The 144,179-nt window shown below is 37.8% G+C and overlaps 1 protein-coding gene across 1 annotated transcript; it reads left to right on the top strand.

The window, feature by feature from the left end:
* Positions 1-3,399: 3,399 nt before the first annotated feature.
* On the top strand, positions 3,400-109,013 carry CYYR1 (cysteine and tyrosine rich 1). Its single transcript, XM_060098787.1, is given in 6 exon segments — positions 3,400-3,621; positions 3,623-3,651; positions 3,708-3,799; positions 8,799-8,901; positions 95,569-95,726; positions 108,889-109,013. Coding segments are annotated over 6 exon segments (729 nt in total).
* Positions 109,014-144,179: the final 35,166 nt, after the last annotated feature.

Genomic DNA, 144,179 nt, shown 5'->3' on the forward strand with positions numbered 1-144,179 from the left:
TTTTAATTATGAGATACTCATCAGAAATCCTTGTGAGACATAAAATTAGGACAGTTAAAAGGTGATTTGCAGGGCTGTTAATAGTTAAACCATGGTGAAAATGTGAAGATGAGAAATAGCAGTATACTAAAATGGGTATAAGAGCTAGAAAGAGAAACCTGGATTTAAAACCTGCTTCTTTCTCTTAGAAGTCACGTGAGGCAAGGGGCAAGATTCTCTAAGTCAGAATTTTCTAAACCAGTGGTTTGGTTCTAGTTGTGGTACCCAGCCAGCAGCATCCGTATCAACCAGGAACTTTTTAGAAATGCAAATTCTCGGGTATTACTGTAAACCTACCAAATCGAGTTAGGTCCAGTGACCTGTGTATTAACAGGCCCTGCCGGTGCTTCTGATACACACTAAACTTTCAGAACCCTACTTCTAAGCTACAACAAAAATAACAGTAATAAAAAAAATAATAGTAATACAATCCATTTTAGGATTATGATGATTAAATGAGATATTACACATGCAGAAATGATTTCTAAACTGTAGCAAAAACACTCATCATTAATGGTAGATTATTATTGTGTGACAGAATTGTGAGAGGAAAATCTTAAAACCAATAGTACTTTGTGCTTTTATCAAACTGCCCTTCTACAAAGCTTCAAAGAAGGTTAATTCCTTAAAACTTCCCACACTTGGTACTAGGTCTTGCACATAGGATTGCTCATTAAACTTTATTGATGCTAACTGAAATAAGTTCAGTTGACCAACGTCATTGGCAAGTATTTTATCTCTTGTTTTTGATATGGTCAAACTGCGAATTTTAAACCTCACTGAAACCAACCAAGCTATTAATTTTGAAAGACAATTTAGCTTCTGTGTTTAGGGGCAGATGCTCTGCTTTGGAGTTACACTATCGGGCACCACTCATTGCTGTGTGACTTTGGCAAAGTCATTTACCCACGCTGGGCCGCCTGACTTTGTTCATAGAACAAGGGTGATAATAATAACAGTATCCACCTCAATGGGATGTTGAGAGTATTCATTGAAATTTTAAAGAACTTAAAAATGGCCCTGGTACACGGCATTCAGTATTCTTTCTATGTCCTGAATGCCATACGTAGTTCATCTCCCTTTTACTTCTTCATTTTTTCCCTCCTTGCTTTCTTTTGGTTTTATGCCCATGTTTGCATGAACACTTTCTTTTCTTGGCATCTGCACATCTTTTAATGAAGATGAAGACCAGGCACACATAGAAACCTTAAATGTACATAAAATGATATATATACTCTTATCTCCTATTATGAATTAGCACAGCTTTTGAAATATCAACTTCTTTGAGGTAAAATTTACATACACTAAACATACACATGTTAAGTGTACAATTCCATGACTTCAGCGCATGTATACACCTGTAGAATAGCCACCATTATCAAGATATAGAACATCTCCATCACCCCAAAAATGTTCCCTCATGACCTTCTGCCATCAATCTCCTCTTCCTACACACTCCCTCAGGCAACCATTCATCTGCTTTCTGTCACTATAGATTAATTGTGCCTTTCTAGAATTTCATATAAACAAAATAACACAGTTATTTGTTTGTGTCTGGCTTCTTTGCTCAGCATATCGTTAGCAGAGTTATCTGTGTTGTTGCATGTACTTCAAACTTTCTTTTATTGCCGAGGAGTGTTTCATTGTATTGATATAGCACAATCTGTTTATCCATGGGTTACTTCCAGTTTTCCTTTCCCATTTTTCCTTTTAACTATATATCTTATGGATTTTCCCCATCATTTTATAGTTTGTATATAACATGCACATATCCTAATTTACTTAATTGTTTTACCTCTGTTGGACATGTAAGTTCTTTACCGTGTTTTAAAATGATAATAAACACTGTTATAAATATCTTCATGAACTCAAATATTAATGGAATCCAATTTGGAAGTAAGATTCTTGGACTATAGTCTTTATCTTTCAATGGTTTAGAAATATTTTCACTCTCTTTTCAATTCCAAGTTTGCAAATGAGAAGTTTAATGTCTGTCTGATTCTTTTTCTAAGAGACTTTTTAAAAATTATATATGATTTTAATTTATACAAGTTCAAGTAGGTCTCTGGGATATGTATATATGCATGCCTCTTTTTAAAAAAGATTTTTGGAACTCACCATTTTGCATCAGAAAATTCAAATATTATTATAGCTCAGAATTTTTAAAAAATCTCTTTGCTGTTTGCTTCATCATTTTTGTTTCTTCTAAAACTGCTTTGAGCCTGCATATTATTCTCATTTTGGGCCTCCTCTATGTGCCTTGGAGGTTTTTTTTTTAAATATTTTTATCCATGATTTCCTCATCTTTGTATTTCTTCTCTATGTTACAAATATGCTCTTTATTTGATTGAACAGTCTAAGTTGTTTTTGAACGTGACCATTTTATAATTTTTCTGTAATTTTTAAAAAATCTCAAGTCAAGCTTTATTTTACTTTCCAGAAACTGTGAGGCTGTAGGACCAAGGGATGAAGTTTCTCAGAAGCCAAGGATTAAATGTTTGGATTCTAACTTAAGGGCAACAGGAGGCCACTGAGTTTTAAACAGGTGAATGAATGTGATTAAATATATAGTTTAAGTAGAAATAATCTAGCTTCAGTCTGGCTGATCTCCCTTGAGGCAGGAGAATGGTTATCGTGGAGACTACAAGAGCCTACATTAGGGCAGAAATGGAGGCCAAAATGCAAATTCATTTGAGTGGGTATTAGGTGTACAATCAGTACCACTGATTGGGATTTATCCGTGTTGTTGCATGTACTTCAAACTTTCTTCGAAGTGATAGACTGGTTATTGCGGCTGAGGGAGGAGAAATTGACCAGGCTTCTTGTTGGACCTGGTGGATGGTTAGCTCTGCAATGATGCATAAAACACAATAGGAAGCTCAAGTGATGTTTATTTTGGAGGCGATGTATCCTTGCATCCTCTAATACCCATGTAGCAGTATATTTATAAACTCCTATGGGGGACTGACTAAAGTGTTTGTGTATTGGAATTTTGATACATTTTGCCACAGTGCTCTCCTTAAACCATACACTGTTTCTGTACTTTGCAATTCTCCTAGGTTTTCCTCACTGGCTTTCTTTGTCTAACATCTTAAACCCTGAAAATTCCCTGCGTTTGTGTAAAGATAAAATATAAAGCTTTTCTTTACCCATTACTTCCAAAGGAAAAATTGGATTGGAGAGCAGGGCGGTAAAGGAGCTTATTAAACTCCGTGTCGACAGCCAAAGCAAAGCGTTAGAAAAAGTTCCTTCAGGAGAGGACCAAGCTCCTCGAGTCACTCTATAGAAGGAAGAACTGGAGCGTGGGGAGGAGTCGGGGACACCCCCGCCCCCAGCCTCGCGTAGGTGCCACCCGCGGAGATGAAATGTGAGCCCGGGTGGCCGAGGACGCTGGATCGGCCGCTTAGCCCGCCGCCCGAGCGCCGCGGGGACAGACAAAGAGACCTCCGCCCCAGAGCAGCCCCGCGCGGCAGCCCGGGCTCCCCTCGAAAGCTCCCAGGGCGATGGCCAGGTCTCCGCGCCACCCGGCTCTCCAGAGCACTGCCCTCTGCATCTGACCGCCCTCCAGCTCCCCCATCCCCTCCCGGTGCCGGGCTCTCCCTTGGCTCCCAGCCCTCTCTACAGACCGATCTGTCTGTCTCTCTGTCCATCTCTGTCCTGGCGCGCAACCTCCGGCCACCGGCTTGGATGGACGCGCGGAGGGTCCCCGGGTGTCCAGGGGTCTTGCTTCCGAAGTTGGTCCTGCTCTTTGTCTACGCAGGTCAGTGACCTAGGGCGGCGGGAGAGGGGAAGGGGGCTCGGGGCGGCGACGGGGTCACACTCCGGGCAAACACGGGTTGGCCGGGATGCACGGGACCATGGTGGGAGGTCAGAGACTGTGAGGTCCCCGCAGGCAGGAGCAGAAGCCCAAGCCCGCGCGCTGCAGCCCTGGGCTTGACCTCCACACGGTTGTGTTTTGTCCCTTTCCTTACACGTTTCCTTTTTTTTTTTTTTTTTTCTTTTCTTTTCCTTTCTCTCTCTCCGCGAAGCAGCTACCCCCAACCCCACATTTAGGGGTTATTGTTTTTATTTTCTGGATAGCGTACATTTTTTCCAGTCGTATCCAGGACTCGGGAATTTGGGGTGAGAGTGGAGACTGAGCTGTGCGAAGAAAGCATGTTTTTTGAAAAGCACCTGAAGCTAGGGAGGCATCGCTGAGGTTTCAAATAAACTAATCTGATGACTTTTCCATTTCAGTAAATGCTACACACTGGCCCCTTCGCCTCCACATTCCGAATATTCCGGATTTTCCCTTTCAGAAATAAAAAAGCCTTAGACCTCTGTTTTTCTTCTTTAGAAGATGACCCTCAAGTGTGGTGGACAGGGTTATTGGAAGCTTTGAGTTGAAATATAGGGTTTTGGAGAGGCATAAATTCACCCAGAATCTGATCTGTTTTCGCTGAATTTGTTAAGCGTTTGCTTATAGGTGAAGGGCTTCTCATTTCCCTCATCCTAATTATTCTTAGAGAGAATTGCTAATAATTGATGAAGCAAAGCAGTTTTCTTGTTTTGTGACTGATGAGGAGCCCAAAATGGCCTTTCATTGGTTATTCATGTATAAAGTTAATTACACATGCGGCTTAGCATCCGCTTCATATTTTAAAAAACAGGATAAAAGCAGAGCTCTTTGGAAATGTTTTCATGTCTCTAACTTCCTATAACAAACACCACAGGCTTACCTATGACCTTGCAGTAGTAAGTTTATGTATAGCACTATGACTTGCCTTTTGATACTTAACAAAGATATTGCAACCAAAATGAAGACGTTCTTCAACATTCTTACCTGAACTTCAGTAGAACTGAATTTCTCATTCAGTCTTGCCAGAAATGAATCACAATAACTTCTATAGAAGTTTCCAATCTGTTTATTAAAATGTAAATTAGTGGCTGTCTATAAGTTGTTTTAAAGATATTTTATTGTAGGGGAATAGCTGACCTTCAAATACAGAAATTTATAAAATAGGAAAAGTACTTTCTATTTAATGAGGAGAGTCCACATTATAATGTGTTTCCAGTGCTTATTTCTTTTACTTAAGTCATATAATGTTTTTAGAATTTGAGAGTCTAACTGAATCAATTGAATTAATATTTGTTTTATATTAAAATCTCTTTATGAGTTCATTTGAAACAATGATAATTCTTTCCACTTCCTCTGTTTACAGAAAGAAAACAAAAATAAGAAAATAGAACGCAGCAAATGAAACTTTAATTCCCTTGCTCATCTTCAGTCACACCACTGAACAACTTTTTCTTGTTCTTTTGTCCATTTTATTCTCTTTGGTGAGCTGAAAGCTTCTAAGTTGCACTTTTCCTTCCCTTCTTCCTGTTCCCCTAATGTTAAGTGCACAGCCCCCCCAGGATTCAGGAAACTCGCCCAGCTGGCCAGCAGCAAGCTTGATCAGTTTAAAAAGTTTTCATTCCATTCATTTCTTCTCTCCATCCACATCCTTCCCCAGTATGCTACAAAGTCATTGTCAGCCAATACTAGGTTGAGTTATCATCTTTGATAAGAAATTATTAGCTAATGTGCTTTTGATATTAATTCCTGAACTCTATTTCAGAGGCCTTTTTATGCTTGCCGTATTCACTCAACTAATATTTATGGAATGAGATGTGTTAAATGATACATAGGACAGAGGCCATGCTTTGAGTCTTGTCTGGGAGATCAGGTGTGCCCATTACTCTAAGGTATAAAAAGCTGTATTATAGGAGAGATACACCAAATGCTCTAGGTGTTTGAAGGAGGGGACCTTATTGCTGGCTTAGGAGGATATGCTCCATGAAGATGATGTCTATTTTGTTTAGCATAATATTCTCAGAGACTAGCAAAACACCTGGCCCATAAGAGGAACTCAGGAAATATTTGCTCAGAGAAATTAAATTGAGGAGGACTTTTTAGGACCTACAGCTTTGAATTAGAGGAAGCCTTGGACATAGGAGATGTAATAGGATAGAGTGTGAACAAAGGCAAAAATCATGAGATTTGTATATACAAAAACAGATAACACAGTTGGGTTGGAACTAAGAGACAAGGCTGGAAGTGAGGACTGGGGTGAGATGGGGTACACTGAAGAAATAGAATTAATCCAGATACCCTGTTAAATAAATTGCCAGCTTTAATGGGACAAAAACCTATGTAGATGCACTGTCCGTAACTTGAATTATTTTCTCCAAGGAAAATGCATTAAATACAGGTTCCATTCCTTAAGGATATAAGAGCAAGGTTTCTATACCTGAAGCATCGTGTCTGACTGTGGAGTCACTTTGGGGAAGGGATTCAACGAAGTGTTTATATTATTATCCAACTCCCACTGCAGGCTACAAAGACAGGATTTGGCCAAGGTTTTAACCTTCCCAACCCTAGCCAGTGATTTCTGTCTCCTCCCTTTCCTTCCTTTCTGATCCTTAGCTATAGATTACGAGAGGCAATTCTGAGCAAGTGCTTGGAGCCAGATGCTTTCCTGTACTACACATTTCTTAAGATGGGAGTGGGGAAGCTTCTTCCAGATACTGCCTTTAACTAAAGTCATTGAAGAAAATTGGAACTAGCTAATTTTCAAGGATGTTAACTTGAATATTAGTAATAATATTATTTATCTTCTGAGGGCCATTGGGAAGTTTCATTCTTTTACACGTGAGAAAATTCTTCTGTACTGTTGAAACTGTGATCTTTATAGGATTGTTCTCAAATAAACTGGAGAAAGCAACTAACATATCAAAATAAGTTTGAAGTGGTTGACTCCCCAGTTTGGAAATGTTGTGATTGTGAATGTATTTGCCATACTATTAAACCTTCCCTTTTTGGTTGTTTAATTCTGGGAAGTAGACAAGAGTGCTGGAAAATGCCATAAAACTAATGAACAATGTGTGACAGGATCTAGATGTTTGCTGCAGGTATAATCCAGCTTCTTGGCTACAAGATTTGGGGCTTGGTTTCCTGTAACATTGGCTCAAAATATTTTGATAACACCATGTCCTTACAATAACAGTAATTGAATCTTCGATAATCATGGAGAGCTTAATAAGATGTCACTGTCTTGGGCATTATTCAAAAGGCACCCCATGAAGCTATTTAAAAATCACTTGTCCTGTTCTGACAGAATAAGGCAGGGTGTCAGCTCTCCCACTATCTGAACGGTTTTTAAGAGCATAAAGCAAAACATCCCAGCTAAGCATTTGAGATAACTGACTAGTCTAAATATTTGACTTAATTAAACAGTACTAAAAATAAAAGCTATAGAAATTTCCTGGGAAAATGATAAAATAAACTGCAAAAAGCAGACACCGTCAATAAATCATTAGATCGTGTTTTCTGTCTTCAAAATTTTGGATTTAAGTAGAGTTACTGAATCTTACAAAGGTAGTTATTTTTCCCTTTCTTGTCTTCTTACCACATCCCGGAAGAAAACATTAAGGTTTGTTCATTTATGAAGTAGAATAAAATTGAGGAAAAGAAAACATGAACTTTTGACTTGTTCCACAGAGGCCATACATTACTGATAAAAGTCAAAGAAATTTGCTGGTTTTTGATCGCATCAATTTATAAAGAATCATCTTGTCAGGGAGGTGATTTAAAAGCAAAATCTGTATTTTCCTCTCTAAATAAATCAATTACATGGACATGTAGGCATATATATAACATTTACACTTTTATGTTATGACTTTGACAGAAAAGCAAAAGTCTTATATAATTTAGATAGTAGTTATTGCCTTCAGAGATTGAGTTGGAAATGACCTATTTTGTGATTCTTGAACATGTAACTTAAATTATCAGACTGTACTTAATGTTTTCCTACATGTACCTGAAACTCACATATCCATTGTAATTTATACCACTGATTATAACTAAATGATAAACTTAACTTGTTAAACATAAATCATTTAGGAAGAATAAAGAATTTTTCAAAGGTAGGGTAATTTTTATTTAACATTTTGGTATAATTTTCCTTGCCAATAACATGGAAAAAAGACAGTAATTTGGTTTTTCAGCTCTGGTATGTCCTTTTTAATCAGAAAATACATTTCCCTCTTCACATAGTGCTGTTTCATAGCTTACTGATTCTTAAATCTGGTATCAAATAAACTCTTAATTATTCACCAGTGAATTATCTATAGGTAATTTTCCCCACAGCTAACTAACTCATTATCTTCCAATCCAAATGGATTGACAGGGTATGAAGACTCATCTGTGGTACCTTATGTATAGAAACTGTAATTATGGAGGTAAAAAATGGTAGAGAAAGGAAAGCATATAATGCATTGTGGTGAAAAATATACATTACTTAAATATTATCTCCAGTTGATATTATTCATGTCAACAACACTTTCCACTAAATGTAGTTGAGAGTAGCACCCTAAAGTCAAAAAACTTTATCATTTAAAAATTATTGCAAGAACTCTGTTGACCAAGTTAATGTCTGAGTAGTTGGATCACTCATTCCTCCCTTCAGTGTCTCATTCAACAAACTCTGACTACCAATTATGGTGCTCGATGGACGAGGTTCAAAGACTGGTCTTTGCCTTTTCCAGATTTATGTCTAATAAGGAAGGAAGATTAGTTTAGTTACTTACAAACGTTTTGGAATTGTGAGCACGTAAAATGAAAGTTTAACTGTTCTAAAGAGTGGTCGTTGACCGATTGAGATGTGAAATAGAGTGATTTTTCGTGAAGCTGGGATTTTCAGAAACGTAACTTCACGTATATGGTTTTTATTTTGTAGAGGATTGCCTTGCTCAGTGTGGCAAAGACTGCAAATCTTACTGCTGTGATGGAACCACTCCCTACTGTTGCTCCTACTATGCCTATATTGGGAATATTCTCTCGTGAGTATTAATCGAATTTGACCATATTGATACTTTTTTCCTTGCCCAGTTATGTTTTCAAAAAGTACTAAGTTATAGTTATGAGTAGGAAATTCTAAGATTGGTTGTTGACATAAAATCTTTACTGGAGACACTCAACACTCATCACTATCTAGTGTATTGTATTATTTAACTAAATGTGTAAATTAATACACAAAATAAATTGCTTTTGTTAGAAGGGAGTTTAAAGAATATTTTTTTATTGTCTAATTTGTTTTATGATAATAATAATGTAATAGTAATAATAATGTTTTAACTAGACCATATTCATATATTGATCATTTTTTAACATTGTAAACTATATTTTTTTGTCTGCTTTATTGAAGGATTAATAAGTTAGAATTTTTCATTTAATGATAGCCAGTTTATTTTGCCACGCATATATTTGTCTGACTCAGCCAGTAGATATCAGGGAAAAGAGACATTATGAATAAAAACAGTTGAGATATGAAACGTCAGTTTTCTACATGATGCATCTAAAGCAACTTTGGAAACAAGGTTAGAGCCCAAGAAATCTAGCCTCAACAGGGTAAAGTGATAACCAACTACAAAAATTAATGAAACATACATGCAGAGAAGGTGTTAAGTATTTCTCTCTAACAAATTAAGGATTTATTTTAGAGATGCTTCTAGGTGAAGGGAAATGGACGAGCAGAAGTTGTCTTCAGGGTTGTATGTCTGAGGACTGTGCAACTCTCTGTTCCTCTACACACACCTTCAAGTTAAGAAGTAGAAGGTAGAGAATAGGAACATAAGAATTTCACCGATGGGTGACCATTACCCATGGCTTTCAGGAGTCTGCATTTTGTATTTTTCAAGTGACTGTCAGGATGATTTGAAGGCTGTTCCATTGTGACTTAACTTGTGTTTTATGAAGGCTTATGTGGAGCCAGGAAAGATTAGACAATAAGTGATGTGTGCCTGGCTATTTTAAGCATATATCCATTAAGATGGCTTATAAGTCATCCTCGGTTTCCTGAGAATAGAATACCTGGCATCGCATAGACTTTCTAGAATCAAAGTGGGGCTGATCTTAGAGATCATGTCTCCATGAATAAGGCCAGAAAGGATCATACTTCAGGATATTCTTGAAGACTCTCATGGAGATGGAAGAAATGTCAGGCTGTAATAAAGATTGATGAACAGAATTTAAGCATTCTTTGAAATGCAAAAAAACTCTAAAAGTTTTAATTTTTTCTCATAGAAGATTTGGTGGAAAAACATTAAGTCCCTTTACATTTAGAAAACAGTCAGAATCAGCTTAGAATATAAATACATAATGATGTTTCTCATTTGTATATCACTTCATACTTTTTAAGTAAATTAAAATACTTCATTACTAAATTCAAATTTGGATTGTCCAATGATCTCCACATGCCAGAGGCTGTTGTTCCAGGTAGATGTGTGAGATGGCCCCAAAGGTGGTATAGATTTGAGGAACCTGGGGTCAGAATGACTCTGATTCTTTGGTCCTGTGACTCCTGGCCCATTTCTCTGCCTACTAACTACATCACAATGTTGTATTGTGCCCTTTTTCTCACCTCATAGATACCTCCACCCTGATAAATATATATAGAAGACATAATTACTTACTAATCAAAATAGTTAATTTTTTTAACTTACAGTTGTGCTTTACATGTTTTATATTTGCAATCAGATCCATTTTTTATGGTACCTATTCTTAGAACTAATTTTATCACTTGATTAAAGTAAGGAATTCATTGAGTTTTATCTTTATCTAGGTTATTAGGGCCACGTACTTGCTATGTTTGAAAAAAAGAATTGTGTTTTTTGGAGGGCGGAAATAAACACAGATGGCATTATATTTCAGGCAGCTAAACTGAATTTTCTGTTCAAAATAGAAACCACTAAGTAAATCCCTTGCTAAACAATTCTTAGAGGAAAAAAAAAAAGGGCTTTAAAGTGTTTTCCCCACTGGATAAAGGAGAATACATTTTCAGGATTTCCAGTTATTGTTTAAGATTTGAAAAGAGTTAACTCCACCCAAAGTTTTTCTCTTTTTTGAGTTAGGGTGGGTGTGTGGGGTAGAGAAAGAGAAAATAATTCCAAGAATGCTTACAAAAGTTCTTTCATACACATGTTTTCAAATATTGCTATTTTGGAACTCATACACTATGCTTCTTCTCTTCCAAGTATCCAGGCACATTCTTAGTAAAGTCATTTTAATCATCTTAACAGAGAATTTAATCTTCGTGGTCATCAGTAAGGTAATAGGGAAGAAAGCAATAAACACAGTGGAATGTTTTGTATCCTAAATGAATAATTTTATAAATCTGGCTTCGAGTCTTGTTTATTTTCAAATAGAAAATGTCTTGGCTTAGCCTAAAATGAGCTAAAAGAGAGTACAAAACACGATTTGGGTCATTCTCGACTGTGTGTAAATTGGTAAGGTAAGGCACACTTGATCCTTCTTGCTGAGGCCTCTCTAAAATAATCAGAGTAGAGGTATTTAGCCCTTAATTCCGTTTACTTCAACTGCTCTTTCTAAACTTTTGCAAATTAACTGTTAAGATTTGTTTTCAAACATATCACAAGAACTATCTTTCAATTTACCTTTTATATAGTTGAAAAGTATTATTTTAATCAGGTCTCTCCCTTTTACCCCCTTTTTTATCAGTTAGGAATTTTAAAATTTATTTGTATCTTGTGAAAACAATTTAAAAATTAAACTTTAAAAATAACATATATACTTTTTAAATTGAGATGTAATTGACGTGTAACATTATATTGGTTTCAGATGTACAACATAATGATTTGATATTTGTATATTCTGCAAAATGAGCAATACAATAAGTCTATTTGACGTAAATCTATTTAAAATGGCATGCCTACTTTTGCTCATTATGGTCACAGATATTGACTTCCATATAGAAAAGTAAAGTATTATTTTCCAGAATTTAAGAATAATTTTTGCAAAAGTCAGCATATACTATGCAATCAGTTATTTACAAATTCATATTGAGTGCCTGTTACCATGGCAACATAGGATCCAAAGATGAATAAATGATGTTCCCTGACCTTTACAATCTCAGAATCTTATAAGAGAAGAAAATGTAGACAAATAATTCTTCATAGAATTAATCTATGAAGTGTTATTGAAGGGCTGAGAAGAGAGAAAGCAGCTAAATGTGTGTGTGTGTTTAGAAAGAGATGTTTAGAGCAAGTCTCATAAATATGAAATTTGAACATAGTTTTAAAGAAAGAGTAGATATTTACATAAGTGGACAGTGAAGAAAGGGAAGAGCATTCCGGACAGAGACAGTTTCCCCTACAAAGGCAAAGATTTAAGAAAGAAAATGGTCAGTTTGGGAAAACCCATGTTGTTCAGTGTTGCTAGAAAAGGAAGGTTAAACTTTGAATATAACATGCAAATAAATAGGTAAGGCAAAATATACATCCTTATTTTACAGACTTTTATTGGTAGACTACATTCTTTTATTGATCATGTCTAACAAAACTAAAATAAAATAGTTCAGTATTTTTCTGGAAATAAGAGCTCGTTTTATGTAAAATGGATGCACTCTTAGATACCACTAAGACAAGAGACAAAGGTGAGAAGGCACCAAATGAAGATTATATTTACTTATTCCATAGAGAAAATATTTAGAGTGAACACTTTGAGATGTTACACTATTTAATACCATTTATGACAGAATATGTGACTTTGGAATTTTTTCTCCATTTTTGATCAGGAGTGTAACTACCTGACAATTAGAAACCTCACTGTGTTTGAAAATGAGAATTGGGCCAATTTACAAAGTAAACAATTTTTCATCAAACTGATTCTCAAACATTTCATCCAGCCACTTTTCTCCATGGAAAATAAACATTCTGTGATGAATATGGAAATGGGTATTTCAGTTTTGCCGCTGATGAAATTTGACTGACATTTCCTAGAGACAGGATCCAACATAAAGATAAGGTTTATGGAGTATTCTTTAGAACTAGTAGAATTCAAGGGCTCAGAGGGTGCAATTCAGTGGCTAATTACTATTAGTAATGGGACAGACTAAAAGCAGGACTTTACTGAAAACGAAGAAAGACTGTTATGTGAATAGGAAAATAATTGTACGATATTGAACATGAACCATATAATGACTGGGTTGGACATGGTGAGCCAGATGATAAGATATAAAATTTAATCTCCTCATTCAGAAATAGATTTTTGCTTTTCCATGTTGCTTTCGTAGAATGCAGATATGTCTAGGGATCCTTCAGTGTGCCATCTGGCCAACACAAAATTCCCAAGGGGAAAAATCAAAAGAAAGAACTAATAATGGAGATGCTCGTGGGATTAAGTTTCTTTTCTTCTCAATGAAATGTAAAAGATGGATTTTCTGAAGTTTTGCCAAGACAGCTAATAAATATAACAACTGTGATGTTAGAACCATGTTATTCATGAAAGCAAAACTGAGTTAAAAGATAAAGGTTTCATATTTCCAAATGGCATTTGAGGTCCCATACTCACTAAGTAGCTGAGCAATCTGAATAAAATAAGTGAGGTTGTTCAAATAAGGACAGAAATGTAATACAGTTTGAAAGGCCTTTGGCATTGGTAAGAACATCATTTAAATTAAATGAATTAAAATGTTCTTAGGACTTAGATATGATAAAACACCTCTGAAAGGTACATTCTGAGCAAATCAAAGTTTGTGGGAATCTTGTTTTTGTTTTAATAATGACAGAATGATAAATAACTAATATAATGTTAAAATGATTATGTACTTGATTTTAATGTTAATGAGGTGACTTTTGGAAAGCACCTGGGGATGGGGGCTGGTTGCCAGGGAAACCAACCATGTGACTATGGGGTTGGAACTTTCAACCCCAACCCCTGGACCTCTAGGGATGGAAGAGGGGCTGGAGATTGATTTCAGTATCAATGGCCAATGATTTAATCAATCGTGCCTTTGTAATGAAACCTCCATGAAAATGCAAAAGGACAGTGTTTGGAAAGCTACTAGATTGGTGAATACATGGAGATTTATGGAGAATGGCTCACTCAGAGAAATTTTTTTTTAGTTTAAGTAATTGAATTAAAAAAAATTTAATGTAGTAACAGATAATGTTTGCTATAAGAAGAAAGTCATTGTTTCTCAAAAGACATGCATTTTATGTATTACATAAATACATTTTATGTATTATTAAGAGCAAATATAAATGTGAAGATATCTAAACTTTTTTGAATCAACTCTATTCAATTATAATTGCCTTTGTAAATTAAGCTTCATTGTTAAAAATATAATTTGTTTTTAGGAAGGGCTAGATAAGTTTCTAGAACATGTTCCCAGCAATTTATTTCTATAATATGTACAGAGATATTCTATGTTCTACAGCTGGTAATGGAGGACATAGCCATGAATCAAACACAGTTCCTGCTCTTGAATTGCTTATAAGCTACTGGGAAACATGAACTTAGGAAACAGACAGTTTAGTAGGCTGTGGAAAGGACTAAATGTAATGGAATCAGAGAGAAGGAGTTTTTAGTCCAACTTTAGGGTGCCAGGAAGACTTCTTGAAGGAGAGCAATTCTAAGAAGATCCTTGAAAGAAACGTCAATTGATGAAATCCATCACTCACTTGAGTTAAAAAAAAACACTTAGCAAACTATGAATAGAGAGGAAAATTTCTTAACTGAATAAAGATCTCAAAAGAAAAAACAAAACCTACCTCAAGAACCATACTCAATGCTACACTGTTATGATCATTCCCTTTTAAGGCAACTATAAGACAAGCTAGCATCTAGCACCATTCTATTCAGCATTTTACTGGCTTGGTCAGTGTAACCAACAAGAAAAATTAAAAAGAGATGATTCCAATTGGAAAGGAAAGAACTAAATTGTGATTATTTACCAATGATATGATTGCCTATACCCCTCAGACTATAAAAACAAATAAGAGAATTCTTCAACATTGCAGGATGTAAGATCAGTGTACAAAAATTAGTGCATCCCTATACATCAACAACACTCAGAAAACGTAATATATATGTGTGTACACAAATCTCACAACACCAGAAACTAAGTACCTAGTAAGAAATCCAATAATATGTGCATGGCACTTATGGAGTAATATAAATACATAAAAGTTTCAAGAGATTAAAGGAAGACTTAAAGAAATTAAGAGATATACCAAATTGTGGATGAGAATATTGTAAGGTTGTCAATATTGGGATATGTCAATTCTTCCTGAACTATATGTAAAATCAATACAATTCTAATAAAAACCCACAGGACCATTTTTTATTGAGTTTGACAGACTGAGCCTAAAATGTATATGAGCAAGAAAAGGGTATAGACAAAAGAAAACAGTTGTGAAAAACAACAAAGTGAAAAGACATGCCTAGGAGACATCAAGATTTATTATAAAGTTATAGAAAATAAATAGTGTGATACTGGTTCACAGATAAACTGATAGAATATAAAGCTTAGAAATTGACTCATATGATAATGGAGATGATTTCTGATTACAAACCAGTAGAGGTGGGTGGATTATTTAATAAATGGTGCCAAGACAGTTAACTATCCATACAGATAAATGTTAAAATAGATCACTCCATCACACCACACCCCAAAATCTATCCTAATGGACTAATTACATAAAGGCAAGAAGCAAATATTTACAACATTTTAAAAAAGAGTAGAATGGCATCATAGTATCAGAATAGGAAAGATTTCTAAAATAAAAGCTAGAAAGCACAAACTGTAAAATAAGAGGTATACTAAATCACTGAACTCTACACGTTAAAACAATGAATTTTATGGTATGTGAATTATATCTCAATCTTCAATTTTTTAAAAAAAATATATAAGGCAACAATTCCATAGGCGAAGTGTCAGGCAAATTCCCCACTTGGAGAAGATACTTGCAATTCATATGATTCACAAAAGATTAGTATCCATAATGCCTCAATAGGAAAATGGGCACTGTGTGTGCTCAAAAGAAGTAGTAGAGCAGAAAACCAGAAGGGCAATAAACACATGGAAGATGCTCCCCCTTGCTAGCTAAAGCAGGGAAATGCAGTTTAAAACAGTACAAGACTGTTCAGAGCTGTCAGGCTGGCAATACTCGGTAAGTCTGATAGCACCAAGCACTGTGGGCCAGCGTGAAAGGGAACTCACACTGCTGGTGGGAAAACACAAATCGTTATCAACACTTGGGGAGCAATCTGACCACATGCAGAAAAGATGAAGATGGGCATCCTTTAGGACTTGGCAATTTACCCCTTCTACATATATTCCCTGGAAAATCCTCAAATATGCACAAGGAGACATCGTAATGTTGGTTGATATTATTTAAAATAGCATAACATTGGAAGCAACCTAAATTTCTATCAGAGGAGAATGGATAAGTAAATTAGAGTATATCCATACAGTAGAACAGGATAAAGCAATTAAATCCACACATGTTAGTGTATCGTTAGAGTAAATCTCAAACCTATAATGCTGTGTGAAAAAGAGCTAACAGAAAAAGAATGTGTCAAACATGATACTATTTGCATAAAGCTAAACACATAAAATAATTCTGTATATTATAGAAACATGCACATGTGGTAAATGTGTGGTAACTTTGTGGGGGAGGGAAAGGTACAGATGAATTTCAGTATTTCCCAGAACTGAGGGGTTTCCTGGGGTGCAGGACTTTCAGTGCTACAATTTGGGACAGTCCTGGGACAAGTTTGTCACCTTAGGCAGAGGAGTAGGAAGGAGACCTTCAACTCTAATATTTTATTATTTAAAAAATACAAATCTGAAACATATAAATTATTAACATGCAATAAATATGGTTAGTGGGTATGTAGGTGTTTTATATTAGTATCTGTAATTTTTATATTTTGGAAAATCCTTATAATTAAAAGAAAGAAAGCAATGGAAATGTTTGATGAAGACAGTAAGAGATCACGTGGACACCTAAGATTTTAAGACCAATTTCATTGTGTGGGTTTTCCAACACCACAAGCAATTAACTCAGTTCTGACACTATGTACCTGGAGAGAACATCAGATCCACAGGTTATGGGTCCAGTCCTATAAAACTGTTCCCACCTCCCCCAACTTTAGCCACCAGTTGCAAGTCCATAGTGTCACCTGAGCTTCTGAACTATAAATTAGAGGTTTCAATGACCCTAGGATTCAATAAATTTGCTAGATCACTCACAGAACTCAAAGAAACATTTTACTTACTAGAATAAAACATTATAACTCAGAGACAGCCAGATGGAAGAGCTGCATAAGGCAAAGTATGGGGAAAGGTTTGAAGCTTCCATGCTCTCTCCAGTCATGTCCCTCTCCCTAATTCTCCACATGTTCACCAACCCAGGAAGCTCTCCAAACCCTGTCCTTTTGGGGTTTTATGAAGGTTTCATTACATAGACATGATTGATTAAATTACTGACTGTTAATGATTTAACTCAATCTCCAGCCCCTCACCCCTCCCTGGAGGTCTGGAGGTTGGAATGAAAGTTCCAACCCTCTAATCACAAGGTTGGTTTCCCTGGCAACCAGCCCGCATCCTCAGGTGCTTTCCAAAACTCACCTCATTAACATAAACTCAGATGTGGTTGAAAGGGGTTTGTTATGAACATCAAGACACCTTTATCACTCTTATCACTTAGGAAATTCCAGGGGTTTTAGGATCTCTGTGCCAGAAATGGGACAAGGATCAAATATTTATGTGTTAATATAAATATCACAGCACCTTGTTCACATGTGGATTCTGATTTGGTTAGATCTGGTGTGGAACCTGAAACCTGAAATTCTGCATTTTTTACAAACTCCCAGGGGGTTCTGATGCCGCCTATCCTTCAAGCACGCTTGTAGAGAGGGCTGGTGCTCTTTGACAATGTCCTGCACTGCAGGGCAAAGTGATCAAAGAGACTAAGAATTGGGGCTAAACAAGAGGAAAAAGTACAAATCAAGTCTGAAGTTCTGAATGATTGCGTAGATAGTGTGTTCTGGGAACTAATGAGGAATATTCAAGAAGGTTCAGAGAGGGGAATAAATTCCATTTTTAATATGTTGAGTGGTGGGGAGTAAGGGTTATAGGCTTTATAGCCTATAAGACATATTCAGTGAACCTTTAGTGGGTGGAATGCACCAACTGAACCTCATTGGAGAGCCTGGAGCATCACATCTAGATTTGGGAGTAAAAAGCCTAGAGGTGCTGCTTGAAAAAGGTGTGGGGGAAGTGAATGGGATGTTCCGAAGAGAAGCATAAGAAAGAGAACAGCAAGCCCACCATGGAGACTGTGAAAATTCGGGAATACACTGTATTTCTCCACTTTCTAGATCTGATCAGCCTCCTGAAAACTGTTCTACATCTATTTCAGCTTCCCTAAAAGTGTTCTCCAGCCCTTCAAAATTCCTTCACTGTTAAAATTGATCTTTCCTTCACTAATCATCCTGAATATACCTTCCATGGTGGCGGGAACAGTGAATACCTTAATTCTCTTCTACGTGCTTTTTGTATTTTAATTTATGTAAAAGATAGGATCTGTGGTATTTTGGTTCATTCTGAATTGAATATGTTGCTATAACAAAGCAGTTTATGTGAGGATCCATCTTTATTTATTCATTCATGAGATTGTGCCCAAAACAAATCAACTCACAGCTGGTCATATATTCCAGGTTTTAGGGGCTACCTTCATTTGATAGAAGTCAGAGTTGGATATTATAAGGGAAAGAGTGTTTAGCGGTGGCAGAAATTATTAGAGTGAAGGGAACTATCATTTATTAAATGCAATCTCTGTCCCAGATGCTTAAAATATATTAGTTTATTAATCTTCAGAATAACCCCCATTCCCTGGGTATTATTATTCTTCTCTGTACAGATGAGGAAGTTGAGACTCAGAGTTAAGTAATTTGTCTAATTTCACACAGCTACTGTGTAATAAGCTGGCATTTAAAACTATGTGTGCTTGACCTTTTTCTGCTACTCCCCATTGGCTCCTGAAGAACCGATGGTTTCAAGATGGGAAGAATGAAAACTATTTATTGCTATAAGAACTTATGAAGATCTAAACATCATATTTTGGGGGGAGCTTTTTCTTAACTTCAATCTGTATTAAATTCCCTCCTATATGTTGCCATATTAGTATCCTTTCTCTGCCCTGCTATTATTTATCACTTTATTCAAGTTCCTAAATGATCTGTCTGTCCTTACAAGAGGACAAGAAGCAGGTCTGCCAACTTACCATGGAAGGTACGGGGCCTGACCAACTGAATGATCCAGAGTGGATCATTTAAACACAAGTAATCCTCCATTTAAGCAAGAAAAAGCTGACATTTTGTGACTTCTAAATAAATATGTATCATCTGGGTAAATATTTGCTTAGAAATATCAACTCATAATTCAAATATGTTATTGATTTCAGAGAATTTATTTCATGGGGTAAAAATCAGGTATCATTACAAAATAAAAGGAGTGATTTCTAGGGAGTCAGCTATCACTTTTGAGTCACACTGTTTAAAATAAATTATAATCAGATGATAGGAATTAGAACTCAAAAGGCAATTTGATTATAATGATTTAACTTCTTGTCATATTTCATTGTAGAGCACATATTTGAATGTGCTCTATCAATGCTCAGTGCTTCAGTGGAAAAAGTTGAAAAATGGCTCCACTACAGAAGATCCAGAACCCAAAGGTAGAAGGTGTGCTGCACTGAAGTTTGCCTCAGGCATATACTAGGAGGCCTAGCTTTGGTCCTACCTACCTCCCATACAGGCTTTTGCACAATTCACATATTTGAATATATTCTATCAATAAGACAGTATGATCTGCCAGCCTGTGACTCATCAGGCAACAGTCTCCTGTACAGCTCTATTCAGTTGCATAATTTTTAGAGATAAAATATTTTATCTATAAAATTGAGGAGGCAAGAATTATGCACACACAGTGATTTTTATTCCATTATATTGGAAGAATTCTGATGGACAGCTGCTGGCCAGAGCACACTATCTTCCAGCTGTCTCCCAATTGCCAAATGTTAGGATGAACACCCCCATAACTAATGCAAATTTCAGAGGGAGATGTTAACCACATAAAGTATAATAAGATTCCATCAGAATGTTCCATGGGTGAAAGCCTTGGCTGTTTAACCCACAGTAGCTCAGAGATAAATAGAATTTGTAGTTTAGATATGCACTCTTAAGGAAAGAGAAAGAAGAAAGAAAATCTTACAGGTAACAAAAAGAATGTTTTTTATGCCTTTGGCCAAATCTGACAAAAATAAAGAAAAATATGACAAATTACTTCAAACACACACTGTATGAATTCACACTGTCAAAAAAGGTAAACAGAATGATATCTCTCCATGCTTTATTTTGCAAAAAATGAGTGCTAGCTGTGGTTGCAAATAACCAACTGTGGTTGCAATAACTTGAAGGGAGACCTTCAAGATGGCAGAGGAGTAAGATGTGGAGTTCACTTCCTCCCCATAAATACATCAGAAATACATCTACATGTGGAACAACTCCTACAGAACACCTACTGAACACTGGCAGAAGACCTCAGACTTCCCACAAGGCAAGAAAGTCCCCACGTACCTGGCCATGTGGCTGAAAGGATCTTGGTGCTCCGGCCGGGTGTTAGGCCTGTGCCTCTGAGGTGAGAGAGCAGAGTTCAGGACATTGGTCCACCAGAGACCTCCCAGCTACATATAATATCAAATGACGGAAGCTCTCCCAGATATCTCAATCTTAATGCTAAGACCCAGCTCCACTCAACAACCAGCAAGCTACAGTGCTGGACACCTTATGCCAAACAACTGGTAAGACAGGAACACAACCCCACCCATTAGCAGAGAGGCTGCCTAAAATCATAATAAGGTCACAGACACCACAAAACACACCACCAGACGTGGTCCAGCCCACCAGAAAAACAAGATCCAGGCTCATCCACCAGAAAACAGGCAACAGTCCCCTCCACGGGGAAGCCTACACAACCCACTGAACCAACCTTAGCCATTTGGGGCAGACACCAAAAACAAGGGGAAATATGAACCTGCAGCCTGTGAAAAGGAGACCCCAAACACAGTAAGTTAAGCAACATGAGAAGACAGAGAAACACAGAGTAGATGAAGGAGCAAGGTAAAAACCCACCAGACCAAACAAATGAAGAGGAAATACACAGTCTACCTGAAAAAGAGTTCAGAATAATGATAGTAAAGATGATCCAAAATCTTGGAAATAGAACAGAGAAAATACAAGAAACATTTAAAAAGGATCTAGAAGAACTAAACAGCAAACAAACAATGATGAACAACACAATAAATGAAATTAAAAATTCTCTAGAAGGAATCAATAGCAGAATAACTGAGGCAGAAGAATGGATAAGTGGCTTGGAAGATAAAATAGTGGAAATAACTACTGCAGAGCAGAATAAAGAAAAAAGAGTGAAAAGAATTGAGGACAGTCTCAGAGACCTCTGGGACAACATTATATGCACCTACATTCAAATTATAGGTGTCCCAGAAGGAGAAGAGAAAAAAAAAAAGGGACTGAGAAAATATTTGAAGAGATTATAGTTGAAAACTTCCCTAATATGGGACAGGAAATAGTCAATCAAGGCCAGGAAGCGCAGAGTCCCACACAGGATAAATCCAAGAGGAAACATGACAAGACACATATTAATCACACTATAAAAATTAAATATAAAGAAAAAATATTAAAAGCAGCAAGGGAAAAGCAATAATTAACATACAAGGGAATCTCCATAAGGTTAACAGCTGATCCTTCAGAAGAAACTGCAAACCAGAAAGGAGTGGCAAGACATATTTAAACTGATGAAAGGGAAAAACCTACAACCAAGATTACTCTACTGAACAAGGATCTCACTCAGATTCGACAGAGAAATTAAAACCTTTACAGACAAGCAAAAGTTAAGAGGATTCAGCACCACCAAACCAGCTTTACAACAAATGCTAAAGGAACTTCTCTAGGCAGGAAACACAAGAGTAGGAAAATATTTACAGTAACAAACCCCAAACAATTAAGAAAATGGTAATAGGAACATACATATCGATAATTACCTTAAATGTAAATGGATTAAATGCTCCAAACAAAAGACATCGACTAGCTGAATGAATACAAAAACAAGACCTGTATATATCCTGTCTACAAGAGACCCACTTTCAGACCCAGGGACACATACAGACTGAAAGTGAGGGGATAGAAGAAGGTACTCCATGCATATGGAAATCAAAAGAAAGCTGGAGCAGCAATTCTAATATCAGACAAAATAGATTTAAAATAAAGACCATTATCAGAGACAAAGAAGGACACAACATAATGAACAAGGGATCAATCCAAGAAGAAGATGTAACAATTGTAAATATTTATGTACCCAACAAAGGAGCACCACAATAAATAAGGGAAATGCTAACGGCCATAAAAGGGGAAATCAACAGTAACACAATCATAGTAGAGGTCTTTAACACCACACTTTCACCAATGAACAGATCAACCAAACTGAAAATCAAACAGGAAACACAAGCATTAAATGACACGTTAAACAAGATGGACTTAATTGATATTTATAGGACATTCCAGCCAAAAGAAACAGAATACACTTTCTTCTCAAGTGCTCATGGAACATTCTCCAGGATAGATCATATCTTTGATCACAAATCAAGCAAGCCTTGGTAAATTTAAGAAATTTGAAATTGTATCAAGTATCTTTTCCAACCACAATGCTATGAGACTAGATATCAATTAGAGGAAAAAATTCTGTAAAAAATACAAATACATGGAGGCTAAACAATACACTACTAAATAACCAAGAGATCCCTGAAGAAATCAAAGGGGAAATTTAAAAAAATACGTAGAAACAAATGAAAATGAAAACATGATGACCCAAAACCTATGGGATGCAGCAAAAGCAGTTCTAAGAGGGAAGTTTATAGCAATACAATCTTACCTCAGGAAACAAGAAACATCTCAAATAAACAACCTAACCTTACACCTAAAGCAATTAGAGAAAGAAGAAAAAAAAACCTAAATTTATCAGAAGAAAAGAAAACATAAAGATCAGATAAAAAATAAATAAAAAAGAAATGAAGGAAATGATAGCAAAGATCAATAAAACTAAAAGCTGGTTCTTTAAGAAGATAAACAAAATTGATAAACCATTAGCCAGACTAATCAAGAAAAAAAAGGGAGAAGACTCAAATCAATAGAATTAGAAATGAAAAAGGAGAAGTAACAACTGACACTGCAGAAATACAAAGGATCATGAGAGATTACAACAAGCAACTATATGCCATTAAAACGGACATCCTGGAAGAAATGGACAAATGCTTAGCAAAGCACAACCGTACAAGACTTAACCAGGAAGAAATAGCAAATATAAACAGACCAATCACAAGCACTGGAATTGAGACTGTGATTAAAAATCTTCCAAAAAACAAAAGCCAAGGACCAGATGCCTTCACAGGCAAATTCTATCAAACATTTAGAGAAGAGCTAACATTTAACCTTCTCAAATTCTTTCAAAATATAGCAGAGGGAGTAACACTCCCCAACTCATTCTACAAGGCCAGAATCACCCTGAAACCAAAACCAGACAAAGATATCACAAAGAAAGAAAATTACAGGCCAATATCACTGCTGAACATAGATGAAAATATCCTCAACAAAATACTAGCAAACAGTATCCAACAGCACATTAAAAAGATCATACACCATGATCAAGTGGGGTTTATCCCAGGAATGCAAGGATTCTTCAATATATGCAAATCAATCAATATGATAAACCATATTAACAAATTGTAGGAGAAAAACCATATGATCATCGCAATAGATGCAGAAAAAGCTTTCTACAAAATTCAACACCCATTTACCTATAAAAAGCCTCCAGAAAGTAGGCATAGAGGGCACTTTCCTCAACATAATAAAGGCCATATATGACAAACCCACAGCCAACATCATTCTCAACGGTGTAAAACTGAAACCATTTCCACTAAGATCAGGAACAAGACAAGGTTGCCCCCTCTCACGACTATTATTCAATGTAGTTTTGGAAGTTTTAGCCATAGCAATCAGAGAAGAAAAAGAAATAAAGGGAATCCAAATCAGAAAAGAAAAAGTAAAACTCACTGTTTGCAGATGACATGATACTATACATAGAGAATCCTAAAGACGTAACCAGAACACTAGGAGAGCTAATCAATGAATTTGCTAAAGTAGCAGGGAACATAATTAATGAACAGAGATCTCTTTCATTCCTATACACTAATGATGAAAAATCTGGAAGAGAAATTTCCAATTTCCATTTCCAATTGCAACAAAAAGAATAAAATACCTAGGAATAAACCTACCTAAGGAGACAAAAGACCTGTATGCCAAAAACTATAAGACACTGATGAAAGAAATTAAAGATGATACAAACAGAGGGAGAAATATACCTTGTTCGTGGAATGGAAGAATCAACATTTTGAAAATAACTCCACTACCCAAAGCAGTCTACAGATTCCATGCAGTCCCTATCAAACTACCACTGGCATTTTTCACAGAACTAGCACAAAAAATTTCACAATTTGTGTAGAAACACAAAAGACCCCAAATAGTCAAAGCAATCTTGATAAAGAAAAACAGAGCTGGAGGAATCAGTCTCTCTGACTTCAGACTATACTCCAAAGCTACAGTCATCAAGACAGTATGGTACTGGCACAAAAACAGACCTATAGATCAATGGAACAGGACAGAAGTCCCAAAGATAATCCCATGTACATATGGCCACCTTAGTTTTGATAAAGGATGTAAGAATATACAATGGAGAAAAGACTGCTTCTTCAATAAATGGTGCTGGGAAAACTGGACAGCTACATGTAAAAGAATGAAATTAGAACACTTCTTAACACCATACACAAAAAAAAAGTCAAAATGGATCAAAGACCTAAATGTAAAGCCAAACACTATAAAACTCTTAGAGGAAAACATAGGCAGAACACTCTATGACATAAATCACAGCAAGATCCTTTTTGAGCCACCTCCTAGAGAAATGGAAATAAAAACAAAAATAAACAGATGGGACCTAATGAAACTTAAAAGCTTTTGCACACCAAAGGAAACCATAAATAAGACAAAAAGGCAACCCTCAAAATGGGAGAAAATATTTGCAAACGAATCAATGGACAAAGGATTAATCTCCAAAAAATATAAACAGCTCATGCAGCTCAATATTAAAGAAACAAGCAATCCAATCCAGAAATGGGCAGAAGACCTAAATAGACATTTCTCCAAAGAAGATATACAGATTGCTAACAAACACATGAAAGGATGCTCAGCATCCTTAATCATCAGAGAAATGCAAATCAAAGTACAATGAGGTGTCACCTCACACCCATCAGAATGGCCATCATCCTAAAATCTACAAACAAGAAATGCTGGAGAGAGTGTGGAGAAAATGGACCCTCTTGCTCTGTTGGTGGGAATGTAAATTGATACAGCCACTATGAAGAACAGTATGGAGGTTCCTCAAAAAACTAAAAACAGAACTACCATATGGCCCAGCAATCCCACTACTGGGCATATACCCTGAGAAAACCATAATTCAAAAAGAGTCATGTACAAAAATGTTCATTGCAGCTCTATTTACAATAGCCAGACATGGAAGCAATCTAAATGTCCATTGACAGATGAATGGATAAAGAAGATGTGGCACATATATACAATGGATTATTACTCAGCCATATAGAGAAACAAATTTGAGTTATTTGTAGTGAGGTGGATGGACCTAGAGACTGTCATATAGAATGAAGTAAGTCAGAAAGAGAAAAATAAATACTGTATGTTAACACATATATATGGAATCTAAAAAAAAAAAAAAAAAAGGTTCTGAAGAACCTAGGGGCAGGGCAGGAAAAATGCACAGACATAGAATGGACTTGAGGACATGGGGAGGGGGTAGGGTAAGCTGGGACAAAGTGAGAGGCATGGACGTATATATACTACCAAATGTAAAATAGATAGCTAGTGGGAAGCCACCACATAGCATAGGGAGATCAGCTTGATGCCTTGTGACCACCTAAAGCAGTGGAATAGGGAGAGTGGAAGGGAGACACAAGAGGGAGGAGATATGGGGATACATGTATATGTATAGCTGATTCACTTTGTTATAAAGCAGAAACTGACACACCATTGTAGAGCAATTATACTCTAATAAAGGGGTTAAAAAAACATATCTACCACAAATAATGAAAAAAAGCAAGTGTACAATGTTAATACAATATTTTTCCTCTATAAACACCAGGAATAATACAAGGTCAACTTCCAAAGAATTACATATAGGCAAATATTTGAATTTATATTTATCAAATAAATGGGGAAAACTCTTCTTTATGGTTTCAGTCTCAAGTTATTCCTATCCTCACATTAAGAAAATAGAACTTCTTGCCCTTTGTCAGCTGAAATTAAACAGGAAACGACTCTCTGTGCTTCTATTCTTAATTAATAGTTGTTTTAGCAATAAGGGGTGTAGAAGAACAACCAAATTCACCAAATTGGTCTTGAGTTCCTCTTCTTTTATGCTGTGTAAGCTTTATTCTTCTAATATCATTGAGCCTCTTCATTAATTTTGTAAGAGGGTATAACAGTAACAACTTGCCTATCTCCCAGAATTAGACTGAAGGGTATATTAGCACATAAAAGTACTTAGAAGAGCTTTGAAATATGTTCCTGACATTGGGTTTTGAAAACGTATGGAGTCTGGGAAAAGAGGAAACAAATGGTGAGCAAAGTGACTTCTCCAAGGTCATTCAGAAAACCTATGACTGAGCTGCAGAGTGCCCCTTCATGTGCAAGGCTCTTTTTCTGGTTCTCTGGGCCAAAACATGGGCATCTCTCCTCAGGGGAGCTTTCTCAGCCTTGAGTGAAATAAACAGCCTTCTTAATCAAATGTGATTGCAGCCTGATAACTGCAAAGGCAGCTAATTAAGTACTGTTTCCTGCTGCTCAGCCGTAGCTATAAGCATAATACAGCCAAAAAAGTCATGTGCCTTAAGTAGCAAATCTGCCATGTTGCCCTAGGCTGACCTGTGAATTAGAGAAGCTGACTCAAAAACAGGGTAAACAAGTCTAAATAAAAATATATAAATCAGGTTTATGAAAAAATCATACATGTAATCCCAAAATCAGAGGACAATGATTTTGCTTTACAAAAGGATTCATTGTAGCATTCCAATTAAGTTCCTTTTCATAATTTATTTCATTCACAACTTTTCAGAAATATGTAGTGTGCATATGACTGGTTCATCTCTATTGATGTCATGTCAATAATTAATGCAGAAAAAGTATCTTAAGTGCTAGCCATTTCAGTTGAGTAATCCCAGTACACTATAGATTTGAGCATGCCTTTGCATATAAAAGTTTAGAATTGCCCTGATTAGACTTTTTTTTAATTGTTAATCAGCAGTTCTCTCAATATGTCAGTGTTTATGACTTACAAGAATGAAAAGTGGGATGAGTTTGCCTCCGATGATATCATACCTAACCAACCTTAGCAACAACCGCCAGACAAAGTGTTTTCAGTGCCAGCAAATAAATACCAGATGGCATGCTGAATACAAAGTCATTGATCATAGCAAGGATCAGCTGAGGTCTATCAGTTCTAAAATGAGTTTCCTTTTACTCAGCTTGTTGGCTTTAAACAGCCAACTATACATGCAATGTGTTTCGCTTAGTGTTTGCTGTAAACTTGTTTTTGTCTCATTACCTTTCTTTGGGATGATTGGCTTCACTTCTGCATAAGACAGAGAGAGCACACTCTACTCTCTGCTCCCCACTGAATGCAGCTATAGAATTTGGATGGAATTCATGGAACAGCTATTTCAGGTAGATGAAGAGCAATTTTATGCAGATTAAGGAACAAGACCAAAATTCAAAGTACTACCCAGCTAGCTATGAGTTTACCAGTTTTTTCCCCTCTGTTTACTCTACTCTGGACCAAACACAGCCCAAAATACATAAGTAGGCTTCAGGACATGGGCAGAGAGAGATACAGGAAAATCTCTCTAGTTATGGCTAAATAAGCAAGAACTCTTCATGCTCAAAGACAGTGGGGGAATCACCCCCAATAGTTTTCTTTGTTCTCTTGTGTGGCTCCTAAGTGACCTTTTGGTTGCCACAGTAGTGGCAGTGACACTGGCAACAACAGGAGCTGACAGGAGCCTAGAACTCTGAGAATGGCGAACCTTCCTTTCTGATCAGAATGATGTAATACTAGGAGAATGAGGTGAATCCCCATTGCTTTTTTTTGCCTTTGTCCTCCAACTATTCAACCCTGGAAATAAGCCCATTTGAGCAGAGTAAATAAAGCCCCTGTTTCTGACCAGAGAACCACAAAGGGTGGCCCCAGGGAACCAGATCATCAAGATAGAAGAACTTAAGAAAGTGACCCCTAAAGTTGCTTGTGAACTCCTGGGCTCATCTCAAGTTGAACATGCATGGATCTGACCTTAAACAGTACACCATAGAACTTAAGAATTGAATACAGCATATACAACCACCCAAGTCCTAGATTGGCATTTGAGTGGTGTATGCATGAAATAGATCCAAACATGACTACAGAAGCTTTGAAAATGGAACCTGCATTGAAACCACAACCCACAGAAGTCTGATTGGAATTTGTGGTCTAAAATGAACCTGGCTTCTTGCCAGGTAAAACTAAAATATCAAAATTCCCCATAGACTTAAACAAATCCCAAGGTCTCATAACATAATATTCAAAAAGTTCAAAATATAGTCCAAAAATTAGCCAGCATACAGTGAAACAAGGAAATTTCTACTTAAAAAGGAAAACACAATCAGGCAACAAAGATGTCAGATTTATCTGATAGAGACTCAGAAGCAGCTCTTATGAAAATGACCCAGAAAGTAAGGGTGAGCACTATTAGTGAAATTAATAGTGAAAAGACTGAATTAGAAAAAAGGAAATAGAAAATATCCAATCTGAACACCATTTTTCTAACAACAATTGCTCATTTCATATTTCTGTATCATTCTCTCGATATTTAATGTAACTCTTTCAATATTTCAAACCTTTTCATTATTATTAGATTGTTATAGTGATCTGTGATCAATGATCTTTGATGTTACTACTACAACTTACTGAAGACTCAGATGATGGTTAGCATTTTTAGCAATAAAATATTTTTTAATTAAGGTAGGTATATTTTAGACATAATGCTATTACACACTTAATAGACTACTGTATGGTGTGAATGTAACTTTTATATGCACTTTGAAACTGAAAAATCCATGTGACTTGTTTCATTGTGATATTCACATTATTGCAGTAGTCTGGAACCGAACCAGTCTCTCTGAGGTATGCCTATAGTCAAAAGAAGGCAGGTAAAGGGAATGAATCAAAAGAATGAAAAACAAAGAAAATAAGCAGAAATCACTAATAAAATGGTGAATCTAAATCCAAACAGATCAATAATTGCACTAATGGTCAAAACAACGACAAATGAAGGACGGAGAATGGATTTTTTTTAACTGACAGAAATGTATCCTATCTACATGAAACTCACTTCAACTATAATGATATAAGTAGGTCAAAACTATGGGAGGAGGGGAAAATGGAGTTGGTCAAAGGGTACAAAGTGTCAATTATGTAAGATGAATAAATTCTGGGGAACTAATGTATAATAATGTGACTACAGTTAACAATACCATATGTGTAATTGACACTTGCTAAGAGGGTAGAACCTATTTTTTCTCAAGACAGGCCCAGGCACACACACACAAGAAAAAGGTAACTGCGAGGTGGTCAATATGTTAATTACCTTGATTGCAGTGATCTGTTTCACTATATATGTATATAAAGTCATCAAGTTGAACACCTTAAAGGTAAACAATTTTTAATTGTCAATTATACCTTAATAAAGCTGGGGGGGGAGCGGAGATGAGCTATCAAGCCAAGAAAAGAAAAATAAATAAATAAAAGGTTGAAAAAAGATTTACCATGCAAACATTAACCAAAAGTAAGAGTGGTTATATAAATATAAGACAAAGTAAGGTCCAGAACAGAGACACCAGAGATAAAAAATGATATTGCTTAAGGAGAAAAGGGTCAATCAACCAAAAAGGCATAACAGTCAAAAGGAGAGGTTCAAAATTTTGATATTTGGTTTTTATAAGCAGCAAATAAACTAATTTTGTTTTTTGAAACTAACCTTCCAAGAGAAAAATAACAATATGTGTATGTTGACTTACATGTAGGATTAAATGAAATTATTTACATTTTCCTTTTCTTTTTCTTCATTTTTAATTATGTCATGTCAGTGAATTGCAGATAATAGCATGGAAGGTTAGATTTACTCTATTCTAATTCTAAACCAACCTAGAACTTAACAATCCCTGGCGTTTTTATGTGTAAACACCTTAACTAGGAAATGAGATCTTTAAGGAAATGGCCCACACATAATGCACCAAAAAGCCATTGGAGTGATGGTAGAAATATTAATTTAACTTACAGCATGGAGAGTATGCCCTGTAGATGACATAGAATAAAGATCAAGACATGAACAGCAGAAACTTGTGTTGATAATTAAATTTTGTGATGAAAATGACTAAAATGATTAATTTCAACTTAGGTTTATTTAGAGAAATATATTGCTTCATGAAATGTGGGAGAGAATTTGGGAAAAGAAAAGAATATAATATTAAACCCAAGACCCTCTAACCATTGGCAGGATTTCCCAACTATGTTCATACATTTTTTAAAATTCATTAAGCTTTTTAAAAGAATGATCCTGGATTTTTTCTTCTAATCTAAGTATTTATGAGAAGAGAGAGCTTACTCAGAACTGCAAGACCCCAAAATCATTCCTTTCTGGGGCAGGAAGGAAGTAGTTCATAAGGGAAAAGAGCTTATCCTCAAACAATTTATCCAAAGCCAGTAAAATCTGTTCTACTTTTTAGATTATGCTATTAGGAAGACTAACTTCCCAGGTGTTTCAATTAATCGAAGATCTGCAAAATCTTGTAGTTTCTTTTTCCCTGTACTGCATTATTTGTTTCAAATAACACTTTCAAGCCTATATTAGCATACAAGAAACAAAAACATATTTATTCATTTCCTAAATCACATTCAAGCTTTTAAATGTCTTGCGATTATAAACACTAGACAATTAGTTATATCTGCTCACTGGAAAGTAAGGTAGAGATTTCACAGCATTTAAATTACTTTAAATTAGGGGTTCCCAAACTTCAGTACACATTATAATTACCTAGGAGTGCTTGCTAAAAATCCATTTTCTCAGAACCTAATCTAGAAATTCAGATTCAATAGGTCCAAAATAGGGGCAGAAAACATATTTTTATTAGCCACCTCCCATTAGGAAATTATGGAACAGATGGCCCTTGGACAACACCTGTCTAAATAAACCATACCAGGGCTTCCCTGGTGGTGCAGTGGTTAAGAATCCACCAGCCAATGCAGGGGACACAGGTTTGCGCCCTGGTCCAGGAAGATCCCACATGCCACACAGCAACTAAGCCCATGAGTCACAACTACTGAGCTTGCGTGCCACGACTACTGAAGCCCGAGCGCCTAGGGCCCATTCTCTGCAACAAGAGAAGCCCACGCACCACAATGAAGAGTAGCCCCTGCTCGCTGCAACTAGAGAAAGCCTACATGCAGCAACAAAGACGCAACGCAGCCAAAATTAATTAATTAATTAATTAATTTCAAAAAAAGAGAAAAAAAAAAGCCATACCAAAAAATATTTCATTTTGGACTCCTATTATCTTGTTTAGTAATCAAATTAAGAGATATAATCTCTTATTTCATGAACTATGACTTTTTCATACATACATAGACTTACATAAAGAGTTATATTACTATGGTGAATATATTCAGGAGCCTTGAAAATAAAATCCTATAAAGATTTATTTATGTTTGATCAAAGTAATTGGACATAGGAGGAGATCAATGAGTTCTCAGTGACCCCATGGACAGTCAGATTTACAAAGCTTTTAGAACTGCCCAAAATAGTGTTGTAAAAGGGTGAGAGCATTAGAATCTGTCCCATAGGTGGCTACAAGGAGTAAATTTGTTAATACTTGGGAACCACTTCAAAACAGCAGCTGGTGCTCAGTAGTCATTAGCTACCGTCTATTATTCTCCAATGTGTGTTTCCATTACATCAGTTATCTCATACGTGATAGGCAAATCAGGGATTGGTATTAGTGTAACCGGAAAGTTATGTTGGTTCAAGCATGATTTTTCCTTGGCAAAGAGTCAAAAAAAGTGAGACTAGAATTACAATCTTCAGCGGGTAAGGACAAGACCTTTAGTTTAAATCAACAGTCCCCAACCTTTTTGGCACCAGGGACCAGATTCGTGGAAGACAATTTTTCCACGGACCGCTGGGAGCCAGGGTGCGGTGGGGGGCGCGGATAGGGGACGGGGATGGTTCAGACGGTAATGCGGGCTCTGAGAGCGATGGGGAGCGTGAAGCTTTGCTTGCTTGCCCACCACTCACGTCCTGCTGTGCGGCCTGGCTCCTAACAGGTTGGAGACTCCTGGTTTAAATGCTGCACAGGCGGGATCCTTTCTTGTACTATTTTAAGAAAAATAAAAATGAGTGCTCACATCTGGGGCTCCCTAACCCAAAAAATGCACCCTTAGCCTTACTCAGCTCTTGACTTCTGGCAGATGACATTTTCATCTGCATTGTCTCGTGCTGGGAAGCTGGCATTTCCACTAGATTGTTTTTGTGCCTTTTTAATATCCTCTGAGGCAGCCTCAGGCCACAGTGAGCTTCCTCCTGGAGTTGGGCAAGTTATTTCCTGAGTATCCATCCATTATTGCTGCTGGACTACTCTAAGCCCAGTAGAAGCTATTGTGACATTAATGAAGCTTTCTCTTCAGAGCTCTTATCTTGCAGGGGCCCCTACATTGTATCTAAGAGCGTGTACTCAAATGGTCATGCATTTTTGTAACACTTGCAAAGGACGATATTTTGACTGTCTCTTTTAAGACCACAGTCTCTTTCCACTTCAGTTTCTTCATCATCAGGGGCTTTGGAATGGCTGCACCATTTAGGGGTTCCAGATGGGAGAAGTGGAATTGTGGATGCATTCAGTCTAAGTTTAGTATATATTTAAGTGATTCCTAGTCACTTCCATGTGTAACTAAATTATTGCAAGTCATTCCACTACAGGAAGGGCTCCCCAAAATAATCAAATAGCTCATTGCACCAACTTGCCCAGTGCTCTTGCAGGAAGGGTCAAAGCTGGAGGTCTGGTGGCAACGTGAAAGTGTAACTGAAGTGTATCTTACAGCTATGCAGAATGGAAGTTTATGAGTAGTGATGGAGAAACAAAATTTGACATATAGGAGCCAGAAGAAAGTCTGTAGAAAATTCTTCCAAACACAGTATTACTACTTGTATATGAAAGAAACCTAATAGAAGTTGTCTTAAATTTGATGAGTCCTAAATATTTACACAACATTATCACCAACGAGTTGTGAGGCTAAAGAAAAATTTACACTAAGAATAACCCCAAGCAAATTTCAGTCCCTGCACTAGAATAAAGACTGCATTATCTTTTTCTTCTGTTTGTTGCAAAGTTACTGTCATGTGAAGAAGAGCTGAAAGAATTTGCAGCCAAAAAATATAGTAAAACATATGGGAATTTACCCTGCTGAGTTGTATCAGGCAGTTAGGTAACCTAATGTATTTTCCTTAAAAAGGGTCCTCAAAATTATACAAGTGTCAGACTTCAGGAAACACTGATCCACCACTGGCTTTGACTTCCAAGCTGCATAGATCTTAACTGGTCTCTCTCTAATCTGTTTTTCCCATAAGTCCTATTATTTTTAATTCATGATATTGTAGAATTTTTTTTTCAAGAATGCGTACATCTTGTTATAGCAGAAACATCTGTTGTTGTTGTTGCTGTTATTATTATTATTATCATCGTTACAATTATTGGACCTTGGGATGAGGAGGGAGGGATACATTTAACCAAACCTCTTCAATAATAGTATTTAAAGTATGATTTTGTATTTTACATTTTATTTTGTAGATTAAAAACTTTCCATTTTGTATTTTTAAAATTGCATTTTAAGAAAATATCAAGAGAATGAAAGCCAATAGAAATTTTGTTTTATTTATTTATATGTTTGTTTTATTGAGGTATTGTTGATTTACAATATTATATTAGTTTTAAGTGTACAACATAGTGATTCAAAAATGTCATAGGTTATACTCCATTTAAAGTTATTATAAAATGTTGGATATATTTCTTGTGCTGTACAATATATCCATGTAGTTTATTTATTTTATACATAGCAGTTTGTACCTCTTAATCCCCTACCCCTAGGAGTCTGTGAGTCTGTTTCTGTTTTGTTATATACATTTGTTCACTTTATTTTTTAGATTCCACATATAAGTGATAACACACATTATTGGCTTTCTCTGTCTGACTTATTTCACTAAGGATAATACCCTCCAGGTCCATTCATGTTGTTGCCAATGGCAAAATTCTTTCTTATGGCTGAGTAATATTCCAGTATATATATATATATATATACATATATATATATATATATATATATGTATATATATATATATGTATATATATATATATATATATACACACACACCATATCTTTTTTATCCATTCATCTTCTGATGAACACTTAGGTGGGTTCCACATCTTGGCTATTGTAAATAATACTACTATAAACATTGGGGGGGCTTCCCTGGTGGCGCAGTGGTTGAGAGTCCACCTGCCGATGCAGGGGACACGGGTTCATGCCCTGGTCCGGGAGGATCCCACATGCTGCGGAGTGGCTGGGCCCGTGAGCCATGGCCGCTGAGCCTGCGCGTCCGGAGCCTGTGCTCCTCAACGGGAGAGGCCACGACAGTGAGAGGCCCGCATACTGCAAAAAAAAACAAAAACAAAAAAAACAAACATTGAGGTGCATGTATCTTTTTGCAGTAGTTGTTTTCATTTTCTTCATATTTATACCCAGGAATGGAATTGCTGGATCACGTGGTAGTTCTATTTTCAGTTTTTTGAGGAATCCCCATACTGTTTTCCATGGGATTGTACCAATTTACATTCCCACCAACAGTGTACAAGTGTTCCCTTTTCTCCACACCCTCAACAACATTAGCTAATTGGTAAACCCACAGAAATATTATCCCAACTTTTTATGAAATTAAAAACTAAGCAGATCATTGTTTTCTTGATATAGTTACTGAACTTGCATTTTGTTTTAAAAGTTACAAACCATTTCTTCCAGCTCTGCTTTATAAATCTCTAATATCTAAAGGTAGCAAGTGCCATGTCCCAACTAAGGAAACACCTTATTTATGGGCTTATTTAAATTAAATTATCTGTTTAGTTTTTCATTATTGAGAAGTGAATAAAGTAAACCATCTTTAAGTTTTTTGGGAGTATCATGTTAACTAGAAGATAGAAACTTTACAGGGCTTCTGTTTGCCTGTGCTGTCATTCATTAACTTTCCCACCTTGGAATTAAACTGACAGTTGTTTATTAGCATCTTTCTGTGAAAAAAATAAATAAAGCTGCCTAAAGGAAAGAGAGTGATGTGGGTACCCCTTTAAACTGGATGGTCAGTGATGAGCAGATTAGGGGCCCAAGGAGGTGATATTTGAGCAGAGAACTTATCCAAATGGGAAAACAGCCATGTGAATATTTTGAACAATACCACTTCCCCAGGTGGGAGGCAAATCCAGAGAGTCTAAACAGGATCTGCCAAAGGAGAAAATAGAACTTTAAAAATAAAATATTGCAGAATACCACAAATATCTTATATCTGTAATGAAATATATTATGTGATTTTAACATAAACTTATTTGTCAAATTAGAAATTTAACACAGACCAGGATGTATAGTAGAGAAATTTTGTCATTTAATGTGTCCTGGAATATTTAACCTGTTCTGAAATGGTTTTGGCATTTAAATTATTTTTATGTCATTTTATAAAGTATAATTTATCTTATTCTCAAAATACTCAAACCCATAAACATTCAAATCTTTGTAATATAAAAAATTGATTTTTGTTTTAATTATAAAAGTATCCTTTAAAATTTACTTAATGTTAAGCAATTTTAATAAAATTATCTTTCCTTCTGACATTACCATTAATCAGTGTATCCTAAGCATCACCAGGGTACGTCACAATGTGTACCCATCAAGAGTGTCATTAGAGATGGACCATGACTACAAAAGAATTTATAAAATTTAGTTTTTTAAGTCAGAAAAGAGATTGATAAACATTGCATTCTTATGGTAGACATTAGACTAATAAATCCTAAATAAGTCTCGATTTATAAATCCTTTTATTGTCCTTAGGATTCAAGTGACTGATTTAGGAGTCAGTATGCTAAAATCTATAATTTGATAAGGCACAAATCTTATTCTGTGATTTCTGTTTTGACATGTAATTCATAAATCCTGGTCAGTGTAGGTTTTTAGTTTTGTAAGTGCTCTGTATTTAGCAGTGCATCTTATAAGTACATATTTTAGGATGTCGATAATTAAAAGTGATAAGTTGCACATAATTCAGTTAAATAAAAACAGCAGCTAAGGAGAACTTTCTCTGAAGTCTACTGGGTGCACTGGTAAAAGTGAGCTCTAAACTTATTGGTGATTTCAAAATAGTTTAGCTTTAAGAACAGTAAAATATTATAATTAAAATTATCGTTGACTATAGGTGCCAGGTTGGGACTGGTGTGTCAAAACCCACTAGCTGTCTCCTAATATCCAATCTCTTTTTTTCTGAAATAATATAATTTCCATAGAGCACAATACCTGCCCAAGATAAACACTACATTTGGCAGCCTTCCTTGCAGCATGACCATGTGACTAACTAACAGCAAATAGTCTATGAGCAGAGGCAATAGGCACAACCTCAGTACATATACTGTGGTTGGAATGCAAAAGTAGCTCAGGTCCAGAAGGGAAAAGGAAAGAGTATGGCCTGTGACATGAGGGTACCATCCTTTGAGCCCGGATGCATTTATGCCATGACAAATAGATGAGGGAGAAAACAACTTCTCATATTTTAAGACATTAATTTAAATTTCTGTTATAGCAGACAAATGTTCTTTCATTTTTCAACAAATTTTATTAAATGTATTCTTTGTCAGCAACTCTGCTAATTATTGTGGACATAAAGGTAAATGTGATTCAATCCCTGCCTTTGTTAAATGTATTCCTAAGCAGTCATTTGTTTCTTAACGCTTGAATACATAACAATTGTTTTTAATTTTGTTTTGTTTGCTGCTATAATATAAAAATATAATCAGTGTTTATATCTAAATCCTTTTACAATCTTGCTAATTCACTTAGTACTCCTAGTAATTATTTTGTACATTAGTCAGGATTTTCTATGTAAAAGATTGTCTTCTGCGAATAGAGTTATGCTTCTCTCTGATCTGTATGCCTTTTATTTCTTTTTCTTACTTTGTTGCCCTGGAAATATTGAATATAAATTATTAGAGTAGACATCTTTGTCTTGTTCTAGAACTTAGGAGTAAAAATATTCCATTAAGTTATGATTAATGTAATTTTGTTTGTTGATCCTCTTTGTCAGATTGAGGAAATTCTGTACTGTTCCTAATAATTGGGTGTTGAATTTCATCAAATACTTTTTTTGCATCTACTGAAATGATCATATGCTTAGTTCTCTTGTAACATGAATTATATTGGTTGATTTTCAAATTTTACACCACCCTTGCAGTCCTGGAAGAAACCTTACTTAGTCATGATTTTTAAAATTTTAAAATATATTTCTGAATTTAATTTGGTAAGATTTTGTTATGGATTTTTGCATCTATGTTTGTGAGGGAACTTGGTCTGTAATTTTACTTCCTTATAAATGTTTTTAGTTTTGTTCTCAGTTACACTAACTTCATACAACTGCCAAGGAAGTGCTCTTTCTTCCTCTGTTTTCTGAAAGAAAATGTGTGAAACTGATTTATTTCTTCTTTAAAAGCTGGATGGAATTCATCAGTGAAGCCTCCTGGGTCTGGAGTTCTATTTGGGGAAATATTTTTGATAATGATTTTAATTTTTAACAGGTATGGATCTATTTAGATTTTCTATTCCCACATATATATTTTTCAAAAATCTTTTTCGTTCCACCTAAGTCTTAGAACTTAATTTTATTAAGTTCATAATATTCCCTTATTGTCCTTTAATATCTCTAAGATCTGTAGTGATAAACCCTCTTTTATTCCCAGTATTGCTAATTTGTATTCTTGTTCATTCTTTCTTTGTTTCTTTTTTAATCAGTCTACCTTATCTAGAGGTTTCTCAAATTTATTACTAGTTTCAAAGAAGCAACTTTGGGCTTTGTTGATGTTCTCTATTTTTTGATACCTAACTCACTGATATCTGCTCTTTGTTATTTCCTCCTGTTTATTTTATGTTTGTACTGCTTTTCTTTTCCTCTTAAGATGGAAGCTTAGATCATTTAATGTCAGATCTTAATTCTTCTCTAATATAATCATTTAAAGATTATGTTTTCTTTTAAGCATTGTATAGTTACATCCCACAAATGTTGCTATGAACTTTCATAATAATTGACATGAAAATTTGTTCTAATTACCTTTATGATTTATTTTTTGATTCATCAATTATTTAGAAGTGTGTTTCTTAAATTTAAGATATTTGGAGTTTTACTCAATATCTTATTATTATTGATTTCTAATTTATTTCTGTTTTTGTTGAATAACATACTCTGGGATATTTCAAATGTTGTACTTTAATGAGATTTGTTTGGCCCAATATATGGCCTGTTTGGTGAATATACATGTGTACTTGAAAAGAATGTGCCTTCTGCATTCCTTAGGTGTAGTGTTCTATAAATGTCAAGTAGTCAAGGTGGTTGACAATGTTGTTCACTTGGTCTGTATCCTTACTGACTTTTTATGTAGTAGTTCTATTAACTGCAAAGAGAAGTTGTTAAAATTCCAACCATAACTGTGAATTTGTCTCTTCGTCTCTTTAATTCTACCAATTTTTACCTCATGGATTTTGAAACTCTATTTGTTCCTAAGTGCAAATGTTCTTCTGAATGTTAAGTCTTCTGATGAATTGACCTTTCAACATTATGAAAATATGTATATAGTTTCTTCCCAGACTTTAAGGCAGTCTTTGAATTCAGGGTGCATCTAACTGAATTTTTGTATTTAAAGTACCTCGGATATACAAAGCATATAGTTCATGCATTTTAAGCTATTCTGACAATCCCTGCCTTTTTATTGGAGTATTTAATTTCCATTTGATGTAATTATTGATGTGGTTGGATTCAGGTCTATCAGATTCCTCTTTGTTTTCTATTTGTCCCTTTTTTGTGTGTTCTTCTATTCCACCTCTCATCATTTTGAGTTCATTGAAATTACTTTTAGAATTCCACTTTAATTTATTGTCTTTTTCATTTATCTATTTGTATTATTTTGGTCGTGCTCTACAGATTACAATATACATCCTTAATTTTCAGTCTGTTGGAAGTTAATATAAAATGTAATAACTTTGCAATCTTTTAGGGTTTCTTTAAGTGCAATCTTATAGGTCTTTTACTCCCTGTAATTTATGCTATGGATTTCATGTTTGCATATTACATGAGATTGTACATAAGATGCTATGCATGAATCGTTTTCACTTTAAGTAATCATAAATATTTTAAAGACATTAAGATCTGAATTTTCATCTGGAATCATTTCCCTTTGACTTAAAGAACTTCCTTTAGCTTTTGCTGTAAGGAAGGTCTGCTGGAGAGTTATCTTTGTTTTTGTTCATCTGAAAATGCCTTTATTTCATCTTTATTCCTTGAAGTTATTTCTGCTCCAGAGAGAATTCTGGGTTGACAATTTGTTGTTTTCATTTGGCACTTTAAAAATATGTCATTATATTCTGGCCTCCACCTTTTCTGCTGAGATGTCACTGGTAACTTGTGTTTTTGTTCCTGTATATATAAAGTGTCTTTTTTTCTGGATACTTTCAAGATTATCTTTTGTTTTTCACATTTCCAAGGTGGGTTTTGTTTTCTGTTTTTTGTTTTTCCTATTTATACTATGTAGGACTCTCTGAGTTTTTTGAATCTGTAAAATTTTTGAAAATTTTGCCCATTCTTTCTTCAAATGTTGGGTTTACCCAGTTCTGTCTCTCATTTTCTAGAACTCTATAGGTATATGACCTTTTGAATATAGTCCCACAAATCACTGAGAGTCTGTTACTTTTTTCCCTTTCTTTTTCTCTCTGTTCTACACATTGTATAATTTCAATTGAAAAAATAAATGAAAAAAAAATTTCGATTGAGTTGTCTTCAAGTCACTGACTCTTCTTTTACTTGCAATATGCTATTAAGCTCACCCAATGAATTTTTTGTTTTGAATATTGTATTTTTTTATTTCTAGAATTTCCATATTGTTCTTTTTTCTTTTCTTTTCTGTTTGTTTTTTTTTTAGTTACTATCTTTCTGCTGAGATTTTCTGTTTATCCATTCATTGCAAACATATTTTCTTTGTATCCTTGGGCATAGTTAAAATCCTTGTTAGCTAATTCTAGCATCAGGGTCATCTCAGGATCAATGTCTTTAATTGCCTTTCCTCTTGATATGTATCCAGTAGTCTGAGATGTACCCTGAACATTGTGAAAAATACATGGTAGAAACTGGATTTTGTTAATTCCTCCTGTTGATTTTTTGTTTGTTTGTTTGTTTTATCAGGTAGTTAATGTGGCAAGACTCAAGTCACAGTCCTTGTCACCTCTGCAATGGATAGTTGCTAAAATCTCTGTTCAGTTCTTTTAGCCTTATCTGACCACTGGGAGTTTGCCCCATGCATGTATAGCTCAGAGATGATCCTGACATTTTCCCACAATTTATGTGCAAAATTTAATGTCTTCTTTCCTCCATCATTTCTCCTTTCCCTGATTTCCACCCTCACTTTCCATCTACTTTGATAGTCCTAAACTCTGTCTTCTGGTTCTTAAAACCAGTACACTACAAGGCTTTCTATCTAAGAGTTAGCTAATATGCTTAATCTGATTGGGGCATGGCTTTGAACAAAAAGTCTTATCAAAAGGAAACACCCAATCCCATTTCCTTCTTGACTCTTTTCCAATTTACGCCTGCTTTTGGTTTCTCTCCAGTGACTTCAGGGAGTTGCTTATTTTGAGTTTTTTTTAACATATTTATTGGAGTATAATTGCTTTACAATGTTGTGTTGTTTTCTGCTATACAACAAAGTGAATCAGCTATACGTATACATATATCCCCATATCCCCTCCCTCTTGCACCTCCCTCCCACCCTCCCTATCACACTCCTCTAGGTGGTCACAAAGCATGGTGCTTTTTATATTTTGTCAAGAATTCATAGTTGTTTTCTGTGGTAAGGTTGGACCCATAGGAGATACTCTACTTTTACCGTTCTACTGGAAGAAGAAACTGCCCACTCCCTGGTTGTTGCCCTTGAGGAACTCATAGTCTAGTGTTCTAAGCAGAGAGATGAAAAGAATCTAGGGAAAGTCTAAGAAAAGTTCTTTAAAAATGATTTTCTTAAAACACAAAAGAGATATCTTCCTTAAAGTGGCATTGCCTATAACCTTGTTTTCTCACTTTTATATTAAATAAAAAATAAGGAGATATGCTATTATGAGAGGACAAAAAGATGTGAATCCCAGGCATAATAAAATGCTCTTTATGAATGCATCAAAGCTTCTGATAAAACAGCATTGAATGCAAATGTTTGTTTCTTCCTGAAGCCTCACAAAGCAATGACAGTAAAGAAATTAAAGGAAGAATAAAAAACAACCTCACAAGGACAAAGAGAAGATAGCAGACAACAAAAGTAACATTTTGAAATCTGGGAAATAGTCTAACCGCTGGCAACTGCTTATACTAGAGAAAGCAATGATCTGAGTGTGTTGCAGCAGAAAGCCAAAAAGCTAGTCATTTCCACACAAAACTACAGAAACCTTCAGGGATTGGTGATAACTGGTGCTTGAAAGGCAGGTGTGCAAAAAAAAAAAAAAAAAAAAAGACTGAAAATTGGAATGTGTACTGAACATTTTTAAAAGAGAAGGTAGACTTCCCATATCCCCTCTCCACCCATACTTCATCAAGAGAAAACCTGGGGTCGATTTTGGAGAGGTTTTATCTACAGCCTCTGGATTTGGAGACAGCAAGCACAGTTGAGATTGGAGGGTGAGTTACTGTGCTGAAAACAGAGGGATTATGGGAAAATCTTCCCACTGCAGAGAGATTTGTTCTTCACCTGGCTCCCGAAAGGCCTGCAACCAGGCCCACATACTTGAGGCTGGAGATTGGTGAACTGCCTTCTGCAAAAGAATCGACCCACGCAAAAGTAAAGACCTACAGTAGGGATTTTTTAACCAGAGAGTCTACGAACATGAATGAGAACAATAACTCATTTTTGTTTTCACTAACCTCTGAAAGTTAGCATTTCTGTCATTTCTGAATGTGGGCAAGAAACCAGCATAGTATTAACAGTATCTATGACTTTGTCACTAACAGGAATCATAGATATGTTCTTGTCACATTGCTCATTGCATTTGTCTTGAAAGAGTATTTACACTCATTGTTATTTCAACAGTTATTAGACACAACTCTAAAGCTTATTACATGATACATTAATAAGCACATATTATTGTATCAGAGATTTAATTTTTAATATTTTGATATAATTGATTTCTTGCATTTAAAAACATTATTCTGAAACAGGCTTCACCAGACTGCTATGGCACCAAAAAAGTTAAGAACCTCTAAACTATGGATACAGGCATTTGGAGATTTCCCCTAACCAAACAAATGATTCCATGATAGCAACCTTACAGTGAGACTCACAAAGTGATAAGCCACACTCATGTTTCTGAATAGGGTTTTTTGGGGACTCACTTTTAAAGATGATTTGACAGTTAAGGAAGACCAGACATTTGAGGACAACTTCTACTATGAAAGGTAAAGACAGAACAAAACAAAATAGAATCAAATCAGAAACAAAGAGGGGAGAGAAACAAAGTGGTGAGAAAATGAACCCATGAAAGTAGAATCATAATTAAACCCTAAGAGAAATAAGAGACTGTATTGTGTTCATAAAAGAAGACCAGGACACTACATACAAAGGAACAAGGAACACGAGGGAGCTCTTAGAAATTCTATTAAGAGAACTTCAATAAAAAGCTCAACAGGCATGCAGAAAATAATATGAAGGACATTTCTGTTTTGCTTCTTCCAGGAAGTAGAGGAAAAAGTCAAAGAGATGGAAATGGTATTTTATCCACCTTACCTATTATCCATTTACAAAACACCTCCTGACCTCTACTTCTGTACACCCACTGCACTACAATGCCCTCACCCACACCCACCCACCCCTACAGTAGCACATGAGAGAAGGTGAGAAAATGGATTGGTTGTAGGTAGGGCATCAGTAGTTTGCTTTTTCCATAGGCTGTAATATCAGATCAACGAAGGTTCATCTCTGTAGTGATCATTACTGCTGCTCACCAAATATTTCTAATTTTCTACTTACCAGCCTCATGATAGTAGGCTGCTCCCTCTGCTGTAGTTTGAAGTTGAGCATTGCTCTGCAACTTGATTTGGCCAGTGAAATGTGCAACGCTTTTGGAGAGAAGCTTCCAGAGCTGGTTTACTATTTGGTCCATGTTCTTCTTTGTATTTCAGTGAAGCCTCGGCCAGTCTGGGTCACTGAGTGCAGATACAGGACAAATACCCCTTCCTGCCAACCTCACGTTGGATATAAATCTTTTTTTTTTTTTTTTTTTTTTGCCGTACACGGGCCTCTCACTGTTGTGGCCTCTCCTGTTGTGGAGCACAGGCTCCGGACACGCAGGCTCAGCGGCCATGGCTCACGGGCCTAGCCGCTCCGCGGCATGTGGGATCTTCCCGAACCGGGACATGAACCCGCGTCCCTTGCAACAGCAGGCAGACTCTCAACCACTGCGCCACCAGGGAATCCCTGGATATAAATCTTGAGCACTAGATAAACCTTGCTTGGACCAAGCGCTGAGAGCTTGAGGTTGTTTGTATTGAGTGTAAACTAGAATCTCTACCGTCTACTTCCCTGCATGGCTCTTTAAGTGTTCTGAGTTGTGAACCAAAGGGAAATGCCACACAGAAGAATGGGATAAAGAAAGCTGAGTTGGACCATTTAATAGCCTTGATCTTTTGCATAAGTTACCTGGGTTGCAGTCGTTTTAAGTCAAACACTGCATAGACCCATATCTGATTCCAGCACCACACAGCCACTGAGTCCCTGCACGTGCCATTCTTTCTACCTGGTGAACTCTCCCTAGACCTTCTCCTATACTCTTCAATCAACTAATTAACTTGTGTTCACCTATCCCAATCCCCTCCAACATCATTTCCCATGAAAACTTTTCTAAACCCAGATGCCATGCAAGGCCTCAGGCGTTATGCTCCTACACTTGTCCTTTTCCTTCACAGTGTTTACAATGATCAGGGTTTACAGTTACAAATTCTTGGCACTTTTGCTTGACTTCATGAGTGCAGCATCTCTGTCTGGGTCTGGCACAGAGTAGGTGCTCAACAATTTTTTTTTGAATGAAGGAACACATGAAAGTAGCATTCAGAAAGCTGAGAATAAGTCTGGAGAACACAGAAATTATGCGGTATTGGGGAAAATGCAGAAATAAAGGTCAAGGCTGGGATGAAAACAGAACCAGTTCAAGGCCTGCAATTTAGTGGTGCCCTGGTAACATCAAGAAGATCCATTTCCATTCTGGTGTCTCAGGGCTGCTAGTGTTATAAAAATAGTGACTAAAAAATCAAAGGGAAAAAGTTATCATTTTCTTTCTACCTGAGTACTGAATTTTAAAAGCAAAGCTTCAGGCCCTTTGTAGTCATATTAGAGTGACTCCTGTCATGCTTTTCTAAAATGAAAACCTCTTGAGTATGGAGGAAATGGTGTTTAAAATGTACTAAGGTGACTTACATGGTCCAAAAAATGTGTTAAGTTCCTGTCATACCTGATTTTGAAATATTATAATTTGACATTGCCTTCCTTTGATAATATACACAATTTCTTCATTCACATAGACTATACCTATACCCATGCCCATTTGTTAAAAGCATAATAAATCATCATACAGAAAAGCAGGGCTTAATACCTGTAGGGATTTCAAGAATGTATCACTTCTGCTTTTTTTTTTTTCCCATGTTTCTCTGGCAATTTAAGGCTTATGTGGCGAAGAAGACATACCAACTTACCGGTGGTCTATTGGATAGGCAAGTTGCCAATATCCTCCGGTGGAGATTCCTCAGAGTTCACTCGACTCCTGAACCTGATGGAGAAACTGAGGCAGCCCTTGGAGGGTGGGATCTGAGAGTGGCTACTGAATCACTATGGCATCACATGCAGAGAAAAGTACACTCACAAAGCAGACATTGTGTGTAAAACAAATGAAATTAGAGAGTCCCCTAGATTTTAGAAAGAACTGTAATAAAACCTGGTTGCAAACTCATTAACTTCACTCCACAGCCACTGAGTGAGGTACTACTAAAATTTTCTCACGGCCATGGCCGCTGAGCCTGTGCTCTGCAACGGGAGAGGCCACAACAGTGAGAGGCCCGCGTATCGCAAAAAAAAAAAAAAAAGTTTCTCACGTCTGCTCACCACCCACCCCCGCCCCGATCCAAATTAATAGAATGAGCAAAACTTCAACAGAACACTTCTTTATAATAGCAAAATTATTCTGAGGTGAGATGCCTCCATTCCTCCTTTCATAGCTTCCCTCCTCCCTCTTTTTGCCATCACTTAGCAAAGAGCACCTTTCAACCGTTTTTTTTCTTTTATCCAACATGACACCCCCTCTGGGCCAGGCTGTCTCTGGGCCCCTTGCTCTGGCAGGGACTACACCTCAGCTGTCGCATTGTCAGTAGACAAATTCCCAATGACTTATGGAAACAAAAGGAACGAATGGAAGTAATAAAAGTACTAGGGGTAGGATGTGTTTCTATCACAATTATTCTGTAAAATGGGAATAGTCTTATTTTCTTTGTCACTGTGTGGAATAAAATTAAATACGTAAGACCTACGCAAGCATCTGGTACCTGATAATTTCCCAGAAGGAGACAGCACACTCTAACTGGAAAGTGAAGAGAGTTGAATAGAAGAACCTTCAGTAAAGCTGCAAGCAGGGAATGGAGAAACCAAGAAAAGATGGTGCAGTATATGGACTGTCAACAACAGAGAGCTTCTATCATCCCTAACTGGAAAGGGACAAGGGGAGGAAGCGGTAACCAAAATCCAGAGAGAGTAGCTCCCATCAGAACTATGGCTGTCTATTGAAGGCAGCCAACTGGCAGCAACTGACTGGAATGGGGAGAGAGAACATCATGGGTTCCATTCTCATGCTCCTCTCAGCCTCCCATCTCCCGCATCAGGCTTCCATTGGCCAAACCCAGAGATCAGAGGGCACATTGATCTCTGATGCAGTCATTATGGGTCAGCCTTCCTGATTACTGAGCAAGATGGAGAAGGGTGGAGGGTGGGTCAGAGGGACAAGAAGATAGTATCTACCACATTGACACATGGTGGAGACTCAGTGTATGGTCACTGACGCTGGGGCTGAGAAGTGAGACTCGTCGATTCACTCATTTAACATTAACCCTTTGTGAAGCCCTCATTATGTAAAGGAAGTCTGCTAGCTCCTGAGAATACAAAGAAATAAGACATCATTTCTGCCTTGAAAGAGTTGTAATGGAAAAATCAGACATGTAAACAGGCAAAGGACAATAACTTATAGCGATATTAGTGAAATATTGACAGTGTCTTCTTCTAAGGTCATTATTGTGACATTCTGGTTGACAAATTGCTTAAACTGAATTGAAACAAACACTGACAGAGTGCCAGAAATACTGGTGAAGAGCTTACCACATGTGCTTGAGGCTCCAGGTGTGTGGTGCAATTAGAATTTGATCCTGAATTTTACATTATTAGAATCAACCTTAAAGCAAATACATCTGAGTCCTAAATTCTTAACAAAAGCTTGTAGGCTGGGCTTCCCTGGTGATGCAGTGGTTGAGAGTCTGCCTGCCGATGCAGGGAACACGGGTTTGTGCCCCGGTCCGGGAAGATCCCACATGCTGAGGAGCGGCTGGACCCGTGAGCCATGGCCGCTGAGCCTGAGCGTCTGGAGCCTGTGCTCAGCAATGGGAGAGGCCACAACGGTGTAGAGGCCCGTGTACCGCCAAAAAAAAAAAAAAAAAAAAAGCTTGTAGGCCTTTTGCCATGAAAGAGTATGCTGGCTGGCTATGTCATGTATGCCAGTGCTGGCTGAAGTTCACTTTTACAGACCTTTTCACTCTCAGAACCTAGCACTGTACACAAGACACACACACACACACACACACACACACACACACACACCCTGCCACCACCACCACCAACAGCAATGGTAATAGCAACAGCCTGGTCAATGTTTTGTGATAATGTGTTGCCTGCAGTGTGGCCAAAATAACAGGATACTCAACTTTTAGACACCAGTAAAATTTCTCCATTAAAAAAATGTAATTTTATTATAATGAAACAATCATGCAGACTGATTATGAACAGTTTGGATGCCATAAGCAGTTTTTCAACTCCAGTGAGTTCCATAACACACAAATACAGGCAAACTGGCTGACAAATCTAAGCTTCGCAGCACATCCCAAACCCTAGAGCTTGGGTTTGCTCCGGTCTCCAAAGGAAGACCTGGTTATTTACTTACCACAGTTATGGCATTGCTCACCAACACTAACAAGTCAGCATTCCTGTTGATAAATATTAGTGTTGTTACACAGTTCATCACTGTCACTGTCACTGGAAATGACGGGTTGGGCACAATAATATAAAATTGTCAAGAAAGAGCTTTCGAAGAACCTTTGTTTCCTTCATTTTGAAGATTCGCTGTTACCATACGTCTAAGGGTTAACTCCTTAGCCACTCCAAATACACCTCTGCCCCTCAATCATTCTAGCAAACAAACTTGTTTGTTTTAATGACATAAAATCCAATAGCACTGAACCACAGTGACTTCTGTCAAAAACAATGCTACCTATAGTTGAGATTTTAAATTAAGTGAAATAGAGACTAATGATATTGTTTATGACTATGCAGCCCATGTTCCCCTGTGCCTTCAGGATCTGTGTATGGACATGCCATGCTATTGGTCTATCCATTCTCCAAGCCTGCAGTACTGTGCTCTTGTTCCCAAATTGTGCTAACAACTGCTGCTAGCTCCAGCAAAACCATGTTTTGTATAGATTAAGGCAAAGCCAAGAGTGATCATTTGTATTTAAAATATATGTATTTAACATAAATATATGTTAATATATGGCTCAATCTATATAAGGTAATTTATATCCAGTTTATCAGAGACTCAATTATTTCATAAAACTCTATATACCTTTTAAAAAATATGCAAAGGGAATATATATAAGAAAATCTGATGTGATAGACACATGATGGGTTTTGAACTAAGCATATTTCAATTCAAATTGTCAAAAAAATATATTGCCACCTCTTCCACTTGTTAACTAGGTGACCTCAGGCAAGTTAATAAGCCCCTCTGAGCCTTACTTTAGGTTAAGTAGCAATGACAATATGCATCTATTGGACTGTTGTGAGAAATAAGTTATATATGTGAGGTGTCTTTGTAAAGTGTCATTGACAAGGACTCAGTAGTTGTTTTAATGTCACCTATACCCCTTTGTTTACTCTTAATAGTGGACGAGATGTGTGTGAAATAGATACTAAACCAACAAAACTTTACAGTGTTAGCCTGCCTGCCCCAGAAAAACCTTTGTTGAAAAGGTTCATGAGAGATTTATTTCAACGTTCTTTCTTCTCTTGCACATTTTCTCCTCCATTGGCCACATATAATCAGTAACTGAGCGCCTCAATAACTGTAGGTCAAATTGATTTCTGATCAGGAAATTGCTTCTCTCTGAGTATATAAATAATGGTACCATCCCAACAGATTGAACTAATTCCTAGATTTTACTTTCACTTTTATCCTCATTTTAAGAACTTTCCAAAATTGCCTCAACAAATGTCTGGAAAATATTACCTAACAAGAGATGTCTATAAAGAAACCAAAGGCTTTTAAATGCTAACCTTTGGCTCTGAAAGCAGAAATCTAGCTATTAATCAAAATGATAGTATTTTGGCATAAAATATTCCTATTTCTATTATGTGAAAATGGCTCTTCTGTAATGATATTTGTTTCTTTTTGATTGACAGTTGACCATATTTCTAACAGAACATTTCTAGATTTTTACTCATTTTAAGTGTTGCTGAATTTTTTCCTTGACCCTTTCTTTATAGGGTTGCTAAAGTTTATTTATTGAGCTTTCTATGTGCTGTTTTTATAAAACAGTTCACTCTATAATTTGAGCTTTTTTCCCCAAAAGGTAATAATAATGCCTTAACCTTCAGTACCTCTAACTTTGTTGAGTATCGTATTTCTGGAGACCCAACAGGTGAACAGAACTTCTGATCACTGAGCTATTATATTATTTGAATAAAATATTCTCCTGGGACCTGTAAAAGATTCTGATCCCTCAAACCTGGATTTAGCTTTGAAGTTGGCAGCAGAACTCTTTGTAAAATAACAATGTTCTGGAGGAGCTGAGCTTTCTTTGTATATGATTCATCTGGCCATATTCATGCAAAATAAAAGAAATGTACAGAAGCAGCAATCAAACAGTATATTCATCCCAACTTAGGCCATTTTTACTGCATGATGAAAACAGATCTATTCAACTATCAGCAATTGTTATATAATGAAAGATTCCTAAATTTAGGGAGAATATAAAAAGCTACTTATTAGATCTTCTTTTTCAGTTGGCCTTCTAAACATCGAGGTTTATACAACATTCATTGGGAAAAAATAAGTGATTTGACTTCATGTGGTTATGTAGACTGGAATATTTTACATAATTAAAATATGCTGAGTTTACACAAATTCATGCCTGCAAAAACAAAACAAAATTGAAAGCCATAAAATTTCAGAAATTTGGTTAATTCCAAATTCTAAGCCACCGTTTAATGACAGGACTACTTATTTTGGTAGTATTTTGACCTGTGGAGAAAGAAAAGAGGAAAACTGGCAGTGCTTCTGGCCTCTACTCCGGCTCTAATTTGTTCTAAATGTATTATTATATGTTTCCTTGGCAGAATAGAGTTATTTGAGGGCAGCTACTCCCTGACATCTGATCCTTCATGGTATGAACACACTGGTATATTCGCAAGAAAAAAAACTAGAAGAGTCCAGAGCCTCTTCACCTTTAGGGTCAACTTACTTTATTGTCTAATTCATTACAAGTGATTGACCTGAAATCCTGGCTTCTTTTAAACAGGGATAGGAATGCTTGGTCTCAGGCAGAGTTTGAGAATTAACAAGGCCATAGTGTTTGGAGGACATGTGATGTGTTCTTAAGTGGGGTTCCTGGATTTTAAAACACTTTCACCTTGTTTATTTCCTTTAATACCTAGAACCCTGAAGTAAGGGCAGGAATTAGTCTACCACATCAAATATGAAAACAAATAAAAACCAAGAGCCAAAGAGGTAAAGAACCTTATAGAGGATGTACACAGTCCCTCAGCTAATAGAAAGTTGTAGTAGGACTCAAAAAGAAGATAAATATCTCCACAGACAAAAAAAGGAATAGAAAATCACAGATGTTAGGGCTGAAGCCTCTGGAGAGTACACAGGCAGGGATGACTAGATTGCTGATCTGAGATGGGAACTTGGTTTTCTGAACCTAACACTGGGATACCAAGGTGGAATATATGTTCGTGGAATCCTGAAGTTGGAACTGGAATTCATTTTTTCATTTGAAACACTTAAGAATTATTTTAAGTATAGTGGGGATTATCATATTCATCAAATAAATTATAATTAAAAATGGCTGTCATAGATTCAGGTGCACAGCAAAGCGACTCAGCCATACGTATACATGCATCCATTCTCCCCAAACTCCCCTCCCTGAAACTATCACAACATTGTTAATCAGCTATACTCCAATATAAAATAAAAAGTTTTTAAAAAATTTTTAAATGATTATAGTTTTAAAAAATGGCTGTTGGGGCTTCCCTGGTGGTGCAGTGGTTGAGAATCTGCCTGCCAATGCAGGGGGCACAGGTTCAAGCCCTGGTCTGGGAAAATTCCACATGCTGCAGAGCAACTGGGCCCGTGCGCCACAATTACTGAGCCTGCACGTCTGGAGCCTGTGCCCCGCAACAAGAGAGGCTGCAACAGTGAGAGGCCCGAGCACCGCGATGAAGAGTGGACCCCACTTGCCACAACTAGAGAAAGCCCTCGCACAGAAACGAAGACCCAACACAGCCAAAAATAAATTAATTAATAAATTAAAAAATGGCTATCATGATCTTAACATGGAAGTAGTTTTTACATTACAACAAGAGGTTAAAATGTAACTTTCGTAAAACAGTTTAGCAATAAATTAGCAGCTGCCTATAGTTAACTTTCAGCAAGGTAATAAAACTCCTACAAAGTTAGCAGAGTGAAATGGTTTTAAACTGTAGGCAATGATTATAGAGGTTCAAGGGGGTCAGAGAGCCTAGAATAGCTTTAATGAATAAGTGGATTTCTACAAAAAAAGGAAAAGTTTCCATTTAATACAGTGCTATAAATTCACTCATTAAATATTCCACATACACACTAGAATAACATTTTTAAATTTGAAAGTTGTTACAGGGCTCAGAAATAAAATAAATAGCTCCACGTATAAAAAGTGAATAGAAATACACAGATGTTTAGTCAGGGCTGAAAACTTTCAGGAGGGAAGCAGGCAAGGATGTCTAGGAATTAGTTTCCAAAGTTCTGTACTCATTGGGGGAATCACAGAGCTGGGGGCTGAAACCAGACTAACTTCTTGAACCTGCAGGCTATTATGAAGCTAAGGTCAGCTCACCCACCTATCAGAGAGGCTGAAATAGCTGCAATAAAATAACATGATAGAGCCGTTGAAAATGGTTCAGAATAAATATTATTTTAGAGTCTCAAATACATGAGGAAAGCCATTAAAAAATCTGGAAGAGCAACAAAGAAAAACAGACAAACAGAAAGAAAAGTGAAGAAGGTGAAGAAGGAGGAGGAGGAGGAAGAGAGGGAGGAGAGTAGGGGAAAGAAGAAATAATTAGAAATCCTGCAAGTTAATAATGTGGCATTGTCATAAAAGAAAAAGTTCATAGAATAAGATCTGTGTATGGCTGAAGAGAGATTTAGTGAATTGGAAGATGGTCTGGAGGAATTTATAAGGGACACCAGAAAGGAGATGACAGAGGGAATATTCTAAAACCTTCCCATGTTGGTTATCAATTTATTGTTTCTTAGCTCCAAGTTCACCCTTCAATATATTCTCTTGTGAGAACAGGTGGCATTCCTTTAAGCTTTGCCCTTATAAAGTGAGTGTGATGTTAAGCTTTCTCAGTAGAGGGCACTGGAAGTACATGGAAGTGGGAGGAGGTCAGCAGTGTGGGTGTGAGGACATAAGATGGAGCTCTGCTCCAGCCACCCACCCAGAATGCAAGATCTCTCAACATCTCTGAAGCTTTGGCCTGACAATAACCTTTCTCTGGGAGCCTTTAACCACAGAAACCAGAGGCCTGAGAGCTTTCTGCCTGCACAAAAGTTCTGTTGCCCACACAGGTACCTGGATTTCCTCTGTAGGCTCCCTACTTGGCAGAGCATTCCCACCAAACCTCCACTCTCTCTGCAGATGCCCATGCAGCCCACCAGCACCCATAGAATTTCCACTTGCTCTACAAGCCCAGCCCCTGGTTTCTGATCATCTGGCCCAGTCTGCTCTCCAGAGGTGGCCTCCTCATTGCCCAGTGACTGCAGACCACCTCTGGCCAAATTACAAACTTCTCTGCTGTCCAAGGACTGAACTACACCTCCAGCAAGTGAAACTTTCCCAGTCTGTCCTTCCTGGATACCCTCCCTCAGCCCTAGCATACCATATAGAATTTCCATATATTTTATAGCTATTATTTTATCAACCTTAATAATTCTTTATGTATACACTTCCCCTGTTTAAACCACTGTGTGGTCTCTATATCTGGATACAATCTGCACAGTTTAGAAAGTGAATGGAGACACAAATTAACTTTAGACTTACTTATGCCAGCTCTACATGTTAAACCCACTGAAAGAATAAAAATAGAATTTCTGAACTAGCACCAAGAAAAAGGCAATACACTGAATCAATTTAACCAACCTATGAGAAGATAAAAAAGAGGGGAAAAAGCAAAGGGGAACCATGATTATAAACACACACACACACATACATACACAATAATGCAATAGAAAGGTCCCAAATTATCATAATCACAATAAAGGTGAATTGACTAATTCACATATTAAAGGACAGAGATGTTTAGGTTGGATTTTTTCATTTAATCCAATGATTGGATTTTTACAAGAGAAAAAATGACCAAAAAATATTTGCATATAAAGGAAGGAGAAAGATACATCATGCAGGTGTTAATCAAAAGAAAGCTTAGCATTATAATTTTAATAAGCAAAAAATCTTTAAAACAAAGAGCACTATTGAGCAAACTTGAAAGCAAAATGCTCCATTTTATAGAGAGACTTATGGAAAAAAGGAATAGTGCACCATTTCAGTTATCATGAGGAAGATACACAATCCTACTCCTATGCATCTATCAACATAGGCTTAAATTATATAAAAACTAAGGGTGACAGAACTACAAAGAGAAACTGATAATGCCCTATAATGACAATGGGAGATTTAACACCCTTCTCAGAAGCTAGTAGACTTTTCAGACATATAATATATAAAGATCTAGAAGATTAGAACACAGGTGAATATGTTAGAAAACAGAAAATTTACTTTCCCTTCAAGAATACATGTGAGATTTACAAAGTATGAGTACAAAGAAAATTTAAACATATATCAAGAAATAATGTCATACAAACCACTCAAAGTACAATTAAAGTTAAATATCAAGCACATAAAGGTAGTTAAAATACAGCAACCTACGATTAACATCACTCCTAAATAAATTTTGGATTAAAGAGAGAATCTTACTGGAGATTATAAAATGATTTGAACTTAATAGCATTAAAGGTACTACAGAGTTTTCTGAAATGCAAACTAAACTACTTAGAAAAAATATATAATCTTAAAAAGATTAAAAATAATTGAGTTAAGCACTCAGCTCAGGAGGTCTTAAAACAGAAATAGAGTTTCAAAGAAAGTAGAAGAAAGGAAATGACAAAACACATCTTTTCTGCACCACTAATTGGAATATAAATTGGTAGAACCTTTGACACATGGTGGAAGGGGCATATTCAAAGATGTTTCTTGGAGTCTTATTGTCATGAGAGAAAAAAACAACTAAATAAACCCCAAAATGTTCATCAAGGAGGGAAAAAATAAATAAATTGTGGGATATCCAGGCAATGTAATAAGCACAATGGTTAAGAAGAAACAATTTTGAGTAAAAGAAAATAACTTGTAGAAAAATATACATAAGTAAATTTTTAATAATGAAACACTATTATTTATGGATACATATTTTTAAAAAGTATAAAATGTGAAAATCTGGCCTAGCTAGAGCCCAACCTCATAGCAAGGGTTGTCTTTGGAGAGAAAACATAAAGAAATAAGACTGTGGAAGGATATATCATAGACATTATCTGCAATTATTTATTTTCTTAGAAAACTGTCTGAGGCAAAATAACAAAATGTTCATGGCATTTTATTCTGGGTGATGGGTACATGGTTGTTTGTTGAGTGACCCTCTGTATGTTTATGCAGAATGTTAAATTGGCAAAATTTTAAAAATTACAGAAAATAAGAAGGGGAGAGGGGAAGGACTGGGGGAGGGGGAAGGGGAGAATGGGAGGGAAAGAGAGAGACAGAGGGAGACAGAGGGAGACAAAGAGAGTGAGAGAAAAAGAGAGAGGTGGGGAGGAGCAAGGCATCACTGGATTGCCGACTTCCAGGTTGATGGCCAGGCACCAACATTTTCCAGGCATCTGAATCTGACAGAACTGCTTAAATCTCAGTTAAGCCTTTATTTCTCCACCACACAGTGCTTTGTTTCAGAATGTCTTGTAGAGTTTGTTGCTGAGGAAAGGAGACAAGGATTTTATATATATAGGCCAAATATCTTTCTTTCTGCTTTCCACAACATCAGCTAATGACTGGAGGGACCAAAACATTGAATGTAAGCTCTCTGTGAAATTGTTGGGTTAAATTCAAGAGTAGCAAATTTGAATATCTTCTTGGATTCAAGTTGAGTGTATGCACTTTTTAAAGATACTGAGTTGCATTTAATTTCTGTCCAAACTTACATTTTAAGAAATAAAATGGCTAAAGAATAAGAATGTCAAACGGACTATACACAGATACATACATTATTTGAGCTCTAAGAATACCCAAAACACAAAGTAACCCTCAGTATATGAAATGTTAAAACATAACAAGTATAGACAACCCCTAACCTCCAAGTGGAATACAAATGTGTGTGCATTTATTTGTCTTACTGTCTAATCTGGATCTTAGAACTAAGACACCAACACACAAAGTTTTTGCCAACATTCATTGCTTTGAGGCCCTGCTAACCAAAGCAACAAATGTTGGTGAAAACTTTGTGTGTTGATGTCTTAATAAGCTTGAGCTTTGATAATAAAATATCATAGCCCAGCTCACTTAAACAACAAACATTATTTCTCACAGTTCTGGAGGTTGGGAAGTCCAAGATCAAGGTGCTGGCAGATTTGGTTCTTGGTTAAGGACATCCTTCCTGTCTTGCAGAGGCTTATCTTCCCACTGTATCCTCACATGGCAGAGAGAGGAAGCTCTGGTGTCTCTTCCTCTTATAAGTCCACTAATTCCATCATGGAGACCCCAACCTCCTAACCTCATCTAAACCTAATTACTTCCCAAAGGTCGTTCCTCCAGATACCACCGCATTGGGGGTTAGGGCTTCAACAAATGAATTTTGGGGGAACACGAGCATTCAGTCCCTGACAGTTGGATATTTATATATTAAAGGTAACAGTACTAGAATCTTACAGAGTTTTTCTTTCTTTTTCTTATTTGAGTAAGATACAGAGTTTTGATTAGTTTTTGTGAAATGAGTAGCCACTTACAATGAGGTCAACTTGAGCAGGTGCTAGTACTTTGCTTTTCCCATTCAACAATGTGTTCTTTCCACAAATATTTACTGGCTCTTTTGCAATGGTGGAGATGTTCTGCCTCTGCTCTGTCCAATATGATAAACACATGTGGCTCTTAAGCACTTGAAATGTTGCTAGTGCAAACGAGAGACTGAATTTTTAATTGTATTTAATTTAAATTAATTTTAACTAATATTTAAACACCACAGGTAGCTGGTGGTTACTGGATTGGACAGAACCACACTAGACACTCTGCCAGAAACAGAGCAAGAAACAATCCAATCAAGGTTCTCTGCTTGCTATGGAGCATTTATGGGTGGGGGCACAGAGGGAGAAGAGTAGAGATATTAAACATGCAAATGAATGCACAAAAACATCTATTAAAGGCAGAAGGCTGTAATAAGATTGGCAACTTCCTTAGAATGAGGGTCAGCAAGGCTTTTCTGACAAGGGGACATTTGGTCTGGAACCTGGAAAGTCAGCCATGCAGAGGTGAAGGGCAAGAGCATTTCAGGAAGAGGATTCAGGCAGAAAAAAGTTTGGAGTGGTCCAGGAATGGGAAGAATATGGGTGTGGCTGGAGCATCGTGACCCAATGCAGGGGTCCTAGGGAATGAGAAGGAGATGCAGAGCGTGTTGACATGGGTCCAATCACGTAGGGCCTGGCAGACCACAGTCAGAAGTCTGAATGTGACTCAATGTAGTGGGGATTTTAAATAAGGGAATTACATGATTTCATTTGTATTTTATTGTAAAGGTCATTTGCTGCCATGTGAAGAATTGTGAGGGACAAGAGAGAAAGCAGAGACACAACTCTGGAGCTATCTCAGGGGCAGAGGAGAGAAAGAATGGGGGCTTTTCCTAAGATAATGGTGCGGGAATAAGGAGAAGTGGACAGATTTCGTATATGTTTTGGAGGTAGAATCAATGTAATTGGGAAAGAAGTTAGAAAAAGAAAACTTCTAGCTAGAAAAAGAAAACTTCTGGATTTCTAAAATAGAGGCAGGAACAACTGTACTGTATTCTTTTTTTTTTTTTTTTTTTTTTTGTGGTATGTGGGCCTCTCACTGTTGTGGCCTCTCCCGTTGCGGAGCACAGGCTCCGGACGCGCAGGCTCAGCGGCCATGGCTCACGGGCCCAGCCGCTCCGCGGCATGTGGGATCCTCCCAGATTGGGGCACGAACCCGTGTCCCCTGCATCGGCAGGCGGACTCTCAACCACTCCACCACCAGGGAAGCCCTGTATTCTTTTATTAATTTAACAAATTATCTTTTTCTCTCACCAGCTTCCTATTTTCTTTTATTTATTAAACTATAGTTGATACATGATGTTGTGTTAGTTTCAGGTGTACAGCTTCATATTCTTTTCCATTATAGGTTATTACAAGATATTGAATATAGTTCCATGTGCTATATATTATATTCTTTTTGTTTATCTATTTTATATATAGTTGTATGTATCTATTAATCTCTTACTCCTAATTTATCCCTGTACCACCCCTTTCCCTTTTGAAAACCGTAAGTTTTCTATGTCTGTGAGTCTGTTTCTGCTTTGTAAATAAGTTCATTTATATCGGTTTTTTAGATTCCACATATAAGTTTATATCATGTAATATTTGTCTTTCTCTGCCTGACTTACTTCACTTAGTATGATAATGTCTAGGTCCATCCATGTTGCTGCAAATGGCAATATTTCATTCTTTTTATGGCTGAGTAATATTCCACTGTATATATAATACCACATCTTCTTTATTCCTCTGTCGATGGACATTTAGGTTGCTTCCATGTCTTGGCTAAGCAACTTCCTATTTTCAATCTGTCTTCATTTCATCCACCAGAGTGAGACTTCTAAAATAATCCAGATTATAGCTCTCTTTTTTCTTACCCTTTAAATACTTCCTCATCACATTACATACACAGGTCTAGACAGTTATGATGGTCCCAAGCTCTCTGCAGTCTGGTCTGACCTTCCCAGACTTCCCCTCAGCCAAGCCCCTTCCCAGACTGTGTTCCCACCAAATTGAACATCCATACCTTCATGCCTGTTGTTCTTTGCACCCAGGACAGTCTAGCGCTCCTCCTGTACCTAGAAAAATTTACCCATCTTTCCAGTCCCAGTAATCCCTGGCAGAATTCAGTATCCCAGGGATAACACTGCCCTTGAATTCATTTCCCGAATGGTGTTTTTCACCATATATGATCATTAGCTGTGTCTATTATGTCTCTCCTGATAGACTGTGAGATTCTCGTGGTCTTTTTATCTTTTTTCATCATTATATCTCCCAATGTGTAATGGATACTCAAAAATATTGGCTGAAATAAGTTAAGCTCTATTCCAGTATGAAAAATTATAACAGGTAAAATAAAATATTTTCTCTAGAAAACCAAGATGTGGAAGCAAAAGGTCCATTTCATTCAAAGCAGAACTGAATTTTGTGAGTAAATTGTTCACAAATTGGGAGAGTGTTCTCCTGATATATCAATAACCCTTAAAAATATTATTTGTGCATTTTTCTAAGTCAGTGTGTCTTAAGTTCTCTTTTTTTTTTTTTTCCTGAGGGGGAGTGACATCACAGGTGCTTTGAAATTGTGATCAAAACTGTTGGATCATCTAACAGATTCATATCAATATACAACTTTTCAAATAATTTTAGAGGCTTCCAGGCCCACTAAATTACACTCTTCTGTGAGCTTTTTAAAAATAACATACAGTAAATGTTCTCAATAGTTGGAATATTGCCCACATTGTCAATTATTACAGTACAATTCTCATAGTGTGTATGTCTAATACTACAGTTGGTTTAAATGTGTTTTGTTCTCGATGGCATAGAGCTTTGACAGAAGACCATACAGGACAATACAACGTCAATGTGAAACTGTTGGTAGGTTTCACTTCAGATAGAATTCATTTGTACAATGATGACAGGGTACCTTTTCAATCCACACCACCACAGATCCTTTCCTGAAGGACAAAACAGCTAACAAGGAGCTCCATTAAAGAGGAAAAACATTATATATGCTACCATAGCCCACTAAAGAAATGGATATAATTTATTCCTAAACATGAGCAAATATTTTATTCTGTCTCTTCATGTTTTCTTCTTTGAAATATGATGGTCCTGTTTTTGACTCCGAGGTGATGTCAGGTGAGGTGTGGGTAGGTATATTGAAAAGTATAGCACGTATCCTGCATCCGATTAGACAATATTTTGTTGATTATTCTCTTTGGAATGAGATACACTCAAGAGTTCAACAGAGGTAGCAGTCCATCAGAAATTCTTTTTAAAAAAATAGATGGAAATTCCATTACTTGGTCAAAATTAAAACAAATTAAAGGAAGCCATTATTTGCTATTATTGATTGATGTGAATTTGAATGTTCCTTTCAGATAAGTTAGTCCTGATGGCTTTTATTGGAAATTGTTATTGAATTCAGTGTCCATTCAGTGTACCACTGATTTACAAAATTTAAGGATTAAGAAAATACCTGAGCATATCTCCAGGTGAAAATTTATTGGCAGAGCTGTATCTGTGTAACTAGATTTCATTAGTATATGTATAAAGTACTTTGAGTCTAAGCTACAGAGAATGATAGGTTAAATCCCTCTTAACTTCATCTCCCTACTATATCCTCACTCCTGCAGTCTCTTCTCAATCCAGCAACCAGACTGATTCCTTTGAAAAACCTAAGGTTGAATCATGTCACTTCTCTGCTCAAAACCCTTTGGCAGCTCCCCATTTTCATGCAGAATAAGAGCCAAAGTCCTTAAGTTGCATACAAGTCACTCCATGACCGGCCTCTTGATGTCTGACCTCGCTTCCTACCATTTTTCAACTTTAGCTACCTTGACTTCCTTGCCTGAATATATAAGATGTGCTTTAGGCTCCTGCTCTGGCTGTGCCATCTGCCCGGAATGCTCTTGCCCAGGTGTCTTGGCTCACTCCTTCACCACCTTCAAGTCTCTGTATCTCAATTCACCTGCATCCTTTCTCTTGATTCTCCTTATCCTGCTGACATTTTTTATTCCTTGTAGAATTTAATACATTCTGACAATATTTACACTTTATTTATTTATTATGCTTATTGTCTTTCCCCCACTCCTTCCAGAATGTAATATCTTCAAGGATGAGTATCTTATTTGATAATACATTCCAAACATCTAAAATAGGGCTTGATACATGGTAGGATCTCAATAAATACTTGTTGAATCAAACAAATGAATGATTGACTATACAGCCTAAGTTTTACATATTAATTTATTCTGAGGGCACAAAAATGAATAAGAAGACATGATCCTGCTCAAAAACTAACTGACTACCTCTAACATTTGGAACTCTATTAAAATGTTTGCTATTGATCACAGGCCTGAGTGATAGAGCAGGGATGGTTCTACCAAGTCTATTCAACTTTGGGAGAAAAGACATCTATTACAAGGATTTCAGGGATACTCCAAAAATTTACATTACTGCCTATATTTTTTTAACTCAGAGTGATATCCTCTTCTTGGGCCCTTTACTTTTCTTAAGGTAATCACTTGGCAAGAAGTAAATTGAACCACTGGTTTGTGTATCAGAAGGCTAAACTTTAGGCAGTTGTGCTATCTGGGAGCATCGTAAAGTATGGAGCTACAAAGAATAAAGTAGCATAATTTCTGCAGAGATTAAAGCAGTAGGTTCAAGAAGTTAGTGTCCTGGACAAAAATGTCAGGTGTCTAAGTCTGGATCTCAGATGGCTGCAGATACATAGGAGCTGATTTCTGCTTTCATGATCCACACACTCTCTCAGCATTGCCCTTCCAAATGATCAGGGACCACCTCACTTGAAGTCAGCTCTTCCTTATTAAGGATCCAGTGTCTTCATCATGGCTGTGTAGGTACTGAGACACAAATATTCAGTGATGTTGTGGGCCAAGACCTCAGGACCATGTGAGAGGAATACTGATATACCTTCAGGTCACAGTCTGTTCAGGCTGCTATAGCACAATACCATAGACTGGGTGGCTTAAACAACCAATATTTCTCACAGTTTTGGAAAATGGGAAGTCAAAGATCAGTCAGCATGGTTGGGCTCTTGGTCAGTGATCTCTTCCTGGTTTACAGACAGCTGCCTTCTTGCTGCAAAGATGGAGGGCATGGCAGAGAGAGAGCCGGATCTCTGGTCTTTTTTATAAGGGCACTAATCCCATCATGGGGGCTTCATCCTCATGACCTCATCTAAACCTAATTAACTCCTAAAGGTTCCACCTCCAAATATCATTACATTGGGATTAGGGATTCAACATCTGAATCTTGAGGGGACACAAATATTAGTCCATAGCAGTACCCAAGAAATACCTGTATGTGCCTGTTTGGAAATCTTCTGGGGTCTCTTAGATGTTTTTTTTTGTTTGTTTGTTTGTTTGTTTGTTTTTCTTTTTGCGGTATGTGGGCCTCTCACTGTTGTGGCCTCTCCCGTTGCGGAGCACAGGCTCCGGACGCGCAGGCCCAGCGGCCATGGCTCATGGGCCCAGCCGCTCTGCGGCATATGGGATCCTCCCAGACCGGGGCACGAACCCGTATCCCCTGCATCGGCAGGCGGACTCTTAACCACTTGCGCCACCAGGGAGGCCCTCTCTTAGATGTTTAATGAAGAATTGTCTGGGCTCCCCCTTTCCCACGCCCTCCAAACTCCAACCTCCAACCTCTGTCAATATATCTGATTCCTCATCTCTCTGAATCTTCTCATTTTATAAAAAAGAATAAAGAGAAAAATATTTTATATAAACTAAATATACCTCATGGATGAATATATTTTCTGCTGCATTTTTATTCCAGTTGCAAGCCACTTCTGGGAAATAATTAGGTTTATCTGACAGCAGTACTTGAAAGATTAGAAGTAATACTGTATTAAAACTGTATATAATAACATGAAAAGTAAAAAAAAAATTGATTATTGAAGGAATAGGTTCAGATAATCCTAGCATAGGGTTTTCTGTTTCTTTCTTGTATATCACTTTATTCATAGGTACATAATTTTAGCCTTCACCATAGTCAAAATTATAATTGGATAGACTATCCTAGTAAATTTTTAAATACTGGCTAAACATTTATTTTATTATTCCCTAAAATCTCTTCATTACTTACTAGCTTGTAGAATAATTTTAAGTTAAGCAAAGAATTTTGAAACAAATATCCCCTAAAATATATAACATATTCTAGAGGCCAGTAAGTGGCTTTATGCTTAACCATTATCATACAGAATAGACACAGCAACTATTGTCTATTTGCAGAGATAATTAAGACTAATTATATTTGGGGAATCCTCTGTATATCTATCAAAACTAGGGAACTTATCATCCAGCAGTCCATTAGTTTGGTGTCCTGACATCAATAGTTTTAAGCTGCAATTTTCAGAAGATATGTATTTCATGCTTTTATCCTCCATAAAGGTGAATTTTCTTGTAATCACTGCAAACTCAAGATTATTTCTTCATAATTTAGTACCCTTTGGTCATCCATTAATAAATGCATTAATATTTATCAAATGAGAAGAAAAAAGTCTCTCTTAATATGCTTGTTAAATGCCCTAAATATAAGTTTTGCCCTCTAATCCAAATCGGCTGTCAAAGGGCCCTTGTGAACTATCAGAGTGTCAGAATTATATAAACTATGTAGTAAAAGAAGTCATGCAGTTATTTAAGTAGAACTTCTTGGAAGTATGTGATCGTAAGATGCAAATCAGTGTATTTCATTAAAGACTTTGAAAAGTAGATTGTATACCATAGACCTGTATATACTATTGGTAGTGGAAAGTATTTTTAGAATCAGATCCTCACATTGGCTTTGCAAGTGGTATAAAACAAAATCTACTGTAAACCCATAGTTTACCTTTAGTACCAACTTCTTCTATTTCATACAACTGCTTCATTCTAAAGAAATCCAGTGACCAGAAAGGATTGTATTAGCTGGAAAGAACCAAGTCAAAAATAAGGGGGCAAGAGAAAGTTCTGAGGGGAAAATTGCCTACACAGAGGAGCCAAAGGACATGAAATTTCATTTACACATTATTCTTTAGTACTTACAGTTTTTTAAACACCTCTTTTGTATGACTGACACTATCAGGCACTGTGGGAAATAAAAAGATTTGTATAAACACTAAAGTTCATAGAATTTATAATAGGCACACAAGTATCATTTCAGATCAAATATAGAATCACAGAAGTGGTATAGAAAGAAATGTAAGAGTGGGAGAGAGAGCGTGTGAGATCATTTCTGAATAAATAGATCAAGGCAGATTTTATTGGGGAGGTAACATTTAACATAGAGGGCACAAGGTGTACAGTGGTTGATTGGAAGACAGTAAGTAGCCCAAGAGGACTGAACAAAGTAAAGTAATAAGGAAAGGAAATATATACTAGCTTGTAAAAGGCTTGGAAGGCCAGAAATCCAAAGCAACCAGAAACCTAGAGCAACTAGTATGTTCTTAGATTACTGTATTTACCTGTTTGTACATGGGACACAGAAAATCCATGAGTTGTGAGTTCAATGGGCCAGTAATAAAAGAGGCAAAAGTTGTGTAACTTACAAGGAAAAAAACTAGAGGAAACATGGGAAAAAAGATTAGTACTATCATACTTACCATGTTGAACTGTAAAAAAGACTACCCATTCATAATTTTTCTATCTTCATTATACATTTAGTAAATATTTATTTGAGAGGCATGACGTAGTGGTGGGGAGCAGGGGGAATTGGTTTGGGTTCACTTAGATGTGCCTTCAAATCTCAGCTCCACTAATTACTTATTTTTCTGAGCCACAGTTTCCTCATCTGTAAAATGGGGATAATGCTGCTTCCTTGCAGAGCTCCTGTATATGTGAAATGAGATATTGTAAGCAAAAGCCTTATCATCACAGGGTCTGGGGCATGGTTAGTGCTAAAGAAAAGTTAGTTCCCTCCTACCATGGCCCCTTCCAGGCTCTGTTCTGTTCCTTCCTCTGTGTCTCTTGTCTTCCCTCAGAGCTAGGCCCACTTAATCCTTCTTTATAGGCTTTCCTGCTCTATAGATCCTAGAATCAAAGCTAAACCTCGGCTTCCCTGGTGGCACAGTGGTTAAGAATCGGCCTGCCAATGCAGGGGACACAGGTTCAAGCCCTGGTCTGTGAAGATCCCACATGCCAGAGAGCAACTAAACCCATGCACCACAACTACTGAGCCTACACTCTAGAGCCCACAAGCCCACAACTACTGAGCCCATGTGCCAGAACTACTGAAGCCTGGGCGCCTAGAGCCCATGCTCTGCAACAAGTGAAGCCACTGCAAGGAGAAGCCCACACACCAGTACGAAGAGTAGCCACTGCTCGCTGCAACTAGAGAAAGCCCATGTACAACAACGAAGGCCCAGCACAGCCAACAATAAAATAAATAAAATAAGTATATTTTTAAAAAATAATAATAAGTTGGGGCAATTCCCTAAAAAAAAGCTAGCTAAACTTAAGCAGGAGTAATGTAAGGAGCCCCTACCCAATATTTTGGACTCAGCTTGGTCAACCTATTGGTAGGAGTTCAGCTCTGATCTTGAGTGCTGTTTCTGTCTTTGGCCTTTGGCCCAGTCACCTCCTCAGAACCCCGGTCTTTCTAAGACAAAGTCTCTATCTTCTTGCCAAACTACACAACCCCCACTTTATTCTCTTTTCTGTTGTCTCTGCTGCCCTGGACCCTGTTCTGGTTAATACAATCTTGCTATTTATAATGAACATCACCCAAGTTTAGGGCCTGACTGGTCTTCAGCATGAGATCGCTTGCTTCTGGATTGGGTCTTCGGCTTGTGCCCTTCAAAGCTCTTGTTTGTTTTTTATGGAACTGAGCCACCCCTCCCCACAGAAGCTTTTTTAGAGCATTGATTGGGTCTTTTGCCATGCCACTGGAATTTCCCTTGGACCCTGCAACTAAGGAAGTATGTGATTGCATGTGTACTCAGCCCTGGCGTGGTTCCTGGCACTAGTCCCTTGGTCTACAGGGATCTGTACCAGGTCTGTCCACATCCACACCATTCTGAAAGGTACAAAGATGAGTACAAGTCTTATACTTAAGGAACATATAATAGAGTAGGGAAAATGAGACAAGTGCATGACTAAGCACAGTGCAAGGCAGGATATGGTAAGTGTGTCAGAGAAGCAAGAATTCATAGAAGAAATCACATTAGGTTGACACATTTCTGAACTGCCATGTTGAAAACGACATTTGAGCTGCATTCTAAGTGTTAGATATCAAAGAGGAGCATGCAACTAGAACAAAGAAGCAACATAAACAGACAAAAGGTACCAAGGAAATGGGTAAGTAGTGATGTGAAGGCTAAAGAGAATCTGGTCTGGGACTAGTATTAGAGATCAAGGCTGTAGTATACAACCATACAGGCTATGCACTGCCCAACTCCACAAGGTCCCATTCTTTTTTTTTTTTTTTTTTTTTTTTTTGCTGTACGCGGGCCTCTCACTGTTGTGGCCTCTCCCATTGCGGAGCACAGGCTCCGGATGCACAGGCCCAGCGGCCATGGCTCACGGGCCCAGCCTCTCCGCGGCATGTGGGATCTTCCCAGACCGGGGCACGAACCCGTATCCCCTGCATCGGCAGGCGGACTCTCAACCACTGCGCCACCAGGGAAGCCTCACAAGGTCCCATTCTTACACATTGGGCACTGACAAACGTTTTCTGTTTTATCTGGCTAGATAGGAAATATTTTAGGCTTTGCAGGCCATGTAGTCTTTGTTGTAACTACTCAACTCTGCCTCTGTAGCTCAAGAGAAGGCAAAGACAATATGTAAACAAAGGAGCGTGGATGTGATCCAATAAAACTTTATTTATGGACACTGAAATATGAATTTCACAAAATTATTCTTTTGATTTTTTTCAGCCATTTTAAAATGTAAAAAAAAAAAACTGTTCTTAGTTAATAGGCTATACAAAAATAGGCAGCAGGCCAGATTTGGCCCTCAGGTTATAGTTTGCCAACCCTGAGATAGACTCAATGCAAATGATACTCCTGGATTGTAAGACACAGTGGTCATGTGGAAAGCCATTGGTGGTGTTTATTAAAGACAAGCATAATATTGTCAATGCTAGATAAGAGACAGATGTGAGATAGGAAACCAATTTTTTCTTTCTTTTTTTTTTTTTTTTGAGGAGGCTAGTTCTGAGGCTGCTGTCATAGTTCAAGCTGTGTGTGTGTGTGTGTGTGTGTGCATGTGTGCATGCATGCGCGTGCGCTATTTCTGACACACTTTTGAACTGCTATGTAGAAAGTGACTTTTGACCTAGACTTTGTGTTTCTACACTCTCTATTCCAAAATGACTATACAGTGTATGACCTGGCACTGTGACCAGCTCTCCAAATGTCTTTTATAAAAGAGAATGGCAGAAGTGTCTAAAGAGAATAAAAGGAGAAAAGCAGTCATTCTCAAGGTTGTAACAGTGGAGGAGGGGGGGACCCAAACCCTTGAGTCAAAGCAGTAGTGTAAGTTGTCAGCAAGAGGAAACAAAGGAGCATTCACTTTACAATAACCTGGTCCTATTTTATCACAGCATCACATAAAACATCTTACAAAATTCACCATGCTTTCTGTTACTCTCCATTTGAAAATCCAGCACTTCAGCAGGCGTCAGAAAGCTTGGTTCAGTTACCTTCTGCTTCAGAAAGCTTTATCTCATTGTAGATATGCTGTCTGCATTCCAGCACATGGCCGTGGGTATCTATTTGTGGCTGGCCTTATTGGATCCATCTTCTCTTGCTCATCACAGCAGAGTTATGTGGGCCAGTGACTAGGCAGGAAAACTCCACGACAAGGCTCAATTAGAAAATTCTCATAGGGATTTTTATATGTTAGTTACCCTAATACTGACTGGTTTACAGTCTTTAACATTTCAGGCTAGCAATCTGTAATCTTTAAAAAATAGTAAAGATGTTCCTAATGTTTAGTATCTGTGTGTGCAGTACTGTTACTAACAGCAAGAAACAGCTTCTAAACTACAATAATGGGTGGAGGTCATACCTAGGCAAATATATGCTTAACATGGGAAATACTTTTCTATTAGATATAGATACATACAAATGGAATGAACTTTCTCGTAGATAGAAAATGGGATGCTAAGTCAATAAGAAATTCTCCTTAAGGACAATGTGTTAATTTGGTAGGATACTGGAACAGGTGACTTGGACTCCCCTTATCGTAATGTTGTAGGAGTCCACTGACTTTTCCAGAGAACCCAAAGCATATTTTAATAGTAGAATCTACATCTTTGAGTATTTTGCATTAAATGTATTTAAAAGATTACGTTTGTTATTTACAACATTTCTTTGAATAGAGGAGATGGACAAATAGGTATCATTATTAACATTTTATCATCATCAATGATCTTGAGGTACTAATAAAATAATTATGTATAAATTCAGTATCGTTTTGAAGTCTGACAACACAGGTACTCATGAATTACCCAAATCTATAAAAACCTACTAAAAGATTTTGATAACTTCCTAAATACTTTCCAATGAGATTTTTCAAATAGCTGACAGTTGGTCAGTATTACACCTCATCCTAAATACACATCAATCCTTGGAACATAGGTTTGATGCTGTCGCCCAGTAGCTGGTCCAAGTGTGGAGGCCATATGTGGAGACCGTGGAGCCATAAGATGCAAAGGGGCTGAATTACTTAGTCACTACATAGAGGAGAGCCATCGTGGTGAGTCACCTAACTTAAGCAGACTTCAGTTAAGGAAGAAATAAACATTCTCATTTAGTCACTGAAATTAGGGGGCTTGTCACAAGGGCACAAACTCAGCCTATCCTAACGTAATTCATCTAGATCTTTTCTGCAGCTCCTATCAGCACTTTATAATTACGCCATGATCTCTACTTAAGATATTTAAGAAAGTACAAAAACTGCTCTTTGGTGCTATGGAGAAAATAAGGCAGGAGAAGGTGATAGGGATTGGTTAAGGTTTTGGTGCCTTTAGGTGTTTACACTGAGTGTTCAAGGAAGGACTCACTTAAGAGAGAAATTTTGACCAGTGACTCAAAGCCATGCAGATATCTGCAGGAAATGCATCCTAGGCAAAAGGGAATATTCAATCATCTGATGTTTTAGGAGAAGCAAAGAGACCAGTGTAGCTGAAAGGCAGTGACTGGAGGAGGAGGAGAGTAATGAGAAATGAAGTTAGAGGGGGGAAAAAAAGCACATAATACAGGGCATCGTGGGCTGTTATAAGGACTTTGGCTCTTACTCTGAGTGAAATTGGAAGCCACTGGAAAGTGTGGTGCTGTGTCGTGACATGGTTTGATTTCTATTTTTAAAGAATTGTCTTCTAAAAGCATATTTATGATACTAAAACATTATTTACAATGGATGATGTTGTTGCAATATAATCCTGGCTTCACTCATGCGTCATTATGATCCTTGATTAATTCTCACCAATCCAATACTGGTGGTACTAACTTACAGTGCAGACTATATTGATGACAATCAGACTTCCATCTAAGTTTCCCAATGATACCCTAGGCTGCAGTGACCTGATTTGAAACACTGCCATAAAGCTATCAAAGAAATCTTTGCAAGTCTTTATTCTCCTGAACCTCCACTGTAAATTGTCAGAAAGAGTTGGATATAATTTCATAGCATATGAAACCAGCACTTGGAGTAGCCTAGACAGAGATGCATTGATCTCACAAACTGATTACTTCATCATTTCCACCTGGATACCCAAAAGACGTCTTTTGGCTCAGTATATCCAAAAATAAAATCATTCCCCACTCCCATCTACCTACTCCAGACATTATGTTCACTGTATTCCTGTTTTCAATTCAGAAAAACCCCATTACCACAGTAGTTCAAGTCAGAAAACCCAAAGATTGGTAACCATTTCTAAAAGTTCCTTCTCCTACACACCTTTCAAATTCACCCCTTCCCCTTTCTTCCCCCAACACACCTTCAAATCTAGCCCCATTCCCTCTCTTGTGAACTGTTGAATCAGCCCCTAATGCATCTCTCAGGCTCCATTCTCTCATTGGACACTGCTAAAGGAGCATCTTTCTAAAATACAAATCTGGTTGTGGCACCCTCCTCCTTGTAAAGAATGAGCTAAACTCTTTGGACTTAAAGATTCCTGACTATCAAGTTTTGCCTGCATTTTACCACATCTAGATTGCAATTTTTGCTGCACCACACAAAACTGCTTCTTGTTTTCCAAACATCACAAGCAGTTTCACACATCTGTGGCTTTGCGTATGCCCTCTGCTGGAATATTTCTTCACCTTGTCTAACTGCAAAATTGCTCCCGCTTTCAGCCTCTGCTTATATGCTGTATCATTTGTGAAGTCTTCCCTGATGTCTCCTCCAGGGCCCCTCATGTGTAACTTTATTTCAATGGTGACTTCGAGCTTACGTCTGTCACCCCCATGAGACAACTCTTTGTATGTCAAGCCCCTAAGACAGAGGCATAGTAGATACATAGTAAGTGATCAGTCCATGTTGAATGAATTAATACTTCAAAATACTAGTATGGCTCTGTTGCCTGGCATATAAGGAAGAGGATGTCACGTCTGTACCCCAACATCCTATGATGCTCAATGGGTAGAAAGTGGCATTATGCTGTCACATTGTTTGTGAAGGAAAATGTAGTGATTTCTTTCAGCAGTTTTTAGGATAAGTTGAACATAAACGATATTTTAATATTGAACTTGTCCTTACAGGTTTTTTCTGGCGTTTTATTGTCCCAGATTGATTTATCTTTGTAACTCTTCTTTGGCTTGCAGCCAGTGTTATTAAATGATTACCATTCTCCTTAGGGCTGACCTCATTTTCTTGTCCACTGGATACTTTGGCTCTGAAAGGGAAACGTGTTGAGAAAAATCAGCCTTTGGTTTCTTGGTTCATATGGGGATCTGAATTCTGAAATTTGTGTCAGAATAGATTTTATTTAAGAGAGCAGCTATCTAAAACTAATAATCTTTTTGATGCGATGGTAAATGGGATTGTCTCCTTTATCTCTCTTTCTCATCCTTCATTGTTAGTGTAGAGGAATGCAAACAAATAATGGAAAAACTAAAGATGCCCAATTTTCTTAAGAAATTACATTTCAGTAATACAGCATTGTTTAGTGTTTGTATTTGGCTCTTTTATTCTCATTACAGGACAGCATATGTTCTGAGTTGGGACATTGCTGTTTTTGCCTGATCAACTTGAAAGCCCTCTCTAGTTGGCATAAGGCATGTTTGGTTGAATACTGCAATAATATGCTGATATAACTGGTGGCTGAGTCATCGGTTTTTACAGGATTGGTACTGTAAAGAGCTGAGTCATATGTCTTGTGTCAAAATTGAGTGTGAATTTTAAAGCCAAAAGTAAAATGAACGCTTGAGCGTACTGAAGTGAAAAATCACAGCAACTTGTGGGCTGAGGGTTTTCATAGCTACTATTTGATTTTTTTTTCCAAGCTGCATTATTTTAGTCTTTGTATTTTCATGCAGCAAGTGGAAAAATCCAAGCTGAGAGCTGACTGTTATTGTTATGAAAATGATGATGCTAGAAATGAGTCTAGTTCTCTGTGATTAACTATAAACCTTGATCCCCTGCTTATCATGAGCTTCATTTGCTTGTAGAGTTTCCAGTGGCCAAGTGCTCAAATGAGGGGCCAGGGTCATTTTTGCAAGTGGGCAACCACTGAGATTAGGTAGAGAGCCCACAGAGGTCTCAGAACTGTTTTTCAGATAAATACCCAGAAGTGGAATTGCTGGATCTTATGGTAGTTCTATTTTTAACTTTTAGAGAAGCCTCCATACTGTTTTCCATAGGGGTTACACCAATTTACAATCCCACCAACAGTGGACAAATGTTCCCTTTTCTCCACATTCTCACCAGCTTTTGTTAGCTCGTCTTTTTGATGCCAGCCATTCTAACAGGCATGAGGTGATATCTCATGATGGTTATCATTTGTGTTTCCCTGATGATTAGTGATGTTGAGCACCTTTTCATGTACCCATTGGCAATTTGAATATCTTCTTTGGAAAAATGTCTCTTCAGGTCCTTTGCCCTTTTTATATTGGAGATATATATGTGTGTGTGTATATATATATATATTGCTGTTGAGTTGTATGAGTTCTTTATATATTTTGGATATTGACCTATTATCAGATATACTATTTGCAAATATTTTCTCTGATTCTATAGATTGCCTTTCCACTTTGTTCATTTTTGTGTTTGTGTGATATGGAATTCTTATAGCCACATTTATTGTTCCTTTATTGTTGACTTTTTTCACAGTTATCTTCATGCCATTTCACTGAACTTGCTGTTCAAAAGTCCTCTGGACTAAAGAGAATGTTAATAGACAAACAAGAGCTAAAAAGTACAGATATTAGAGCCTTTTAGAATAATTTTGAAAATTAATATAGATAAGCAATGGGGGGGCCTGAAAATTTCTCTTTTTTTAAAAGAAAGTGGACTTTTAATTTTTTTGCCCCATCTCCCTTTGGCATGGATTTGTAAAATTTAGAATTTTCCAAAGGTTGTTTTTTTTTTTTTTTTTTTTTTTTTTTTGTCCTTTGCACCCTACACTTTAGCTCTTATGATCACCTGAATGGGTAATATCCAGACAAGTGTTTTATTGTGACTTTAAAAAAACTGTTACTTGATCGGGCACAAGCTGATGATTTCTGTCAACTCCTTATTAGAAGTCTTAAATCTCCAAGAGGCCACGGCAGTGAATGTTCTTCAAGAGTGGTCTCCAGGCAACAGGATTCCAGGAAGATACTGCAGAGGACACAAAAGTGAACAGAAATAAGATGAGACAGTGACTTTGTAAAAAGGAAGAATTCATAAAAAAATATAGATGTATTTGAGAGATACATATCAGAACATTCTAGTGTCTTGGAGAGAGGAGTTAAGAGGAAAAAATATAAGCCATAATTCATTTCTTAAATTAGAACGGGATTTTTTAGTTATTGATTCAGAACTTGTTTAATAACATTTGAATTTTTGTCAATAAAATGTAAAGCTCATTAACATACTCTTAAAATATAATTTTGGTTCAATTTTGATAGTATACCTCACATTACTGATATAAGTGGTTAAGGAAAGCAGGACTCAAATACTTGAAAGTCAGGAACAGACTCTAAATTTTCTCACTAATATCCTAAATAAATGAGATCCCCTAATATTCTCTCCATTATAATAGTATCTCCCAGTGCTTTTAATGGTGATGAAATTACCCTACTGAAATTAGAATTAATGTCATAGAGACTGTTTTTGTGAATTCCAGTGTAGCTCTAAAATTGAACCTTGTGAAAAAAAGAAAAAGTAAGGTTAAGTCTGTTATGATTCCACCTACTTTTATCTTCCTTGTCCCACCTGCCTCCAGAATCAAGTATAAAACAGACACTTTTGACTACAGCAAATACACTCAGACCATATCTCTATGGAAGAATATAAACATTTGGGCAAAAATAAACAAGCACATGGGAATAAGGAATAAAAAGAAAACATCATCATCAAAAATATTCATCTATAGGATGAGAGCACCAGCTGTTTCACATATGGTATTAAAGATAAGAAGAACTTAAATAAAATGTCTTAACTTTAACATTAGCAACAGCTGACTGGTGTATTACAATATAAACAATATGAAATAGAAAATATATTTGGAGTTAAATATGTTATAAATAGACTTATGACACCTGTTTTATGTGTACAAGGAATCAGAGCCTTCTAAAAACAAAATACAGACACTGTAATATCTTGTCCTTGTAGATACAAAGACCAAGAGAAATTGAAAGGGCCAAAATAATGTAACTATTCTCTATATGCTGGAAGGTTTACAGCCTGAAATAATTAGTGTACAGGAAGGAAACAGTGACTTTAACTTTCTCTAAAAATATTTAAATTCATAAATAACTTGTCCTTTTCTTATTGCTTTACAAATGTAACTTACTCTTCTTATCAAACTTGCTATGCATTTTCATCTGCTCCCTGAATATCTTTCAAAGCAAGCAACATTCAGATCCCCATTTCATCTCTATTTGCAAGACCGAAAAAAAAAAAGCAGTTATCAAATTTATACATAGAGAATGAATTCTGCCCCATGCTGCATTTTGAATTGGGGAGGAAAGTATCCTTGATCTCTTTGCTTTGGCTTTATTTCTGAACATTTCTGTCTTTAGTCCTTTGCCTTCCTATATAGACTATTCTAAATTTCCAAGACATGTTGCTTGATTTCACTACATCCTGGGTGCGTAAACCAGTGCTTTATTTTAAAAATTTAGCAGGATTTTTTAGAATGCAAAGAATATTTCACTATTAATGGGTTTATGGTCTTGGAATGTCAGGTTTTGTTATTGCTTTTATTTTTCTACTCAGATATTATGCATATTCCTTTCTACCCTAAGGCACTGAGGTACTAGGGCAAGCAAGCCAAGCTCCTTTGCTGGGTTTTTTTTTCCATATTCATTAAAATATAGTTTTCCATTGACACTTAATAATCAGCTCTCTCTCAGGATGTGCTCTTCATCCTCAGTACATTTTCCTGACCATCATTAATTCTTACAACACTTTAGAGAGATACCTAAGTGGGCATCACTGGTCAGATTTTCATTCAGTCTAACTAGGAATCCTTCCATCAAGGTGACAAAATGAAAGTGGGACCCATTATCTCCACTGTACAGGTGAAGAAAACGAGCACAAAAGATTAAGTGGTGAAGCAAAGGGGAAAGAGAGAGAGGCTGTGTGAACAGAGTGGAAACGCTTTTTCAATCCCAGCTCCCAATCCTAGCTCATTTGTGTTTGATCTTGTTACAAACCTCTCTCGACTGGGGAAAACAGATGGAACAAGATGCGATGCTTTAGAAACTTCTGTATAAACCTTTCTCCAAGAAATAATAAGAAGTGATACAATTAAAGGAAAACAAATAATCACACCATGATTTGTGATTCTCAATTGAGCACTAGGGAATTGGTTAGCATCTATTCAGAATGGGTTTTTGCCACTTTACTGATATGGTTCTGAGGGAAAAATTGATTACTAGGATTTCTTAGAAGAAATATCCATCGTTGTTTTTGAATGTCTAAACAGTACATTGAACAAGCATGATCCCACTGCCATTTTACAGGAAGCTTTCCCCTCTGATGGCTGAAACTTTGGCACATCTGTGGCTTTCCCGCTCACAGGTAGTCCTTAAATCTTCTAAGTCTCAACACACTCTCATTTGGAAAGGTTCAATGTCTAATTTGAGATGTCCATAAGCATTTCAGACTTCATGCCAGACTTCTCCCCATCTTCTAGCTGAGAACAGTAGTTTGTGGGTCACCTGTTTTCAGGGAGAGGGGCATGGCCAACTGCTCTCTTTTCCCACTCATTTCACACCCATCACTCCTCCCTCCCAGTGCACCCTACCAGTGTGAGAGCTGCAAAGGGGAAGAGAGAAAAGGAAGACATAGGAAAGTTCTTACTCTGCTCTTGATACTTAACTAGATTCCTGCCCTCTGCTGGGTCCCTCTGACAGCAGTCCCTAGGACTCAGAGCTTCTCCCTTGCTGGCTTGGTGAGCTTGTTGGCATCCATTTCAGGTGGCCCCTGTCCCTTCCCCCTCTACCACCTCTGGCCTTCCATCATCCACTCCACACACAGACTCAGCAGTCTCCCCTGTTGCAGCCCCACTGCCCCCTGGTGGTTCTCTCAGGACCTAGAACAGCTCCCAGCTGACTCTTTATCCCACATAGCCCACATCTAGTCCATAGATAGTCACATTCCTTGCCTGTTGTGGACTGAATGTTTGTCCCCTACCTCCAATTCATATGTTAAGCTCTAGTCCCCAATGTAATGGTATTTGGAGGTGGGCCTTTGGGAGATAATTAGGATTAGATGAGGTCATGGGCCTGGAGAACCCCATGGTAGGATTAGTGCCCTTTGAAGAAGAGGAAGAGACACTAGAGCTTTCTCTCTCTGCCATGTGAGGACACAGTGAGAAGGCAGTCATCTGTAAGACAGAAAAGGGCTCCTTGATCTTGGACTTCCCAGCCTCCAGAATTGTGGGAAAATAAATGTCTGTTGTTTAAGTCACCCAATCTATGGTATTTCTTACAGCAGCCCGAGCTGACTAAGACACTGCCCTGTGTTTGGCTGGGACATAAATTCCCCAGACCCAGCCCTTTTACCCCTTTTCCCTTCACTGCCACAGACCCCTCCTCTGGCCAGAAAATACTGCATTCTGTTCATTTTTCCTCCCTTTCCAATTTTCCTTCAAATTGCTCAAGACCATAATTCTTCTCCTTCAGCCAGTCTGGCCCATTCACTGGTATTTGGCATTCCATGTGCATTCAAACCAAGCAGCTTTTCACTAATACAACTTCCTGCCTGTCTGCCCAACTTCATTTCCGGTTTCACTCATGAATGTCCTTAGATCCTGCTCTACTGGACTTTTGCAGTGTCCCAAATGCCCTGTGTTCTCTCCCTCCTCCAGTGTCTTTCTCTGGCTTTACTGCATTTGTTTCCTATGGCAGCTGTTACAGATTACCAAAAACTGTAGCTTAAAACAATAGAAATTTGTTTTCATAGTTCTGGGGGCAGAAGTCTCAAATCAAGGTGTCAGTAGGGCTGTGTTTCCTCTAGAGGCTTTAGGGAAGAGTTTTTTTTCTCACCTTGTCCAGTGTCTAGTGTTTGTTGACATTCCTTGGCTTGTGTTCAGACTTCTGCCTCCGTGGTCACATTGCATTCTCCTCTTCCGCCTGTCAAATCTCCCCAGTGTGTCCTTCATAAGATGTTTGTCATTGGAGTTAGAGTCCACCCAGATAATCCAGGATGATCCCTTGATCTCAAGATCCTTAATTACATCTGCAAAGGCCCTCTCCAAATAAGGTAACGTTCACAGGGTCTGGGAATTAGGACATGGACGTATCTTCTGGAGGACCACCATTCAACCCACTATAGTTGGCAATGCCTTTTCTCACCTCCCAACTGGTATCTCTGTCTCAACTCTTGTCTCAGGCAATCTCTTTCTCATTGCCACTGACATCCTCCTGAAACACAGCTGTCTTCTTGCCACTCATGCCCCTGCTTTATAGTCTCCCTTTTACCATGGTTTTCAGGGCCCTTCATGACCTCATTGCTGTTTAGCTCCCCAAGCCTATCTCCAGCCATTAGTCAAACACCTTCTTACCATCAAAGCTGTAGACAGTACTTGCTCTACTGATCTTCTCTCTCTTAAAATGTGCCCTACTCTCTCCCGATTTCCCACAGGTTGTTGCCTCTTCATGAATCCTTTGTTTTCTTTCTTGACTAATTCATCTTTCAAATCTCATTTTAATTACAACTTCCTTAATATTCCTAAATATCTTATTATCTAACTGTTTTTCTTCCATGGTAGAGGTCAAAGCAGATGCTTTCTGGATCACTGTTGTGTCCACAGCTCCTAGACAAACAGATGAATAGGTACTTCATCCATAACTGATGAATATATGAAGAAATACGTTCCTCACTCTTTTTTCAATAACTTATCAAATGTAAAAGATGGGAATCTTGTCAAATTGATGCCAAATTTAGCTGCTTGGAGTTTAAAACCAAATGAAAATATATGGTATAAATGAAATGCGAACTCAACTTGAGATCAAATTTAGACATTTTAATTTGGCAGAGGGCATAAAATCAATATTTATTCGTGGATCTCCTGAAAGACCCATGTTTTGCTTGTCTTTCAGTGTAGAAAAGAATGTGTGTTTCTTAGACATTTTGAAACATAATGTTTAGGAGCCTTGATCTTAAATTGTTGAATTCCCCCAAAAGCATTTAGTTTCACGTTATCATGTTGTCAGAGGGAGTATGTACTATGCTTTCTGAGGTTGGTCTTATGGACATAAGCCACACTTCACTGAGTCCATGGCATTTAAATAACTTGAACTTAAAATAGTAAAAGATCAAATTATATTTCTTAGCCCCATGTGATACTAGAATTTCCCTTAGGGAATAGTAAAGGAAGCAAAGTAGTAGCAGAAGGGAAAAATAAAGGTCAAGATTTATAGAATAGAGCCCAAAGTCTGTGACTGTTTTTCTTTGTACGCATGCTTCAGATAGCCCTCTTGCTAGCTGATTTGTTTTTTAAAAATGACCTTGTCTTTCTTACAGAATCAAATCCAAATTCTTGTTAAAGGGTCTATTTTATGTTCTATGAATTGAGTAATACAAGATTGATGAAACAATCTTTGAAATCATGAAGTAGTGAATTGATTGGCATAATTCCAAACAGTTTACATAAAATAAGTTATTGGTGTTGTTCCCTGGAATTTGTATGACATAGATTTCCTGATGAGGGTACATTGGTTAGGAAAAGCTCATTTGCAAATTAAAGCTGAGCAAATGTGAGAATATTTTAAGGACCCGTCAAAATTATTCAAACTGTTGGCTTTGATTTCAAGTAAAGAAGAAAAAACAAAGAGCCTTGATGCCAGTAAACTGAGTAATTTTAGTAACCTCCCTACATCATCAAAACCAAGTAATTAATATGTTAGTGTCCAACAAATGTCTTTCATTACTAGTAGATATTTTCAAGTTTGCCATTCCACTGGACCTTAGTGGTCCAAAAACAGGAGAAATTTGAGGAACAGTTATAAATGACTAAAGGAAATTAAGGTACACATTGCCATTAAGATTCACTTACATCTGATAGGAAATTAATCTTTCTTGCTGAATGTGGGGTAGCTCAGCAATAGAACAGGGCATTGGATAAATAAGAGGTCTGAACCAACTGGCAATTTCTAGGTTGCTGAACTAAATTTTCTCCCCATTTGGGAAGCACTGATCTGCCTATTTTCACAGAATCAAACATATATCAATTGTTCAGTTTCTTTATTTCTATAAAATTTTGTTAATATTTTACTAGTTTTATATATTACCAATCAGAAATATTTTTCTATGCTGAATATTCATGTGTACACCCATGATTTCTTCCCTTGTGTTAAGTGCATTTAGTAGACTGAGAATATGATATGGAATGAGGACTGAAAATAAAATAACAGTAATATTCATAATGATATTTATTCTGTGTAAGTTCTGTAGATGGAAATGTTTTGACTTAAATCACTATCTCTTTTTTGTTGAGAAATTGTTGCTAAAATCACTTCTTTTGCCAATTTCACATATCTGAGTCCACTTGGTGTTTCTTGCCCCTGAGTTCTATCCTTCCCCTCCTGAACCAATTTCAACAGAGACAGAAAGCTTTTAGGCAGGTTTAGGTCTCTTTGTTACTCCAACTCATTGATTCCTGGCTCTATAGTAGCACAACCAGGGTAACATAAAAAATATAATATCTGGATCTCATCCCCAGAGATTCTAATTTCATTGATTTGGTTTACAGGTGTTAATATTGTTGTGTGACTTAATTTCAATCTAACATGAAGCCAGAGTTGGGGACCAGCCTTCACTCTGAGCAACATGGGATTAGCTCTCATATTCTTTACCACATCAGGTGCCTTGTGGGGTCCATTCAGTTCTGTCACTCGAGAAGCCTGAGAACCACACCTGATTCCTTACAAGTTTCATCTGTTTTAGGAGGCAGTATTTCCAGGGCCCACCATGGGACTTATATTTTGTTGCCTGAGTTGAAACCACTTATGATATCTCATCCTGATAACGAAATTCTTGTGCCCAAAACTGAACCTCAGAGACGTCAGGTCACAGAGGTCGTCAGTGGTGGAAACAAATTTATACATTGGTATGCTGAATCCACATCCTGTGCTCTGAGTCACAACACCGATGCCTTAGTCAGGATAGCTAGGCTATGCTGCAGAAACAGATAAACCCTGAAATCTCAGTGGCTCAACCCAACGCCATATTATTTTTTGATCACATCAGCAGCTCACCTGTGTGGCTCTCCCTGACGCCATGGCTCAGGCACTCTGTCTCCTTCCATATTGTGGACTCACCATCCCAGAATCCTTTGCTTCCAGCCACCCAGCCTGGGGTAGTGAAAGCAGGTGAGGAAGGAACACCACCTCTTAACCGATCTTGACAGGAAGTGACACATCTCTTCCTTCAGTATTCTGTTGGGGAAAATTAGTCACACAGCCCCTCTCTGCCAAGATGCATGGACAGCTGGGAAATGTAGAGGAGCAGGTAGCTCTTACTGTCTCCACAGCAACGTTGCTGCCAGCACTCACCTGCCTTAGATGGACCTGTGGAACTAAAGATTATGACCCCCTTAATTCTCTGTTTCTGTGTTTCTGCTTGTTGGATCCACCTCTCTGCCCACTCTACAGTAATTTGGTCAGAAGAATCTTGACTTTATGGTGATGACCCACACTGTAATTTGCTATTCTGCCCATCCACACAGGTCATATAAGTTACTTAAATAACTATTGTTTACCTCATCCCACCAGACCACACAGCTTATGTTGGCTGGTTATCTTCTCTCCAGTAAGAGAACTGTCATTTTTTGGGCCACTCCTCCTAAATTTTAACTGTACTATTAGATGCAACAGGATGAAGTTTGCCTAAAAAGAGACAATACTGATGTAATACCACTCTAGTGGTTCAAACCAGGCATAATTCCCTCCCTGTATGTTGCATGGCTATAAGAGTGAATAGTTCCCTGGCCCATTGGAATTTCAAAGAATACAGTGAAACATTCAAGCACATTATAATAGCTGCTCCTAAAATTGCAAGAATCCATCTGATTTTGTATTCTTTTATTCTCTTTATTTAAAAAAATCATGTAAAATATCTTCCACACCAACTGTTGTGTCATGGTATAGCTATTTTTGCCAAGATCTTTGAGACAAAACTATGACTTTCCAAAGTAGAAATAATTAATAAAGAGTTGGCTTGATAATATGCATGAGTGCATGCAGTTATAATTACTCACTTAAAATACTGAATACTACCTTGATTATTTTTACATCTCCACAGACTTGAGATTGTTGCTTATACTGACAATAAATGAGATAAGAATTATTGGGAAGAGGTATTCTCTTTCTATCTCAGAATTGGAGGTGATGTTGCAGAAGACACTTGCATGAGTAAATATAGCTTAAATTACAGTTAGCCAATATTCATTTTCTTGGACTGTAATTAATTATCACACTGAATTTTAACTTGCTTCTAATCTTTCTTCAGTGTTCATTAGGTTGAGATTTCCACCTCTGCTTTGCTTTCCTTTCTTGAACTGCAGCAGCTGTATTATTAAAGTGGAATTTCTGCTAATTAGTTGTGGTACTGGGGAGCTGGAGGGGACATCGGGCATCATCTGATCCAATTAAGATTCTAACTGCACTTGGATCGGAAGATCAGACTGCATGAAGCAATCTAAGAATAACTCAAAGACTATTATTTTTAATTTATGTTTTACAGATGTTTAAGGACATGCATTTCAGAGAAGGGCAATTAAGAGTTCACTGATTATACAAATAAAACAAACCTCCTATCTATGCATGCTCATTATGCTAAAAGTTTATGTAATGCAATATTAAAGAGGACATATGCTTTTTATAAACATACTCATCTTTGGAAAACACACTGGTTGAAATCAAACCAGTAGACAAGGGTAAGCAACGTTTATCTCCTGCCCTCTGACACCTTCTGGGCCTGACACTTGCCTTATTTCTATGAAAGGTCAGAGCTTTCCCTCTGCAGAGGTCCCTTCTTTGAGAGAGATAAGAGATCTGGTGAACTACATCTACTGAAGTGTCCCACAGTTACAGAGAAATATTCAGTAATGGAAAAGATGCCTCCAGACTTAGTGACTTTTAAGTGCTGGGAGTGTCCAAGAGCTTTGCATGCCTGCAGATAGCACAGAGTTTTAATAATCTTTTAGGAGTTTGAATTTGATGACATGAAGGCACAGCTAACTTTACCTTCCATGTTATATGTTCTGAGTTTTTGAACTCCCTCCTTCCCACCTTCTTCCCTGCACCACTTTCATTGTCAGGTTCAGTCTTTCACCATGGTTTGCCCAGATAATTACAATGGTCTTTCAATAGGACCACTTGGGTACAGCCTGATACCCATTAAATCCACTCTTCACATTACTCTTAGATTGATCCATGCTTGCAGGTTTTCCCTTATTTTTTCCATTAACTCCAACAAAAAGGTCAAGTTCTTTACAGTGTTATTGAAGACCCTCCTAATTGCCCCCCAAACCCCTGCTTTTTCTCCAGCCTCATCTGCATCTTTTCTATTTCAGTAACTCTCAATTTTTCATGGTCCCTTAAACATGTCACAGTATCTTACATTCCTATGGCATTTATACCTTGTTCCTTTGATCTTAAATGTGTTTCTGCTCTAATCCCCTCAACCTCCATGGATTAATTCCTCATCTTCCTTTAAGATTCAGAAGAGGTTACCTCCTTCAGGAATCCATCCATCCTCAAGCACCCCCCAAACATGCACATACACCTGCACTTTCTTTCAGTGATATACATTCTCACACACACCCATCTCTACTCACACACACACTCGCACATTTGCTATCCTCGGCTGTCATAGAACCTACTCCATACTTCCCCTGTTTGCAATCAATGCTGTGCATTATAATTATTTTCATATGTGCGAATGTGTCTTCCCCAGGCTCTGTCTTCCTTGAAACGCTAACATATATCTAGGAAATACTCAAATATGTTTAGTGTTATATAATTTAAGATTCTTGAAATAAGGTCTTTCAAAACATGGTCACTAGAAATCCTTATGGCTCCAAACCTCTGTATTTGTCTAAAGTTACTTTTCTGACTTTCTGGAACCACGTATATATTTAGGTGAAGGATGAACAGAACTGAGATTTGTCTCTATCTGTCCTTCATTCTTTTTATTTTAACATCTTTATTGGATTATAATTTCTTTACAATGGAGTGTTAGTTTCTGCTGTATAACAAAGTGAATCAGCTATACATATGCATATATCCCCATATCTCCTCCCTCTTGCATCTCCCTCCCACACTCCTTATCCCACCCCTCTAGGTGGACACAAAGCACCGAGCTGATGTCCCTATGCTATGTGGCTGCTTCCCACTAACTATCTATTTTACATTTGGTAGTGTATATAAGTCCATGCCGCTCTCTCACTTCGTCCCAGCTTACCCTTCCCCCTCCCCGTGTCCTCAAGTCCATTCTCTACATCTGCATCTTTATTCCTGTCCTGCCCCTAGGTTCCTCAGAACCTTTTTTTTTTTTTTTTTTTTAGATTCCTTATATATGTGTTAGCATACAGTATTTGGTTTTCTCTTTCTGACTCACTTCACTCTTTATGACAGGCTCTAGGTCCATCCACCTCACTACAAATAACTCAATTTCATTTCTTTTTATGGCTGAGTAATATTCCATTGTATATATGTGCCACATCTTCTTTATCCATTCATCTGTCGATGGACACTTAGGTTGCTTCCATGTCCTGGCTATTGTAAATAGAGCTGCAATGAACATTGTGGTACATGACTCTTTTTGAATTATGGTTTTCTTCACTCTTTATAATCCTAGCTTCCAGCCATAAACTCAGACTTGGGCTTGGAATCCTAATGTCAACTATACAAAGTTATCTTGTGTGTGAATGACTGTGTCATTGTTTGCCGAATTCTTGCCTCTGCTCCTGAATCGACCACCTCTATTTCCCCCACGTGTTTCTGCATTGGTTACATAGAGCAGGTCTGGGGACAGGCATTTGACCCAAGCTGGGCTAATCGTGGTATTCTTGGCCTTGGCCAAGTGGACTGTTCTATAGGAGGATCCCCAACTCCACCTGAGCCATTCACATTCCTTCTCTGGGATTGAATCTACTGTAATGAGACATGATTGAAATCAGTTTTCCTCTCATGGATAATTATACGGCATAAAACTCAGAAACTGTTTGTAGCTATTTGATGAAGAAAGCAAGAATAACTCAATCCAAAAAGTACCCTTTGAGAACTGGTTGGTTTGCACTTATCTCCACTGATCAAATTTTCTGAACAAATGCCCAATTCCTATGTTAGATTCGTAAAATGAGTTCAATGAAGATCAAATGCATATAATAATAGTAATATTAATAGTAGCAATTAAATGCTTTTTTCCAGATATATATCATCATATATGAACATATTTAAGTTTAATTTAGGAAAACAAGAATCTGAGTGAAGATTCCCTGAACTATATTACTTGACATACTCTGTATACTGGGTGGATTCCAAATGTCATGATCTGATTAGCTGTGATGAGGATGTATTGCTTGTTAATGACTTTAAGAACCATTAAATTGAGTATGAGGCTAGATTCTCTGAGGCAGCCAAAGTGTGACAGTTCTGATCAACCACATTAGGCTGGTGCAGGTGAGGTTGTGAACAAGACTTTCAGAGAGGTGAGATCAGGCAGCCTCCCTTGGGTCTGGGCAGCTCCAGCCTGAGAGGGTTGTGTGCAGATAATAAATGTTAGATCTGAGCAAATCATTGGCAGAACTAGAATGGAGACCTTCCTGCAGATGGTGATCAGTTGCAGGTTTGTCTCGGCAGAGGATGGGGACTTGCTAGGGTCCAGGAAGAGGACCACAGTTGTCTAAGTGGGCTGGCTACCTTGTAATGTATAGTCTAGCAGTTGACAGAGCCACATGTGAAAATACTGTATTTGATGGCCCATGGTCTCACTGCCAGGGGTCCATTACATCATCAAGGTCAGTTACCTGTTTCAGCAGTTAACCTGGAAAGGTTTACAACCTCCACCCCAGTCCTATGGGAATCTTATTAAATTTTCAAAGTCTAGGCCTAAAAGGTAGTTGCTGTTCTGCCAGATCAATAATTATATAAGCCTCCATATTTATTTGAAACTCTCCATGCTGGTGTCAATGGAAAGGAAATCAGATTATTCTGAGGGTTCTGATTTTCATAATCAGATTCAATCTCTTAAATCTTACATGCTCAGGACTTAAATCTCAACAAATAGATTTTTAATAGATATCTTTAGAGTTAGTGTTAAAAATAAAACGGGTTTGTGATTCTTTTCTACTTAAAATATGATAAAAAGATACAGGAAGAAAAAGAAGAAAGTCCTGTCTAAAGTAAACATCATAAGCAAGTTAAGGTAATTAGCTCAGTGTGAAGTTTCAGCAAAGGTCACTTCAAAGGGTGAACTGTGCCAAAGCATTATAAACATAAGTCTAGAAGTAATTGGGAATTTTTTAGGTTCAGAAGGCAGAAGGCAAGGAAACCTGTGTGGCTTGCCTTTTGCCTGTATCTACTTAAATCTAGTTTATGATTCCCTGTCTCATTTATTCTTCATTTCAAGACTTTTTTTTTTTTTTTTTTTTTTTTTTTTGCGGTACACGGGCCTCTCACTGCTGTGGCCTCTCCTGTTGTGGAGCACAGGCTCCAGACACGCAGGCTCAGCGGCCATGGCTCACTGGCCCAGCCACTCCGCGGCATGTGGGATCTTCCCGGACCAGGGCATGAACCCGCGTCCCCTGCATCAGCAGGCAGACTCTCAACCACTGCGCCACCAGGGAAGCCCTCAAGACATTTTTATGGACTGTATATGGTACAGCAAGGGGCAGTCATCCACATGGAAGATATTTCACCCTCTTGCCTCTCATTTACTACCCAATTCAATCAGTCATCATGTCTCAAGGTTTCAATTTCCCAAACATTCCAGGAATCCTTTCTCTCCTCTTCTCTGCTTCCTAAGGAGATTTTTTTCATCTTTATATGTCTAGTGCTCACTAGAGTATCTGGCACAGCAGATAGACTCTATAAATGTTTGGTGAGTGGATGAAAGAATATGAGCAAGGCAGTCCACTGCCATATAAACAGCTCTGAGGTGAAAATTAGGACCGCTGAGCTCTATTCTTTACCACGAAACTAACTAGAAGATCGTTATTTTAGCCTCTCATGGATTTGATTTTTTCACCTGCAAAACAAGTGGGAAAACAAGTGGGTTGAATTCTATTTCACAAAAGCATCCTCTGGGTCAAAAAACTATTATATGCAAGTAAGAAGTATTAAGAAATCACTACTATTCTCTTGAGTTTATTACATTCATTTTTAAAAAAGTTCTCTTTTGCTGAGTATGATCAAATTTTTAAATTATTTTATTGACTTAGTCTTCTATGCCTGGAGATAGTGGCCTTTCAAAATCTCTCTTTTTGTTTAGTATCTCATACATGCCTCTAAAATCCTTGAAGACAGTTACCACGTATCATTCAACTTTGCATCCCAGCACCCAGAATAGTGCCTAGCACATGGTAGATAGCCGATATATGTTTCATGAATAAAGTGATGACTGTTAATTATCTAGCAATAGCTGTTTAAAATTACAGGCATAATGACTGAGGAATAAATCAAACATCTCAAGGCCATGACTGGAAAATTAAACCAATGTAAGTGTGGGTCAATACTACTTTTCCAAATGTTAAATAAACAATGAAATGAATCACATTTGTGAATATAGTACAAAACGGTTCTGGAAACTTCTGTAACTATGAATGACTGAATTTAAATTTTGACTTACACTATTTTATGCTGTGCTATCTCAAGGCTATACTGACAGCTAATCAGATCATGACATTTGGAATGCACACAGTATACAGAATATGTCAAGTAATATAGCTCAGGGAATCTTCACTCAGATTCCTGTTTTTCTAAATTACAGTTAACTATGTTCACATATGATCATATATATATGGAAAAACATTTAATTGATATTATTAATATTAATATTACTTTATTATATGCACTTGATCTTCAATGAAATCACTTTATGAATCTAACATAGGAATGCATATTATATGCATTTGATCTTCATTGAACTCACTTTACGAATCTAACATAACTTATTCAGAAAATTTGATCAGTGGAGATAAGGGCAAACCAACCAATTCTCAAAGGATACTCTTTGGCTTGAGTTATTCTTGCTTTTTTCATCAATCAAATCATTTACTATCGCACTCCAGTGATAAAGCGTTATCGTGCAGGTCACCCTAGCGTTCACAGCACATTCAAGACCATTTTTTATTCTAATTTTGTATACCTCTTTGACATCTAGGCAACGCAGGGAGTTTTTGAAGGTCTTTCATTGAATCATACAAGTTTAACTCTACCTAAGATGGACGATAAGTGATCTCAATTTAATAGAAGTTGAATGCAGTCTCATGATTTCTTGGTTCTGATATGCTTTTTTTTTCTTTTTTTTCTTTTTTTTTTTTTTTTGCGATACGCAAGCCTCTCACTGTTGTGGCCTCTCCCGTTGCAGAGCACAGGCTCTGGACGCGCAGGCTCAGTGGCCATGGCTCCCAGGCCCAGCCATTCTGCGACATGTGGGATCCTCCCGGACCGGGGCACGAACCCGTGTCCCCTGCATCGGCAGGTGGACTCCCAACCACTGTGCCACCAGGGAAGCCCCCTGGTATGCTTTTTTGGAACTTTTTCCAGGGATCTTAGAGTACCTGTGTGCTCCTTAGAACTATTTCTACGTGAAATATTTCTTTTTGTTTACCCAGTGTGCTTATTGTAGCAAAGAAGTTGTATTAGGTAAGATTAGGTCAAGCAGTGTAGCTCTCTCTCACACACACACTTAAACTAAAATAATAGAGGTTTTAATAATTTTTTTAAAAAAACAGTGTGTTTCTGTCTCATGTAAAGGAAACCTAGAGATAGGCAACTTGGGAGTGATATAGCATCTCCATGTAGCTGTTAGGGATGCATACTCCATCAAATTCATACCTCCTGCATCTCTAAGTGGACTATGCTCATGGTCCTACATGGACACGAGAGCTCAGCCACCACACCCACATTTCAGAAAGCAGGATGGAGGATAAGATAAGGAGGAAGGGACAAAAAATTCATCCCAGCCATCGTTCAAGGAGGTTTCTTGAGCGATAACACAAAACATTTTATTTACAACTTATTTTCCAGAACTTTACTGCTAGGTTTAAGGGTATCTAGAAAAAAATAGTATTTATTTCAAGTAGCTATGTACCCAGTTAACCATCAAGAGTTCTTTTATCAAGGAAAATGTAGAGAATAGATACTGAGGTAGACAACTGTCTACCACAGGGACTGAGTCGGTAAATGACGTAAATTTAAACATTTAGAGAAACATTAGTTTCTAATTTTATTATTCTGAGGACTACAGAAAAGTTACCTATAAAGCCCCAAGTAGGAAGATATGTTGAATGATGTTATTAGAGAGAAGGACTAAAATGAAAACAAAAAAGGCAAAATAAACATCTTTAACATATCTGAATTTTACAGGGGTTTTTTTTTGTAAGTAATATAGACTTATTGGGAAAATCACATGGATTGATGTTTCTACTCTTCATAAGCATTTAACACGTGGATTTGTAACAACATTTAGCAATAATTTAACCACTTGAAATTATAGTCATGGTATTTGATATATATATAAATGTATATATAGATAAATAGGTAGAGATAGATACAGATTCAGATATAGATACAGATATAGATATATTTAGTTCTGGGGACCTACTATTATTCATTAAAGTGACGGAACTAAATACTCTCCATATTGAAAACCATACTCCATTGAGCTTGTTTTTCTATTCTTACTCTTCTGTATTGATTTATTAAAGCAACAACGAGGAAAATGCATCATTTTTGAATTAAGCCAGTAAGAGTTTTGCTAAAGTTATAGACTTTATAAATTGTGAATAGGTGTAGAATAAAATATGGGTTTTGAAGATTTTGAGCATGAAAATATTGTATTACATATTTTAATGCACTGGCTGAAAGAACAATTATTGAGCTACTGAAAGAGTCTGAAGAAGAATTTTGCCAAGTTTTATTTTTCTTATGTGTGCTTTTTCCTTTCAGCCATACAGTTGAAATGATATTTTTTCACTGCTTTAATTAATCACTTATGGATTATTATAAATATACAGGATTATTTAATATTTCCTCTTTAATAGAAAGATAAAATGCTTTTGCTGCATTTATGACTTATTTTTCATTCTAATAGTAAATGAACTCATTTTAAGTTTATTCTTTTGAAATTGTAGGCAGTTATTCCCGAAAACTCTCTTCTAAAAGTTTTCTCCCTTAATGTACTTCTTTTTTTTTTTTTTTTTTTTTTGTGGTATGCGGGCCTCTCACTGCTGTGGCCTCCCCCGTTGCGGAGCACAGGCTCCGGACGCGCAGGCTCCGGACGTGCAGGCTCAGCGGCCATGGCTCACGGGCCCAGCCGCTCCGCGGCATATGGGATCCTCCCAGACCGGGGCACGAACCCGTATCCCCTGCATCGGCAGGCGGACTCTCAACCACTTGCGCCACCAGGGAGGCCCTTAATGTACTTCTTAAAAACTCTTATGTTCATTTGAAAAGTTTCTCCTAATGGAAATATTCTATAATTCTGCCTGCATCTTATGTAGGCATCAAATATCTCTGTGGACTATTTAATAAATACATATTATTAAATTATTGCATAGAATATTCATAAGTCCTTTGTATAAAATGCATTTGTAAATTGGTCATGTCAGAGAAAGAAGAGAAATAATCTAATGGCATTCTTTGCATATTTACTCTTTACCTTAAACATCAATTAATAGTAAAACCATGTCAAGGTATCTGTATTTTTAAGTTGCTGTATAGCAGTACCAAGGTTAAAATGTGTTGTAAATATTATTGTAACAATTGCAACATTATCAGAATCATTTTTACTTATGAAAAGCTATTTATGGAATGAAAAATATTGTCTCTGAGCCTTGTTATAAATCCCAGTTTCATAGTATATTAAAGCCACTACAAGTATATTTAATATCTTGATTATAAAGTCTCATTTTGGTACACATTTCAATCCATAATTTTGTTCTAAATTTTTTATTATCTGCAAATGGTCAAAGACCATCCATGGAGCTAAACAATACACACTGATACTTAGATGTATCCACAAAGATTTTTGGAGAACAGAGAAGAAAGCCTGTGGGGTGTCTTTCCTCTTGACACCAACCAATTCTCATATCAGCTGGGTGTCCTACAGTTCAATTTAATTCTGACGCACACTACCTGGAGTGAGTGTCAGACTCCACAGGTGTAACAGCTCGGTCCCATAAGCCTGCCCTTATTTAGGATGTCAGTCACAAGTACTGAGTCTCCAGGTTATACACACGTCCATGCAACTTGACTACAAAGTCAGGGATTCCCCCCCAACCCCTTCCTTCAGGTTTGACTAATTGTTAGAACAACTCATAGGACTCAGAAGAATGCTTTACTTACTATTACCAGTTGATTATAAAGGATACAACTCAGGAACAGTCAAGTGGAAGTGATACATAGGGCAATGTATGTGGGGAGGGGCATAGAGCTTTCAGACCTGCTATGCCCTCTCTATGCTCCACTCTCCTGGCACCATGATGTGTCCATCAACCTGGAAGTTCTCTGAACCCCATCATGTAGGGGTTTTTATGGCGGTATCATTGTGTAGGCATGATTGATTAAATCACTGCCCATTGGTGATTAACTCAGCCTCAAGCCCTGCCCCCATTTCTGGAGGTCAGAAGTGGGACTGAAAGTTCCAACCCTCTAATTATGCTTTGGTCTTTCTGGAGACCAGTCCCCCTGTCAAAGTTATCTAGGGGCCCCCAACCACCAGTCATCTCATTAGCATACAAAAGACACTTTAATCACTTCAGAGTTTTAAAAGCTTTGTGCCAGGATCTTGGTGCAAAGACTAAATATTTATTTTCATTATACCACAAAACATGAGTAATTTTTGTATTGAAATAGCATCAGAAATGTACTAGAGTAAACAATATTAGTAGTGGTAATCAGAAAGAATATTCAGACCTTGCAACTCTTGTGAGTTTCTGATTAATGGAATTAAAAGAGCTTCCAAATACCATTAAATGTTAGATTTTTCAGTACAAATTGTCTGGCCTGTGCTACCACTTGCTTTGTTACAATATCATTACTGACATAATGTTTTAGAAAACGTCATCTAGGGAAAGGCAGCATTAATTTATTCACAAGTGAAATAAATCAGAGTTCAGTACTTTTTCTACAAAGAGCAAGATGGTAAATATTTTAGGCTTTGTGACCATGTGGTCTCTGTCACAACTACTCATCTTTGACATTATAGCACCAAAGCAGTCAAACAACAGGTAAACAAATGTGTTTGGCTTTGTTCCGATTAAATCTTATTTACTGAAACAACTTGTGGACCCCATTTGGCCCATGGCCATAGATTGCCTATCCTTGGACTAAAAATTGACCCAAAAAAGTCATTCACTATAATAAATAATTATAATGGATAGTTTAAAAGAATAATTTGTTTATATAACCTTGGATTTTTGGTCTGGTGATTCTTGTATGTAACCAAAAAACTAAACGATTTTGTTTAGAACTGAGCTCACATAAAATTATTAAAGGCACAAAAAGATAATTACTTGTGAAATTGTAGAATTCATAAAAGGTGTTGCAGTAGCCTCCTGAAAATAGAAATTTCTCTTTGCATATACATTTACATGAATTATGCTTTATAGTCCAAAATATCAGCAGTTAAAAAAGAAAGAATTAACAACATCAAAAAGAAGTTATATTTCATTCTTCTCCCATGAAAAATGCCCTTTCAGTTTTCATTTGAATAGGGAATTAACACATGCCTTTAGGAAATACTTTCATTAGAGAGGAAGAATTTTGTGGGTGATAGTTCATAACAGTTTAGTAAGGGTAAGGTTAGCTTAATTTGTGTATTTATTAAAGATTTTTGAGCACTTTTAATATGTATAGGAAAATGTTCAAAATCACAGGAGATATATATATGTAGATCAAAGGCAATGTTTTTCCCTAAAAACCCAACTATGTTTTTAAGGATATTCATCACATTTTTAATCTCTTCTATAAAAATATTTTTATATTTTGCTTTAAAAAATCACTTTACAATTATAAACAATACCATTTATTGCAATATTTTATTTTTTCAGAGTAGATGTACATTTCCCTATTCCTCCCTCTGTGTACAACTTTAAAACCCTAAATATTATATATAAACCAAACAAGAAAATTCTGAAAGGTGAAGAGAAGAAGGCAGAGCAGCTAGGAATTTCGTGGGCTGAAGAACAACATGACATGACAGTGAGCTCCCTGGGTTTTCTTTTTGCCTCATTTCTCCCAGATTTGTAGATAAAGAAGCTGGTAACCCATAATCACCAATAGGAGCAGACAATAAAAACCCCAACAAAGGCCTGATCTCTGCAGTCAAAGTCCCCAGAAAGAGACAGCCCAGCAAAACAGAAAATTTTGAGACAGTAACAATTTAACTAACTTGACTATAACCAAACACTATAAGAAAAAGAAAAAAATACAGCCTCATCCTAATGCCTATCAGAACAGGTCAAGTGCAGAGCCTAGACAGAACAGAAAAGCTGCAAAAGATATGGAACAAAACTGATAGAACTGAAACAAGAAACAAACAAATCCAAAATTATAGTTGGGAACTTCAGCATCCCTCACCAACAATTAGTAAAACTAGACAGAAAATCAACAGGATATAGAAGAACTGAACAATATCATCAACCAACAGAATCTACTCAACATTTATAAAACATCCTATCCAACAAGAAAATATACAGAACCCAAAAATACTCCCAGACAGCATGGCCAACTGATTTTTGACAAAGGTGCAAAAGCAGTGCAATGAAAGGAGGATAGTGCCTTCAATAAATGTGCCAGAGCAGTTGGCTATCAATGGGCAAAATAAATAAAACTCGATCTAAACCTGACACCATATACAAAATTAAGTCAAAATGGATGATAGATTTGAATGTCAAACATAAAACTATAAATCCTTTAGAAGGAAACATAGGAGAAAACCTTCAGAAACTAGGGGTTGGTGAAGAGTTCTTAGACATGACAACAAAAGCACAATTCATAAAAGAAAAAATTGATAAGTTGGACTTCATTAAAATGAAAAACTTTTACTCTTGCAAAAGACTGTTAAGAGGATGAAAAGACAAGCTACAGGCTGGGAGAAAATATTTACAAACTACTTATCTGATAAGGGAGTCATATCTAGAATTTACAAAGAACTCTCAAAGTTCAACAGTAAAAACACAAATAATTCAATTAGAACATGAATAAAAGATATGAGACATTTCACTGAAGAAGACATATAAATGGCAAACAGCTCATGAAAAAATGTTCACTAGCGTAAGGGAAATGTAAATTAATATTACAAAGAGAACTCACTGTACACCAATTAAAACAGCTAAAATAAAAAATAATGACAATATCAAATGCTGGCAAGGAAGTATAGAAACTGGATCTCTCCTATACTGCTGGTGGGAATGTAAAATAGTACAGTCACTCTGGAAAATAGTTTGGCAATTTCTTTTAAAATAGAACATATGCTTATATATCCTAGCAATCCTACTCCTCGGCATTTATTCCAGATAAATGAATACTTATGTCCACATAAAAAACAGTACATGATTTTTCATCGCAGCTTTATAAATGGAAAAGCCAAAACTGGAAGTAAACAGAATGTCCTATAAGAAGTAATGGTTAAACAAAGAAAAAAGATTTATCAAAGTTAATAACTTGAAATTTAAAAAAAACAAAGTAATCTGGAAACTTCCTTTTTTATTGTAATTTTCAGGTCTGGTGTTATATCTATAACATGGAATACTACACAGTAATAAAAAGGAATGTATTGCTATACAGAAAAGCCAGTATGGCTTCCAAGGACATAATGCTGAGTGAAAAAAGAGCATTTCAGAAAGTCACGCACTATGTGATGCCATTTCTATAACATTCTTGAAATGACAAATTTATAGAAATGGAGAACAGATGAATGGTGTCAGGGGTTATTGATGGTGGTGGAGGTTGGATATGACTGTAAAGGAGGAGCCCAGGGAAATAGTTTGGGATGATGGTATAGTACCTTGCTTGCTGAACTGGTTGCATGGATCTATGCACGTGTTAAAATGACATAGAACTGTACATACACTTTATACCAATGCCAATTTCCTGGTTTTAATGTTGTACTTTAATTACCTAAGATGTAATCATTGGGGGAAACTGGGTGAAGGATACACAGGACCTCTCCGACTCTATAATTATTTCAAAATAGAAATTTAGAGAAGAGAAAATATGCAAACCTTGTAATGCATTCTTTCAAAAAAAATACATTCCCTAAAGAAATCTTTTCAAGGATTTTATGATGCCAAATTTCTCAACTTAATAGCTTCTCTCTTTCCAACAGCTGACTAAACCAAATTATTTATATACTGGAAGGTGACTGCTTATTTTTTAAATTAATAACAGACTAAATAATGCTATAAATTTTATACTTGCCATGTCTTAAATAACTAATTTACAATTGCTAATGGGTATAAAAGGATCAAGGACATGAAAATTATGATTTAATCAAAAACCTCACTTAACACATTAGTTGTAACTTCATTATTGACCTCAAGGGCAGGCACTTTTGCTGAAGCTGCCAACAAGAAAACAAAATGTGACTGATTTTTTACTTTTCTCTATTTAAAAAGGAATTAATGAATATAAATATGTCCCAAATTGATAGCTTCCATAACACATACTTTGGAAACTCTACACCTGAATAATTAGACCATTGATTATTTCTGGAACATAAATTAAGTCCTCCAATTTAGTCTTATTTAGACCTGAAAATTACAATAAAAAAAGAAGTTTCCAGATTACTTTTAGTTTTTTAAATTTCAAGTTATCACCTTTGATAAATCTTTTTTCTTGAAAAGACATATTTATTGAACTGCTAGACTCTGTCATTCTTTAATTGCTAATAGCAGCCCATCCAAATATGTCTCACGTTCTACTTTCATAATTTACCAACAAAGTTAAAATGCATGTGGGAATATTTTAAAGGAGTCTATTGGAATGCATAATGGTATTCTGTTTTTTTTTAAGTGAGTAGGGAAAAGTCAGAGAGAGAAGATCTCTTCTGAATTGTATAAATATACATCCACAGTCCCTTATCTGCAATTCTGAAGTCCTCAAAAACTCTGAAAAGTAAAGATTTTATACAACTCAATTGGTGGCAAGACTGAACCTGAACGAACCTGAGGCTTTTTTAATAGCTTCTATGTAATACACGAGTGTTAATATTCCTACCTTTACTGCAGAAATGTACATGTATTATGCTCAGGATGCTGGCCCTGGGAATATCATATAATATACAGTATATGCATGTCCCCTTTTCAAAATCTGAACATTCCTGACTTATGAGACACATCTAGTCCCAAGGCCTTGGGATGAGAGATTATGAACCTGTCCTAGAAAAGTACAGGATAGATGTTCATATAGCACTTGAGAACAGGAACTTATTTATGTGGCAAATGAATCTAGGAGCACAGTTATTTCGTAACATTAAATTTTGGAGGAGAGTCAAGATAAGCACCAAGCTGACCTTTATTTCATTAAGAAGCAAACTGGGGCATTGAGCACCTTGCCCGAGTTTACCCAGCTACAGTTGGAACCATGGCAGTCTGGCTTTAGAAGTCATGCTTCCAAACCACAAAGATTTTGTTACTGAAGACTTAACCTGAAAGCCTCCTCTGTCATAGCAGAATGAGATTGAGTCTCTGAGTTGAAAGCAGGAGGATTTTGTGAAAGTCCATACCCTTATGGATAAAACCCCAGGCTCCAGGAAACTGGCAGCCCAGTTCATATTCCCCAAGTATGAAACTGGAGGATCCTTTTAAGGAGTAAAAATGAACAGCTACAAAGAAAAACAAAACTATGCAAACTGACCTCAGTTGATCCTCTACTGCAGGGCTCACCTGTCCAATACTAGCTTTGCACACTGAATTCCCAACCAGCTATTGCTAAATAGCAGCTTATTACATAGGAATACATTCAGGGATCACCAGACATTTAAGGAAAATGTCAAACGTGAAACAGATTAAAGTAAACAATCAATAAGAAGGAGCCTAGACAGGACAGAGGAAACACAAAAAACAGATAAAGTTTCAAAGAATATGTCATGACTACTGTTAGAGATGAATAGAAGAAATTACATCCATAAAAGCAAAAAAAGGACACTATAAAACAGGTGTTGCAGTAAAGGATAAGATAGAACATGTGGAAGTTAAAAATATGATAGCTGAAATTTAAAAGTTCAATAAAAGTTTGGAAGATAAAGTCAATGAAATTCCCCAGAAAGTAGTTCAAGAAAACAGAGACAGGAAAAATTAGAGAAGTTATCCAGGAGGCTCAGAGGTTTATTTCAGAATAGGCTTTCAGAAAGAGAAACAGAGAAAATGCCGCAAAGGAAATTGTTAACTTATGGAATGGTTTCAAGAACTGAAAAACATGAGTCTTTTTCAACATCATCCATAAGAACATATTTAAAGGGGCACTTGTCATGTAGTCATGGAACTATAGTAGAAAGGCTGAGGAATCTTTATGAGCCTTTTCAATGAATGTACTTTCCCTTTTCCTTTATAGGGGCACAGCAATTGCTGGCATAGTATTTGGAATCGTATTCATCATGGGGGTCATTGCTGGAATTGCCATATGTATCTGCATGTGCATGAAAAACAACCGTGGGACGCGGGTGGGTGTCATCAGGACCACCCACATCAATGCCATCTCCTCCTACCCTGGTAAGCAAAACTGCTTACTCTTTCTGAAGGAAGAGTCAGATTTGTTAGTTATGCTATACTCCTGGGGTAGAAGACTCTCACTGGAATAATCTCCAAGTATGTAGGATATTTCTAAATTAATGTAGATTGAAGCTCTAACTTTCAATGGAGATTATTTAGATCCACATAATAAAATCTACCTCCTATTTGAATACATTCATATTTTCAGTGGTTGTCTTATTGACTACAGTTGCCAATCAACCACAGTGAAGAGGAAGAGACAATTCACACCCACTGTGTCTATTTGCTAGTGAGTTCTGATAAATAATTATAGAGAAAGAATAAGTTACATGGCTGAATCAACTGGCATCTGATTCAATAGGTATGTATGTCTTGAGAAAAAGTATTGAAGAAAGTTTTTATGTGTCCCCCTTATGCAAAGAAAACAGTCTTAACATAAAAGTATCAGCAAAAAAGTAATTTATTAATAATTTGACAAGTATTTCTTGAGAATTTACTAGACATTCCACATATAAATATATTGAACACATAAACAAAGTGCTGCATTTTGCCTTGATTTCAATAGCATTTTTAAGTCAACCTGTATATATATAATTTGATATATAAAAAGGAGTCAAGTTCTAAATTTAACAAATCCTTAGGAAGATAATTTTCTATCCATACTCATGTCCTCTCTCTCAGTCCCTATAGGAAAGGAATAAGGTAGCTTCTACATCCAGTCTGCCCTGAGTATCAGTTCCCTAGTAAGGTCTCTCCTCTCTTAACTTTTTCCCTACCATCTTCAGCTTGAGGGAGTAAATTTCAGATGAGTGCAAGCATGATAATTTCCCCTGTCCTCTTTTGTCCATTCTCCCTCTTCTCCAACATTTCTATGTTAGACTGCTTCTAGGCTCATTCTTGTGTCTTATTCTATCCTGTATCAATGCTCACTTCTTTGGTTCTATCATTTGGCCTCATGGTATTAAGTCCCATTTATATGCTAAATGCCTTCCAACATTATATATCTCCTTTCCAAACCTCTCTCCTGAATTTCAGACTCATTTGATCCCACTGCCGGTTGAACATCTACACTTGGATGTCTAACTGATATATATCACATGTCTAAAGCTGTACTTCTAAACATCCCCCCAAAGCCTCCTCCACTCACCATTCACCATCTCAGTTGATGGCATCTCCAGCCTCCCAGCAGCTCAGGCCAAAGACCTTGGCATCATCTTGGACTCCTCTCTTTCCCTGACATCTACAAGCAATCTAACAGGAACACTTTTCAGCTCCATCTTCAAAATATAAGAGTATCTGACTACTTCCGACTGTTCCTTCTCTGGTGGGAGCCTCCATCAGTTCTCCTACTCATTCTTGTGAAAACATCCTAACTGCTCTGCCAGCATCCACTCGTGCCTCCCAGGGGTCTATTCCAAACACAGTAGCAAAATGAACACATTTAAGATGATTAAATGTCAAATCATATCACTTCTCTGCTCAAAATTTTCCAGTGGCTCCCCATTTCCCCCAGGGGAAGACTTAAAGCCAGTGGTTTCTCATTTTATCCAAAGTAAAAGACAAATTCTTTACCAAGGCCTGCAAGGAAGTGCATGAATTGGCCCTTCTTTTTTATTTCTCTGACCTCACTTCCTTCTACTCACCCTCTTGCCACCTGGCTCCACTCATACTTTTTCCTTGCTGTGCTGTGAACATACAGGGCACACTCCCATCTAGGTTTGCCTAGAACACTGACTCCCTCACTTAATTCAAGTCTCTGTCAAAGGTCACTTTCTGAATGAGGCCTTCCCTGATCACCCTACTTAAGATTGTAATGTGTCCCTCCCCCATAGCACCCCAATCCTCCCTACTCTACTTTTTGTCCAGAGTGCTTCTTTTAATCTTCTAAGATACCACATTGTTCACCTAGTGGTTAAGTTTATTATTTATTGTCTATCCCCTCTTTCTGGAACATTAGCTCCATGAGGCAGGGATTATTGTCAATTTTATTCACCACCCAATCCTAAACATACAAGACTGGAACTGGCATGTAACGGGCACTCAGCAGACATGGCTGAATGAATGAATATGATGACAAGATCTAATTTAATTATATCAATGCCTAGAAATTTTACCTTCAATTCCACCCTGGAATGTATAGCTTTTACTCACTACAAAAGAAATTCACTATTTTGAATCTTTCCAACTTACTAAGAATATCGTTAGGGTTAGTTTAACAATGTTAAAACTATGGTATAAGGAAAAAATAGGGGGAGTTAGTTTTTATTCTTCACATCTCCCTATTTTCACCTGGCCAATCCATAACCCAAGAGAAGAAGAGGAGAGTCTGACAGAGACATTAATTGGAGAGAAGATGAGGAGAAGCACTCTGTACATAACGCTCCAGATTCACTTTTCTTGATCAAAAAGTGTAGTTAAAATTAATTTTTAAAATATTTTTTATAAAACTAGACTAGAAAATGCAAAATATTTTAATGTGTTGTCTTGTGTTTTCTGGGGTCTGAGGTTTCTATTTCATGCATGGAAACAGGTTTTCAAAAACTTTATTCTAGTAGCATTATTTATACTGGCAGATCACAGCACCATGTTGCATTTTCAGTAAATGCATTGTTCTGGGAACTGAATAATACAAAAAACATCATAAACTTTATGGTGGAAACATTTTCACTGCAAAAGACTTGGTCGGCAAAAACATGATTTGCTTGATTATTTCTCATTTCCTTCTCAAAGTCCCTAATTAAGCTTGTACTGAAAGGATCAGGAAACCACACAGAGTAGTATTGACTGCTTTTCAAAATCTTTCATCTATGGAAATAAAAAAATATTTTACCCACATAAATTAATTAACCCTGTGCTAATTGAATAATCACTCAAGTTATTGAATAGTCCTACAGCCCAAAGGTCACATAAATGGGTAGAAAATAATTTAATCAAGGTTATCTCATCCCTTGATGAAAGCACTCAGTGGGGAACCCTACAGCAAACATGACTCTGCACTGGGAGGAGATTACCAAGAACAGGTAATCTGCCACACCTAACCTATTGTTAGACAGTGACCATCTGAAATAGTTTTTTACTCCTGTCATGTTGGGTGTCATGAACTGTGTCCTGTTTAATGACAACTATTTTTAAAACCATCAGTGTGAAAACAAGAATTATTTGTCAAGTCTTACGTTTCCCCTACTTTCCAGAACTTCAGTATAAACAAAAGAAAGTGATTATATTAACTCTTTTTTAAAAACGGGTTTGGATGACACACATCTGAAGGAAAATAACGCAGAAAGAACAGAAGAAAAGGCCTGGCAAAGATATAAAAATCAAATGCCATGAAGTACATTATTGAGTCCCTAATGGTACGTAGGTAGGTAGGTAGATGATAGATTGATTGATTGATAGATGATAGATAGACAAATAGACAGAGAGATGATGATGATGATGATGATGATGAATTTAGATAGATAGATAGACAGATAGGTAGATAAACAATGAAGAAGGATCTGAGTTTCTTGATAACAGAAATATGCCAAAAAATGCATGTAGAAAGAAGTTGTGGAACTGTAAAAATATCATCATTTAAAACTATTATAAGAAAAATTTAGAACAAGATTAATCAATTGATGCTAAATTTGGGGACACATTGCTGAGGAACAGGATATTTGCATACTCTCCACCTGTCTACTTCCAGATTTCTCATTAGTTACAAGGAGAATAATAGTAACTACGTAGTGGAGAAACCAGACAACATCTTGACGAGGAAGTAAAAATTAATATCAACAAAGAGGGACAGACGTACATCTTGCACCTTTGGGTGTTACTTTGAAGATCGTACAATTTCATGTGTGTAGTGTTCTAGCTGGAAGCTCATAGCCTGAATCTTAACATGAGAAATTATCTGACAAACCCAAGATGAGGAACATTCTATAAAATAGCTGGCTTGTATTCTTTAAAATCTCTTGGAAATATTTCATTAAGAAACCAAGGGGCTTCCCCAGTGGCACAGTGGTTAAGAATCCACCTGCCAATGCAGGGGACACGGGTTCAAGGACTGAGCCGGGAAGATCCCACATGAGTGGAGCAATTAAGGCCGTGCACCACAATTACTGAGCCTGTGCTCTACAGCCCGCGAGCCACAACTACTGAAGTTGCATGCCACAACTATTGAAGCCCATGAGCCTAGAGCCCATGCTCTGCAACAAAAGAAGCCACTGAAATGAGAAGCACGCACACCACAACGAAGAGTAGCCCCTGCTCACCACAACTAGAGAAAGCCCCGTGTGCAGCAATGAAGACCCAACACAGCCAAAAGTAAATAAATAAATTTATTTTTTTTAAAAAAAGGAATCCAAACTCCATTTGCATCACTGAATTCACAATTGAGGGCAACAATATTAGTATATATACTGAACATGAAAAGACTCAGGCAGTCAAAGGATTTGGTGATATGAGGATGGTCTCTTCTGATTGTATCTATTTTCTTAGTGAAATAAGAAGTAAGTCTTAGGCTGCAAGTGGCTTGAGGAGGTCTTTGTAGCTAAGGAGAAAGAAAAAAGCATGAAACAGTAATCTCAGAGAATGGAGGGGTGGTGAAATGCCTAATGCACAATTTCCAAGCAATGCCAAGGGCCTCCACACTTAAGAATATGGTCATGCATTTGAAGTGAGATGAGTCAGCATGACTGTGCATTTTGCTCTAAGCATATTAAGCTCCTAGATACAGATCTGGGGTAGCCAAAATGTTGGACTGGAACTTTGTCAAGCAATGGGGAGAGAAAGTGATGAGAAAGTTGATGATAGATGCACAGGAATAATTTTTGTTATGGACCATAAATCTAAGCTGAATGAAGAAAGACATGAAGACAGGAAAGAGGTGACATCAGTTTAAATTAATTTTTTTAATGCCATCAGTAAATCAGAAATCCAGGTGAGGTCCAAGATGTATTGGGATGTATATTCTAGAAAGATAAGTGGGTGGTTATGTTTACAAAATGGTACCATAATTGGTTACAGTAAGGATGAGAAAAAGATTTTTGAAGGCAAAAGGCCCAAAGGACTGAGAGGCAGGGTTACATGTGTTAAAAACGGATTAAAGAAGACAATTTAGGTGATGCAAACTTCATGAATCAAAAAGTCTTCATGGGGAGAACAGTAAAATGGACAGAAGGCAGGAAGCTTTTATAAGGTGAAGAATAAAGAACGAAGAAGAGAAAAATAGAAACTATCTGATTGGCTGGGGCCACAGAGGCAGCCTTGTTTGGGGTGAGAAGGAACCAGGAAGTTAAGTATAGAGCCCAGAGTTGGCTTGGCGTTTGGGGATTAGTTGACTGGATATACTGAGTTTCTCATCAAGCGGAGCTTTTCAATGACGTGAAAGTAACCTAAGCTTCAGTTTGCTGATGTGGCAACCCAGGCAAGAGTGGCTCCTTCTTGGAGCTAGAAATTTATTTCAGCAAGTGGAAGTTGAAATCACGTAGAATGATAACAGAAGTCATGATGCAGAGAAGAGTAATGGGCTTGATACTAAAACTTCAGTAAGTGAGGGCTTCCCTGGTGACACAGTGGTTGAGAGTCTGCCTGCCGATGCAGGGTACACGGGTTCGTGCCCCAGTCCGGGAAGATCCCACATGCCATGGAGCGGCTGGGCCCATGAGCCATGGCCGCTAAGCCTGCGTGTCCGGAGCCTGTGCTCCGCAACGGGAGAGGCCACAGCAGTGAGAGGCCCACGTACCACACACAAAAAAAAAGCTTCAGTAAGTGAGATTTTGGGGTAGAGAGAACCACAGCTATGGATAACAAGGAGGAGTAGAAAGTAGCAGAATTTCATGGCATATGCTACAAAAGAGCTCAGGTTTTTGTTTTTTAACTTAATTTTATATTGGAATATAATTGATTAATAATATGTTAATTTCAGGTGTACAGCAAAGTGATTCAGTTATACATTACATGTATCTATTATTTTTCAAATTATTTTCCCATTTAGATTGTTACAGAATTCTGAGCATAGTTCCCTGTGCTATACAGTAGGTCCTTGTTGGTTATCTATTTTAAATTAGCAGTGTTTACATGTCAATCCCAAACTCCCTGTCTATCCCTTCCCCCCACCCTTCCCCCCTGGTAACCATAAGTTCTTTTGGATGGACTTAGAGATTGTCATACTGATTGAAGTAAGTCAGAGAAAGAGAAATATCATATGATATCGCTGATATGTGGAATCTAAAAAGAAATGGTACAAATAAACTTATTTACAAAACAGAAACAGACTTACAGACTTCAAGCTCAGGTTTTTAAAGAGGGAAATTAGTTGTTTAAAAATGGCTGAATCACAGGGAACACCCTGCATACCTCCTGGTCCCATAAAATGTAGGATGTGGGAGAAAAAGGGTAGCTCTGATTTAATAGTGCTGCAGAGGAAGCTGTCCTCTCATGGAAACCAGATTTTAATTAAATTAGAAAGGTGAAGCAAATGTTCCCTTTCACTCCCTGAGATAACTGTCTCATGTATTCTTCTCTCTCCTCAAAGCTCGAAAAAAACCCTCAGCCTTTCTCTCTCTCAGCAGATAATTTCTCAGCCGATGTTACTTCTCTGAGCAAACAGACACAATAGGGGGAGAACTTCCTTATATTCCGAGCTGGGGTAACATGTAAAGGGATGAAAAGAGGGTGAGGGTACAAAAGGCTTTTCTGATGACAGACTTTGTGTTCCACTGAGCACAGTGAAGGGGGTGGGGAAAGTTGGGCAAATTAATTAGATTAGATATGTAAAGCCTTCCAGAGCTAAAGATCTACACTGAAGGGTGCTCTAGGAGCTTGTCCTTCTCATGCTGACAGAGGGATGTAAACGTGACAGGACGTGTCCTGATGTTATCTGAGAGGAAGGGGGACGTTAGGTTCTAATGATGTCACCCCTTCCGGAGGTGCACCTCGGGTCGTTGTAGAGGAAGAGACGGGCAGGGCTGTGCTGTGTGATGAGGGGCAGGCAGTGGAGGACCTGCCAGGAGCTCTGTGGGCCTCTGCTCTGAGTGGGGTTCAGGTGAATTGTGAGTAGTGGGGTTTGGGGGAGGGTGACGAGAAGGTTTGCTCCTAGTTTTAATGTTAGAAGTTGGCCTTTTTTTTTTTTTCTGGAGTAAAATTGCTTTACAATGTTGTGTTAGTTTCTGCTGCACAGTGAAGTGAATCAGCCATATGCATACACACATCCCCTCCCTCTTGGACCTCCCTCCTCCACCCTCCATCCCACTCATCTAGGTCATCACGGAACACCGAGCTGAGCTGCCTGTGCTATACAGCAGGTTCCCACTAGCTATCTATTTTACACATGGCAGTGTTTTTATGTCAAACCTAATCTCCCAATTCATCCCACCCTCCCCTTCCTCCCCATGTCCACATGTCCGTTCTCTACATCTACGTCTCTATTCCTGCCCTGCAAATAGGTTCGTCTGTGCCATTTTTCTAGATTCCACATATATGCGTTAGTGTACGATATTTGTTTTTCTCTTTCTGACATAACTTCACTCTGTATGACAGACTCTAGGCTCATCCACATCAGTTTCCTTAAATAACTAAAAATAGAGCTATCATATGACCCAGAAATCCCACTACTGGGCATATAACCTGAGAAAACCATAATTCCAAAAGATACATGTACCTCAATGTTCATTGCAGCACTATTTACAATAGCCAGGACATGGAATCAACCTAAATGTCCATCGACAGATGAATGGATAAAGAAGACGTGGTACATATATACAATGGAATATTACCCAGCCATAAAGAGAAATGAAATTGGGTCATTTGTAGAAGTTGTCTTTTAAAATAAGTCATGAGTGATAGAAGTGTCAGCTAATGCTAAGATGTGTTAAAAGATAAACTGAGGCATATTAAAATCTTGAAGAGTTTATTTGAGCAAAAATGGGGCAGCACCAAACCCAAAGTGTGGCTAGGGGGGCCCTGCCTTATACAGAGGAAGCATGGAAGCAACAAAAGGAAATTATTTGATTTCCTTTAACTTAAAGCCTAGTTGGCTGTTTGTGATTGGTTGTCCTTAGCGTTTTGATTTCATATCTTTGAGGCACTTGCAGCTTAGATTTTGGTTTGCTTACATAGACACCACCTCAGTCTAATAACCTCCTTGTTTAATTAATTTAACAGGTGGTAATCATATTGCAATATATAAGTGTATCAAATCAATACATTGTACCCCTTGAACTTACACAATGTTATGTCAGTTGTACCTCAACTGAAAAAGTAAATTTTAAAAAAAATGTTAAAAAATAAGTCATGAAATTTCACCTGTTCTATCAAATAGTAAAACCATTGAAAATCAATAATAATTCAAATCAGATGTTTCTGGTAAAAAAAAAAAAAAGATACGCCTTGGTAATTGGAACAGAACAAGTGATTAAAATTTCACAAACTCTAAAGGAGAGATAACAAAACAATGTGAAAAGTGAGGATTAAGAGGCAACACTTCAATACTTTGGCTTAATCAAAATTTAAAACTTAGAAAAAATAGGGCTTCCCTGGTGGCGCAGTGGTTGAGAGTCCGCCTGCTGATGCAGGGGGCACAGGTTCTTGCCCCAGTCCAGGAGGATCCCACATGCCGTGGAGCGGCTGGGCCCGTGAGCCGTGGCCACTGAGCCTGTGCGTCCAGAGCCTGTGCTCTGCAACGAGAGAGGCCACAACAGTGAGAGGCCCGCGCACCGCAAAAATAAATAAATAAATAAATAAATAAAACTTAGAAAAAATAAATTCTGATGTAAAATAACAGATGTAAGGAAGCACCAAATCTATAAATTTACATGGAAAAACTCAAAAATAGATTGGTTATGAACCAGGTATCTGAAAGACAAATGTTTAAACTTGGAAACAATACAGAAGAGATAAAAAGGATGAAGAACCCACATATATTTTCTTAGATACAAGTTTTAAACTTCAGGATGTCAATAAGGTAAAAATACCATAGCTAATGATTTTGGCAAAGTTATTTTTAGAAAGGTATAGAAAAGATAAATAACTTTGTATACATATTTATATCTTGTTATCTTAATTGTATCTTAATTCTAATTAAGATCCCAGTTTGTAAATTATCAGCCCAAAACAAACAAAAAAAATTACACAATATGAATTACAAATAATAAACAAGACGTAAAACTATCAAAGAAATGTAAAATTAAGGGATATTTTAATAGTGAAATTTTTTCACTATTATATTACCAAAATATTAAATGATAGCCAGTTAGTTGATCCCTGGAATTTTATTCTAAAAAACTAAATCAAAGTAATAAAAAGTCTATATGTAGAAAGACATTTGTCACTCCAATATTTATAATAATAAAAAATTGCTAATCTCAAAATAAGTGAATGGTAAGTGGAATAATGTACAGCTGTTAACAATAGAGTTCATGAAGAACATGTAGTGAATGAAAAAGACTGTTACAATACACAGTGAAAAAGCATAGACTATTTTACATGACTACAAGGATATAAAAACACAAGTGACTAGAAGGGAGTATATAAAGATATTGTTTGTTAAATTGTAGTGACAGAATTATGGATGATTTTCCTCTGTTTCCACATGTTCTAAAATAATGTTGTACAATTTTTATAACACCATGTAACTTTCCTTTACATTTGTTTTAGAGATGTTATCCTGAGTGGGTAAAAAAACATTAACTTCCTCCTATGAATTTCATAGCATCCCTAAATTTTGCAAAATTCTACACAACTACATTGACATACATGATAAATGACATATTTGCCCTACTTAAGTCAGAGAATTAGAATTATTGGTTATGAAAGAATTTCAAAAGCACCATATCTCCAGCTGCATCCATGTATCTTTTAAAGATGATTTGACATTTAAGAGAGAACAAAACCTCTTAGGATTAATCAGGAATTCTAAAATCGATACCCTGAAAAGTTTACTTCCTAGTGAAACATTTTTATCTGTAAGAAAGAAAGATAGCGGAGTCCACAGTTACACCATTATTATTTCAAAATGTCTTCCTGCAGCTGGTACTATAAAAGATGTGCCGTGTTTATTTCATGATAGATATAGTCCTCCAAATACCACTCTTCAGCATTATATTATCACCTTATCAAAATACAAAGGCTATATGAATGAAAGAACACTGTTTCATATCTTAGATTTTCACGCTCAACAGGCAGCTGTATAAACCATAGGGAATCTCCCTGAAATGTCCTCCAGCAGTTTTTATGCAGATGGAAAAATATAAATGCTTTGTTACTGAAGCATAAAGACACACCACAGCCTCATGACAGAGAAGGATGCAGAGTCAATCTGTAGAATCATCTGGTGTGTGCTTCTCAAGTGGGAGGCAAGGAAAAGCTTCATCATAAATAACAGCTTAGAACCCACATGTTTATAAGAAACAGTTCAATGGGAATCCAGCTGTAACTTCCTGTTTTACATGGAGGTTGCATTTCTTGCCTTGGATAAAGTTTATTATAAATCTCTTTGTCTCAGTCCTCTCGGATATAATGAAGCAAAGGAGTAGGCATAATGCAGAGGGAATGTTTGTTTAGACTCTGGCAGGAGTTATTCCATTTTGTTGTAGAAAACAAAGCTTGGAATAGGCCAGCATTCCCGGGTCTAAAGCAGCCATGGAGAAGCTGCCTTCTTCACAGATCTGTGTCCTCTGCTCTGAGCCCTTGGCTTGCTCAGCCCACAAGAGACTTGCAAAGCCTTTGCTCACCAGAGCATCCCTCAGAGGACATCACACCCAGTTCTGTGTTTCCATCTTTCTCTTGTGTCAGGTGCCTCAATTCTGCTTCTTCACATCCCTAAGTACAGGCAGATCAGTAAATGGTTTAAATCATCAAGCTCCTGGTAGAGAGAGCCAAGTTAAAGAGATACAGATTGGAAAAGAATCTAAAAAAGAGTGGGTATATGTATAACTAATTCATTTTGCTGTACAGCAGAAACCAACACAGCACTGTAAATCAACTATACTCCAATACAAATTAATTTTAAAAATGTTTTTTTTAATAAAGAGATTCAGAAGAAACTTTGTGTTTGCATATAGGGTGAAGCCCTATGTTTATACATGCATATTGACCAGAATACTGTCATAATCTTATTGATAAGAGTACAGTTTAGAAGATGTTTTAGAAATCAGTTTGTTGAAATGTTGCTTGTTCTTTTCTTCCATTATAGAAGTAAAAGCTTGGCTGTTTATTTGCATTATTATAACACTAGTCTTGTGGTTTAGGCTACATTCACAGTAAGCAATTAAGACATGTCAATTTCGGGCTTCCCTGGTGGCGCAGTGGTTGAGAATCCGCCTGCCGATGCAGGGGACATGGGTTCGTGCCCCGGTCTGGGAAGATCCCACATGCCGCGGAGCAGCTGGGCCCGTGAGCCATGGCCGCTGAGCCTGCGCGTCCGGAGCCTGTGCTCCGCAATGGGAGAGGCCACAACAGTGAGAGGCCCGCGTACCACAAAAAAAAAAAAAAAAAAAAAAAAAAAAAGACATGTCAATTTCCAACTAGAATCGCGATCTTGATGATAAATCAACTACTGGAAAATCATCAGAGGGGTTGCTGAGAGGTTGCTCAGATGTTGTCGAGTGATTTGGTTCTTGAAGACATGGAGTGCTCAGGGAGTACCTCTCTTCAAACCCTGGAGATGGGATAGAGAGCAGTACAAAATAGATGTCTATATATAGTCATAACAAATGTATTAAATGTGATTTTAAAATACACTGACATATAATAGTACAATAAAAAATTAAAGACACTTTTTCTAATAAGATTTAGAAAACTAAATACTCCATCCTCATTTCTAAACCTGTTTGTCCTCCTTTTTTTTTTTCTTTTTCTTATTTCTGTAATGGGTCCGTGACCCTCCAAGTTACAGGAGTCCAGTACCAGGTACCCAATACCTTGACACCTTCTTACTCTCGACCCCTTTTCCACCTACCCAGTCATCACTTAAGCACTCAGCTGCTCAAGGGCTCCTATAATCCCCACCACCAAATTCCATGAGTCCCTTATCATCCCTCACATATGCTACTACATCATCTCACCTGTTCTTTGCTCCACCTGAATCCATACTGCCGAGAGTCACCTTCCTAAAGCATATTCACTAGCATATTCAAAAAATATCTGATGCCTGCATATCACACACTCCTTATGTGATATTCAAAGTGCAATGTCCATGTAGCCTATCTTACACCCAATAGTTTGTACCTCCCACTCCCTGACCCCTATGTTATACAACATGGGAATATAGCCAATATTTTGTAATAAGTGTAAATGGAGTTTAACCTTTAAAAATTATATGAAAAAAAAAATTGGGGGGCTGTGCCACACAGCATGAAGGATCTTATTTCCCTGACCAGGGGTGGAACCCATGCCCCCTGCACTGGAAGCACGGAGTCTTAACCACTGGACTGCTAGGGAAGTCCAAAAAAGTGTATGAAATTTTTTTAAAAATTAAATTAAATTAGAATTTTTTTTTTTTTTTTTTTTTTTTTGCAGTATGCGGGCCTCTCACTGTTGTAGCCTCTCCCGTTGTGGAGCATAGGCTCCGGATGCGCAGGCTCAGCGGCCATGGCTCACGGGACCAGCCGCTCCGTGGCATGTGGGATCTTCCCGGACCGGGGCATGAATCCGTGTCCCCTGCATCAGCAGGCAGACTCTCAACCACTGCGCCACCAGGGAAGCCCTAGAAATTTCTTTTGAATTTTATTTTATTTATCTTTTTTATACAGCAGGTTCTTATTAGTTATCCATTTAAATTAGAATTTTGTAAAAGCCCACCATGATGGTGATACAATCAGATTCCTCAACATCTTTTCCCGTTTCTCTCCTCCATGTATTTTTGGCTTTAAACAAAAGTTCTTTCTTGCTTTGGTGCTTTTGCTCAAACTTTAATCATCCTTTAGCTCCTTCTCTAACTGCCCCTTCTACATCATCTTTCCAAGAAACTTGCCCTAAGCCACCAATTCTAAATACTTTGGCCAATGGCACCACTTTTTATAGCACTTGCCCTTTCATACGTGTGTGTCGCCAGCCTGATAAAACTATGACTATTGAAAGCAAAACTTATGTCCTCCCCCAAAGTACCCAGCCTAGTGGCTCAAATATAGTGGACACTCAATTATTGCTAAATGACTGATGCCCTTCTCCTTTTCTTTTCCAGTGGCACCACCCCCCTACAGTTATGACCATGAGATGGAACACTGTGCAGACTTGCCCCCTCCATACTCCCCGACCCCAGCACAGCGTTCTCCACCCCCTCCATATCCTGGAAATTCAAGGAAGTAATCCTTCTCCCAGAACAGAATATGTGCCAATCAGAGATCGTGCCCACAATAAAATGTCTCTACTCAGAAACAGACAGGAAAGGATTGTCCTAAGGAATACCCTTTGGGGTTAGACAATATGTCAAGTGGAATGTCCAGGCTAAGAGAAGACATTCAGGGTTTCTACCTTACTCAGAGCTGATCCCATCTGAGGTATTATGTTGGGTTCAGTGGGACCACATTTGAAGAGTTCTACTGATCAACAAAAGCACACTCAGAGAAGAGTAATGGATAGACAAAACATCGGAAATTCAGGTTACTTAAGGAACAAATGAAGGAAATTGCAATACTGATCCTGAAAAAGAGAAGATTTATGTAAGACAAGAGGATAACCTGGACTACATAAGGAAACAAATATACTCTGTAGCTTTAAAAGTCAGAACTAGAATTGTTCAGTCTTTTTGTTCATCAACAAGTGCAGATCGAGTGCCTGAAAGCCTACTCTGTGCCTTATATTGTTGGAAACACTAGATGGAAGTTACAGGAAGAGAACTTTGGTTTTAGTATAAGAAAGGGCTGCTGAAGCTTTCATATTGACTAGATTGCTTTGTGAAGCTCCTTATCACCAAGACTCCAAACATAACCTGGCTGACTACCTGGGAGAGACATGTTTGAGAAGGGAGAGCTAAGTTAAATGGTAGATGGGTTCAATGGGCCCCCAAAGCTCTGCTCATATTTTAGGCAGATGTGAGGTGAATTTCTATGCCATCAAGAATGAAAATAACAGAGATAGTTGAATCTATCTAATTTGAGACTTAAAACAATCAAAAGGACTTAACAGCTGCTTGAAGCCAAGAACTCTTCAATGCTAGATACTGCCACCTAAAAATCATCTGATTTTATTTAGTGTATTATGATAAAGGTTATTCCAACTGTGAAAAAAATTTACCAAGTTTCACAAGCAACAAATACTTCATTTCAGATTAAAAGATGAGAAGCCAGAATCCTTGGGATTTTACATCAGGGAGTACAATTTCAGAACTTGACCAGGAAGATACACAAAAGTTTACAAAAAGAAGAGGGAAAAATGAAGTTTGGATTTTGTTCTGTGTAACTCCACTCACATGCAGCTTAGACAAATTTCTATTTTTCTTGTAATATTTTAATAATCTATTCTCTTGAAAAAGTTATACAGTTAATGGAAAAGTAAGATATTGACATCAAACTGTCACCTTTTGTCAAAATCCATATTTTATGAAGTGCCTACCTTTAGGTGTAAAAGTTTTTAATAAATAATTCTAATATGCCATACTTTGCTGCCAGTGACCTTAATTAACATTTCTATTTTTATGAGGGTCCTTTCATGTATTTAAAATTGTACATTGAGAAACTATTGGGAATAGATGATTATATTTGCTTGTCACTTTTCAATTAAATCTAAAATGTTTAATCCAACATCATCAGCACAATTCAGTGAAATCCCAAAATGATGCTAAGGATTTTGCTGAATAAAACAACCAAAATAAATGTCTTAAAGTAAAAGTTATAGTTCAGGAACTCAGTAGTTGTAGTTGGGAAACTCAGTAGCTCATATAAGTAGCATATTTTACTTTCAAATACATTGATCTAACTGAAATATCGTCTAACTGCCAGTGAAATCTAGAAGCTAGATTTGTTTGGAATGACTTGCTTGATTTTTAGGCACTGGTGATTTTCTTGCTTATGAAGCCAGAAAGCATTCAAGCATTTCAGTCCATCCTAGTAACTGAGATTTTAGCACAATTTTAGCAGTGCATATGCTTTAATTTATCTCCCTTCTGCAAGTGCGATCAGACCCAATTACACTGTAGCTACACAACTCAAAGTGCCAGAGCCTCTGTGCCATTCAGAATGATGTTTCCCAATGCACTTAAGAGAAAATGGAGAGGAAAAGTGCAGCAGAAATTGAATTCTCATCATCTTCACTGTCAATAAATGTTTATTGTGCATACCTTCTCTGTTCTGCAAACATGACCCACATAGGAGCTATTACAATCCACACCATCTCTCTTCTTTCAGTTTTTTTATGGCCTCCCTTAAAGCATATCACAAACCCACACACCTACAACAGATGAGTATTTTTACTATTTGTATTTAGTGTCACAATTGCGTAAATGTGCACAATATCAGTATAGACTTTTGGAGTTCACTGATTATTTTCATAGATGACACATCTTGGGGGGAAATAGTATATGATGTGAAAGCTTTGAATTATGGTTATTTAAAAACTAATGTATTTGCTATGTCCAAAGTGTTTATAATAAGCAATAAAATGAAATAACAGATTATAAAAGAGTTATATTTTAAATTGTCTTGAGTCTATTTTGTTTCACCCTCCATCTCTGCAGGTTTAGCCTCGTTCTCCTGTACAGGAAACATGGGACTGGAGCCAGATAAACTTTGTTTTGAATCCTGTCTCCTGCTTGTATGATGATTTGAGGCAGGCCACTTCATCTCTCTAAAATTCAACTTTCTGCTCTGGAAAATGTAAATAATAGAATCGACTTCATCAGGTTTTGTGAAAATTGGATGACTACACATAACATTCTACATATTGTGCCTGGCATGTAGAAAATGTTCTATCAATATTAGCCAAAAATAAATTAACAAAAGAATAACATAAGAATGACAGGGGCTTCCCTGGTGGTGCAGTGGTTGAGAGTCCGCCTGCCGATGCAGGGGACACGGGTTCATGCCCCGGTCTGGGAAGATCCCACATGCCGCAGAGCGGCTGGACCCGTGAGCCATGGCCGCTGAGCCTGCGCGTCCGGAGCCTGTGCTCCGCAATGGGAGAGGCCATAACAGTGGGAGGCCCATGTACCGCAAAAAAAATAAATAAATAAAATAAAAATAAATTTAAAAAAAAAAGAATGACAGCCTCTAGAACTGTGCTATCTAACACGAGTCACCAGCTACATATGATTATTTCAATTTAAATGAAATTAAATGAAATTAAAGGAAAAATTTATTTCCTCAGTCTCACTAGCCACATTTCAAATGCTACATAATCTCATGAGGTCAGTGGCTACCTTATTGGGCAGTGCTGCTCTAGAAAATCCTCTTTGCAAAATGCAAAGAGGTAGCAGGAAGGAGTTGAATAAAAAAACCCACTATAATCACCTTGTCCAGGAGAAACTGTGGACTTTGTCAGTTAACTGTGATGTCCTTCACAAATGTGTGAGGCCATTGCTCTGGAAGTAAGGTGGTGATCTGCAGGAAAAGGAGACCCGTGAGCAATGAGAGACCCGCGAGCAATGAGAGACCCGCCCACAATATCATCAGGACCAGGGATGAGGGAGCTACTGCAAGAACTAGAGGGCTGATGGTAGAGAAGAGACCCCAGACCTGGCCCAGGAATCAGTGAGATGGGGCCACAGCCTGTGCTGAGTCTAATCAGTTCTGCAGCTACCCTGCTCAGTTCTAGAATCCATTACACGGACATCCAGGGCCACCCATGTTCCTAAGATGTAGCACTGAGGTGGACTCCTTCATTGCTTCATCATCTTGTTCTCACCACCAAATGAAAGCAGCACTCACCATGCATCCACTTACTCCCAACTTGTCCATGTTCAGCCAAACCCATTTTGCCAGCTTTTGGCTATAGGTCAAACTAGATTGAGCCCATCAAATAATGGAACTCTGGGTGCTCTTATTTTATTTTTTAACTTAATTTAAACAACCCAACACCAGCATGCTAAAGCTACATGATCACCTTACTCATCACCACAAAGACTTCTAAGGACTGTCAGATCCTCAGTCAGAACCTGCTTGAAATGTGCAGTTTTTATTTTCTAATTACAGGCCCAAGCTGCAGGGAACATGGCTGAACTTGTGTAAGTTCAGTGCTTTTCTGTGCAGCCCCACTGTGTGGCATGGTCCAGTCCAAAGTATGTCAGAAAGGAAAGTGGCATAAGTAGCTTGAAAAAAAAGATCTATAGGTGATTCTGATTTCCACCCTAACCTCAACCATACCACTGCCTCCTATGACTGGTTAATGCAGAGGAAAAAACAAAGGCTTCAGAGTAAGATTCTAGTTTCTCTCATCTCTGTTACCTTCTGAGTTATGTGTTCTGAGCCAAATAACTGAGTTTCCATAACCTCAGTTTTGTCCAAAATATATTTGTGACTAACACCATCCTTGCCAGGATGTTGCAATGATTAAAAACAGTATAGGTAGGACATCAGTCACAAAGATTCTATGTAGGTTGGTGACACAAATATGCATACCTAATTCTTTTTCCAACCTTTGTGCCCCCAATCCCAGGCCTTACCACTTTTATAAGCAGGTGTAACAGTTATCCATCACTGTGTAACAAATTACCCCAAAACTTGGTGGCTTGAAACAACAACATTTATTATCTCGGTTTCTATAGGTCCAGAATCTGGAGGTCGCTTAGCTGGTCCTCCACCTCAAGGACTCTCACAGGCTGCAGTCACGTCAGTGTGCAACAGAGGAAAGATCAGTCTCCAAGCTCACTCTCACGTATGGTCGTTGACAGGAGTCTGTTCCTTGCAGGCTTTTGGACTGAGGGCCTCAATTACTCACTGGCTGTTGGTTACCCCTATTCTTTACCATATGGGCCTCTCCTTAGGGCAACTCAAAAGTATGTCAGCTTGCTTCCCCAGTGCAAGCCAGCAAGCAGAGCCATAGAGTGAAAGAACCTGGTAGCAAAACATAGTGCTAGCCAGAGATGAATCACAGACTTAAAACCTAATCTTGGAAGTGATATCCCATAACTTTTGCCATGTCCTATTCCTTAGAATCAGATCCCTAGGTCCACTCTGTACAAAAGAGGAGGGATTACACAAAGGTGCAAATACCAGGAGGTGAGAGCATTCTTGGTAGTCAGCCTACCAGGAGCCATCTTGGTAGTCAGCCTACCAGAGCAAGGATAGTTCATCTCATTCCCTATAAATTCATTATTTGGAGTTTACAGGCAATCTTACCTCTAACAAGAATGTGCCAACTCAGCAGCTGAAAGAATACCAGGGCCATGCTTGGCTGTGATAAATTGCTTTTAGTGACCTGGCAGGGCTAGAATGGAGCCAGCAACAGAGGCCCATGCTAACTGGGTAAGTGCTGTATTCCTAAGGAATATTGAAAGGAGACACTACATTTGCATTTTTCATGAACTTCATTTACAGCTGTACTAAAGTCCATCACATTTTGACAGGGAATGAAGTACAACACATACCACATACCTTCTGGACAAGTCTTAACGCGGTACCAGTTCTAACCTCTGTTTCAACTTTGTTCCAAAATATTTAATCTTCATCAAGAAAAGAATTCCAAGACAAGTTTCCAGATGACTGTTCAGTGGATCAAGTTACTACCTAACCTAATCCTGAATACCTTCACTAAAAATGGAAAAGAAACCCAACGAATGTTTGGGACTGCAGAAACATGTGCTGGGAATGTTTGCCTTCTCTGGATTCATTAAGAAATAACTGGTTTAAAACAATGATGCACAGGGGCTTCCCTGGTGGCGCAGTGGTGGAGAGTCCGCCTGCTGATGCAGGTGACGTGGGTTAGTGCCCCAGTCTGGAAAGATCCCATATGCCGCGGAGCAGCTGGGCCCGTGAGCCATGGCCGCTGAGCCTGCGCGTCCGGAGCTGGTGCTCCGCAACAGGAGAGACCACAGAAGTGAGAGGCCCGCATACTGCAAAAAAACCCAAAAAACAGAAAACAAAGAAACAATGATGCACAGTTAGACCCTTCGATTCCTATTTCTGCTCTGCTCCCCCTCTGATACCCCAGTCGTGAGGAGCTTTTGAGTGTCTACCACCTGCCATTTCTTAGGGAAGAGGAGGCAGGGAATCACCTTCTGAATCACGTTTGGTAGTGAGTGATAAGTGAATAAGTGATCTCTTATTGTTTCCATGGCCTGAAAGATCGATAATTTTTTCTCATTAAAATCCAAAGAGAACCAAGGCATCTGATTTCCCCATTTTTGTACCTTGAAGTCAATGGCTTCATTATCACATATCTTGCGTATTATCTTCTCTGTTAACTGGGAACAGCTTGAAAGCAGTTCAGAGGAATGAAACTGTTGAAGTTCAAGTTCTTCTGTTTTGCCTGTGAAAATGCACTTGGAGATCCACCCCCTGGGTCTCACCACCACGTGAACACACAAGACAAACTCCCTCACTTCCTTGCCTGGGGATAGGCCTCTCACTTCTGTAAAACCTCTGCTCTTCTTTCCAGATGTAGCTAAAGGGCTTATACTCTGAGAATTCTGATTATTCCTCCAATCAGAACTAATTGAGTCCCACCTCTGCCTCTTGTTGTGCCTATCTTTGTACTCCAAGGACTATCTCTTGGACATCTGTCATCCCCAGGTGGTCACTCTATGATATTTGAAATATGAAATAGATGATTGAATATATTAGGTCAGCAAATAATATTTGGCATTAAAGAAAGTTAAAATAACTTTAAGAATGAAAGGAAGAGAGTTTATAGTGAGTAGCATATTCTAAAAGGGGTCCATAATCCAAGATATGGCTCAGGGAACTGGGAAAAAGGCTATAGTTGTGTGGTTTTTAATTATGATGCATGTCAATCCAGATAAAGCTGGATTGTGTTTTTAAGCACAAGTTAACACATGTTGGCTAAGGTAAATGCACACGCTAGTCCTCACTGACTCAGTCAAAACAAGACAACATGCTAGTTTGGGAGAGGCACTTTCATAATTCTTCAGATTAAAACTGAGCTTCTCATTTTTTCCATAAGGAAAATACCAACCAAATATCAGAAAAGAATGACCTCATAAATCACATTTCCATAGAATGGATCCTAATGTAATGTAGATTTCAGAAGCATTGTCCAAAGGATCCACTAAGGGCAGTTTTACTAAAATATGATGGCATTGTTTTCATATTACCATTCCTTCAAGGTATGTTGGAAAACCACTGAGTATTCTGAAATGAGACAAAAAAGACCAAAACTGCTGGAAACGGGTAATAAAATGGCTACCAACTTTTGTGCTATTACTATTTTAATATGTACAGAGAGCAATAGAGTGTTTATCCAATCCTGTAAAGCAATAATACCATTGTAAAAAAGATTGATTCTCAATGGAATCCTCCCTAAAAATATCTAACTTTAAATCATAATAATAATTGTTTGGGGGGGTGTTGGTGCCAGGCACTGTTGTAAGCACTTTACATTTAATTACATTTAAGCTTCCAGTCCCATGGTCTAGGTATTAAAATTATCCCCATTTTGCAGGAACTGTAGATACATCACTTCACAGTCCTAAAAAATATCTTTCAGTGACAATAAACTTTTAATGCTGAAAAGAAATATATCCATATTTACATTTTGCTTGTAAGAGCTACCCATGGCAATCTTGGAGCTGATCATAGAAGCTGCCTTTTCATGGCTTGAGTTCTAAGTGGATGATTGTACATGTTTGAACAATCATGATGACTCATATCCTTCACTTGGTCCATCTGTTGCAATTCATCATTTAGTCTCCATCGGTTCCAGTTCTTATATACACTGTGGCTGAAATAGAGAGTGACAGGACCCTTTCATTTCTGATACAGCACCTGGTCCCAGCAGATACTTTCACTCAGTTATCTCCCAGGTCATGACTTTTCACCTGTACAGAAACTACTATGAATTTTCAGTGGATGCTCTATATTTTCTTTTGACCAGACAAGGAATGAGTCAATATTTATGGAAAAGGGATAAAGGAAGGAGACATCTGCAAAACGATGTGAACTTTTAGTTGCTTTTGAAGGGATAGTCATAAATATTGGTAAGAATGAATAAAAACTATAAAAATTGGTGTCTACATTGTACACATCTCATATTTTTATGGAATTGGTTGTTGGTTTTCTGTTGTGCATTTTTTTTTAGAAACTCGAGAGCTCTACAGATTTTTAAAGGAAAAAATACATATAAGCAAGAAAATATTAAAGGATATTAATAATATGTTAGAATAGTTAGGGAAGGACTTTTAAATGAGAAAAAAGCAATAGTAGCCTTCCAGATCATTCTGCATAAACAGCAGAGTTCTATACCTATCAAAAAATACAAGTTTTGCCCAGCACACAGCTGTCTATACATGAATGTCAAAATTAAAGTATTTATGAAATCTGTGCTTCTCCAGGCCATACTAATCTAATAAATGATATTTCTCCATCTTGGGCCTCATTTGTTACTGTAGAACTTCCACAGTCCTGCAAAGTACAACCTATAATTATATTTGGGAGTAGCCAGAGGATATTTCTTATGGCCTTTCAGTTACCAGGTTGCATCTTCCAGTTTCTTTTTCTCCAGCTTCATTTTATGGATGTAATTGGCTAGACATTTGCCAACCACTAGATTACATGAAGGTCACATGGCACTGCCATGCTGCTGACAACCCCTGTTAAGATCTGTGAATTGGTTTGCTGTGCCCAGACACCAGGATTCCTTCCAGGAGCTGCTATGTCACAGTATCACTGCCCACTATTGCAGTGGCTGAGCTATCATGAAGAATAACACCGGGGGCTGTGTCCACCTCCAGATGTTGTTGAAAACTATTGGCCTCAGGTGCCATTAGAGTTAGGACACACACATCCTGAGGCCTGGGCCACTAGAGTTTCCTCTGTTCTCTCCCTCCATCAACAAGCCAAGAAAATGTTGCACTATGAGATAAATGGGAAAACACTTCTTTTTCTTTTACTGAAGACTTTAGGGTCAAAGCAGCAATACTTCATGTTCCCAGTATCTCAGGGGTTATTTTGTGAAAATAGATCTTTCAGTTTTGACCTCACATCATTTCCTCTCCCTCAAACTTAGACATTGATCTATAAGGAAAGGACAAATTTTAGACAAATTCTAGTGATAGACACAGTGATTTTTTTTTTTTTTTTTTTTTTTTGCGGTACGTGGGCCTCTCACTGTTGTGGCCTCTCCCGTTGTGGAGCACAGGCTCCGGACGTGCAGGCTCAGCAGCCATGGCTCATGCACCCAGCTGCTCCGTGGCATGTGGGATCTTCCCGGGCCGGGGCACGAACTCATGTCCTCTGCATCGGCAGGTGGACTCTCAACCACTGTGCCACCAGGGAAGCCCCACAGAGGATTTTTAGGGCAGTGAAACACTGTATGATACCATAGTGATGGTTACAGGTCATTATACATTTGTCAAAGCCCATAAATGTACAACACCAAGAGTGAACCCTAAGGTAAAGTACGGACTCTGGGTGACAATGATGTGTCAACACAAGCAACAAATGTACCATTTTGGGGTGGGATTTTGATAGTGGGAGAGGCTGTGCTTGTGTAGGGCCTGGGAATATATGGGAAATCTCAGTACCCGCCCCTTGATTTTGCTGTGAACCTAAAACTGCTCTAAAAAATAGTCTATTCTTTAAAGCCCTTTATAAAGAGACAAATCAACAATTCAGTAAACAAGGAGGAGACAAGTACTGCTATCTGGGCCTACCTTTACTGATAGACCTTCATTCATTCAACAGACGTTGACTGCACACCTACTATGTGACAGTCACAACTCTAGGTGCTGGGGATTTAGCAGGGAACAAAAACTCCCTGGAGCTTCATTCTAATGGGGGAGAAGGACAGAATAAATAAATACATAAATAAATAAGTAAATAGTGTGTCAACTGTGGAAAAGCTCTGAAGAAAATAAGCAAGGTCAAAGAAGAGAGGACAGAGTTGGGTAGCAAAAGGTTTTTTTTCTGGTAGGAAGATCAGGGGACTCTTGATTCAATGTCATTTAAGTAGAAAACGTAAAGTAGTGAGGCACTGAGGCTTGCAAATATCTAGGGCAAGCATGTACCAGGAAAAGGGAACAGCAAAAACTAAGAGTCTGGGATGGGAGAACACTCAACCCATTTGGGGCAGAACCAGGAGGCCATTGTGGTTGGAACAGAGGGAACAAAAGGGAGATGAGGTCACATGAGTACCAGAACAGATAGGGGAAAGCCTTGTCAGCCATGGTAAAGATTCTGGATTTCATTCTGCGTGAAATGGGAAGTCACTGGAAGACTATGAGGCATATAATGTTACTAGAATGTGAGTGTTTAATTCAAATGGCAAAATGGTATGATATACATTTACTGTAATATTTAACACTTGTATATTGCTCTTCAGATTTCAAAGTGCTTTCATCTGCATGACTGCATTTGTATCCTCCCAGGGGTGTTTAACGGGAAAGTGTGAGGAAGAGCTGTGAAATAAAGATATATATGGGTTAAGGCAAATATGCAAATACACAGCCTGAGACTGTTTGGAATTAGGCCATGGTTATCTGTCTCTTCATAGCATGGTTTTCTTTATCAGGACAGCCCTTCCTTTAGCACATCCTTAATGGATATTTGTAGACTGTAGAAGATAAAGAAAATTTTGGGAATTGGGTCACTGCCATGGATCTTGAGGGGGCGGGGTTGTTGAGTAGCAGTTGGGAGTAGCTTACAGACAGGTGGTACTGGAATAAAATTAGGAGTACTTCAAAGTGGGGAGTTATGGTTCCCTGAAATTTTTTCAACCCCAGAATGTCCCCTAATGCCTGGAGAATACTGGTCAAGCTCTATCCAGCCCTTCTTAGCCTATCCATCAGAGGCACATCCAGAAATAAAACTTCCCAGCATAAGATGAGGTGTGAAAAGTTCATTTTCATTTTAAAAAGCCTGTAGGTCTTCCCTCTGAAATGTTCTGTCGCCCTGTTTGTAGTTTCCTGGACTGGAAAATCTGGTTCTTCACGTGGTTCTACCTATACTTCCTGATGTTTATTATCTCTATAGTACACAAAAATACACAGTCAATTTCATTCTTTTTTGGCCGCTGGGTATGTACAAGAAGGGTTGTGTCAGATAATTAGAAGTATGAGGACTGGTAAGTCCTTGGTTTTTGTAAATGTTCTTATGGACAGTTTTACCACTTTTTTTTTTTGACAGAACCGACATGTAACATAGGGCCTTTTACTTCCTAAAGGTATTGTAATTTATGAAGTGTATTTAATATCTTTTATGCATGCTTTGGGCAGATATGAAGAATGGGAAATATTATTTTACTGTACTTCCCCTCTAAAATGAATTTAAGAAGTGTGTATACTTTTGAAAGTAGAAAATTTAGTTTATTGTTATGAATATTTAATAGTCTACATTTCCTATGATGAGTAATTTGATGTGTGTGTGTGTGTGTGTGATGCTCATTTAAGCATGGATAATAGCAAATGGATATGCAGGTGATGTCTAAATCCAGAGAATCCATCATATATTTATGAATATAAATCATTTTTCATCCCCCAATTAGTCCATTACAAAATAAAATTTACAAACCAAGCAAATGTTTCCCATGTCAATTACCAGATTTTAATCCCTTACCTACATAAAACATTCAAAGGAGGACCTCAAATTTGGAAATAGCTACCGTGTTTTTCATTATAAGATTAACATTTTCCTTGAGTCAATAATTCATGACATTTTCCAGCTTTCTCTCAAAGTTATTCTTATAAGATGAATCAAACGAGAGAAGATAAATGTGGACATTTTAAAGAAAACGGCTATCTCTGCCATCAAACTTCTTTTTTTCTGAAATGATGATGCCACCTCCCAACTCAGAGCCAAAACATGACAATTTAGGGGTTGAATGATTATATTCTAAGGAAGTAATGCTATTTTATTTCTGACTTTTTTTAATTTCCCATTTTCTAGTTCTGAGTGGCATGAAGGAATGCACAAGCTCTTTGGTACATACAGAATAAAAATTAACTGAACTGAATATTGAAATTACCAAAGCACTCAATTTCTTAAGATGTAGTTGATCAAAAATAGAATATTCTAATTTGGAAAGAGGGGAAGAGGGTGAGGAGTTTAGAAAGCTCTAAAATGTATAAATTGTATCTATATACACACAGACATACAACCTATGGTTCTGTTTTCTGGAGAACACTGACCAATCCACTATCTCATGGTGTTTTTCTGAGGGTGAAAGAACAATTTCCATATGGTGCTAGAATATCGTAGGTGTTTAATGAGTTTTCATTTCTTTCCCCATTACTCACGCCCCCCCCCAAAAAAAAGTTACAGGGAGTCCACTCATAAGGCAAGTTCTGCGAACAAATTGGCTTTGTCCTCTGGGCTTTGTAGGAGAATCAGGGAAGGGGGTAGAAGGAGAGAAAGTCACAAGGGATGGACTCTCCCACGGGGGATGGAGCTGCCTAAGACACAAAAATTAAAGTCCAGTGTGTCATTAGCTGTCACTTGGGCCACATCCCAGATTCAACTCTAGGCTGGTTGTGACTCCACCAGAGGAGAACGCTCTATGCCCAGCTGGAGTCATTTTAAATGAGAGCTGTGGGCCTGGTTTCTGGAAACCATCTCACATCAAACCCAGAACCAAACTGTGTTTCACTTGAGCTCTGGCATCTAAGAAGCATGTGGAGAAAAAGAATTCAAAAATAACTCCATCAGAAGAAGCACTATAAAATGAGGCTAAGGTTTTTTCTCTGTCACTGAATGTGATAAAAATAATGCAATAACTTAAATACCATCACTGCTTTTTATCAGAATTTCTAAGGGAGAAACTTAAGCCAAAGTCAGGTAAGTGAAAAAGTTGACACTAGTCTCATATGGTAAACTGATCATATTTCTCAACAACCAGACATATAATTCACTCTCATCTCTCTCTCTGGACTCCCTGACTACCTTCTACTATGGCTTGAACTGATTTCACCTGGGAAGATGTTGAATTTTATGGTCATTGCTTAAGTAGGCACAATCACAAACTTCCACAGTCAAACTAAACTGTTTAAATACTTTAAAATTTTGGTGGTCTTCAAAATGCATTGAAAAAAACTAGTTTCAAAGATATGTGTCTAGTAAAGATGTGGGGTACAGGTACACTCATACGCTATGAGAATGTAAACTGGACAGCTGTTTGGCAAATTCTGGAGAGCACTTTGGCAACATACACCAAAATGCCAAAGGTGCATATCTTTTTTTTCTAATTATTTTTTATTGGAGTATAGTTGCTTTACAATTTGTGTTTCTACTGTACAGCAAAATGAATCATCTATTCATATACATATATCCTCTCTTTTTTGGATTTCCTTCCCATTTAGGTCACCACAGTGCATCAAGTAGACTTCCCTGTGCTATACAGTATGTTCTCATTAGTTGTCTATTTTATACATAGTATCAATAGTGTATATGTCAATCCCAATCTCCCAATTCCTCCCACCCCACCCCTTTCCCCCTTGGTACACATACATTTGTTCTCTACATCTGTGTCTCTATTTCTGCTTTGCAAATAAGATCATCTATGCCATTTTTCTAGATACCACATATAAATGTTAATATATGATATTTGTTTTACTCTTTCTGACTTCACTCTGTATGACACTCTCTAGGTCTATCCACATCATATCTTTTGATTTCATGTTTTCACTCTGAGGCAATGATCTAAAAGAAATAATTGGACAAATACACAAAGGATGTATACATGAGAATCATAATAGCAATGTTGACAATAAACATAAAATAATATCAATGTAATTATGAATCAAGAAGGCTAAATGCATAATGATCATTCACACAGGAAATACTCTACAACTACCACAAGTGAATCATGTAAAGCTATTTTATGTCTACATTGTATTAGGCAGAAAAAGGAAGATTTAGAGTGTGCTGCCATTTTGATTTTAACAAAAATACTATATGTACATAAAGTCCAGAAGAATATATATAAAATATATACAAAAAGATGAAAAATTGTTATCTTTGGATTGTTAGATGAAAGGGTAGTACTATATTTTTCTTTCTTTTCTTTTCTTTTTTTTTACTTTCAGGATGAATAGCCCACTGATTTTTATAATCAAGAAACAATAGCAACTTAAAATTCTAACTAGATACAAATTAATATAAAAATTTGTTTTCACATATTTTAAGGAGTTTTAATATATGGAGTTTCAGAAAATTGGTCAATTATTCTTAATGTAAGGCAGAAGCAGAAGTGGATTTTTTCAGATTCAAACAAAACAGAATTCTCTGAAAGCCAAGGAAAATACAAGACAATACTTAAATGCTCAATAATCCTGCAAATAAGAGTGTAGGCTGAGATCCATGGTAACTACTGAATAAATACATTTGTCAGTGTCTCTAAGTCTGTGGAGCAGCATGAGCGGCTTGTCAATAAATGACTTATTGATGGTATCATGAAGATGAATTCCAAGCACTGTCATTGACTCTATTATGAGCAAGTTGACAAAGCTTTTGTTATCTTCTCAGCTGGAGCGATTTTCACATTGTAAGTTTGTGTAGCAATTTCTCTCTGGGTATTCAAGCCCATCTTAAAATGAAACTTCAGCCAGAATATGGTTTAACATGTGTTCAGTGATAAAGAGAGATCAATCATTTTTGAGGAGGAATGATGTGTAGAACAGGGAAATATATAGTATTTGTCTGTCAAGACAACAAAATAGAGAGTAAACTAACTTTCTGTTCAAGGACTCAACTGTGAATAGAGAGTTGTGATCAGCCTAGTTTTGTCTAAGTTATATGAAAAGGGTGCCAATAAAATAAATATAAATAATAAAATTAATAATCATAGATAATACAATTTAAAAATAGATAAGGCTGATCCTGGAGTCCTCTGATTATGCCAGTTTTAATCCTTGAGTTTCTGCATAGTGGGGAGGTGGGAAATGTGTCCTGTGAAGGAGAAAGTGCAGGGTGGGAAAATTTGGAGGACTCAGAAAAGCACCTATTTAGCAACTGGTATAAATTATTTCCATATTTTACCCATACTGCAGTACTCTGTATCTTTGATTCATGCAACTGGCATTGAGACTAGCTCTAGAAATGATGCCCTAAATCAGGATTTCCCTACATGTACTCCCTTAAGCCAGTGGTTCTAAAATGTGGACATTTTTGCCATCCCCCACCCACCAGGACATTTGGCGATTTCTGGGGACATTTTTGGTTGTCACAACTGGGGGAGAGGGCTACCAGCATTTAGCAGGTAGAGGCCAGGAACACTGCTAACCATCCTATAGCCCCACAATAAACAATTATCTGACACAAAATGTTAATAGTGCCAAAGTCGAGAAACACTGCCTTAAACATTGAATATAAAAGTCATAATGAAGTTTTCTAATAATATTCTTTGAATGGGTTAATTTGATACTACAAAATTTGGCACTTCTCAAAACAATGAGTAAAATAACGGCCATTTCAAATTATTTTTGCTCCTGGAAATTTTCAGCCATTTCTGGAGCTCTAGAAATTCAGACATGACACCATCTTTTAGTGAGTTTCATTCTATGGACCTGCAGAAGGGAAATTCACAGAAAGACTTCAAAATCTATTGATACAGCAGGGTTCTAAGTGAAAAATCAGGCATGAAACAGCAACTTGCAACATAAGCAAACATTTGAAAATTTCTACCATGCATTTCTTCTACAAAAGCTTATGAGGTTGCACAATAATGTGAATGTACTTAATGCTATTGGATTGTACACTTAAAAATGGTTAATATGGTAAACATAAAATGTAGAAAACAGATTTATGGTTACCAAAGGGGAAAGGGGGGTTATAAATTAGGAGTTTGGGATAAACATATTCACACTACTATGTATATAATAGATAAACAACAAGGACCTACTGTATAGCACAGGGAACTATACTCAGTATTTTTTAATAGCCTATAAGGGAAAAGAATCTGAAAAAAAAATAGATACATATGTATGTGTAACTGAATCACTTTGCTGTACACCTGAAACTAACACAACATTGTAAATCAACTATATTTCAATTTAACAAAAAAGAAATAACAAGAACTTATGTTTCTTTTTTTCTTCTTTCTCAGGAAATCTCATTCTTGGGATCTGTTGTGTTACTACCACTGTTTACTGGTCCACAGAAATAGATCTTCTAAATTTCTAAAACAGATCTGCACCAATTATTCACTAATGATGTGTGATTATATGTGTGTATGCGTGTGTGTCTTCAATTTTTTTTAAAAAATGTTAAATTTTATGTTGTGTATATTTTGCCACACACACACACACACACACACACACACACAAAGCCTACGAGGAAAGCCTAGTAGGACAATCAATCCATGGAGTGAAAATTCTCCAGATGAGTCTCTTTCTAGAATTACAGGAATATATTAAAATGGAATCCATGCTAGAATCTCAGTATCACCTGTTTCCTGACCTCCCTTTAAGTGTGACGGGTTGTGCATACTCATACATAAATGATCTGTGTGTTGGATATCTTTAGTGCCTTTTCCCTTGTCCTCTTGGCTCAACTGTTTTACTGCAAGCTGTTGCTCAGGGACGACTTCAGGTAGCCTCCCAGCCCCTCTCCTCAGGTGTGCCACCCACTTATCACTTTCTGCCCTAGGGCTTTTCTGCTGGTACTGCCTGGGACACCTACGAGAAACCCACTCAGCGATTCTGATGCGTGCACCATGTAGAAGTAGGAGGGTGTTAACACCACATGGGAAATCGGGCAACTCTGAGTCACATTCTACACAGCTCATTAGAGGGTTCCCAGCATATAGTATATTTATATCTATAGATGTATATTCTTGTATATTCAGCATAGAATCTCTCTGGAAGAATAACCAAAGAACTAGTGTTGTTGTTTCCAGAAAATGCAACTGGGTGGCTGAAGGACAAGGGTGAAGAGAGAATTTTCAATGATTATTCTCCTATGCCTTTACAATTTTGAAACATGTGAATATATTGCTTATTTAAGAATTAAATAAAATTAAAATTTAAATAAATGAAATTATCCTTCATTAAAGTTAGAAACTCTGGGACTTCCCTGGTGGCACAGTGGTTAAGAATCCACCTGCCAGTTCAGGGGACACAGGTTCGAGCCCTGGTCCAAGAAGATCCCACATGCCCTGGAACAACTAAGCCCGTGCACTGCAACTGCTGAGCCTGCGCTCTAGAGCCCATGAGCCACAACTACTGAGCCCGCATGCCACAACTACTGAAGCCCATGCACCTAGGGCCCGTGATCCACATCAAAAGAAGCCACAGGGACCTCCCTGGTGGCGCAAGTGGTTAAGAGTCCGCCTGCCAATGCAGGGGATACGGGTTCGTGCCCCGGTCTGGGAGGATCCCATATGCCGCGGAGCGGCTGGGCCCGTGAGCCATGGCCGCTGAGCCTGCGCGTCCGGAGCCTGCACGTCCGGAGCCTGTGCTCCGCAACGGGGGAGGCCACAACAGTGAGAGGCCCGCATACCGCAAAAAAAAAAAAAAAAAAGAAGCCACAGCAATGAGAAGCCCGTGCAACACAACGAAGAGTAGTCCGCTTACCACAACTAGAGAAAGCCCGCACAAAGCAACAAAGACCCAGTGCAGCCAAAAATAAATAAATAAATACATTTATTTAAAAAAAAAAGAGTTAGAACATCTTATTTGATGTGAGAAGACCTAATTATTCAGATTGATTCCAGTCCTATACATTGGGGAAAAAAATAGATTAGATATGGCAAGGTTGTCAGGTTGAGAAATTACCTAAAAAAATCAAGCTTGTCACAGATTATCTGCCCATAAAGGGGGCTTTTTATAGAGGAAATGGCATTTGTAGTTCGGAAAGCAATCATCATATTATTTTGGTCATATTTTAAACAGTAAATGTCAGAAAAGTTGGAATGAAACTTGGTTAGAAGATATTTCTGGTGACTTCACATTGATTATATATCAAAAGTAGTGGAAAGGTGTGTCTCACACATCAGACTACTAAGCTAACTGACAAAGGCATTTTACTTTTCTGTGATATTTTATTAGAAGCCTTGGTCTAGAAGCACAATCAGGTGAATCCAGATAAATTCTGTGCGATCATTTCAGAGGAAGCATTCCTTGATTTTGGTAGACTTCTCAAAATAGCCCCACCTGCTTCTAGTGTCATATCAAACTTTGGCTACAAAACAGATTTTCATATCCTAAAATATGGAAACTCTGTATACTTTCATTACTTCTATTATAAACACAGTGGCTTGATTTATTGTTGGTCTCTGCTATGTTTTAAATAAGCATGAGATATGAAAATCTGTTTTATAGGAAGGTTAATCAATGAAATTTCAAATAATCAGTTTTATATTCACATAATCTGATTTACAATGAAAACTTTCAGGAATATTTTTATACATAAAACATTGTTATAATATTTTATATTACTTTAGATAATCTTCTTCCTAACTACAATTTTTCCATTTTTATACATGGGAAACCTGAGGCTAGGAGATGGATCTGGCTTGCCTACCTCACACAGAGAAACACAAGAAAATATATACAAGTTCCAAACCTCTGTCTGTCTACACGAAGAGGGTGCTTCTCATTTGCACAGGCCAAACCATAAGCTGTGTTTCCCCTACTTTCTTTCTGTGCTTTACTGATTAGCTAGGAATTTATTCTTGATAAGATTACAAAATCAAATATGAGTTGGATCAAACTAAGGAAAATGATAAAACTATTATTAAACTAGGCATTAAGCACAACAGCAAAGCAAAAGAACTACCACGCCATATGACTACCTTAAAAATTACACTATTGGTTGCAGTCCCAAGTGTTTGCTCACAATAATTCATGGGAAATACTATCACATGCTAGGAGAAAGCATAATTAAGGTTGCCTGCTGGCATTGCCCTACATAATATAATCTGTTTATTCAGAAGCCCCATTTTGTCTTCCAAAGGTTCATTCAGGAGCTTCTTAATCTGACAAGATATGTTTTATTATGTTTTCCTTTGTAATGAATATTGGAATAGTTAATTTAGGGGATGATTCTTTATTAAAAACAATATATTATAAGAAAAACTCTTACTTCGTCTGAGAAAGCAATCTCCCTGTTCCCAGTGTGGACTTATTAACCATCTAAATTTGATCTTCTCATGAAGCTAACTTTTAATTGTCATCAACAAATACATGCAAGGTCTTATATCAGGAAAGAAAAAGGTGACTGTTTTAAGCTAAACACTTATTAAGTAGCAAAAGCAATGAACCTCACTTAGTTTGTATTTATTAGGCCTTATATTTACTGAAGCCTGAAACTCTGGTTATTACTACTTATATAACATTGAATTTGGTGATTGTGTAAAAGCATGATAAAGGTGATGTTAACCAAATTTTTTAAAAAAGAAAACTCGGGCCTCCCTGGTGGCGCAGTGGTTGAGAGTCCGCCTGCCGATGCAGGGGATACGGGTTCGTGCCCCGGTCCGGGAGGATCCCATATGCCGCGGAGCGGCTGGGCCCGTGAGCCATGGCTGCTGAGCCTGCGCATCCGGAGCCTGTGCTCCGCAACGGGAGAGGCCACAACAGTGAGAGGCCCGCGTACCACAAAAAAAAAAAGAAAAGAAAACTCCCTATGAGAGATTCTGCTCATCATCAAGGGACATTTTAGAACTACCTAGAGATTTTAAATACTAAAGTTAGCTTCTAGGGTAGTTCAGAAAAATATTCCCTAGAATTCTGAGGATGAACCATTCAGTTTTGAAACATTAGTTTCCCTTCCTATAACTGAGGTTATTATGGAAGAATACATTTTTAGTCTCACATACATATGTAGTTTCTAGACCCCTGGTAACAAACGTTTTCTTTCTTCACTGCTCTAAAATTACATAGTTTTCCTGGGAACAAGTGATTTTTTGGTTTTATTTTGTTTTGTTTTGTTACAAAAATAGTGTCTTTTAAATTCCAAAATAGTCAAGGCATTGCTTGGGCAAATAAATTAGCCAATTCAACCCAAATTAAATCAATGATATCATGTAAACAAAAACAAAATTGTTGGTGATGATATTTATTTAACCTGTCATTTGGTAATTTTATAGGTTTGAGAGCAAAAATATAAATTTATATTTTCAACTTTAACCCAGATAGAATTTATTCTCAATCCAACCTTGAACAGGTCCAGGTGAAATACCAAGGAGATACTTCAAGGCTAGTCTTCTAGTGTACATTTTAAGGAATGAAGAATCTGGACTTTTTTTTCTCCCAAACTCACCTGAAGCACCTTTAAAGTATGAACATATCTTATCCATGAACTTGTTCAGAAAACATACTTCTGTTTGTGACTCTCAGTAGCAGACAACCCCCCCGCCCCCGGAGCTACTCTGGGCATGTTCGACACGATGCCTGACAATATATCGAATGAGAAATGACAGGTTGACCCTCCAGTTGGAATCGACCTGTCCTCTAAACTTTGAAGCTTGAAGAGTTATTTGTCATTTTCACTCAATCTGCAGGTATGGAATTCTCTCGTAACAGTTTATGGGGTTGAAGCTTTGGTGGCTGTGCAGGACTTGATTTCTTTTCCTACTGCAGGGATGCAAGGCCCCCACCCATCCCATCGGGTGAGCAGACAAGCCTCTCGGGCTGGTGAGTGCTGGTCAACACTGATCCTCTGTGCGGGAATCTCTCCGCTTTGCCCTCCGCACCCCTGTTGCTGCGCTCTCCTCCGTGGCTCCGAAGCTTCCCTCCTAACCACCCTCCGCACCCCTGTTGCTGAGCTCTCCTCCGTGGCTCCGAAGCTTCCCTCCTACCCACCCTCCGTTTCCGACAGTGAAGGGGCTTCTAGTGTGTGGAAACTTTTCCTCCTTCACAGCTCCCTCCCCGAGGTGCAGGTCCTGTCCCTATTCTTTTGTCTCTGTTTTTTTCTTTTTTCTTTTGTCTTACCCAAGTACGTGGGGAGTTTCTTACCTTTGGGGAAGTCTGAGGTCTTTTGCCAGCATTCAGCAGGTGTTCTGTAGGAGTTGTTCAACATGTAGATGTATTTTTGATGTATTTGTGGGGCGGAAGGTGATCTCCAGGTTTTAATCCTCTGCCATCTTGAAGGTCCCCTCAGGCTTTTTTTTTTTTTTTTTTTTTTGGTCCAGTTTTATTGTGATATAATTGATATTCAGCACTGTGTAAGTTTAAAGTATACAGCATAATGATCTGACCTTCATATATTGTGAAATGATTTACACAAGTAATTTAGTTAACATCCATCATCTTATACAGACATAAAAAAGAGGAGAAAAGTGTTATTTTCCTTTTAATGAGAACTCTTCATATCTTTCTTAAAGGCTCTTGACAAGAGGAAAAAGGAAGAATCTTTAGGTGATGCAGAAAAAAATTGATGAGGCCAAGCAAAGAATTTGGACTCAAAAAAAAAATGTATACTCTTAAGGAACTATACAGACTTGAGTTATTCTAACCTCCCTTGCTCTCAGTTTTATCACTCACACAATGAGAGACTAAATGACATCTAATTTCCATCTCAATTTTGAAATTCTAAGATTCTATTATGAAATATGTCAAAGTGAATATTAGTTTCTTACCAAAATTACTTAAAAATCACATTTCATAAAATTACCACATTAAACATTTTGTGTAAGGATTTTTTTTTTCATATTTAACCCTAAGCAACACTTGAGGAGGCATTTGACCAAGACTATCAAATACATTTCTTCATAGGGTGACCAGCAGTTAAAACAATTTTTACAATTCAGAGGCCTGCGTCCCAGGAATCCCCTTGGTCACCGGCAAGTCAGGAAGGCTCATCACCCTACATCACCACAACACTATACTGGTCACTCCCTTCCACCACCTCCACAGCTCCCTTCTCCTAAAGAGATTAGCTCCTTCAATTGTCAGATTCAGTCCCAACCAGTTACTGATTCAATCTCAACCAAGAAATACCTTCTATAAGGAACTATAATCTGGAATTGTCTTGGTTCTATTTCTCAGCTGCCATTTAATGAGCCTGGGAGAACCTTGGCCAGCTGCTTGCCAACTGAGAACTTGGTCCTGTATTGGTGGGAAATCCTGCTATAACAGCCTGACCTCTCATGTATGGCCTTGACAACTTGCTATGCCCTTCTCCCACTCCCATGTGGGAGCTGTACCTGCTATTTGTATTCCTTGATGAACGTCTGAACCTTGAAATATGAACCAATTCAACTTTCCACTTGGTAGTAATAGATGTGAATCTCACTTCTACTGCTTTCATTTCTACTCAAAAACTCCCAGACTGGGCTGCCCTCTCACTATCCCAAACCACCCAAACACTCCTGAAAAAGAATCTAGGCCAGCCCAAATCTAGCTAGATGGCCATATCCTTATGAGCACCATAATTTGCACCAACGGCCATCTTTGCAACCATCCTTGGTTCCTCTCAATCCTAGCTTCCCTGTTCTCCCACTAGCTTGCATTGTTGGAGGTTCCAGTATGAGGTATGGGGGTTCCAGTCCAAATTATGGCCAAGCTCACCCACAATGGGTTATGACCCTGTTATTCTAAATGAGTCGAATTTCTCATATTCGACTCCTTCAGATTGAATTTACTGTTGAAGGGACAGGTGATGCTAATGCTTGAGGTTCTGCTCCTTGCCCACACTGGTACCAACTCTGTCTCAGCATCGCTGGAGCACAGCTACAGAAAGGATGAAGTCAGTAGGAGAATAAGCAGGCTAACCCATCTCAGTCTCTTCAAATAATTGATGGCCAACTAGAATTTCATGCAATTTTTTTAATATATGTGAATTATATTATTTCAACACAGAAGAGTGTTCCTCAGAAAGAAATCAGGATCTTCAGCTTTAAATGATGTCTTCAGAGGATACTGGGGAGGAATTAGATCTGCTGTCAGCTGTCAGTCAATAATCCAACCAGGAGTATTGTCTGAATCTAATTCACTCTTCCTGCAGGAGCTCTTCAGTCCTTAGTGGCAAGACCCAGGAATAATGATGACAAGCTGAGTGAGGAATTAAGACCCCTACCCCCACCACTCTCACCCTACGGTTAAGGTGGTGGCCATCTTCTAACCTTTAGGAAAGTAAGATCCTCACTCTAAGCTGAGACATGGTCCCCACAAAAGACCCAGGCAGATGTGGGAAGGAGAGGAAAAGCATGATAGTAAGTATTGTTCACTGGCCCTTTCCCCAAGAGTAGTTTCAGAGGATGGGATTCAAGTGCCTCAGAAAAGGGACAAATCTGATGTTAAATAGTGCAGAAGACCTGTGTGTACTACCTGCAGGTAGGGAATGTCATACAGCTTGGGAAATCTGGGGTAGAACAGAAAGCAGACACAGAGGCAAATTAAGTAGCAACAGGGAAGTGAGCGATCATGAGGCAGAAGGCCAAGAGCCGCTGGAGATGGAAACTGCTGGAGAGGCAAGTTGGCAGCAACTCTGGAAAAGGGCAGCAGAGCAGAAGGAAGAGACAAAGGGAACTAACCAAGTCAGAGCAGCAGCAGCTGAGTCAGGGCAAAGCCTAGTTCTGTCTAGACAAGACAAAACCAGACTGAGACCAAAAGAGGTGTCATAGAGGTGACTCATGAATGCAACAGGTGGGAAACCATGGAGATGGGAATCAGTGGGTTGGCTTGCCCATTATGACTTCATTGTTAAAACTCTTGACAAAAGACACACTTTGTTAAGTTCTTGTTCCAGCTTTTCTTCACTGTAATCATTGATTTCCAAATGCCAGAAGAATCAGTGTGTGAAAACACGTAACCAACAAGATACTTAAGTAGTCAACTAATACACATCCAAGACTTGTATAGTCAGGGACCATGGAGGAAAAAAGTGATTACAATGACCTGCACCTACTGAAAACTTATACAGAATTTGAGAGTGATGACCCTCACTTTGCTCAATAGCACTCACCACTGCCATTGGATTTTGGGTGTGTGAGATGGAGTACAGGAGAGGCAACTGGCTTAGAAAGAGACAGTGTGTTTCTCTACTAATCCTCCAATTATCTACCCACCCATCACCCCTGCCCCCCCACCAAAAAAAATCTAAGAAACCCTGAATCAATAGTTAAGAAAACAAAGGTCAAGATAAGAATATGCCACTCATAAATTATAAAATCTTAGACATTCATTACCTAAATGTTCAGGAACTCAACTGCTTTATCTGTAAAATGAGGGGGATGATGTTGCTTTCAAAGTGGAATGTGAAGAGGGTAAGATACTATAAATGTACACTACAGTTATGACCATATAGAGATAATAGGAGAGGGATTTTAAAATTTCTATTTTATTTCCTTTCTTCCTTATTTCTTTTCTTATTTCTCTACCTGAACAGACAGGGTATATTCTACTTTTTGACTGGACAACTTTCTAATTGTCTTCAAATAAGATAAAGTACAGAGAAGCCAAAAGGAATTTGGAACATCAGGTTTATCAGAAATGCTATTTATTGTGGGATGAATTGGGAGATTGGGATTGACATATATATACTAATATGTATAAAATAGATAACTACTAAGAACCTGCTCTATAAAAAACATAAAATAAAATTTAAAAGTTAAAAAAAAAGAAATGCTATTTATTAAGAAGAATTGTTAGATAACGTGTGCTTACTCATCATCAACAGAGGATGAGCATCAGTTCAATAGCACTAAGACATTACCAACAGCCCTTCCTCTATGTTTTCCTTCCTGTCCTTCCCTCATACATCTTACTTTGTTCTCCCTCCAAAATGGTGTCACTTTCCTGATTTTCAGCCAAGTAAGTCTTCTTGTTCTCATGTATAGAATTTAAAGTCGCTTGATTATACACAGAAACATTGTTAAAATAAACTTTGTTTTAAAAAGTCTACATAATACAGTGACAATGTCTATTGTTTGTCAGAGTCTCCATCTGATGGAGACAGTTTCTGAAGCAACTGGTCTGGCTTTTTAATTTCCTTTACCCTCTAAGAAAAGGAAAGGGGACAGGGGAAAGTGAAATAGAGAGAAATTGGAGAGTTGGAAATATTAGCAATAATTTAATTTAGAATTCGAAGTTGCCCTGTGCTATGAACTGAATATTTATGTCTCTGCCAACATTCACATGTTGGAACCTAATCCCCAATGTGATGGTATTTGAAGGTGGGGCATATAGGAGGTGATTAGGTCATGAGGTTATAACCCTCATGAATGGGAGTAGTGCCCTTATAAAAGAAGCCATGGAAAGATCCCTTGCCCTTTCTGCCATGTGAGGACACAGTGAGAAGGCGCCTGTTAAGGAATCAGGCACTTAACAGACACTGAATATGATAGCACCTTGATCTTGGACTTCCAGCCTCCAGAACCATAAGAAATTAATTTCTCTTATTTATAAGCCAGTCAGTCGATGGTATTTTGTTATAGCAGTCTGAAGGGACTAAGGTATCCTGGAATCCCTCCTCTCCTGTATCCTCCACATCCAACTGGTCACTAAACCTATTTTTTAAATATATTTCTATTCTAGTTCCTCCCCCTTTTATTGTCATTTCTCTATTCCATATCCTCGTGATCAGAGATCTTATAATACTCTTTTAACTGGTTCCTTCTTTCTGCCCTTTAATCTCCAGTCCATCCTCTAACTGTCATCAAGCTTCTCTGTTTAAAGACCTGTAATGGTTCCCTATTGCTTATAGTCTGACATCGTCTCCAGAGCCTGACCCCAGATCAAGCATCTAGTAAACCTGTCTTAACACTTTTTCACCATGTATTCTTCTCTTCCATCAGAGTGGACTATTTATAAATTATCACCACTATGTGATTTTCTTTTAAATGAAGGCTCATAAAAAATCATTTTAGAATAATCATATCTTTTGAAATTAGCCTTTCATTTAAAAGGTCCTTCTTTTCAGGAAATCACTGTTTTTCCCATAGAACTTAGACCTGAGGAGAAGAACATTACAAATCTAAATTTTAACATACTGATGTGATTGCAGATTTCTTTTTATTCTTTCAACAAATATTTACAGAGTGTCCATCATGTATTCTTCTGTGTTTGATGCAGTAGACCGAGTGAATGGTCACTGTTAACTGTGACTATTAAGGAATGCTTTGGAGAAGAAACAAAAATCCATCTAAGGTCCTGTAAATAGCAAGGAAAAGGACATTCCAAATGAAAAAGCCACAGGTGTACAGGTGTATGGGGAAAAGGTTAAAGAATGACATGGTTATAATGGGCATAGTTTGTTGGAGAATGTAAAATCAAAATATAATACCAAGGTCTAGTGCCACCTCAACGTTAAGGAATTTTTATAGACATTTTTGGAGATAAAAGTCATTATCATCTGACTGGAAGAGGACAAAAAATAAGGGTAAGCTTCATGATATACATGTTCAATGGATCACTTTCAGCACCAAGGCACAGCAGGGCTTATTGTGCAGAAAAAATTTGATAGAGCACAGGAATGGAGAAAGATGAAACAAAAGGAAGGAGCACCCCAGAACTGAGATGTATGTCAATATTTTTGAGTATTTGGATCTCAAACAAAATGATAGGTAGGCAAAATGGTACCATTGAATAGGCCTTTTGATGGCATCTTTTGTTATATCTGCAAAGAGATATGTTGGTAATATTAATTTTTCGTGTTTGACTGACTTACTGGGTCAAACCATTTTGGGTCTTTTAGGATTGGAGTTGGGTTTCAGTCATAATTTATTTGGATAACATACTAAGTATTTATTCTCATACTACTCTTGGAGTAGCAGAGCATATAAAATACTGTTCCAAAACAGCTGAGGAGCAGAATCAAAAGTCCAGAAATAGACTCATGGATTTATGGTCAGTTGAGTCACAACAACTTGGGGAAAGGAGAGTAGAGAGCACAGCTTGACAATAAAAATGAATGACACAGGCAAAAAAAGTGGGTAAATATCAAAACTAGTATGTTGAGTGAAAGAAACTAGACGCAAAAGAGAACATGCTGCATGATCCTATTTATATGAAGTTTAGGAAAAGTCTAATAAATCTATAGTGATAGAAATCAGATCAGTGTTCTGTCTGGAGTTGGGAGGAAGGGTGGAGACTGACTGCAGGAAGACACCAGGGAACTTTCATGGGTGATGATAATATTCTCTATCTTATTTGGAGTGATGGCTACAAGGTATATCAGTTTCCTAGGGCTGCCATCATGAAGAATCACAAACAGTGACTTAAACATGAAAAATTGATTGACTCACCATTCTGGAGGCTAGAAGTCTAAGGTTAAGATGTCAGCTGGTCCCTGTTCCTTCTGAAGGCAAAAATAAGGATCTGATTCAGGCCTCTCTCCTACCTTCTGGTAGTTGCTTGGCTTGTGGAAGCATAAGTGCAAACTTCACATGGCATTCTCCCTGCATGCATGCTTCTCTGTCCAAATTTCCCCTTTTTATAAGGTTACCAATTATATTGGATTAGGACCCACTTAATTACTTTAGTTTAACTTGATTACCTCTATAAGACACTGCCTCCAAATAAGGTCACATTCTGAGGTACTGAGGGTTAAGATTCCAACATAACTTTTTTGGGGGGAGGGCACAATTTAACCCACAGCACTTGGCTTATACATTTATCATAAGTCATAGAACTGTACACTTAAAATGTGTGCATCATACTGTATATAAATCATACGTCAATAAAGTCAATTTTAGAAAAGCTGGACATCTATGAAATTTGTTGTTGTTGTTGTTGAGAGTTATGTTTTATTAGATGGAAATTTTTAGGACTTCAAGCCCAGGAGGCAGCATCTCAAGTAACCCTGAGAGAACTGCTACAAGGAGGTAAAGGAGAGAGCCCAGATATATAGGAGTTTTGCAACAAATGGCAGGTAGTCCAAACATCAAAAGATTATTGTTAATTAAGAAAACCAGATATGTCAAGTTAAGGAATTTAGCGCTTTTCTATGCATGGGAAGATGCCAGAGTCTGGGCTCACTGAAATCGTTCCTTTGATAGGCACCTCAGTTATCTGGGACGAGTATCCTGTTTTTTCACATCCTGAGTTTCCTCAGGGAAAATTTTGACATCTGAAATGCATATTATAGAAGAGAACTCTTCTCTTAACCCTCTCATATTATAGAAGAACGTTCTTCTCTCAGTACAATAGTATGTTGTAAGGACAAACCCTCATTTTGTCCTGCCTTTTTCCCAGCTATATTAAACCCAGCATATTAAACTCAGCAAAAAGACACCATTTGACACCAGGAATTCCCTAGTGGCACAGTGGTTAAGAATCCGTCTGCCAATGCAAGGGACACAGGTTCAAGCCCTGGTCTGGTAAGATCCCACATGCCGCAGAGCAACGAAGCCTGTGTGCCGTAACTACTGAGCCTGTGCTCTAGAGCCCATGAGCCACAACTACTGAAGCCCGCAAGCCCTAGAGCCCATGTCCACAGCAAGAGAAGCCACCACAGTGAGAAGCCCGAGCACCGCAACTAGAGAGTAGCCCTCACTTGCCGTGACTAGAGAAAGCCCATGCATAGAAATGAAGACCCAACACAGCCAAAAATGAATGAATAAATAAATAAACTTATTTTTTAAAAAGATACAATTGCCAAATGTTTCATAAGGAATATATATATATATATATTTAAATATTTTTAAATATATATATTTATATTTTTAAAAAGACACCATTTGTCCCATTCATCCTCATGCAGGAAAGTAACCAACTCTTACTGAATGCTGCTTATACCTTACATAACCCAAGTGACTTCCTGATGAAGAACTCACTCTTTTAAATACAAGGGTATGAATACAGTTAGACTTGAGGTAACGAAAACAGTAGCCCACATTTAGGATTCCAAATGATTTTAAAACCCTTTACTTTGGTCTCATCGATGCAGTGCAGTGTTGAAGAGGAGTATACCTCAGTGGAAAGAAATCTAGCCCTGGAATAAACTGGTGTGAACTTTATAAATCCAGAAACTTGTAGAGCAGCGGTCCCCAACATTGTTGGCACCAGGGACCGGTTTCGTGGAAGACAATTTTTCCACGGACCGAGGTCGGGGTTGGGGAGATGATTCAGGCAGTAATGCAAGTGATGGGGAGAGGCAGATGAAGCTTTGCACACTCACTCACCGCTCACCTCCTGCTGTGCAGCCCGGTTCCTAACAAGTCACAGACCGGTACTGATCCATGGTCCAGGGGTTGGGGACCCCGTTGTAGGGTGAAAAACCATTGTAAAAGCCAACAAAACTACCCTCCTGTTGGAGACATAGAGAGGTTAGTGCTTTGCCCAAGGTTACATGGCTACTGAGAGGTAAAACAGGAACTGGAAACCACATTTTCTCACAACTTGACTCATACCCGTTCCAAGTTCCTGCTCTTTCTACACTCAGTTCTTGTTATGCTCTGTGTGAAATGCAAAAGAGAGAAAGAAGAGTCTAACACAATCACCAGAGAAAAGGGAGGACAGAATTTCATGTCCAAGGAAGTAAAACTCTAATATCTTTGTATGATAAAAATGCAAGAGTGGAAAAATACAATACTCCAAAATTGAATAAATCATCTGTGTATGTCTTTATTGTGGATATGTAGTTTTTCCAGAACTTTCTGTCATGAGGAGTTGATATGTAAAAGCTTGTAAAACACAGATAATTTTGTCTTAAATGGTTCTCCACCTACAATTTAAGTATATTTGCAAGAGTTCATATCTTTGGTTAATTAAAATACACTCAAATTTTCCTTTCAATGATAGAAAGTTCTTTTGCTTTAAACCTAGCTAAGTCATAGAGAAAGAATGCCACAATCATTTTAATACATAAAGCAAAGTGTAATTATTTTGTCTCATTAAATAATAGTTTTAACATTACAGGCATAGTTGTTGCAAAATAAAAAATTATCTGAAGATCCAGTAATTTTAAATATGATCTCTGTGTAACTCATGTACATACACATATATTTGTGTTCATTCTTTCTTTTTTTTTTTTTTTTTTTTTTTTTTTTTTTTTGCTGTATGCGGGCCTCTCACTGCTGTGGCCTCTCCCGTTGTGGAGCACAGGCTCCGGACACACAGGCTCCGCGGTCATGGCTCGCGGGCCCAGCCGCTCCGCGGCATGTGGGATCTTCCGGGATCGGGGCACGAACCCATGTCCCCTGCATCGGCAGGCGAACTCTCAACCACTGCGCCACCAGGGAAGCCCCATTCTTTCATTTCTTAATTCATTTATTCAACAAAACTTTGTTGAGCACTTATTATGGGCCTGGCTCACTACCACAATGTTTAAAACATAAAGACACAAAATGTTCTTTCTGTTTCCTTATCAGAAATAGTTACTTAGACCTTAACAACTGTTAGAGCAAGATAACTCCAGGCCATCTGTCAAATGTTTACCATTATCAAAACTCTCCCTGGAGGGAGTTGCAACTTTGGCTTACCTGGACAGCAGTAATTTAATTTTTCCTAGGTTCAAAGTGTTCTAAATGCCTCAGGCACAGCAGAGAAATAAAATAAGATCCCTGGCTCTGGGAAGCTTACATTCCATTGGAAGGAACAAAAATAAACAAATAAATATACAATATAACTTCAGGTAGTACAGAGTTCAAAGAAGAACAATAAGTGTAGTAGAAAGATGGCAAGCATGGGGGGAGGGGGGTGGCTACTCAAATAAGGTGGTCCAGAAAGTCCTCTCTGAATAGATGATGTTTGCACAGAGACCTGAATAAAATAAAAGCAAGCCTGTGTATATCTTGGGGGAAAGTCGTGTAGCCAAAGGAAACAGCAAGGGCAAAAATATGGATAGAAACATATTTAGTATGTTCAAGGAACAGCAAGGGGACTGGTGTGGCCAGGGTGCATGGAAAAGAGGGAGCGTGATAGAAAATGGCTTGGAAATGTAGACCCTTGTCTTTGTATTTTATAGTCACTGGGATGCAAAGTGTTTTGGAGGGTTCCGAGATAAGAACGGCATAATCTGATTGGCATTTCTAAAAGATCACTTTGTTTTCTGTATGCAAATTAGGCTCTAGGAGAACAAGAGTGAGAGATGAGTTGAAGGCTTTTGGTGGCAGTCCAGGTGAAAGCTTTGACAAGGGTGATAATGATGAAGAATGGCTGGATTTTTGACATATATCAGAGGTAGAGCCAAAGGATTTACTAGCATATTTGAGGTATAAGGAAAAGAAGCGTGATGGTTGAGGTTGAGTAACCAAGTAAGTGGTGGTGTCTTTCATTGAAGTGGGGAAAACTGGAGAGAGGAAGACATCAGGCTTCAGCTCGAGGGCATTGGTAAGTTTGAGACACTCACTAGACATCTAAATGGAGATGTCAAATAACTGAACACTTGACTCTGGAGTTCAGGAAGAACTCCTGGCTAGAAATAAAGATTTGGAAACCACCATCCTATTGATAATTTTTAAAACCTCAGGATTGCATGAGTGCAACTAAGAAATGAGTGTTAATTAGAAAAGACGTGGGCCAAAGACTACATCCTCAACATCCTATGGACCCGAAAGAGGAAGAGCATCAGCAAAGGGTTCTGATAAGGCACAGCCAGCGGAGAAGCAGGAAACCTGGAGAATGTGGGATTCAGGATGGCAACAGAAGAAAATATATCAAGATGGAAAAAATGATCAACTGAGTCAAAACTGGTGAGAGAACAAGGTGAGGGCTAAACACTCATCCCATGGAGATAAATATGGAGGCTAAGACCTCGTCAATGCAGAGAGCATTAGTGATCTTGGTGAATGCTAGAGACATCACCTGCACAGAGTAGGTGCGAGAGAGTATAGAAGGTAATGGTAATGTAGCTAACAAGTAGTAGAAACATTTTCCAAGAGTTTGGCTATAAAGAACAGAGATAGGTGGCAGTAGCTAGAGGAGAAACTTGTTCATATATTCTAGATTTTCTAGTTATAACTATAAAATAATTTCTGCTCTACAATCAATGTAATGTTGGCGGGGGTTTCCACATGCACAGGCCTTTTCTTAAATTAGAAATTTTAATTTTCATAATGGCCATAATAAAACAAATTCAAGTTCAGGATGCACTTTTGATATTATCTGGAAATGTTCAGCAGGAAAAAAAATGCTGAGAAATGCAAAGCAATATTTAGGTTCATTTAAGCTACCCAGCATCTTAATGGCCATTTTCATAAAGCGTAGTACAAAGTCAAAGCAACTCTGTGGGCAATTTGGATAAGATACATCGAAATAAAATCTGGAAAAGCTAGAAAAATGAAACCAAATCAACCAACTGAGAGAGAGGTAGATGTGGGGAATTTCTCTACATTTTTATTTTAGCCTTTGTGTCTTGTACACTGGAAATAAGGAGTGAGTCCTTTTTCAAAAAGTTATATTAATTCTCCATATAGTCATTTGAGTTCTTTTCTGAATTTGGCAACATTTACAAGATCACTTCTTTTAATAAAATGATTTTGGCTGTGCCCTCTGGGTTAAACATCTCCTCTCTACGCACCCAAGACTCCATCCTCAGGAGACGAGAAAGCCTCATGTCCTCAAAGTGAGACCACCCCTCCCTGGCCTCCACAGATCATTCAGAAGCCCTGAAGGGGGTGTCCCAGGCCCCCACTCCTTACTACCTCTCAACATTCAAAGAATCAACCTTGAGGCCATGAGGATTCACCTATTTATGGCCCATCCCACTAATTATACGGGTCAAACCAAGAAGCTCCAACTCCTAGGTGACCTTTCATCTCCTCTAATCTAATCCCCCACATCTCGCCACATCCCTGGGTCTGTTTCAATCCCTAGCTCTCCCCTGAAACTCTTCCACTGTGCCCTCTGGAACTCGAGCCAGACGCCCTCAAAAAATCCAGCCACATCAACCCTCCACAGGTGCTTTATTGCCCTTCCCAGTCTAACAGATACCTGGATCTGTTAAAAAAAATTTCTCTTAACTCCACCCACCTCCAGTTACTGCCCTATTTTTCTACTTATCTTTACAGCAAAACCTCTTTTTTTAAATAAATTATTTTACCTTATTTTATTTATTTTTGGCTGCATTGGGTCTTCATTGCTGCATGCGGGCTTCCTCTAGCTGTGGTGAGCGGGAGCTACTGTTTGTTGCGGTGCACAGGCTTCTCATTGCGGTGGCTTCTCTTTGTTGCAGAGCGTGGGCTCTAGGTGCGTGGGCTTCCGTAGTTGTAGCTCGCAGGCTCAGTAGTTGTGGCACGCAGGCTCTGTAGCACAGGCGCAGTAGTTGTGGCACACAGGCTTAACTGCTCTGTGGCATGTAGGATCTTCCCGGACCAGGGATGGAACCCATGTCCCTTGCGTTGGCAGGTGGATTCTTAACCACTGTGCCTCCAGGGAAGTCCCAAAACACTTTGAGTGGTGTCTTTTTTGATACAAAACACTCAAGAGAAATCTATGCTAATTATTTCCAGTGCACATATTTCCATTCTTATTCTCATTAAACCCACTCTAATCAGCTTTTCTCCCCACTACCCTAGGAAATCTGGACATGCTAAGGACACTAATGACCTCCAAGCTCCTCGAGCCAATCGTTCTTTTCAATCCTCATTATACTTGATTTATCAGCAGCAGCTGACACTGTTGATTACTCCCTCCCCCTGGAAACATGTTCTTTACTTTGTTTTCAGGAAACCATCTCCTCATCTTGTTATTTTTTTCTCCCTGTTGTGCTGGCAGCTCCTTCTCTGTCTTCTTTGTTGATTTCTCCTTAGTGTTGGAGTGCCCCAGGCCCCAGTCTTGGGTCCCCCTCTCATGTCTCTCCACACTCACTCTTTTGGTAATCGCATCTCATTTAATGAATGTAAAGACCATCTAACATTAACATCTACAAAACTTCTATTTCCTGGTAAGACCTTACTCCAAGACTCATAATGCCATCTGTCTATTCGCCATGTCCCACCAGACACCTTACACTCAACATGTCCAAAACTGATTGCTGAGCTTTCCTCCCAAAATGATGCTCTTTCCAGTCTTCCCCAAATCAATCAACAGCAACTCTGTCCTTCCCACTAGGAGTCATCCTTGGTTCCTTGACTCCTCTCCTTTGCTCACACACACATATGCCATTCAGTCTGTCAGAAAATCCTGTTGGCTCTACTTTTAAATTTATTTGGAAACCCACCATTTCTTACCATCTCCCTTGCATCCACCTGTAAACTACCATCTCTCTTGCCTGAATTAGGCAACAGCATCCTCATTGGTCTCACGATTCCATCCTTGTCTCACCACAGTCTATTGTTAACCCAGCATCCAGAGAGATCATTTTAAGATATGTCAGCCCTCATCACCTTTTCACACAGAACTCTCCATCAGTTCCCTGTTTCATTCATAGTAAGAGCTAAGGACTTTACAAGCCCCAATAATGCTGTCCAATTCTAGTCTGCTGTTTCTCTGACTCATTTCCTGGAACTCCTACTCAATCACTCCTCTGTAATCACAGGGACATCCTTGCTATTCCTCTTCATGTCAGCCATGATCTCACCTCAGAGCTTGTGCTGAGTGTCTTCAGTATAGGCCCCTCCGGACCCTCTCCCCACCCTTCTCAGCCCTGCTCTGTACCCTGGAAGGATGAACTCCATGAATGACCGCAACAGTCCCCCTGGCCCTCTGCTTCCAGGTGGATCCAGCCAGGGCAGAGCACAGCAGAAGATCTGAAGGAAGGACGAATGCGAGGTTAGAATCTCCTTTTCTCTCCTTTGTGGTGCTTCCTTCCTGCAGTGTTGGTGCAGGCACTGCGTCCCTCAACCTAAGGTCACAGCTCCCATCAGGCAGACTCTCCACGCAACCTCTTATTCCGAGGTTCCCAAACCACTGCCCAGTCATCCCCTCAGGACTAGTGACGATTATAGTGCCCACATCTCTAGCTTCGGGAAACCACACTGTCCCTTATCATTTCCTTACAGCCGGCCCACAGTTTTTTTTTAATTGAAGTGTAGTTGATTTATACAATATTGTGTAAAGCTTAGTGTTAGTTTTGGGTGTTAGTTTCAGGTGTACAGCAAAGTGATTCAGTGTTATATATATATCTTTTCTGATTCTTTCCTGTTATAGTTTATTACAAGATAGTACGGAGGGTCCTTTAAAAACTAAAAATAGAGTTACCATATAATCCAGCAGTCCCACTCCTGGGCATATATCCAAAAAAGACGAAAGCTCTAATTTGAAAAGATACATGCACTCCAATGTTCATAGCAGCACTATTTACAGTAGCCAAGACATGGAAGCAATCTAAAGGGCCCACATTTTAAAAAATAATCACTTTTTTCAACTCTCCTCAAAATATCCAATTTGATTGTATCATCTATCTCCTGCTCTGACTGATGCAGGGCCTTTGCACTTGCTGCTTCCTCTGCCTGGGTGCTCTTTTCCAAATATATACATCACTCGCCCCCAAGCCTCTTTCAAGTCTTCACTCAAATGTCACCATCTCAGCGAGGCCCTCCCTGTTCTTCTGATTTTAAATTGCACTTTTCCTCTTTGCTCTTTTCCATGGCATTTATCATCCTCTAATATGT

Source organism: Mesoplodon densirostris, chromosome 5 (genome assembly GCF_025265405.1).
Source record: "Mesoplodon densirostris isolate mMesDen1 chromosome 5, mMesDen1 primary haplotype, whole genome shotgun sequence".
NCBI classification, from domain to species: Eukaryota; Metazoa; Chordata; class Mammalia; order Artiodactyla; family Ziphiidae; genus Mesoplodon; species Mesoplodon densirostris.